The 144,179-nt window shown below is 32.3% G+C and overlaps 11 protein-coding genes, 1 non-coding gene and 1 pseudogene across 16 annotated transcripts; 12 read left to right on the top strand and 1 right to left on the bottom strand.

Annotated features, from left to right (window-relative positions):
• Window positions 1-97: 97 nt before the first annotated feature.
• Window positions 98-2,019, top strand: LOC18099300 (pentatricopeptide repeat-containing protein At4g36680, mitochondrial). Of its 2 annotated transcripts, XR_008059283.1 has the most exons (2): window positions 98-1,518; window positions 1,842-2,019. XR_008059283.1 is itself a non-coding variant. In XM_052453142.1 (1 exon), exon 1 carries the CDS (start codon window positions 239-241, stop codon window positions 1,430-1,432), a length of 1,194 nt encoding a protein of 397 aa, XP_052309102.1. In that variant the 5' UTR covers window positions 98-238; the 3' UTR covers window positions 1,433-1,820. The 2 variants fall into 2 exon arrangements, 1 of the variants encoding a protein (XP_052309102.1); XM_052453142.1 differs by lacking the exon at window positions 1,842-2,019 and having other exon boundaries at window positions 98-1,820.
• A 5,898-nt stretch (window positions 2,020-7,917) lies between these two features.
• On the top strand, window positions 7,918-11,643 carry LOC18099299 (uncharacterized; annotated as a pseudogene).
• Window positions 11,644-22,248: 10,605 nt separating this feature from the next.
• Window positions 22,249-23,562, bottom strand: LOC18099298 (transcription repressor OFP7). The gene has a single exon (XM_006383165.3). It carries the CDS (start codon window positions 23,438-23,440, stop codon window positions 22,364-22,366), a length of 1,077 nt encoding a protein of 358 aa, XP_006383227.1. The 5' UTR covers window positions 23,441-23,562; the 3' UTR covers window positions 22,249-22,363.
• A 6,068-nt stretch (window positions 23,563-29,630) lies between these two features.
• Window positions 29,631-33,944, top strand: LOC18099297 (uncharacterized). Its single transcript, XM_024600495.2, has 3 exons — window positions 29,631-29,983; window positions 30,086-30,301; window positions 33,570-33,944. Exons 1-3 carry the CDS (start codon window positions 29,750-29,752, stop codon window positions 33,633-33,635), a joined length of 516 nt encoding a protein of 171 aa, XP_024456263.1. The 5' UTR covers window positions 29,631-29,749; the 3' UTR covers window positions 33,636-33,944.
• Window positions 33,945-51,514: 17,570 nt separating this feature from the next.
• LOC18099293 (acidic leucine-rich nuclear phosphoprotein 32-related protein) lies at window positions 51,515-54,882 on the top strand. Its single transcript, XM_024601911.2, has 2 exons — window positions 51,515-52,984; window positions 54,354-54,882. Exons 1-2 carry the CDS (start codon window positions 51,851-51,853, stop codon window positions 54,615-54,617), a joined length of 1,398 nt encoding a protein of 465 aa, XP_024457679.1. The 5' UTR covers window positions 51,515-51,850; the 3' UTR covers window positions 54,618-54,882.
• Window positions 54,883-64,428: 9,546 nt separating this feature from the next.
• On the top strand, window positions 64,429-68,501 carry LOC18099292 (F-box protein At5g49610). The gene is made up of 3 exons (XM_024601027.2): window positions 64,429-64,711; window positions 66,291-66,447; window positions 67,014-68,501. The coding sequence occupies exons 2-3, from the start codon at window positions 66,295-66,297 to the stop codon at window positions 68,124-68,126; spliced, it is 1,266 nt and encodes a 421-aa protein (XP_024456795.1). The 5' UTR covers window positions 64,429-64,711; window positions 66,291-66,294; the 3' UTR covers window positions 68,127-68,501.
• A 669-nt stretch (window positions 68,502-69,170) lies between these two features.
• Window positions 69,171-73,739, top strand: LOC18099290 (proline-rich receptor-like protein kinase PERK4). Of its 2 annotated transcripts, none has more exons than XM_024601378.2 (9): window positions 69,171-69,447; window positions 69,780-70,357; window positions 70,952-71,482; window positions 71,786-71,872; window positions 71,961-72,031; window positions 72,169-72,245; window positions 72,509-72,653; window positions 72,801-72,962; window positions 73,055-73,739. In XM_024601378.2, exons 2-9 carry the CDS (start codon window positions 69,907-69,909, stop codon window positions 73,310-73,312), a joined length of 1,782 nt encoding a protein of 593 aa, XP_024457146.2. In that variant the 5' UTR covers window positions 69,171-69,447; window positions 69,780-69,906; the 3' UTR covers window positions 73,313-73,739. The 2 variants fall into 2 exon arrangements, with proteins under 2 accessions (XP_024457146.2, XP_024457147.2); XM_024601379.2 differs by lacking the exon at window positions 69,171-69,447 and adding an exon at window positions 69,472-69,623.
• Window positions 73,740-81,602: 7,863 nt separating this feature from the next.
• On the top strand, window positions 81,603-86,605 carry LOC18099289 (U1 small nuclear ribonucleoprotein 70 kDa). Its single transcript, XM_006383156.3, has 10 exons — window positions 81,603-81,922; window positions 82,386-82,500; window positions 82,605-82,684; window positions 82,899-82,974; window positions 83,069-83,133; window positions 83,215-83,277; window positions 84,619-84,700; window positions 84,776-84,938; window positions 85,339-85,410; window positions 85,675-86,605. Exons 1-10 carry the CDS (start codon window positions 81,824-81,826, stop codon window positions 86,303-86,305), a joined length of 1,446 nt encoding a protein of 481 aa, XP_006383218.1. The 5' UTR covers window positions 81,603-81,823; the 3' UTR covers window positions 86,306-86,605.
• Window positions 86,606-93,250: 6,645 nt separating this feature from the next.
• LOC18099288 (sulfite exporter TauE/SafE family protein 3) lies at window positions 93,251-97,477 on the top strand. Of its 2 annotated transcripts, XM_006383152.3 has the most exons (12): window positions 93,256-93,702; window positions 93,796-93,955; window positions 94,036-94,236; window positions 94,481-94,545; window positions 94,635-94,674; window positions 95,217-95,278; window positions 95,370-95,456; window positions 95,708-95,758; window positions 96,234-96,455; window positions 96,674-96,767; window positions 96,891-97,031; window positions 97,128-97,477. In XM_006383152.3, the coding sequence occupies exons 1-12, from the start codon at window positions 93,475-93,477 to the stop codon at window positions 97,208-97,210; spliced, it is 1,434 nt and encodes a 477-aa protein (XP_006383214.1). In that variant the 5' UTR covers window positions 93,256-93,474; the 3' UTR covers window positions 97,211-97,477. The 2 variants fall into 2 exon arrangements, with proteins under 2 accessions (XP_052308828.1, XP_006383214.1); XM_052452868.1 differs by lacking the exon at window positions 95,708-95,758 and having other exon boundaries at window positions 93,251-93,702.
• A 3,994-nt stretch (window positions 97,478-101,471) lies between these two features.
• On the top strand, window positions 101,472-105,301 carry LOC18099287 (protein LIKE COV 3). Its single transcript, XM_006383151.3, has 6 exons — window positions 101,472-101,740; window positions 102,424-102,476; window positions 103,349-103,458; window positions 104,294-104,461; window positions 104,536-104,760; window positions 104,862-105,301. Exons 1-6 carry the CDS (start codon window positions 101,591-101,593, stop codon window positions 104,966-104,968), a joined length of 813 nt encoding a protein of 270 aa, XP_006383213.1. The 5' UTR covers window positions 101,472-101,590; the 3' UTR covers window positions 104,969-105,301.
• Window positions 105,302-105,943: 642 nt separating this feature from the next.
• Window positions 105,944-106,015, top strand: TRNAE-UUC (transfer RNA glutamic acid (anticodon UUC)). Its single transcript has one exon. It is a non-coding gene; the product is annotated as a tRNA-Glu (tRNA).
• Window positions 106,016-121,201: 15,186 nt separating this feature from the next.
• On the top strand, window positions 121,202-126,458 carry LOC18099286 (cholesterol 22-monohydroxylase CYP90B51). 2 transcript variants are annotated; one of them, XM_006383150.3, is made up of 8 exons: window positions 121,202-121,537; window positions 121,636-121,960; window positions 122,058-122,210; window positions 122,328-122,579; window positions 122,698-122,790; window positions 122,892-122,970; window positions 123,107-123,213; window positions 125,788-126,458. In XM_006383150.3, exons 1-8 carry the CDS (start codon window positions 121,335-121,337, stop codon window positions 126,043-126,045), a joined length of 1,470 nt encoding a protein of 489 aa, XP_006383212.1. In that variant the 5' UTR covers window positions 121,202-121,334; the 3' UTR covers window positions 126,046-126,458. The 2 variants fall into 2 exon arrangements, with proteins under 2 accessions (XP_006383212.1, XP_006383211.1); XM_006383149.3 differs by having other exon boundaries at window positions 121,203-121,537; window positions 125,791-126,458.
• Window positions 126,459-132,565: 6,107 nt separating this feature from the next.
• LOC18099284 (succinate dehydrogenase [ubiquinone] flavoprotein subunit 1, mitochondrial) lies at window positions 132,566-139,434 on the top strand. Its single transcript, XM_024602325.2, has 16 exons — window positions 132,566-132,913; window positions 133,336-133,503; window positions 134,024-134,111; window positions 134,430-134,576; window positions 134,668-134,808; window positions 135,540-135,625; window positions 135,716-135,808; window positions 135,897-135,960; window positions 136,126-136,269; window positions 136,679-136,866; window positions 137,165-137,339; window positions 137,461-137,631; window positions 138,097-138,166; window positions 138,250-138,370; window positions 138,453-138,490; window positions 138,935-139,434. Exons 1-16 carry the CDS (start codon window positions 132,800-132,802, stop codon window positions 139,035-139,037), a joined length of 1,911 nt encoding a protein of 636 aa, XP_024458093.1. The 5' UTR covers window positions 132,566-132,799; the 3' UTR covers window positions 139,038-139,434.
• Window positions 139,435-144,179: the final 4,745 nt, after the last annotated feature.

Raw genomic sequence — 144,179 nt, 5'->3', positions numbered from 1 at the left:
AAAACAAACGGATAATCAAATATAATATTACATGGAACAAGATTCGAGTCTTCGCAACCTAAATTAACATAAAAAATAAAAATGACGTGTTTTTTACCAAAATCATTTCATAATTAGGAAGGAAATGCGAATTCCGTAAAACCATTTCTCACTTCAACCTCCCCTAAACCCTAAAAACCCATCCACCTTCCCACTCCACTGACGCACTCCCCCTTCATCAGTTCATTGAACTCCCAGAATGGCGTCCACTCTCCGCCACTTCTCCACCAACATCACCACCACCCAGAAAATCTCCATCTCCATCTCCAAAGCCAAATCAAAACTCCGCACTGAACACGACCCAGACAAAGCACTAGCCATCTACTCCGCTGCTTCTAATAACGACTCCTCCCCTGCGGCTTCTCGCTATGCTCAAGACCTCACCGTCCGCCGTCTCGCCACATCCCACCGTTTCACCGACATCGAGTCCTTAATAGAATCCCGCAAAACGGACCCCAAAATCAAACAAGAACCCTTCCTTTCATCATTAATTAGATCGTACGGGGTTGCTGGAATGTTTGATCAGGCCATGAAAACTTATCACCAAATGGACCAATTGGGTACCCCTCGATCTTCTATTTCTTTTAATGCTTTATTATCTGCTTGCGTTCAATCCAGACTTTATAATAAAGTCCCAGGGCTGTTTGATGAAATTAGTGAGAAATATAGGGTCTTGCCTGATAAGGTCTCGTATGGGATTTTAGTCAAGTCTTATTGTGAGGATGGGAAACCAGATAAGGCGAATGAGGTACTGAGGGAAATGGAAAAGAAAGGAGTGGAAGTTACGACCGTTGTTTATACAACACTTTTGAATTGTTTGTATTCGAAGGGAAAGAATGAGGAGGCGGAGAGATTTTGGCATGCAATGGTCAAAAGAGGGTGTGAGTTGGATGCTGCAGTGTATAATGTGAAGATTAGCAATGCTATGAAACAGGGGCCGGAGAGAGTGAAGGAGTTGATTGAGGACATGGAGAATTCTGCGTTAAAACCCGATACGATCAGTTATAATTATTTGATCACTAGTTATTGCATGACCGGGATGATGGAGGATGCGAAGAAGGTTTATGAGGGGCTGGAGGGATATGGGTGTAAAGCAAATGCAGCAACATTTAGAACTTTGGTTTTTCACTTGTGTAAGAATGGAGAATATGAGAAAGGGTATAGGTTATTCAAGGAGAGTGTTAGGGTGCATAGGATTCCGGATTTTAATACATTGAAATATTTGGCGGAGGGGTTGGCGGAGAAGAAGAAGATGAAGGAAGCAAAAGGATTGATTCGAACAATGAAGAAAAAGTTCCCTCCTAATTTACTGAATGCATGGAAGAAAGTGGAGGAAAGTCTTGGTTTGCATTCTACCGAGGAGGACAAGGAAGTTAAGGAGGCCACAGCTTAGGGATCAATAGCATGTTTATTCCGGGCAGTTCTGGGTTATAAATGCAGCTACAAGCGAATGAACTTTGTTTTGTTCACACTGCAACAGTATGTAGCTTTTCTAGCTCTATTCCTTTTTAGTCTTTACAATACAATTAGCCAGGGGAGCCGGTTTGGGAGTTGCAATGAAATTATGAGCTCCATTTTGTCTCTAAAGAGCTCTGATTTAGCTCATGATTTTGCATTTCCAATGAGGTTAAAGCTTTTGCTTTGTCAATGGCAATAAAGCTTATTGATGTTTGATCCATTATATGTAACAGTGGCTGTTTCCTGCCTATTAGTTTTTCTAGAATCCTTGTAGTGAACCGTACGTAAATGAAAGATCGAAATCCCACAAATTTCTTTCTTAATTGAGCATGTTGTAATTGCAGATAATCTTGGCTGGGAGGCATTGCATTATCGTGTTCTGCAGGAGGTAATGGCCAAGAATGTGTTATTGAGAAGAATTTTTTTTTTTTCTATTTTGAGTCTGAAATATAAGAGATGTGGTTGTGTGGGTTAGAAGTATAGTTCATTTGATAAAAAATAATAGCAATCATGAAAGCATATTCAGAAAACTATAATGGTCCGAACTAAAAAGGAAAAGGCATATTTTTTAAATTAAAAAACGTAATTTTTTCATTCATGAATTTTTCTGTATTTGAATGGCAAACATATATTTCTTTAATGAGAAATAGTGTTTTTTTAAACAAAAATTTATTATGATCATGAAAGAAAATTTCGATTAAAAAATTAAAATCACAAATCAATCATTTTTGCTCACCTATATGAAAAAAAAAACAATAAATTTGAGAAAATTATATACAAATAGATATTTTATTCAATATTAATAAGTAAATTATTTTAAAATTTTTATATATTAAACTAAATACATAATTATTTATAAAGCAATTCATAATATCATCACAAAAAAAGCATAATTGGACAAGCGCTTAAATATTCTCATAAATTGAATTCAAAGAGATTTTTTGACCAAAAAAATTTAAAAAAGGGACAGCTAAGAAAAAGAAATGTGTTTAATTGTTTTTTTTTCTACAAAGCAAATGACACATTGACACATTGTTCGTCCCCAATTGTTAAACAATGTGTCCTCATCTAATTCATTTTCGGGCCACCTCCCATGGCTAGAAATTTAGGTTTTTAGTTTTTAAAAACTCAATTCTCAACTCATTTTCACTATGAACACTCTAAAAACATTCTAGGAACCTGATCAAGACACCCATTTCAAACTTGCTTTTGAGATCATGATGAATTGTTATTTAAAAAACAATACTTATGACATGCTTTCGTTAAAATAATAAAATGATGCATTAGAAAGTAAATGGAGTTTAGATTGAAAAGACACATTTTCTATCTTCTTTTTTTTTTATCTTAAATGATTGAAATCTTTAACAAATTCCTATGTTAATTGTGACTTCTTTATAATTAAAAAACATGTTGCTAATTAAAAAAACAATGTGATTATTTTGAAGAAGATTATGGCCTTTTTATTATGAAATTTATTGTTACTTATTTTTAGAGCCCCACATAAACAAAAAAAATATTGAAAAAAATAAAAAATATATACTAGAATGCTCAGGAAATTATCGAAGATTAGTTGAGGAAGATCAAAATATACAAGATTGAAAAATTTGACAATGTAGTTTCAACTAATGAAAGCCCTATTGGTAAAGAAAATTTAATTTGAGGAGGAAAATTTAATTTTGGATGTTTAAGAACTCAATTGGAATTTTTCAAGGTTTAATTGATTTTATTGAGGGTTTAATTGTAAGAAAAATTGATTTTTGAATTCTATTTAGACTTTAATTTGAAGAAATTAAAGTATGAGGGTCGAATCACAATTTTTAAGAGTTAATTTAGTCAAATCAAGGATTTAATTGAATAAATATTAAAGTTTGATACGCAATTAGGGAATTGATTGAGGAAATCCAAAACCAAGAACCAAACTGGAAAAAAATATGTGAATGTAGGGGTTGAAATTGACCAAATCAAGGGCCAAATTGAAAAAATTAAAAGTTTGTTGGTCAATTGATGGTCAAAATGCGTAAATGCAAAATCAAGGACCAAAACAAAAAAGACGGTTAACTTATAGGCTATTGAGTTTGACAAGGTTGAAATTGCGTGAAATTAAAAGTTTGGAGGCAATTATGAATGAAATTAAAAGAAATTAGGAGAATATAGACTCAATTAAAATTTTTCAATCCCAAATTAAAAACCCTAAACGATGTATCGTTCAGACTTAATGAAGAGAATGTGAGTGACACATCATTCGGTAGACTGACCTCTGTTTTGACAGTTTTGGCTGATCGAGTTAGTAACTTCAAATGAATGAATGTGAAGCTATAAACCTTGAAATTGCACAAGGTTGGATTCAAATGAAAGGTGTGAATCTCCTCTACCAACTTCAAATGGTCTCAGGTGATGATGACGTCAGAATTGCTCCAAAGAGTCCTTAAAGGTGGGCAACTTAGTCAGGCATGACTGAAACATAATTGTACAAAAACTGACCTTATTTTGGTGTGTTCATACACAAAGGTTTCTTTATGAGTTCTTATCAAGGGTTGACAAAATTTACCTTAAGATTAAGGGGCTAGAAATGGATTCAAGAACTCCAAAAATCCTGTAAATACCCTTTTCAGAGTATACCAAAACGAAAGAAGAAAAAAGATAAAGAAGAAAAAAAGTAGGAAAATATTCATAAAAAACCTGAATGTAAAGGTTCAGGAGCCTAACATAAAAGATTTCCTAAACGTTAAAAGGATAGTAAGTTGATGAGAGGCAAAACTTTCCAAAGAAAAGCAAAAGAGAGAGTAGTTGTTCTAGGTATATTTTTTGATCCAAAAGAAGACCCTTGTGGCCTGCTTAAGGTGATTTTTTTTTGTTTTTGTTTTATATTTATATTTATATTTATAAACATAGAAAAGAGGTTTTGAATGCTCAACAAATGATGTTGTATTCACCTCTTAAATGCTATATTTTTATTTATCAAAGTTTTTTTTAAGTTTTCTGATGTTTTTGATATAATAATGTTATTGTTTAAGTTGTTTATATATATATATATATATATATAGTGTTGTTTTAGTTGTTGTTTAATTTAAACAGTGCATGTTTAAGCAAGAATGTTCTTCTTGGGCGTCCTAGGTCAGTTCATGGCCAAAATAAGCTTAGAAGATCCAATTTTGAATCCATATTACATGAACATGTAGGATAGTTTTTGGATTTGTTACCTCATGCATGATTTTGATGCTTTGATGTTATTTGTTATTTTTTAAATTCAAATATGTTTGTGTATGATAATGTGACATGTTGGGATAAAGATAGCATGTTTTAAAAGCAAAAAATGCCTATTTTTTAGGCTTGGAAGTATTGTGTAGTAGCTGGGTTTTTGGGCATGTTCTTCGTGTTTTTAGAAGAACATTATTTTAGCCCTATGATTTGCATCAATTTTGGTCTATTTCTTTGTAGTAAACCATTCGGGTAACTTGATTAGTTGATAATTTAGGGTTTATTCGCATTAATAACAAGTTTTTGATGGACTTTAACCCTAAGGTTTCAGTTTTGAACTGAAACCCATTTTGACAAAATCATGTTTATTATTTGATAATTGAAGTGAATGGATGTTAGATTATTGATCATTGCATGATTTGTAACATGTAGATGCCTTTTGTTTGACCGTATCTGGTCTAACTTAGACTTCATGTTGCTCGGTTGGGTCTGGGCATGTTCTTCGTGTTTTTGGGAAGAACCTTGCTTTAGACCCTTGATTCGAACCAGTTTTGATCCATTTCTTTGTACATAACCCTTGTTTATGCTTGATTAGTAAATAATCTAGGGCTTATTGCATCAATAACAAGTTTTGATGGATTTTAATTCCAGGGTTTCAGTTCAAAACCTATTTTGACAAAATCATAATGTTTAAGTGATAATTGAAGTGAATGGCTACTAGATTATTGATCCTTGCATGATTTCCAACATGTATGTGCCTTTGTTTTGATCGTATCTAATATGATTTGGGTTTCACGTTGCTGAGTTTAGGTTTTGTGTTCTTCATTTTTTTTATGTTTAATCTATTTTGTTCAAGAGTTTCTGAGTTTTTTTGGCGTTTAATCTTTTTTTTAGCTTCGATTTTGTTTTTTGGTTGTTTTCAGGTCAAACCAGGATTTTGGGTTTGGTTTATGGTAGAACCAAAACTTTCGGGTCAACCTAGTGAGGTCAAAATTGGGTCAAGTGTTTAAGATTATGTTTGGTTTGCCATGTTTTTTGTTAAAGGTTTTTTGATTTAAGGGTATGCTTGGCAAACATCTCTTAAACCTATTTTGATAGTTTTATTACTAGAAAAAAATGAGTTTTTTTGCCAAACAAAGATATATATATATATATATATATATATATATATATATATATATATATATTCTTGCATATGGCCAAATTCTAAAATCTTCATGCATATTTTATTTTTATAAAAAAATTATATTTTTTATCATACTTTGAAAAAAATATAAGAATAAGTCAAATGGTATCATAACTAATTTATGATTATCCATAAGAACTGGACCTACATTTCAAAAACACAAAAAAAAAAATCATTTTGTTTCTTTTAATATACGAGATTAATTGTATTTCTGATATTAAATAATAAAATAGTTCATTTTTTTTTATGTTTTTGAATTATAATGGCTAGGTTTTAATCTGATAAGATATGGACTTTCTTATTAATGAAGTTTTTTCTTAAACCGTAGATAAACCAACGATTATAAAACACAACATTATCTTAGTTTAAATCAAATAAATAAATAATGCAGCTTATCTTAGATAAAACGTATTAGGTATTAGTACCTTTACTTTACACAATCAGTCCCTTTATCCAGACTTTGAGACCAGTTAGGGTTCCTAGTGATCAAAATAATAGGTGACGACTCTCATTCATCTTCTTTTACTGATAAAAGATAATAATTTCTTGTCCTTTCCACCCATATTATTCAAGATAATCACGATCTGAAATGATGATCTCTACGTGCGACAATATTCTTGGTTGCTTTATGAATGATTACATATTAACCTAATATGCAAAAACATTTAAATAATTTTCTTATTAATATTGAATGAGAATAAAATATTTATTTTCTTTATTGTAAATTTTTTATTAGTTTTCTCAAATTTATTATTCTCAAATTATTTTTTTATATAATCTTGGAGAGGTGATTCATTTATAATTTTGTAATTTTTTATTCATGCTTGCTTTCACACATCATAATAAGGTTTTGCTTAAAAACCAATATTTCTTATAAAAAAACATGTTCTTATCATAATAAAAAAAAGACATGTGTGAATAACAAGATTAGTTTTTTTAAAAATTAAAAATACATGTATTTTTATTTTTAGTTCAAATCATTATAGTTTTTCAAAAATATTTTTTATAATTTTTTTTATTCAATGAATTGTTGCTAATAAAAAAAAATCATTTTATTGTCAAAACAAAAAATAAATTACATGGATCAAAAGAGACAATTGTGATAAAATAAAATACATCTTTGTCCATATTTGTATTCATTATTATATATGTGAATGTCTATTTTTATCATTGTACAATTAAATAAAAAATAGATTTATAAAAGAAAAGTTATTAAACTTAACTAGTTTTATGTCTTAGATTGTAAGTTGGGCGAGCTAATTTGGTTTGACTTAAGTGAATTTAAAATGTTGTCATTTCAATATTTTTTTAAAAGAATTAAATCAATATTTTTTATTTTTTATTTTTAAAATTAAACCATATTTTGACCAAGTTAATCAAGTCATGAAGACACCTTCAAATTTATTGTCACATTGAGTTAATTTTTATCCAATTTACTTTAAAACTTTACCTGAGGTAGAAGTTATGTCAATGAATTATTATTTAACCCTTAAATACAGGCTAATAAGTTTAATAAAATACTGTGAAAAGTTCCCAATTTCCATGAGAAACAAAGAATTCATTTGTTTTTACATTTTAAAAGAATTTTTAATAAAAAAATTAATTTTTTTTCTTTGCTTCAAATTTTTATTTTATTTTATGTTTTTAAATCGTTTTGATGTGTTAATGTTAAAATAAATTTTAAAAATAAAAAATATTATCTTAATATATTTTCAAACAAAAAGTATTTTAAAAAATAACCGTTATTACAATATTAAACATGCTCTAACTGTTTGTTTTTGTGTTTTAAAAGTGTTTTTGAAAAAATTAAAATTTTTTTTTCTTTGCTTCAAATTAATATATTTTTTAATATTTTTAGATCATTTTAATATACTGATATCAAAAATAAATTTTAAATAAAACACATTTTAAAAAAAAACCTCAACCTAACTCCAAATTGTACCTCTATAATCCAATTGTTAAAATTATTTAATCAATTCATCTATCTATGTGAGTGAGTGTGAGTCCATGATACTATTTTTTTTTTTTTTACCGCCAATACCATCAATTTGCACAGAAGAGAAAGGGCTTAGGGGCTCAGGGGTTTAGAGGAAGCAAAGCAACACTAAAGATAGAATGACAACTCGAATAGCTCCAGGTGTTGGAGCTAATTTACTTGGCCAACACTCATCGGAGAGAAATCAAGATGCCACTGCTTACGTTGGAAATCTCGATCCTCAACTCTCCGAGGATTTACTTTGGGAATTATTTGTTCAAGCCGGTCCTGTTGGTTAGTAATACCTTTTTACTTTACTTTAGGAAAATGTGGTTTTATTTTTAAACCTCCCTTTTCTGTTGTTGTTTCAGTTAATGTCTATGTTCCAAAAGATAGAGTAACAAATCTTCACCAAGGATATGGATTCGTAGAGTTTCGGAGCGAAGAAGATTCTGATTATGTAAGTGGGTTTTGAATTTCATCCGCGGTTACTTGTCTTTTACAAGAAAAATAGTTCATAATTTTATATTATATGGTTCAAACAAACGTGGGATTTATGTTTTACTTTTGGATTTTGACTGTGCAGGCAATTAAGGTTTTGAATATGATTAAGCTTTATGGGAAGCCAATTCGTGTAAACAAGGTATGAGAATATTGTGTGTTCATGTTTTTTTTTCTTTGTTAATATACATGGTTATATAGTTTTAACGTTGGGTTTTATTTGGGTGGCCGATCGTGGTTTTAGGCGTCGCAAGACAAAAAGAGCTTGGATGTGGGAGCGAATCTCTTTATTGGAAATCTTGACCCTGTAAGTTGTTTAATTCTTTCAAAGGATGCTTATGAGAATATGAACTGTTTTGTTTCTTTTAATTTTGCGGCTAAAAGCTGCCTTTTTTGTTTCTTGCAGGATGTTGATGAGAAACTTCTGCATGATACTTTCAGTGCATTTGGAGTAATTGTTACAAATCCCAAGGTAATTATTAGTTTATGTTTACTTCTTTAATTTTGACGTCCATGAGTCTTGAAAATGAGGAGAGAACAAAAATAAATCAAATTATGATGCTTTGACCCATGCTTTTTTTCTTCATACATTGCTTTTGTATGTGCTTTCATGAAGTTTGCAATGGTTAACTAGTCAATGTTGTTGTGACACCTTTAAGTCCAGAATTTGCTAATGAGACCCCAATGCCAAGTTTAGAATGCTATCAAATTGGCAGAATACAGAGGGTATCATTTGCTATGATATCAAACCAAGTGCTAGTCATTTAGTGTATAAGTTATGGCATCGATTGACGTGGTGCAAACTGTCACAGGCCAAGCTCAATGCTCTGCAAAGCTTGTCCAGCCAAATTTCTTGTTTATAGTGGTTACTTTTGTGCCATTGGAGCTTGTATATAATGTGGTATTTTAGTTAGATCTTGGTATGCCAGCCCTAAAGCACAGAATGGACCTGAGCTATGAGCAAGAGCTTTGGAGCATTAGCGGAGCATTGTTGATGTTACTGATCAATGTAGTCACTGCGTAAGACACTGATGTTTGCTAAGCTTGCTGATTATAGACTATTACTGAGCAGTTATTGTAAATAAGCGAAATGAAATTCAGTTTTATTATGATGCATTGGAATTATCTTACATTTGATGAATAATGGGCAGCAATTAGTCTGATTTGTATTAAGTGAGAGAAGAAATCTGGGGAAAAAAGGGTTGTTCTTGATTGCTTTAATAGGTTGACTATCCAAATGCATGCTTAGGAATAAGGATGGGAAGAAGCTTTGAATTCTTAAAATTGCATGAATATGCATCTCTGTATATTTTAGGCATAAACGTTTTGCTTGTCAATCATAGGAAGTGCAGATCTTATTTACCACTGTTTTCTAGATATCATTTTAATGCATATGGTAGAATGTACCACAGTGATTTAGTGGACATTTGGATGACTTGCCTGTTCTGATTTCTTATGAATGACTTTTTTCTTGTCAATCTTGGAAAGGGTAGATCTTTTTTAAATTTGTTTTATATATCATTTTTTGCAAGTGAAATGAATGTAGTGGAATGCTTGCGGTTTAATGGACATCTGGGACTCAGCTGTTTTAATTTTGGTACCAAGAAGATTCAGAGTAACTCGATGATTAGAGATCGTTTTTCTTTATATGAACTTACAAGCAACATATTTCAAACATTCTAGTGCATTGATTTCTTTTGTGGATTTGACTATGAATCCCTAGCATTCTAATTATTACCTATTTGTGAATTGCTGTTCTTTTTTTGTCTTGTTATTATTGTATCCTGATGTTTGGCATTGATATTTTCAGATAATGAGAGATCCAGAGACTGGAAATTCCCGCGGTTTTGGTTTCATCAGTTATGGTTCGTTTTAGGCATCCGATGCAGCTATCGAGGTAATTCCTCATGTTCTTTTTGAAACAATCAGTTTAAATAGTTAGAGATAAGCACAAATTGTTGGCTGTGTTTTCAGGTCATTTTGGACTGTGGGAAGTAATTTTACTTTATACCGAAAGGATGTTAAACTACAGATAATTGTATTAAATGCTAATCTGTTAGGTAAATGCTGGATGAGATAAACTGCTTAATGTTAGATCTTAAGATTCCATGAGCACTCGGCTTGATTTTTGGCTTATATTGACCAAACAGAGTTGATCAGTTAATAGTATTTTGGACTTCAACAGGCAATGAATGGTCAATATCTTTGCAACCGTCAGATAACAGTCTCATATGCGTACAAGAAAGACGCTAAAGGGGAGCGCCATGGTACTCCAGCAGGTGAGGATTTTTGTCATCGAAATGTTGCTTTAAATACCCTATTTACAAATTACAATTTCTTTTGTCGCCCCTTAGTATAAGGGTCCTTTGAAATTAACTAGATGAATACCTGTCTTCTTTTTTTGGAATGTAATAGAAAGTTTCCATTGATGGTTTCATGTATTGAACTGGTTTAATTGCTCTGCCATCATTGATGCAGAGAGAGTTTTGGCTGAAAGCAATCCAACTAACCAAAAGAGCAGGCCCCATACTCTGTTTGCTAGTGGACCTCCAACACTTCCCACTCATGCCAATGGTGCTGTGATGGCACCTGTTCCTCCACGGCCCTTTGCAAATGGCGCCGTTGCTCAAGGACCAGTTCCAGCACTGCACCGACCACCCCCACTAAATGCAGCATTCACACCGATGCAGGTAGCTGGACAACCAGCTTGGCGGGGTCAGCCACTGCAGCAAGGTCAACCAATGCCTCCACCTCCAGTTCAATTCAGGCCACCTCCTCCAAACATGCCTCGACCTCCTCCACAGGCAGCTCCTATGTTCCCAAGACCTCCCCCACAGCACATGGCAATGGAAGCCCAACCACAAGTTTGGCAACAGCCACCACCACCACAGCATTTTTCTGGGAGGCCCCCTATGCCACAAATGTTGATGCAACCACGTCCTCCACCCAATGCACCACCACCACCACCACCAAGTTGAGACTAGAGCAGCTGCGGCTATTCATCAGCTATTATTCTGAATGTTTTTGTATCACGTGTGCGCTCATTGTAGGACATTTTCTTAATTAGTACCATAGAGTTGGTAACCTAAATTGTCCTTAACAATGTTACAGCCATCATTTTTGCTTAGTGACTGGAGTCTGCACACTTCCCCCGGAATATTCATTTGAAGTAACAAATCTCGGCTTGTAAAGTTTCTAGTCACGTAAAGGATCCAGCTGGCCACCGTGTCTGTATAATGAGGTCATTGACGATCATTAATACCAATTATTTGCTTAATTATTTTCATTTGTAGTTTAACTAAAGAGTTGGTCATCATTTATTAACTAGTCAATTCTGGTCTATCAGGCCATTAATTCTGTTTATCCTCGGAAGGCGAGTTGGCGTAAGCACAACATTCATATTCTCTGAACAAGTCGAGTTCTTTTTATTTGAAGATTTATGCAACAATCTCCATTATTTCCATTAAGGTTGCCATCATGTGAGTCTCACTAGTATTACCAATTGGAAATGCAAATTAGAGTCTATCATTGTAATGAGAGTAGTTTGAATAAAGTTTTGTTCTGTCGTATCTAATCGTCGGTGCTTAATATAAGCATGTTCTTTGGCATTCTTAACTCGCCTCTTCTCCAAAAATCAGTGTAACCATATGATTCATGTTCAGGAATTCTTGCTTCAGTGACACTTGGGAATGTCTGGTACGTGTGGTCTTCTCTAATGGATGGTTGCTACGTGTGTTTTCGGATCTCAAATGAATCGGGATTCTTGAGAAACCCTTCATAAAAATGCCATTGACATTCGACTGTATACGTATGCATATAGACTGTGGTTGAATATTGCATCTTGTATTCTAATAAATTTGTTACTATTTCATTGCATTGATTAATTCAGACTTGACTTGGAAGGTTTATCCAATCTCCAACTCAACACTTAAACTATAATTCCTACAACTCAAAGCTCAATTGCAGCTTATCATTTTATAAGCTTTGCTAGTATCATCAAAATTTGGAACATGAAGTCTCATAAATTGTAGTTGGTTTATTGGCTTACCAAATTCATCTTCTTTAAATGGGTTAACTAAACCTAAAGTAAAATTACTCCCATCTTTATCATTACTTGAATTAGAGTCATTATTACCGTTTTCACTTTCTATAATTTTAGGTATCAAGATTAGATTAATTGTATAACTATTCTAAATGGACAAGCAAATTGTGATGTTTGCGTAACCATTTGAGTATAACTTGAGATACGAGTATAGTCATTTAAGTCTATTGTTCAAGTAAAGCTCTACGTATCCCAATTCATATTTGATGGCTACTGTAATCATAGACTTCAAATTGACATAACAAGAAATATACATATCAACATAACTAATTAGACATTCCGCAACTTATATCCTCCAAGTAATATTAACTTCAAGATTTACCATGATTTCACCAAATGCCTCTATATAATGTCTAGTTTAACACTAAGAATAACATTACTTCCTTTAATATAAAATATTATTCTCACTATCAATAATAGTACCACCGTAATAATATAATAATATCATATTAAAAAATATATTATGTAACTAACAAGTTTCAATGTTATCATATAACAATTTTAAACAATAATTAATTCATCTAATTTATAACTATTCTAACCATAAAAATATCAAACACTAACCATTTTCTACAATTCTAAAAATATTACATATTTGATAAAATTCAACAATTCTCCAAAAATTTATCAATTCTTATCAAAATTTATCAACAGAAAAAAAAAAGCATAATCTTCAATATAAAAAAATATTATGCAATTTTTTTAAATTATAAAAAGAAATTGAAATTTAAAAAAATATATGTAAAAATTGCATAATTTCAAAATTTTAAAAGGTTACACTACTCCTAGAAATGCAATCAATTAAATTTCAATTGGCTATGCTATTAGTAGTATATGCTATTAGTAGTAGTGCTAAATTGCATTGCTCCCAGCAACATAGCTTATTGTGCTAATAGGAGTAATGCAACCTAAGAGTGTTAAAAAAATTAGTTCATTTATAATATTTGTATTATCTAACCAAACTTAACCCATTAATATTAAATAATATGAATATTATGGATGATAATGGATCAATAAAATCATGGGTCTGATAACAAATTGAGTTTTTTTAAATCCTGTCAACTCGACTCAATTTGTATACTGTATACTCTTTTTATCTTTATATTTGATAGTTTATGGATTAAATATTTATTTTTATTTTATTTAGAAATGTTTCGGCTCCAAAGTTTTTGTTAATAGATTTCCTATTAGATTTTTTTAACGTAACAAAAAAAAAAAGATTTGTCTCTTTTTTGAGGGGAGAGGGAGGTAAAATTTAATGGTGATGCAAAATATAAAAATTAAATCTAATATTATGAGTGTCATGACACCTATAATCTAGGTTATAAGTCTGTCTCTAAATGCGGATCTATAAAAATTAATAATATAACCTCAATTCATGGATATGTGTAATATTAAAAAAAAAATTAGCTCAACTTGATATATTCAGCCCAATTGAGGCTAAAAAAAATAAATAAGTTAGGTTTATAATTTATAAATTATTAAAAATTGAGTTGGATATAATTATAAACCTGAAACAACTAAACTATATTAATGAACACTTAGCGTAACCATTTGAAGTGTTTCTAGCTATGCTAGGAAGATCTATTTATCTCTTATCAGTTTTTTTTTTTTTTTTGTAAATTATTAAAAATAATTATTGAAGCTTCATTGGTGGGTCCTTACTGAGAAGCAAAACAAAGTAAAAGGTTTTCATGGTAAAGGTTTTGTATTCTTCTGAAGTTCTGTTTTCATTATGTGTACCAACAAGTTCCATGAAATCACATCCAAAATTGTGGTCGGTGGTGTAATTTTGAACAAGAGAAGCAATAGTTTTTTTTATTTTTAGTTTAACGTGGGTGTTCGGGCCAGCTTGCGCGCACCTCGACTAATCCTACGGGTCCTGAAGTTAACGACCATGTAAGTCTCCAGTGGACATTATATGAGTAACCACAGGGTTTGAACCTGAGACTACAGAGAAAGCAAATCTCTTGGTTCCAAACTCTTATTACTGTGTCACCACCTAGATGGTTGAAGCAAATCAATAGCTTTTTATGTGATATGAAGGATGCATCTTTAATTTCTAGGTTGGATTTGTTGTTTAGGTACTGCCATTTGTGATCTTCGGTACGTCAAGGAAGCATAAAGTCAAAGGGGAAATAGAAAGGGAACAAATTAGTACCACAACCCAAGGATTTAACATCACTAATCTAAGAGTAAACTCCATTTTATATTTTACCATAAATAAATTAAATCCATTTTCACACCCTAAAAGAAAAGGTGAATATTCTAATTTTAATCAAAACAAAATAAGAATATATATATATATATATATATATATATTGCAGAAATGAAAGAACTTAGGACTAACACAGCGAGTCCAAAAAGAGTGGTCTGCTCCATTGTATTTTTTTTGAATCTATACAGCGTTGCTATTCCATGCGACCCTGTCATTTGTCTTCTTTTTCGCTTAACTGCTCCAAAAAAAAAAAAAAAAAACCTATCCGGTTGAGTCAATCTCTTTTACATAATCAATCAGATCCTTTAAAAGAGAGAGATTTTCTTGCCAACCTGGATTGATTGGCTACCGAGAAAGGAAAACAGAATTGAAAACGAAACTGAGATTGAGATGATCTGAGTTTGGGAAATAGAAATCAATATATATATACACTATTAACACTATATATATACTATTAACACCGTGTTAGGCCTAAACAATATATAGAACTTTTGTGATATGCTATTAATGTATAGAAACTGATCCAGACACCTGTTGTTATTTAAAAAAAAAACAGAGAGAACTTGTTTGATGGATCCTCTCAGTTGCGAAAGGCATTTTTTGTCTTGCGACCAATTGAAGGTAACATGGTCGAAATCATATTTTTTAAAAATTTGATTTTTTTTATATGGTTTTGATGACTTAATATCAAAAATAAATTTTTTAAAATATAAATATATTATTTTAATGTATTTTTAAGTGAGAAATATTTTATATCACAATCGCTATTATACTTCCAAACACCACTCACCATTAACACTTGATTAATATGCTGTCAACAAAAATAGCGTGCAAACATGGACTGCGACTGAAGATGGATATGATGAAGCACAGTGACAACAAGCAAGCCTGCTAGGGATCCTGATATGTTGGATTCGAAAGATGTAATCTCTTGGAGACAAGGGCACAGTATCCCAGTCAGTTTCCTTAGGCAGGCAAAGAATCTATGACACCGTGTGTTTTCTAGGCACGCTGAATTATTACCACTTCCAGTTAAAATTCATTTCCCTTTGGCACGAGACCATAAAAACTCTTGGGGATCCTTTAAATGCCGAGCCATTCACGGTATAACAGAACCCTGTTCATTATCTATAGTATTTATCAATTATCAGAGGCCAGTAATAGTATTAGGGACATTTACATTTACTCATGTATGAGGCCAGTCACTTGCAGCCCCAGCTGAGTACTGCAGTAACACAGAGAAAGAGAGTGCTATACATTGGCACTGTTCACAATCACAAGATTACACTATTTATCTGCGCTCTGCCTCGGTTTTAGATATTTTTATTTATTATAAAAAAAATTTATGTGAATGTTTTTTTGATGTATTTTTGTGTTTTAAAAAATTCAAGTTTAAATAAAAAAATTTATGTATACATTTAATCAAATAAATCAAGAACTATGTGTGTGAATAAATAAATAAAAAGTCATTAACGATATCTAAAAATAAAACTTAAAAAATCAAGAAACAGGTGTAAATCAAGATATTTAATCTCAAAAGATGAGACATTTATCCGGTTGTGTTTTCTAAATTTATTTATTAAAGTAATTTTTTTATTTAAGCAAACGATAATAGAAATAGAGACACAAATTAAATTTATCAAATAAAAAAATAAAAAAAAATCATGCAAGACTGCACATATTAGAAAATCAGGGCTTAAGCTTTTTTACCCAAAATCCCGTTTTTCAACTCATTTTTTACCCAAAACACCTATAAAACACCGTATCAACCGTGATAAAACTATTTATGGTCTCAAAAAACCACCCCAAAAACCAAAATTAACTCGAGCTCAAATCTGTTTTTTAATGAACTTTAAAGGTAAAAAAACCTAATATGAACTCCCCTCATCAAATCGAACCATTTGACACAAATATCATCTGTTTTGGTGGCCTAAATCGGTGTCAACGACATTTCTCTCTCTCTACCGCTGGAATTCAGTAGTCTCTCTCTCCTCTTTCAAAAAAAAAAACTTATGTACCATAATTGAATTGGAAAAATATTAAGGTATTGAAATTGTATAATTTGCGTGATTTTTATAGTTCAAGACCAAAGTGTATCTTTAAGGAAACTTTTGGCATGTCATCCATGTTTGGTGCCCTTTTTCATTTTGGTCCTTCTTCTTTCAATCTCACCTTTTCATAAGAAATCAAAATCAATTGGTTTTCAATTAGGACTAAATCGCTAAAAAAAAGTTTAAGAACCAACTTGAAAAACATAAAATTTTACACAGTATATTCACAGTAATATGTGAGAGGATGAACAATGGAGTATTTTACAATGAAAAACCCAAGCCTTTTAGAGTAATATTTAATTAATCCCAGGCACGTCATGAGATGAATCTAGCTAGCTATATGATGATCACAACCATAATGTCATTTTATGGTATTTACGTAAAGGGTCATGTAGATTCCACGTTATGTCATAGATGTAAAAACCAGCCTGGCCTAGCAAGTTGACCCAGACGACCTGGGGCTTTGGCCGGGTTTTAAATGGTCTAAACACAGGCTTGCAATTAGTCTGGTAAAACCAGGGTGAGACTTGGCCTTTTTTTCATTTTTTTAATAAACTCAAAAAATATAAAGTTAATTTGTGAATACTTGACCTCACATATTTTTTTATAGCCTATATTCATATAAAATATTTCTTAACTTTTTCATGTGAGATAGTTATATTTATAGCATATATCCTCATGAAATGTTTCTTAACTTTTTCATGTGGGATAGCTATATATATAGTCTCCATTCACATGGATTGATTCTTCTTCTTTTTTAATGGGATAACTATATATATAGACTACATAAACATGAAATGTTTCTTAACTTTTCCAAGTGGAATAATTATATATAGCCTACATCCACATAAAATGTTTCTTAACTTTTCCAAGTGGAATAATTATATATAGCCTACATCCACATAAAATGTTTCTTAACTTTTCCATGTGAGATATTAAAAACTTGAAGTATTTTTTTAAAATTTTTCTTAAGTTGACTCGGGTCAACCTGTATGACCTGGAACCCGGCTCCTTAGCCGGGTCAACCCCGGGCCGGGTTTAATAACTATGCCCTATATATAGGATGTAGTCATGGTTGAAATTTATGCATGCATATAGTAATGTGTGTTACAAATATAATTGATTTTACAGAGATCTACATGGAAAAACTTAATTACTATAACAATCATATTATCTCGAGTACCATTTATTATAAGATTGTATAAAATGTATTTTTTTTCTAAGAAATTCTAAATGGTTTTTCTCATTATTTCATATACATCATGTTTGACATCATATTGTTAATACTAGTCCATTGGTTCGTGTTTCGCCATAGATTGGACCCATTATTTTTAAATGTAAAATTATGAGAGCAAAAAAAAATTTGACAGTGCTATTAAATCTACTCAAATGGGTTAATCTTGAAACCTCCTGACTTAGCTCTTAGTCTAATTCGAGTTTCTAATTAAACCACATGGAAGCTAATCTAAATTAAATCAATTGATTCCATGGATCTTAATGCAACTTTGATGATTGGTTAAAACATGATTTAACTTTTTTAAAAAAATTAAGATGACAACTTTTTTAAAAAACATTATTGAGACAATGACAAATTGAATTAATCTCGATCCTCCTGCGACCCGTGTTATCATGATATGGACGGTGTTGAATGGTAAAGCTGCCTCCTAGAATTGAAGGGTGTTTTTTAGTTTAATCATAAAGTTATGATCAGAGGGTTCAGAAGTCGCCACCTAATATTATAGTCATTAGAAAACTTAATGGTCTACGAGCATTTGGATAAGGAGACTAGTTGTGCAAAAGGAAGACGCATTACCCTTAGTGCACCCTTCATATGGTAGGCTGCATTGTTGATTGATTGTTAATCTAAGGCATGCTTCTATTTATTGGTCTCATCTAAGATTCAAGAAAGATATCTCTTCGTGGGAAAGAGAGAATCGTCGATGAGAAAGAGAGAGATTGTAAGAAATGCTACAGTGTGGACGCGATGATGGTAATTTGGTGAAACCGAAGCTTGGGAACCGCTGGATCACTTCTTAATTGATCTAGCGGTTGTGGTTAGCTTGAGTAGGCGATCTTGATTGACGTGTCATGATAAGGTGCACTGGATGATTAGTACACCAGGTGACGTGTCAAGATAGGATCTTAGGACAAATTATTTAAAGGTCGAGATGGATGTGAGTTTTAATTTAGTGCGGTAAGCCCTATTAGATCAAATAAAAGCAAGGGTTCAGATCTAATTACTATTAGATCTAATAATTGGGATATTTTTAGTATTTTTTTAAATCAATATGTACCTAGATTGAAGAAAAAGTTCAAAAAAAAAAATTATGAATAGTTTTTCAATAACTCCTAACAATAGTTTTATCATTCTCTCCCTTTTTTTTTTTTCTAATTATGCAATGGAGTTTATACCCAATTAGCAGGATACATGCACCAGACACTCGACATGGCATGAAATATGGAGCATATTGAACGGCATGAAACATGGATTATATTGAAGAAATTTTTTACCTACCCCAATTGCTTTAGTAAAAAAAAACTTGCATATATATATATATATATATATATATATATTAAAAACTCAAATTAGTATTAGAAAAAAATCTTTTTCAACAATTAAAAATTAACTTTGACTAGAAAAGGCCTGAGACTCATTTTTTACATCGGTTGACACGGCTTGACCTATATTGACCTGGTGAACCCGGTTTTCACCGAAAATGATAGATTTGACCCAAAACAACTTGAAGCTCATTTTTACCCCTGTTGACATGGTTTGACCTGTATTGATCCAATGAGCTCAGTTTTGATGGGAAAATGACATTGACTAGAGAAAAATATATTTTGAATTTTGAACTTTGAACTTTTTTTTTTATTTTTCTGAATTAAAATAGAAATAAAATGAAATATGAGAAAGGTTTTGGAGAATCCAAAATTGGGTTATTACAAAGCCCTTTTTTCACTTGACGTTGACCAAAACGATGCTATTTTGAACCAAAACACGTCATTTTAGTCCAAACATATCCAAAACACACTGTTTCATTTAAATAATGCAACGTTGTTTCGGTGTTTTAGCTTGAATTAGGTCATTAATCCCCTTTTAATCTTTTAATTTTTTCAATTAGGTCCTTAATTGAAATTTAATTTCAACAGTCAATTCAATTTCACCCCTGCAAAGCTTTAAAAACACCCCCTGATTTAAGCGCATTTTTCAAAATGATCATTGGTCTTGGTTATTTTACATTTCATCCCTAATTGACGTATAAACTTCTCAATTAAGACTAAATTAAACTTCTAGACTTAATTTTCACCAATTACATCCTGAATAAAATTAATTTGACCCCAATTAATTCTTAAACTTAATTAAACATTTAATTAGGCTCATGATTAAATCAAATTGGCCTATTAAAAATCTAATTAAGTCCTCAGACTTGATTTTTATGCTGATTCGTCCAATAATAATTTAATTTGACCTTAAATCTGCATTATTTTTTCAATTTTGGGTATAATGGGGTACAATTTGGCTCTTAATTTTGTTCAAAACTCTAGTTTGGTTCCTCCATGCATTTAAAACCCTTCTCAGCCTGCTTTTGCTAAGTTGCAATTTCTTTTGTATTTTTTTTGTTTTGATTTTTAAAAGAAAAGGATAATTTTAGGTAAAACCCGAAAATTGAGTCATGTCAAGTGTCATGGACTCTATTAAGTAAAAAAAATTATAAACTTTTTTATTTAATTATATGATAAAAATATATGCTCACAAACTTGAACATCGACCTAAAAATAAATATTTATTTGAGACAGTGATAATCTAATAGAACACAAACAAAAAATATCCATACAATTTATTTCCCAACCAATTCAATATTGAAGGATAAAATAAAAAAAAACAAAAAACAATTAAATGACCAAAAAAAAAACATATCAAGTCAGTAAGTAAACTCGTTAAACCTATAAAACAGGTAACCTGATGGGATTGTAATTTGTTTTTCTTAAAACTATTTTTTATTTAACTATATAATAACAAAAATATATAATCACAAAATCAACACCAAACCAATATCAAAAAATTAAAAAAAATTCTAAACTTGTTGTCAATGAAATGTTGAGCAAAACACAAGCAGGTTTGGTTCGTCCTTCGTTTTTGTTTGTTAGCTAGCCATTACACATTTGATTGACATGATAAAAAGCAATGAAGTCATGACTAAAACTCAATCACTCAGGCTATAGCTAGAATGGTCACCGCACAATTATATACATAGCTCCTCGTATAGGAGCAGGGACGCTATATGGACTCCTTCCACACGAAAATGTGCTCATCTTTCACCTCCGCACGTTAGAAGGACCCATGTCGCTGCATGGAGGCAGAGCAGGATTCCAGCTCCCATGACCAGCTGATTGGTAAATTTTAGCACACAGTTCGTCTGCTACCATTACACAAGCAGGTAAAATGGAAAAATCATATGCAACCAAAGATTACTAGTGGTTAGTACACGAATTGGTGGCATGATGAGATACTCGAAATCCCCCATCAAGAATACTCAAATATTTTGAAATTATATATCTTGTTAGCAAGAAAATCACATACCTGCCTAAATAAAATCAGGCATGAAATCAAAATACTTTTCATTCAGAAATATATCAAAATAATTTTTTTTTAAAAAAAAATTATTTTTGATATCAGCGTATCAAAATAATCTAAAAACACCAAAAACATATTAATTTAAAGCAAAAAAAAATCAAAAAAATTAAAATTTTACAATTTTTTTAAATTTTTTTAAAACATAATAACAAACGAAATGCTAATAACAAACCGGCGTTAGAAGGCAACTTTATAGCAAAACAGTAATACTTTTATGAGATACCGTATTGTATCCTTCACTCTGTAATAGGTCAGAAGAGAGAAAACAAATCAACAACATGAAATTGATGTCAAAATCTCTATGAAAAAATATTTATGACTTCCTTCTTTGTCTATCTTTTTGTCATCTTTTTTTTAGAATGCATTTTGTTATTATTGTGGGATATAATTAAGAAATGGAGATATTATAAAAGATAAAAATAAAATTATATTTGATAGTAATATATAAAACATAATAATTGTTTTTGTATCTTATTTGGTTGATGATGAATAAAATATGATAAAATATAACAACAAATATATTTTATCATTAATAGATATTATAGAAAGTCACTCAAAATTATTGTAGAAACATTTATTTTTTATATTTTTATTTTTATCTCTACGACTAAATATATTTTTATTTTTATTTTTTTAAAATTTTTTCTATCCCAGAAAACGCTACCTTAAATTTTTCTTAATGATTATTATTAGATAGATTAGTTGGTATATAAATATAATTTATAGCTTATTTTAAATTGTAAATATAAGTTAATTACAAATACTAAAAATAAGGTCAATAAACCACTTCAGTAGAAGAAAGAAGAAAAACAACTTGCACGACAACAACACAAAAAATTAAGAGAAAAGAAAATGCTCCGTGAAAAACTTAAGACAGAAAGTAATAAAGTAAAAAGGAAGCACACTCACAAGATCTTTCTTATTATTACAGTAGTAATTTGGTCAGTCATTAATTTAGTACTACATTTAAAAAAGCTCTAAGAAGACAAAAACAAGAGATTAAGCAGCTGAAACCCTGGAAGAGATGGATCTTCTTCTTCTACAAAACAAAGTATCCCAAATCTCACTAAAAGCCTGAACAATAACCCCATGATGCTCCCTTAAATTCAAAGAAAGGAAACAGTGCAGCAACTGCTCCAAATCTTTCTCTTCAAACATTTCCTTCTCTAATATCATTTCCATCATTGACCTCTTAAAATCCTCAAATGGGTCCTCTGATTTCTTCACCACTGCAAAGCTCTCTCTTACCTTCCCCTCCACCGTGCACGGTATCAGCCACTGAAGCCTCGACAGTCTTGCAGGCGACAACGAACCATCGCAGCTATTTCTTGCCTTTCGTCCTCTTCTTGTTGTTCCTTTCTTTAAAACACCTCCTTTCGCCTTCCTACCTCTCTTTTTACGTGTAAATGGAGATTCACGTATTGTTTCCAAGTGGGGATTGAATTCTGAGGGAGAATCAGTGGAGAAGCTCCTTGAATAAGAAACTAAAGTTTCCGTTTCTTCAACGTTTATGACATTCTCGTCGCCGGTAAAAAATAACCCGCTATCAGCTGAAGAAGTGCTAATGCGGATTCTTGAAGCCCTTTTCTTCTTTTTGACACGTCGTTTTTTCCTCTCTATGTTAGTCGGAGGGAGAAAAACGTCGTGGTTTTTAGAGTCCTCAGAGGCCGAAGAGTTGTAAAGTTTGCGGCGGGGAGTTGAGTCGTCATCAAAGAGTTTGGCCACAAGGTGATATTTTTCTTCCTCTGCCCAGTGGAAATTTTCAGTTTGTTGTGAGGATTTGGCGTGGTCGGTTTCAGAGAGGGAATGCGTGGAGGATTTTGATCTAAATCCACAGCCCATTGATGTGAAAGCTGAGGACACATGGCGCTTGATGGAGGAGTGTTGATGGGGTTTGGAAGAAGGCGGTTGTGATGGTGGGAGGTGGAGGTTGTTGATAATGATGGAGTTGTGGTTGACCGGAGAGAGTCTAAGAAATGAAGGAACAGGATTTGATGGGAGAGGGGAGGGGTCTTTGGAACGGCAAGATTGAAAGGAGATCAATCGAGAGAATCTGAACTTGAAACGTTTAGCCATTGTAGTCTTTTGTTTTGGTTCAAGTGCTTAATTTGCTATAGTTTCAAAGCATTGAACTGTTTGTTCGAGGAAGATGAAGGGTTTATATAGGGGGTGAGATGAATTTTGTCTTTCTATTTCAATGAGCAGGAAACCAGAGGGTGAAAATGTACTGTTACCACTTACCACCATCTGCTCTTAAAAATTAAATATTGACCAATATAATTTAAGAAAGTAATTATTATTATTATTATTATTATTATGGACAAACGAAGAAGTAAATGTATTAAGAGATAAGGAGGCTCACTTGAGCAATAATTAATAGTAGTGTTTGTTTTTTTTAAGTGTTTTTTATTTAAAAATATATTAAATATAATATATTTTATTTTTTAATTTTTTAATATTAATATATCAAAACAATATAAAAATATAAAAAAATATTAATTTAAAATAAAAAATATTATATTTTTTAAAAAATATTTTTGAAATATAAAAATAAATACATTAAAAAAAAAAATGTATGTCAATCAATAGGGTATCTTCATTGGTTTTCATGTGTGCTAAGAAAAGGAAGAATGACTTCTCTTCTTTTGTAACTATTAGTGTTTGAGTCAGTTTATGTGTATCTCGACTGATTTTACAGGACCCTGAAATTAACGATCAAGTAAATCTTCAATGACCATAAAAGAACTCGAGCTGGTGATTATTGAAATGTAAATCTAAAACCTGATCAACTGAGCTATTCTTTATTATTGAAAAATGACTTATTTTTCTTTTGTTGTTCTTCGGGAGATAATCCAGATGTACAAGGAAATTAAGGAACTCTAATTGTTTGTTGATCTAACGTTTCTATAATGTTATAACGTCTAAATTATTTTGCAAATCCAAAATCTTCAATTTATTTATAAATAAAAAGTCTTAAAAAGAGTTTAAACTAATGATCAACTTTTTTTCAATGATCAAAGACATTTTTGAATCAGCTTACAATTAAAATCTTTTCTAGAAAAAATTTAAAATATGATTTCAGTACTTTGAAGCAAATAAATTTCTAAAAATGTTCAGATTTAAGAAATTGAAGGAAGGAAACAAACTTACTTTGTAGCACATGCCACAACTAACAAATATCATTTCAAATTTTTTTTCTCTTAAGTAATTCACTTATGCAAGAGTCAACATGCTTTTTTATATATATATAAAGATCCAATCACATGAAATAAGTCAAAATAATATAATGGCTAGAAAGAAAGGAGGACATGGCAAAAAAAAAAAAAGAGAAAGAAAAGAAAATAGAAAAGAAAGAAAGAAAAAAATGAGGTATCGGATACATATCGAAGCTTCGATGATGAATCTTCAAATTCCACTAAAAAGATATTATGAATCCAGAAAAGAAAGAAAGAAAAAAATAAGGTATCGGATACATACCGAAGCTTCGATGATGAATCTCCAAATTCCACTAAAAAGATATTATGAATCCATAGACACTATGTAAAGCAAATTTCAAAGCAAGTAGTGAGTCACACGTGTAGAGTTTAAAGGCAGTAACATGCTCACTTGTTAGCATCTCATCACTAGTTTCGAAGTTAGTTTTCCATGATATTTATGAATTTATTTTATCGATATCTTTTCATAGGTACTTGGAGTTTCATCGCCGAAACTCTGATGTATCTTCAATGACTTATTCTTTTTTTATTTTCTATCTCTTATCTTGTTTTTCTTGCCATGTTATCTTCTTTTTTTCTAGTCATTAGATTATTTTGATTTATTTCATGCTATTGGATATTAATTTAATACAAAAACATGTTAACTCTTGCATGAGCGAATTATTTGAGAGAACAAAAACTAGAAAGTTATTAGTTGGGCAAGTCCTATATGCGCAACACAAGGTACTATGCTAATTTGAGAATTACTTTTTCAGCACTGCTAGACAAGGAAAAACACTAAGGGAAGGAAAGAAAGAAAAAAAACGCAAGCACACAATTAATGATTTTGATTTTTGCTTTGAATTAATTGGCAATTAAAGTAGATTTGCTCAAGGCATGCACAGACCTCAATGATATAGCAGAGAAGCCGTGAAAAATGTTTTCGTCTCCAAGTCTAATAGGCTATTACACGGCCAGATTCAGACCTAACCTCATGAATGGTAATGTCATTGAATTTATTCATATAGCAGAGAAAAAAGAAACAAAAGCTGCTCTTCTCCTCTCTAAATTTGTTAGCATTATATCATATCACTTCAAAAACATGTGGAAGAAAAAGGAGCATTGCTTTTTTTACGTTAAGATAAATAAATAAATCTTCGAGAGAGAGAGAGAGAGAGTATACCAAGGTAAAAAGTCAATAAAAAAGAAGCTCCTCTTCTCAAAAACATGGCGGGGATACAAGGAAACAAAATGATATTTGCATGCCAGTGCCCCTTTTCCTCTATTCTCTGCCCCTTCTGGTGACACATGGTCATTGGAGAAGCTAAAAGCTTGTTTTTACACTCAATATTGTCTCCACTCTCCAACATGGATTGCCTTCTAGGAGTCGGGGAATCTGATTTTGCTTGCCCCTTGAAATGTCAGGCTTTTAGTTTTTCTAACATCTATCAAACCCAAATGCTTGATCGGGCTTAGCCTAATTCAACTTCCTTTAAGAACTTTTCTGAATGCCTAGTGATCTAAAATATTTATAGATCTTAATCATGTTAGCTTATTAATTTTAGAATGTAAAAGGTGGTGTCATAGTTGATTGATGAAAACATTAATGCCTACTACCATTAGTTATGGTATCTTGCATTGTTATTGGTTGAAAAGTTAATGAATATCTATGAAACTTTTGTTGAAAATAGCCTTTGGTCAAGAAATGAAGCGTATTTGCATAGAACATAGGGTATATATGCATTCCACCATTTGCTAGAAAATATGGTGCCAACCTTGTATAAAAATTTGTACATGCATAGAATCTGCCAGTAAAAATATAGAAAATTATGTGTGCATGAACAATGCATAAAGTCGTGTTTCGACTCCCCGGGACTCAAAAGAATGTTTAGTGTGTGTTTATTGGATAACCTGTGTGGTGAGAAAATGATGGAGAAAAATAGGAGAGGAAAAAATATGATCGAAGGTGGAAGACCTAGCTGTTTGGGCCAAGGTGTAGCCACTTGGGCGATGATGTAATTGCTTGGGCCAAGATGATATTGAGTCTAAGAACTTGTCTGTTTACTTGGTGACTCAAGATATTTAAAGATCTTGGTTACGTTAACTCACATTGAGATATGAATGGTGGTGTCATAGTTAATTGGTGGAACATTGGTGTTAACCATTGATTTAGTATTTGCATTATCATTTGATGAGAGATTCACGAATGTCCATAAAATGTTGGCTAGAAATAGCTATTGGTCGAGAAAGGAGGTGTTTGGTTTAAATATAACATGGGATATGTTTGCAATGTCACCATTGGCTATAAAATGTGATGTCATATATTACACGTGTATGGCATCGCAACAATTACCTTTTGGATCGGGATTTTCAAATGTAGGTAGAAAGAATAAGAAATTATTTTCTTTTATCTATTAAAAAATGTTTAGAATTGCCACTTAGTATTTTAGTTACTAAAAAGTCTAACTGGTCTTCAGAGTTTGGACAAGAGGACTGGTTATATATAAGGATGACAATATCATCCCTAGTACACCTTTCATTGGGTAAGCTGCATTGTTTATTTGTCTGATTACTAAGACACTATTATATTTTCTAACTATAAGTTTGTCTACTGGTCAAAATAGCTTCATCCTAGTAGAGTGGACTATGACTTTATGAGTTGAGTTTAGCCATTCTAAAGCCCAAACATATTTTTTATGTTTTTGTTTCTTTTGATATTTGGGAATATATTTTACATATAAGTTTATAATCATTAGTATTAAAATAAACAAATTTATTTTTTTATGTTTTTTTTTTTACATTTAGACCAAATTCTCATGGCTTTAATAAACTTGTTATTAAATCCAAAAGTGCATGCAAATATATATAAAAACTATTTTTCTTGATTTTTGGTATTTTCTCAAGAGCTAAGATACTGTTTACTTTTCACTTGTAATGTTTATTACTGTTCTTTGTAGACAAAATCATCGACGAACGGAAAAGTGATTTGTGATAGTTGGTGGGTTTCTGAAAATTTTGTATTAAATTGAAAATTTCAATTAAACTTGATAGATGGAAACATCGATAAAAAAATTAAAATATTAATTTTTAATTTACCGTCGGTAACGACATTAGTGATACGTGGCAAGTTTTTGAAGATTTTTTTATTAAATTGAAAATTTAAGATAGCATTGACAAATGAAAACATCAACGTTCCAATTAAAATGTTAATTTTTAATTTTTAATTTTTTGACAATAAAGATATCGGTATTACTTGGCATGTTTCTAAAAACTTTTGATTAAAAATCTCAATTAGACTTGACAGACAAAAACACCAACGGAAAAACTTTAAATATTAATATTTAATTAACCTTATGTAAAAAAAACCTTAAATTAAAATACCAAAATCCTTAAAATCAAAACAAATAGGCACATCTCTTTTTCTCTCTTTCTCTACAGCTTCTTCTCTTTCTCATTCTCTTCTTAACCCATTATTTTCTCTTCTCTTTTCTTCTACTCCATGCGCAATTATGTCTTTTCCTCTCTTCTCCTTTTTTATTTATTTAATGATTTATTCAGATTTTTTTTCCTCTTTCCAGCCTCGAGAAAACTCAACATTAAGGTAAGATTTTTTTTTTCCTTCTCTTCTTTTAATGTTTTTTTTGCATTTTTCTATTATTAATAATTATATAAATGTTATTGGGAATTTTTTATTTTTTTATTTTTCTATTATAAATAATTGTGTAAATGTTGATGGCAATTTTTTTATTTTTCTGTTATTAATAATTGTATAAATGTTATTGAAAATTTTTAAATTTTTAATTTTTTTCCCCTAGTGCCTCTATTCTAGATTAATTGTATTTAAACTTATAAATGTTTAATTTTGTAATAAGTATTTGAATTTTATATTAATTTAATTTTTTAATTATTTTATATTTCTATTTAATAGATTTTTTTAAAATATATATTTTTAAATTATTACTGACGGGGTTGCCGACGAACATTAGCCTTTAGTATATTCCAAAGAGTTAGAAACAAATTACAACAAATATCACTATCATTGTTTACTCACGAACAGAATAACAAACGGTTTGTTTGACAGTTATATGTCAAGTTCCTTGACAGATATACCAATAGATGAAAAAAAAATCACCAATTAAAAATAATTTTTTTTAAAAATTATTTTTTTTATTAATTTATATAAAAACATTAAAAATAAATAAATAAAAATAAAAACTTTTGAAAAGATGAACCGCGCTCACAAAGACCAGTCACCCCTTTCCTTTGAAGTACAGGTTTCAGGGAGTAGAGTGGCATTTCATGAAAGAAATTTGTAAAAATTCACACCGACAACGACTAGACATTGAAATCTGCGTGGGTCCATCTTCATATGGCAAATCGTCAATGCCCACGCCACAATCTAGAAAGCAACTGAACGGTGTCGTCCCTTGTCGGTTGCCTAGGATTAGCTTCGTAACAAACCCCTTCCAAAAATGCTGACTCCTCAACAATTCAACGGCCAGCAAACTCCCGCCACGAATCATCACAGGAAGTCAAAGATAAACAATCCTTTGCACTATGGTCTACAAATGAGTCCCCTGATTATGTACATGATCTTACATTAGTTCAAAATCACAAAAACATTATTTTATTTTACCACCAATTACATTCCATTCTTAATTTTCCTAAAAACATAATCTAATATGCCCGTTAATTTTTTATGGGTTTATTTTATTAATTGTAATATAAATTGATTAAGATTTTATTTGACGGGTTATATTTTTTTTCTTTTGACATTTTATATAAATTTATTATTTTAGTGTTATTGTAAACTACTAAACACGATTTAAACAAAATCAATTAAAATAAATATCACATTTATTTAGAAATTTTTGAATTAATTTTTATAATCCATCCATTCTCTCGATTTAATTTAGTTAGCCCTCAAAATATTTGAACTCTAGTTGTTGGATGGTGAAATTGCGATAATTCAAAGTTTGAGCACCAATATGAAACCCCCACCATACTTGGGTGACTAACATGTATATATCCCAAACATATAATAGAACCTCCCCTTCGTAAAATCCAAATAGAAAAATCCACTTCCATCAGATTTTTTCGATCGATCAAAAACACTCTCTTCCTTTCTCCTTCACTAACCAAACACGCCCAGAAAAAGAAAAAAAAAACCTAAAATAATAAATAAATCGAAATGAAGGTTGATGTTTCTCTTCCAACGACAACAGCACCCACCGTGAAAAAAGAAACCTCCGATTCTGGTCTATTCGGCAAAGTCCGTTACAAGTTCTGGGCTTTGGCAGCAATTTTACTATTAGCATTCTGGTCGATGTTCACCGGCACCGTCACTCTCCGTTGGTCCGCTGGCAATCTCAATAGCCTCGCCGACGACATCGACACTCCCATTCGCGACGATCGCGACGTCCTAGTCAGTACACAACACTAATGGTGGATTTTATTTATTTTTGCTTGTTAGTATTATTATTATTATTATTATTTGTTTTGATTGGTGAATTGTCATTAATGGTAGGAAATGGAGGAGCGAGAAAAGGCAGTGAAGCATATGTGGGATATATATACGAATAGCCGTCGGATCAGATTACCAAAATTCTGGCAAGAGGCATTTGAGGCTGCTTATGAAGAGTTAACTAGTGATGCACCTGATGTTAAAGAGGCTGCTATTACTGAGATCGCTAAGATGTCTATTCGGTCTATTGATCTTGATCCGCTTCCGGTGCAATCTACGGTGAGGATTTCACTCTCTTTTTTTTGGGTTTGTGATTGTGTTTTTTAATTGTTCAGTTGCCGTGAAAGAATTTATTTTGATAATGTTGACATTGATAGATCTTGTGATTATTGATTTTGATGAGAATTGAAAGTGTTGCGGGTAGTTGATTCGGGGTTAGGAGGGGGGGTGACTTTGTGGTTGTACTTATTGGTTAAGGTTTTAGTGTAGACAAGTTTGAGTGATGTGATCGAAAGAAAACCTTACTGACGTTAGAGTTGGAGTTTGCATTACTATATTTTAGCAATTGTAGGCTTAGGTGAGATTACTGTTCATTTAGGAATATTTTTTATAACTGGTGCAAATAATATGTAGAATCTTTTTTTTTCATAGAAAATATAATAATAAAGAAATGATTTATTGAAAGAAAGATAAGGAACAAGATGTAACCCAGGCCACAGTATAGTGGTGAAGTAGGGGAATAGGTACAATATTGTAAAGAAAAACATGTAAAAGAACTCGTATGAAAAAGCAGAGCAAGGAATGGCAGATCCATGATGGAAGAAATATAGAGTCTCATCAGGCTTAGTGGTGAAAAGGATGGCCGACCCAAATATTGAATATTAAACTCGGTAAATGTCATGAGGTGAAATTGAGTTTGGACTAATATTGCTAAGATCTATTTATCTCGATGGATACAACCTCCTATCCAATCAATGGTGGCTATTTCTTTTCTTAGGGTCTCGTTAATCCTCATGAATCGTTCAGTTAATTGAAAGTCTGATTTGCTGGCTAACTAATTTATTGATAACTTTTTCATACTATTGAATGCTGAAAGAAAATCCAGTTATTAGAGTTCTCTGTTCAAAACAGTAATGGTAATGTTTACGTTACTCTTAGGATGATAGGTTTTATGGTTTGAAATCACTGGCAAAATGTGACGACTAATGTTCCCCTTGACAAGAATCGTTTATAATGCTTTGCACTAGCTCACTAGTTAAAATTTTGGAATATATTATTTTACAGATGTGATAGAAACTTGTACTGAGTTTAGAGCTGGGGTTTGCATTGTGATACTTTCAAGATAATTTATAAATCAGGAAGAATTTTGATAAGCTTCTTGAATAAGTTATTCAACTGATATCAGCACAAAAAAAATGTTTCTAAAGTGTTTTAGTTTTAAAATGCTTCGTTCTTTTCAATACAGGTTTGTAATTTAGTTATCTCATGGGTTACTCCCTTTAGACTGTAAAAATAGTCCATTTTTTTCTTGTTTCAATATGTTATCCATACTAAAAAAGACGATGAATTGTTGTATCTTAATGCCCCATTTTATCCCTTAACATGCCAAATATTTCATTGCATCAAAAGGTCTGCATCTTTTGAAGTTAGAGGCAATTTTGAGATTTGTAATACTTTGCATTTTAAGCGCTTGGCTAAAAGAATGTGCAAAACTCAAAATGGACCAATATTAAGGACCAGAGGGAGTACTTGTATCCATGTTCATTGAATTTTGTTCTATCATAAATGCTCTATGTAACGTCAGTGATGAAAGTTTCATTTTGATGATTCCTTCAATTTTCCCTACCTTTCCTAAATATTATTCCATTCTTTTACCATTGTACATGAGGAAATTTTGAGGTTCTTGTTTTTATACCATCCTTTGATACAGAATCTTGGTAGTTTATTCTGTTCTATTAGTTCTGTGAAAGCCTTTATTTATCAAAACAAAATTTTCCCAGCTGAAAATCTGTTCAGGGCAATCCAATTTATATAATTGTCATCTCAGCTGTGTGTATTTGATGTTTAATCAACAGAAGCTACAATTGCTAGGTCTAGATGTTTAGCAGCTTCTCCCATCTGATAGCTGGAGCCGGTGGAGCCCCATTGAATGTTGTGTGATTCATAAACTTAACCAGAAGTCGGTATTTGGTTGGCAAACTTATCGACGACATTGTTAGTTCCTGATGAGATCCTAGGTGCAAGGGTACCCTCGTTTTGGTGAGTGGGAAAATATGAATTATTAATACAAGAGGCCTGGAGTTTGAATAGCTTTAAGAATAAACCTTTAGTTTGATTTTGTAGATGAATTCCATAAACCATCTTCAACATGCCTTCAATCAGGAAAACTGGATTCTAGTGAACTCAGACTTCCTTTTAGATTTTTGTCATTGTTTAGCATAATCATGAGGTGGATCTGTGAAACCTAGTATGCAATCGATTGGGAACAATTTCAGATCACTCTCACAGGGTCAACATCTGCAAATGCTTGATCAGGGAGTTTGTTACATGATGTTTTGATGCAAAAGCAAGTTTTGGGTTAGGGTAGAGGTCGTGGTAAGGACTGAGTGGGACCTTGTTGCTCCTTCTCAGGACCTACAATAACCCATTATTCAAAGCTTTTGTCCCAGGGATCGAGTGGGCTGCCTTCTCCCTATTTGTAGTGCTTGAGTAGGTATTTATCTATTAAATTTATTGGTTTTATGTTTTATAAACCAGAGAAGAAAAAAAGTAATAGAAACATTGTAAGATTGCAAACTGCTATCTAATTCTAAACCTATTTTGAACTTATGCAATCTTATGATTGGATTGGAGTTTGGAGTTGTGGGGTAATTTGTTGTTCTGGCCCTTGTCATGTCTCTCTTCTTTGCTGACTACTTTTTTCTAACATCAGGGTTATATTATTGCTACCCCCAGGTTGTATTGGAAAAGTGACTCTCATTTGTTAGACCTCTAATGATTTTTTAAATGGAATATACACTTGATGTTACGTGCTTGTGTTCTCCGCGATACGGTTGCAGCGTATCATGTTTCACTCTACTCCATCAAGTAGTTGTGATCTCTAGCTCTCTGCATAAGTGCGGTCTTTGAATATTGCAACAGATGTGCCTTGGTCATGTACTGAGTTCACTCTGAGATGTTAATTATCAAATCAAATTATGGGCTAAAGAACATCAATGGCGAGACTTGAGTAATATGTTCAAACAGAGAGTTGCCCTTAATACAACTACCATCATTTTCTTTATTTTTGTCCTATCCACGGACATAATGTCTGTAAGGTGTTTAGGATTTAAATCTTGTATCTTCTTAACCCCTTTTCAGTAATTCTCATCGCTTAACCTGCATTTTCTTTAATTTTGTCCTATCCAGGAACATAATGTCTGGAAGGCCTACTCTTTCTTGCTAACATGAGTGCTTAAACACTCATTGGTCTCTGCTCTAACTTGTGCATAGTTAACTGGAGTAAAGTTAACTGTTTCTTTCTTGTGTTTCTTATGTGTGCTTTCAGAGAGCTCGAGAATTAAGCAAGAGCCTGAAGGTAGCAGAAAAGGATGGAGCTGCAATGACTTCATAAAAAAGGGAGTGGTCAATGATGAGGAGAAAGTGTAGGACGGAGGCGTAAAATCTTCCTTCGATTCTGAATGCTCATGTGCTACCCAGGGTTTTCGAGCTGTGGTGATGGGTGAACCATACTCTTAGATGTGTTTTCATAACAGGGATAAACTATGTATTCAATTAGGTTCTTGTTCATTAAGCCTTTTGCTTTCACAGCCAAGTCCTAATGTCAGTGGATTTGAACAACTTTTTGAATAGATCAATTCAACTAAAAATTTTGGTAAGATCTCTTGTACTGTATAAATTGAAAGAATTATTTGGAACTCCACATCACAAGTTGATTAGCTAAATCTGCAAAACCAGTATCTCTGTTATGCTTCTACCTTGTAATTTGAAATTCAAAGAAAGTGGCCTTGAAGGCAGGAATCAACTTCCAAGATGAAATAGCTCTCTGATCAAGTATTGGGGGGGCAGCACTTAACCTAAACAAAATGATAAAAAGAAACCTGCAAAGACTTGCTGATCTGTTTTCATAAGAAAGAAAATGGGGGAGAAACCCAAAAGGAAATACAATAATGAATGTTGAAACGTTAGTTCATAGGTGCAATAAAAAAAAATGAATTTAGAATCACCGCAATTTGTTCAAAAAAGAGCTTTTCCTGAAACTCAAACCCCTCCCTCACAACCAACAGAATCCCAAATTTCATCCCCCACCACCAAACAATGAAGTGCTCCTACTGCAACCCACTTTCCCTCCGTTCCTCTTTCCCCGGTCACCTTGCAGAGCTTGAACGGAGAATTGAATTTAATGCTTCTACACCGGCTTCAAGTTCAAATGTTGTGGTCGATAATCTGAGAGCGTCCATGCAGATTATTGATTTTGGGATTGGATAGTGACGTATCGGGTCATGCGTTTCATTTATTTAGAGATTGTTGTTCTGCTACTTGTTTGGGAAATGGAAATGTCGAAGTTTGTTGCAGCTCCAGTAATCATCAGCAGAAGTTCAAGCACGTGGATTAAAGATGGATTCTTGCTGATTGTTACAACTCCAGGAATTCAAGCGTGAGGAATATAAATGCAGATGGTTAGAGGTAGTTAATCGGCTAGTTTTGGAGGGAAAATCATTGTATAAAAGCAGTTGTAATCTTAGCGTAAAGGACAAGTAATGAAGAACAGTTTCTGTAATTTTCTTCTTCTTCCCTCTCTTATCAATCTTTCTGAATTTCTTTGTTGTTAAGGCCGAGGCCCTAACAAAGCTCTAGCTATTTCTGCTCTTGTTCAGGCTAGTAGTTGTAATTTACGATGATGTGCTCCTGGGAGTTGTGTGTATGGTCTTGGCATCTTTCAGATTTGATCACTTCTAACTTTTAGTGACTGGATTATATTAACAGGAGATCTCGATTGCTGGAAATGCACCTCAAAAGGAGATTGGGAAGTGCATCATCAAGATATTAGGAGAAGCCTTGCAGCTAAGCCAGCCTATTACCAACAATTCAATTTCAGTGCATATGCCTTGATTCTGCACTCCAGCTGAACAAATCTGCCCAGGTACTTTGTTATGGAGAAGCAACTGACTTCTCAAGCTGGAAAAGTTAGAAAGTAGCTAGAACGCTTTGAGAAATTGTGTTCAAAGAATTATACTCCTGCTCTCCCTCCTGAGAAAGCATTTCCCACAGCTACAATTGCCACAGGCCGTTCTTCTGCAACTAGAATTGATCCAGTTGAATTAATATCTTCAGACAGAGATAAACAACTAGAGAGTAAATCAAATAAGCCAAATGCGTTAATATCTTCAGCTAGGCCAAACCAATTATCTAGTTCCCCAGCTTCAGGTGCGAGTACAATCACCTGGCCATTTCGGTCCGCACCTTCACCGGGGCCTTGTTCAATAGGGCAGCCACCACCCAAACTAGCACCAGGTTTGCAGAGCTTAAAGGTAGTGGCAGTCAAAATGGAGGTAAAATTGGCAATATAAGGGGAGACAACAAGTAGCAGGGCGTGAACTGGATCCTCCTTTCTCAGGTATATGCTGTTGTGCACCACCAGAAGATATCCATGCGAGTTTCCCTGCTACTCAAGTTTTGCACTTTTTCTTGAACTGTTCATTTTAAGTGCTAGAGAGTTTTTATCATGTTCATTGCTATTTACATATCAGAACAGAAATTAGTTATTCCAAAATCTTATGCTATCTTCTATGGATGGACGGATTCTTAGGTTGCACAATTTACAGTTTGATTCTCACATACGCATCCCAACGACATCTGTCAGGGCTCGTGCATTCTCAAATCCAACAAGCATCTGCAGACTTGAATTTCTTGCAAGGGCCATCAATGAAGTCAACACTGGCATTTTAGTGGGCTTTCACTTCTTCAGGCACTTGAATGGATGGTGACATTTGGGTAAGAATTTCAAGGGACCTGTTTGTCCCTCTAGTTTCTAGGTTTTAGCCAGTACTGGTAGCCCCATCAGAAAGAACAGCTTAGTGACTTGGCATTGCAAAGCTCGAGAACTTGGGATGTGTAAAGGAATGATCCGTAGGGGTGGCAATTGCCACTTGCTCTATCCATTATGGTAAACTAATTTTCCAAAAAATATTTATATTTATTTTTTAGTAGAGTCAGGTAAGTATATATTAAATTTTGATTAAATTGTTATTTTTAATAATTAGATATTTAACAGCCTATTCAGAGTAAATTACTTGTGGAATTGAATTAATTTCACGCGTGATTTGAATTTAATTAATAATTTATTATAATTTTTAATTTTAAAAAAATATTAAACTACATAATTGAATTCAATTATATTATTTGAAATACTCATAAAAATAAAATAAATTAAAATCTTAACTATTGTACCCTTAAAATCACTTTTTTACAAAAAAAAAACTTTTAATACAGGACTCTTATATTTATTATTATTTAACTACTATCTTGTAATATTTTTATCATCTTTATGTTAAATATACACTGCTATTATTCCAATTTCTTGGCTACTCTATTTGAGCTTCTGTTTATTTATAAAGAGAAGGAAATAGATAGTGGAGTTTGTATTATTAAGGGTATTTTTGAAATATTATTTTTATTGTCAATTTTAAAGGAATTGTTATAGCATATTAGAGAGTTCTTTTTTTTTTGTTTTTTTTTTTGTCATTTTTTAGCAATTAAAATTTTTTTGGAATTCAAATCAATACCCTTAAAAAAATTCAAAACTAAAGAATTAATTTAACCATTTGGCTCACGCTGCATTGCAAGTTAAATTAATTTTCTTACATAAAAAAATATTCAAGAGTTACAAATGTGATTTTTTTTTAAATCAATCATGAACTCAAAATATGATGTATATTACATGATATTTTTTAAAATATCGATAAGATGATATATCGGATGTTTTTTTTTTCAAATATTGAGACAATGACATATTAGATCGACATGGGTTAACTTATGAAATTTGTGATCCAGGTCATGAGACCGTGATAACTCTATAAAAAAACAAATTAAAATAAATTATGAAGATAAATTCCTAATCAACCATTGTTAAAGAACAAAATTGAAAAACAAATGTGAAGCTTCTTTTCCAAGAATTCAATATTGAATGTTGAAATCGAGGAAAAAAACTAAATTCATGAGACCGAGATAACTTCACATAATGCAAATTTAAAAAAATTATAAAATTCAATTCCCAAACAACTTAATATAGAATAATGAAATTGAAAAAAAAAACTAAATAAAAAAAATTGAGTTATTGGAGGGTGAAATTAAAAAAAAAAATTCAATTAAAAAATGACAAAAAAATAAATCAAGTCAAACTAGGTCAACCTGCCAAACATGCAACTAGAGTTATAAGATCGAGATAACTTTATAGAAAATAAATTGAAGAACATCACAAAGCCTAATAAAAAAACATTCAATTAAAAAAGAAACCAAAATATAATCAGAGTCAACCCGGATCAACCTACCAAACCCGCAATCCGGGTCATGAAATTAGAAAACAAATAAAAATTAATTATGAAACTCAATTTCAACCAATTTAATATTAAATGATAAAATTGAAAAACAAATCAATTAGAAAAAGTAATTTATAAAAAAAAACTTGAGATAATTAGGTTACAATCAGGCTAAGTATCATTCATAACAAAATAAATATAAAAAATAAAACTTCCCTTCCAACAAATTTAAGTTTAAGAGTTGAATTCAAGAAAAAAAACTAAATAAATGAAATTAATATACAACCCAATAAAAATAATTTCTGTAGCACGATTTTAAAAATTCTAAAGTAATTTAGTCATGCTCCTTGGGAAATTGAAAAAAAAAAAGACGAAAGATTAGGTTGTTGAATACTGAAATAAATAAATAAATAAAGTAAAAAAAAACACTATTAATAGTGTTTAATTTATTGGTATGGATAAAGTGTTAGTGTGTACGCGAGCGCGTGTGTTGAGTTTTATGTCAAGACGTGAAGCTTTTGACGACTTAGAAAGGGAAGGGCAGCCCTTATCCTGCACAGCTAGCTAATCATGAAAACATTTTAGCACTGACACAGTATTTTTGCACTTGTTGGATGATGATATCTTGACCCCACTATCCATGCTTCTTACGTGCCTCGAGGCCTCTGCTGCGCTCCTTGATGTTTATGAATAAGTCTGAAAATTGCTTATTTTTTGTGTTGCTAAAGTATCTTTGAAAATTAAAAAGAATTTTATTTTCAATTAATATTTTTTTAATATTTTTAAATTATTTTAATGTGCTAATATAAAAATGATTTTTAAAAATAAAAAAAACATTAATTTAATATATTTTTAAATAAAAAATATTTTAAAAAACAAACACAGCCACATTTTTAAATAAACTATGAATATTTTATTTATTTGCATTCCCAAATTTCTGGGAAGTTTATTTTTAAGAGCTCCTCTCCGTAATTTCTCATGGTATATGGTTTGTGTTCAGCTTTGCTGTGTCAACCGATTCATCCCTGCAGCTTGCTGTTTGCTTTTCAATGGTATTTTTAATTAAAAACGCTATGAAATGTTTTTTTTTTATTATTATTGTTCTTCTTTTTTCTTTTTTCTTTTTTTAGTTTATTATTATTGTTCTTGATATGACAAGATCCTGAAAAACATTTAGAAATAAATCAATTTAATGTTTTTTAAATAAAAATATTTTAGAAAACATAAACCATCACTTCACATCTTCACGTGATTGGTTGAAAATTCTCCTAAGATAGTGTGATCCTGCTGTACAGAGTCGAAAAATGAGGTAGTGATTGTATTTTCTACGACAACTCTTAAAGTCGTAGATGCCCTTTTCTGTCTCCCATTTGCAAAATAATCACTCTTTTTTTTCCATTGTTGGCCAGTGGCGAATAGACTTTTAGGTCTTTATGTGATTACGACATTTATTTTATTTTAAGTATTTTTTTAAAAAAATTATATCAAAATAATATTATTTTTATTTTTAAATTTTTTTTTTTAACATCATCTTATTAAAGCGATTTAAAAACATTAAAAAATAAAATATTAAAAATATTAAAAATATTTTTTAACCACAAAAACATATAATGTTATGCTTAAATAAATAGACCCCCCGAATAAAATGGTGTATAATAATGAGCTACGAGAATCAAGAGCATGGATGGATTGATTTAACGGTATAAATAATTTGTGCATTACTCTAAATGTATTTTTAACATTTTTTACGGTGAAGGTGATGGTGATGGTGATGGTGATGGTGATGGTTAGAAGGTGCGGTGCTTATAATGCGCTCAAATTTACGAAGTGATGAGGTGGAATAGGTGTTCACTTTGTATTTTTTAACAAACTAATTAATAAGGATGTTCGAAAAAATTAAGTATCATTAACTTGACTCAACTTTTCAAAGTCGGATAATATAAATATTATAAATAATAATAATAATAATAATAAGTTAAGAAAACCTAAGAAATTGATATCACGAGTTAGATGAAAGGTCGGGATATTTGAAACCCTGTCAACCCAACCTAACCTATATACACTATACTCATTTTGTTTTTATATATTGATAGCTTGTGGATTTAGTATTTATTTTTATTTTATTTAAAAATATTTTGGCTCCAAAATTCATGTTAGTAGGCTTCCAATTAGATTCTTTTAATATAGAAAAAAAAAAAAGAATTGTCTCTTATTGTGGAAGGGAGGGGGAGACAATTAGAATTTAATGGTGGTATAATATATAAAAATTAGACCTAACATTGAGGAAGTCATGGCACCTACAGTCCATGTTGTAGGTTCACCTTTTAATGAGGACTCATGAAAATAAGTAATATATAAGTTCAACTCGTGAATATTTATAATATCCATAAAAAAATTAGCCTAACCTGATATATGCAACCAACTCGAGTGTACAAAAATTAAATGGATCGGGTTTACAATTTGTAAAATATCAAAAGTTGGTGGATTGGATATTTTATAGGCCTAAACCCGACATAACTATATCCATGAGCACCCTCTACTAGTGAAATTAGTTAAGATTGGTCATCGATCAAGAAAATAAGGATTCAAGTTATTAGTTGACGATTAAGTCCTATTCATAACATGAGTCATTAGAAGTTAACTTTGGCAAATATTTTAATATAATTAGAGTTTTACTATGTACAACTTTCAAGAAAAAACGCTCAAATAAAAAGTACAAATTGTTTTAGGATTTAGGTTATAAAATCCTTAACTTTTCAGATAGCTTGTATAGAACTAGAATTTATAGTTTATGTGAACTCAATCTCTATAACATTATAAAAATATCATCTAGTAGTTGGAAAAATTATTTGACCTGTATACATAACTTTTTTTACAACTTTTATATAATTTATCATTTTCTTTTACTTGTTATAATTTACAGCTTTCCTTTATGATTTTCTTTTATCTTTATTTATTTATTTATTTATTTTACTTAGTTGGTGGATTGCATGACAATACACACCTTCATCTTTTAACCTATTAAACCAAGATAATAATTCCACATTCCATTAATTTACTAGGCTATTACCTACCTTTACTCGAGATTAAATTCCTAACTTTAATTTTTCCTAGTTAGAAGGAAAGAACAAATAACATGTAACATATTGATAAAAGATTCTAAGGCATGCTTGGTGGGACTCATTTGTTAAAATAATAACAGATTAGAAGTCATGTAAAAAAAAAAAAAAATTGGTAAAAAAATTATGGTTATAATGACTGATTATCAATTAGTTTATGCAAATGATAGAGGCTATTTTCCTAGCCATAAAGAGTCCGGAAACAACTCATAAACACAGAGACTAATAGAGTTGTAACAACCTCAATTTTTGGATGCAATTTCTACATAATCTCCTTTTCAATAATGTAAAAAATGAGGTAATTTTTTTGTAACAGTACAATGTCAATTTAACGGTCGACCGGATTAATACGGTCTAAAAATTCAGTTGACTGATTTCTCTAATAATTCTTAAATTTTTTTACCAGTTGATCAATCAGTCAACCGGTTCCATCAACCGATTGAGACAATAATGATTTTAAATGTTCATTACATCAAGCGATCGACCAGATCAATTGGTAAACTAAATCGATTGATTGATTTGAGCAAAATCATACATATTCATTATTTATCTTTTGAAATATATTCTCTATCAAAATTTTGGTAGAGTTTGCCTAAAAATTTAAGATACCAAGTTATTGACACTATGGCCTGTAATTCCATACTCAAAATTCACAGACACGGTCCAACCATCTTGGACCTTATCCTTTTATTCAACCAAAATCAACCACATATCATTTTCATTCACATCATTATAATCAATAACATAATATAACAAAAAATTAATAATTTGAATTATATAAACTATCATGCACCAACTAGTAATTAAAAGAAACAAAATAAATAAGGAAATATATTTAATAACTAAAGACTTACTAATATTTCCAAACTTCCAACTTAATCAAACAAGGGTGCAATTTATACAAGTATAGTCTTAATACAACCAAAATAAAGTAATATGTTATATTACAAAAAATTCCATAAATACATTAACCCTGACTATACAAAAAGAGCACTAAACATATCTTTTGCTCCATTTTGGTATGTGAAGGACCTGTCAATTTGAATCATTTATTACGTTAAAAAATTTAATACCAATTCATTATTTAATTTCTCGCAAAAACCAACTTTGAGAATTTTACAAATCACATACTTATTCTTGAAATCACACATATATTTAATATTCAGGTCATCAAGTACTCTGATGTCGTTAGTCTCTTTTTAGTCGGCTAGTCTAAACAACTATCTTGGCCATCTATCACACAAATGTCACTTACTTCAGCTAGTCTAAACAAATATCTCGATCGTCTGAACACAAACGCCATTAGTCTCAGTTTGTCTAAACAAACATCATGAGTGCCTGAACAAAGATACCACTAGTCTCAGCTAATTTAGACAATTATCTTGGTTTTCTAAACATAGATACCACTAGCCTCAACTAGTTTAAACAAATATCTTGGTTGTCTATATCTAAACATAGACGCCACTAGCCTCCGCTGGTCAAAACAACTTTTTCCTTTTTCTATAAAATACATTTACAAGAAATAATAACATTTAATTAAATTGCTGTTAAATAACCCATCTATCTTGCATTTAATAACATTTATCTTATCCAAACACAAACATAATCCATAGATATGGAAAACCATCAAATACTAAAACAAACTCATTTATTTCTCCTTAAGGTAAGATTATTCATTTATTCTTTTTAGGCTTTTCGTTCAATTTTCCCATTCAAAGTTTTTCATCATTTACTAACATAAGAATTTCACTCAAATTTTGAATCATCACCAACAATTCCTTACACATTAATTTAATGCAATCATTAAGAAATTCATAAAATCTCATATTTTCCATTTTCTTTCCCTCAATGGCTGGCACCACAATTTCTTTTAATACCATGATTCATTTTTAATTTTTAATAAAAAATCTTCTCTTACGCGAGAAATCAAGCACAATATAACAATTTTACCCTTAAATTCAATAATCTTCCTGAAAAATTCCAATTCACGACAACATAAAAATTCAATCATTTAATATAACATAACTAAATTCATTTACAATCATCTTCCACACAAAAATTATGCATTAATCTAACACAATTCACTTGAATAAACACAATTTCATCGTATACTAATTTGTCCCCTCTTGGTCGACCCTATAAGTTTTATTGAACTATATGATTTCTTCCTAATTTCCCTTTTATCATCACAATAAATTTTATATTTCCTTCAAATTCCTATCATAAACCCTAGGCAAAAATTCATAAATTTGGCATCAATCATTCTCATTTTCAATTGAGCTTATAGAGTTAGGATTAGAACACTCTACCTGGTAATAAAATGAATCTCGAACACCAACTAATCAAATGTTTTTCTACTCCTATTTTATTCCCTTTTTGTCATTATTTCTCTCTCTTGATTCTCTTTTATTTTGGCAGTTAATACACTTAAACCCTCACTCCCTCTTTAATTCAAGCTTTAAACCTTGAATCATCCTAAGGTTTATTTTTTGGTGAAAAATCATGAAAAAGGAAGAAAAACTTTTCCCTCTTCTCCTTTGACCGCTTCGCCTGGTTCACGAGGAGAAGGGAAAGGAAAGTTTTTTGTTCTTTTTCCTATTCTACTTTTACTTAGACTCTTCATTTTATTTTCGGGTAATTTTTCTTAACTTGTTTTATAATTTCACACACTACAACTTCAACTAATTCTCATTATGTTTGTTTTCCATCTGTTGTATCTATTTTATCACTCTCTTTTTATTTATTTATCTCTCTATAACAGATAAATTATGCTTAATAACTCATTTTTATCTTCATTATTCTTTAGTACTTTTACACCATTAAGTGCTCATTTTACTTCATTTAATTATCTATTATCCCTCATCTCATCCTTTATTAAATTTCTCTTAAATTAAAAAACCCTGGAGTTTACAAGAGTAGTCTCTATTAAACATATCACATGATGACTCTTCATCATCTAATTTTTTACATTGATAAAGAAAAACACTTGAACATAACCATAATGTCCCTATGTGATCCATAATAGTGTCGTGTTTTCCAACATTATTACCTCTACAAACTACTGGTGGGTATGTTAGAGTTCTTATGCTTCTAACACATCCTCATGGTTATTCTTTTAAACATAGGGCTTGGTGATGATCATATGGTCATAATCAGTTTGGCCAAACTTCAATTAGTCAACGGTGGCTTCTTTTAAAGGCTTATCCTTTTATTAGAACTTAATTTTATCTAATATTGATTTAAGGGTTATCAAGTTGAGAATGGAAAATAAAACTAACATAACTTACCATAACAATATAGTGGTTAGGGGTGAGCAAAAAAACCAAAAAACCGATTAAACCGAGAAAACCGGAAAAAAAAATAACTGAAAAAACCGAACCGAAAAAAAACCGATTAAAATTTTGAAAAAACCGGCTGGTTCGATTCGGTTTTATAAGCAAAAAACCCGAAAAAACCGAACCGAACCGAAACCGAAAAAAAACGGAAAAAAACCGAGCCAAACCGGTTTGAACCTGTTTTTTCCCTTAAAAAACCGAATCGAACCGAAACCGGTCAGTTTGACCCGGTTTCGGTTCGGTTTCGTTTTTTTTTCAAAAAACAATTTCGGTTTGATTACTTTTTTTGATAAAAACCGAACCAAACCGAAAATGATCACCCCTAATAGTGGTAGTTAATAAGATCATAAAGGTTATGATCAGTTAGCTCAATCAAATCCAAAACAAGCTTAGGTAGAGTCAGTTGGGTACTCCATTTGACCAATTTCTTAGAAGGCATGCCTTAGTATATATTTTGATAACAAGCACTCCAATATACATGATTGGGAGTTCTTAGCCATAAATTAGGTATTATATGCCTATACAATAGGCATCATGATAAGGTTAGCTTAATTTAGACATGATCACCCACGAGGTACCATTTATACTATAATTGTAAAAGTAGTCCCAACCAAATTACATGGTCTAACCATATTATTTATAGCCAGCTTAACTTGTACTATTACAATTTAGTATCTCACATGTTGTCTTTTAGCAAGGTACTATCAATTTTTCTATACCTTTAAAGACCTGTTATTGGCCAACAAGTAAGGTGGAAAAATGAAATGATTAAATTAGCCCAATACTTAAATAAAATGGGGTCAGATATTGGACATGCAAATAGGTTTTCATATAATCATGCATATCCTAAATGGATTAATACGTTGTATCCAGTTCCTAGAGAAATCAAGATAGTTGACTTCAAAAAATTTTCTAGGTAGAACAACCAGTCAATAAAGGAATAAATTGCCAAGTTTACAAATTAGTATGGCGATAGTGTTACTAATCCATTTATGAGAATAAGGCTATTTGGTTCATCACTAACCAAAATCATCTTTCATTTATTTTTAACATTGCTACCTAACTCCATTAATAACTAAAAGAAAATAAAGGCTTATTTTCATAAGTATTTTTATAGAACTGGACTAAAGTTAACATTGGTTGACATGACTAAGATAGTTCAAGACCTAATAAGTTTATAAAAAGTTATGCTTTTCATTTCAAGACTGTAAAACCCAAATATATTGCATCCATAATAGAGAAAGAATGCATCAAATTAATTTTGAATAAGATGTAGTGGAATATTATAAAGCATTTTGTAGGGATCAATGATTTAGGTATTCTTATAAATGACACTTCTTGATACAAAATAATGTTAGGTAGGCGAGAAGAAGTCACTTAAGGGAATATACCTAACTAGTTGCTTAAACAAGGTCATGATGGCCTATTCAATGGTAGACTCAAACTTTGAAAAGAAGTGTGAATAAGGTCAGCAACAATTGACATTAATCATAAAACTTAAAAAGAAAAAATCATTTAAGATCACCCACATTGAGAAAACATAGAGATGCTAACAAACTTATTGATAAAGAAATAAAAATAATTAAATAGTCAATGAAAATAAAAAATACTCATTACTCATTTGATATTAAGAGAGCCAAAAAGATATTCAACCAATCAATGTGGGAAAGACAAATCAAACTTATAAGAAATCATACAATCTTTACCGCTGAGTAAATAAAAGAGAAGAAATGTTGTAAATAGAATGTCTTATAAAGATATAATACTAATATATGTCTTTAAGAATTAGATTTAGAAGGTATTGGAAGTCAATCATATTCATTTCTTATATAAAAAAGATGAAGAAAGATAACAACTTATTCTTTAAGATGAAAACAATAGTAGTTGTTCTTTAATCAAAAGAACTTCTTGGTAAATAAGAAATATAATAGACCAAGTCAAAGGCTGGAGTAAGTCACTAATATTGTTATATACAAGAGGTATATCAATTGTAGTAAGGCTACAAAATTAGCACATAAAATTCATGAAAAAACTTCTTTATAAAGTATATATGTGCCCCCATTTACCATGCAATTATACTTAAAAGAGATGACTCAGGGAGTAAAGCTAAAAAGATTGTGTAACAAAAGTTCAAGATCTTTAGGTTTAAAATACTTCTTTAAAATGAATGACACAAACCTTATCCATGACAAAAATCATCTATTTTTAGTGGTAAGAATGACAAATTGGTCAATAATTGTCATCGTTTCTTGCATCTAAAAGAAAGTGACAACAAAGTTAGCTTACTAAAACCTAGTACAAAAAGATGTAGTGTCTAAACATATAAGGTAATAAGGATAAAGCTAGACCATATATCATACCAAGAGAACTTATTTTAGGATTAAAAAAGACCAGTTCTTTAATAAACAATAAATAATGAAAAGCACATTAATAACACATGACAAACAATATGTTGTCCACCTCATCAAAAAAAAAATTAAGAGCCCGAGCACGCAGACATACTCTTGCGACTCGCGCACGGGCCCTTACTAGATAGTCCGGATGCATTGGCCTAGCTTGCTGGGCCCAACAACGCCTAACCTTTTATTTTTTAAAAAATATTAATTAATTCCTCTTTCCATATTTATTTTTTTCAAAATAATTTTTAAATTTATATTTAAATTAATACCCCTTTTTTTCTTTTATTTTGTTTATCTAGCATCTTTTAAATAATATTTATTTTTTAGTTATTCTGTATGCATTTAATTTTTTTTTAGAGATTGTTCTAATTCATCTATATTTTTTTTATGTTTTTATATAAATGAGATTTATTTTAAAAAATTAAAAATATTTATTTTCAGATAATATTCTTAATATGTGTAACTTTGCATGATATTTTTTCCTTTCCTTTTATTTAATTAATTTCATGTGTGTCTATTTTTATTATCATATAATTAAAAAAAATTAATTTTTATGAACAAAGTCGTTAAACACAACCATGTAAAAGCGAGTTGTGAGACCAAATATCTTGGTTTATATTTGACTCTTAATTCTTTAATTTTTATCTTTATTTAACCTTAATGACTTTTTATTTATTTATTAACATACATAGTTCTCAATTTATTTTATTAAATGTATACATAAGTTTTTTGATTTCACTTTTAATTCTTGTAAGCCTCAGGAAATAATAATAATGATAAAAATAATAATAATAGAAAATATTTCATGGTAATAAGAAAAGGAGGAATAAATAAATATAGAAGAGGAAGATTAGTTTTAGGAGTTAATAGGGATAAAAAAATTTAAAGTGGGGTTAAATTGTAATATCTAAATTTTTGGTGAATAAAAAAATAACTAAAGGAGAAATAAGAGATTTAATGGGGGCTAAAATAGAAATACTAAAAGTCAATCCTCCTTTTTATTTTATAAGGGAGGCCGACGATGACGATAGCTGCTGGAAAAAGAGGAAGGGTTTTCTTCGAAAAAAACTTCTTGTTCTTCCTTTAAATTGCAAGAAATTTAGAGTTAAAGGGGTGGTGAGGTTAGTTTATGGAGGAGAAAAACATTTAAACTTCAAATTAAATTAAGAGGGATTTAAGGAAAGTGAATGTTGTAAGTGAAAGCAAATGAAAAAGGAGAACAAAAATTTTGACTGGTTGCATTTCAAAGATCAAATTATTGATTGGTAAGATGCTTAGAATCCAAATATATGTTAATTCTGGATTTAATCGTTCAAGAACAAATTGAAAAGAAAGTTGGATTAGGGTTCTTCATGAAAAACTTAGGGGAAATATAATTGTATGTGAAATTGAGTTAATTAGGGTGTTAGACATTGTAATGGAGGTGTAAAAAAAAATATTGAAGAAATTATGGTGGCTTGTGATTTACGTGGCCGGCCAAAAGTAAAAAAAAAAAAACTTGGGGAGTTTCTTTAAATTGAATGAGTGATGTAAATGGTATTTTTTATTTGAGTTATGATAGTATAAGTTGTGGTGTGGTGCTAGCTTGATAAATTATTCCATGAAGGTATTAAACGCAACTTTTAAAAAAAATGAATGAGTTATGTTGATTTTTAATATTGTGGGAATGTTTTAATTTTGTTGGGATAAGTGATGAAATTTGTGTAAAAATAATTAAGTATAATAGATTTGGTCCTCTATTAATAGAGGAACCTTTAACAGTTAGACTATAAAGAAGAGTAAGTACCAGAACATCACACACAATAGGTCGGTGCCTAATACCTATATTTTTGCAAATTTTGCATCTATAAAATTGTTTACACTTCGTTATATTCTTGTATCAGTATGGAAATTTGTTAACCCAACAAAAGAAAAAAGATAGAAAAGAAAAGGATATAAATGGATTAACCTAGTTAATTGCGCCGTGTATGGAGGCTAATGATGTATTGTAAAGGACTTGATTAACTATTCCATGATTCAGAACGCTTATGATATCAATATGACATATTGATATTGGTATATACTTAGACTTGATTAGTCAATTCTGACAAAAAATACTAATGATGCTAATAAGATTCACTAGCATCGTCATAATCTTTCAACAAAAGAATAAGAAATGATGATTTTGATTAGCTTTCCTGGAAATATAGGAGAAGCTAATGATTTCAAGGTAGACACCTTAATATTGACATATTTCTTAAAGTTTTGATTAGCTATCAAGAGAAAATCATAGCTATTAATACTTGTGAGCTGATGTCGACATTCTCTTGATTAATCGTTATTTAAGGAATGATTAATGATATCAATTTGAATTTGATATCGACATATTCCTTAAAGTTTGATTAGATATTCAGGAAAAATGATAGCTAATGATACCAGTAAGCTGGTGTTGGCATTTTCTTGATTAACCATTCTACAAGGGATGGTTAATGGCATCTGTTTGGAAATTGATGTCGGCATAAAAGAAAATTATCTAAGGCATGGATATTTAATAGTTTGATGATGATAATATGGGAAGTTATTAAGGATAATAAATGTATAATAAGGAATGTTTTATATGCATTTTAATGTTAGTTTTAGCATATTAACTATCATTAGTTATTTAAAAGAGATATACTTCAATGTTGTAATTTTTTTAGGACCATCTCACTTATGCTAGGGGTAATTTTATCATATATTACTTTTGTTATTATAAATTAGATATAATATGCATGTTTTAGGATTGTAATGTAATTCACCTAAATATATAATGTCGATGTTAAACATGCATATTTTATGTTTGAATTTAAATATATTTTTTTATACTTGTAATTCCTATAAGTTTTATATATTTATGTTGGTTTCTTCTTTCAAATATATCTAATTACCATTATGTATTAACACATGGATTGATGGGGGATGATGAGTATGATTGATGTGATTTGAGATCTAGAATAATTAGATCAGAAATTGAGAATATAAATAGAAGTGAAAGCAGATATTAATCGATAATTTAAGATTTTCAGGTATATAGAAGACCTTACTGAAATTCTGATAGGAATCACACACACACATTTGGTAAATAGGAATGCTACAATGTTTTTATATATAAAAAAATACATTAAAAAAGTTTGTATATTTATTTTTTAAAAAAACACCCCCAAACAACATGAGAGTTAAATAACTAATGAGTGGGGGGTGTTGATTGCTTATTGGTTTGCTTAAAACAAGTTTTCATGATGAAAAATATTGTATGATTTTGATAAATAATGATGCAAAAAATATGGTGATATAGGATGAGAAAAAATAAATCTAATTAATTCAACTTACAATATTTTGAAATAATTAGAAAATTATGAAACAAAATCATTTATTTTAAACTATAAAAAACAATTAATTAAATAAAACAATGATTATATTTATGCTGTGATGGGATAAGGGTAAGAATAATGGTTATAAAATAGCAATGAAAGTAAAGATAGAGGTGAGATAACGGTATTAATAAATATAGAAATGAGTTAAATGATGTTGGTAGTTAAGTGATAACAATAATTGTGATAAATGACAATAATGAGGTAACATTGATAAACGAAAGTGATACTTGAAATAATTTTATAAAATTATAAGTAAATTATTATTTATAAAATATGTTATATTATTTTATAGAGTGAAAATAGTTTTTCAATAAATAAATTAAATTTAAAATTTAATTTACCAGTTTTCCTATTAATATTTTATATTATAAAATATTTTACACAAAAAAACCCTGTCTAAAAGACAGCAAATTAATCTTGTGTTTTGTTTTTCCATTTCCAACCACACCTTTAGGCTATGTTTGTTTCCTGGAATTCACTTTTTGGGAAACCACTTTCCAAACTTTCCTGTGTTTGTTTGTCACTAGGAAAGCTGGTCAACAGAAAATACTTTCCAGTCAAAGAAAAATTTGGCTTGGTTTTCAGGAAAGTGTTTTCCTGGAAAATTTGGGCGGAAAACACTTTCTGGAAGTTGTGAAAAATTTAGAAATATCATATTATTTGTTGATTATATCAAATTTGATCCTCAAACTTTTGATTGCTATATATATATATATATTTATATATATATATATATATATATATATATATATATATTTTGTTTTGAATATTTATTTTTCAATTTCATCTCTTAAAATTTAATTTTTATATTAACTTTGGTCCTCATTTTTATAATTGTTATTTGTTTTTTCCTTATTATTTTTTTATTGAAATGTTTTATGTATCAAATTTGGTCCTCGTTCTTTTGATTGTTACTTATTTTATTTGAAATAATTTATGAAATATTAATTATTATTATTTTAATTTCTTCATCTTTCAAATTGTTTTTATTTTTTAGATTTGATCTGTATTATTTTGATTATTATTTATTTTATTTGAGATAATTTATGAAATTATATTTTTTTTCAATTTCATTCTATTCAACTTTTTAATTTGTAAGATTTGTTCCTTATTATTTTAATAAACTTGAGAAAAATAAAACATTAATAAGTTATTTTCCAACTCATTTTCCATGACATAACCAAATATTGAAAAATATTTTGCAACTTATTTTAATTACACTACCAAATATCAGAAAATAATTTACTTTTCTGAAATTTATTTTCTTAAAATTTACTCTCTTCCAACAAATAAACGGGACCTTAATTTTATTGTTGCTTGATTCTAAACATATAATAATAATAAAAGAAGTCTCAATAATTTTATTTTCTTAAAGCGAAACGACTGATCGTGATGTCGTAATGCTTTGGTAATCGAACTTCATGACAATCCCGTAAATTGTTTAATCCTGAATGGCTTTTCTATGCCCGCCCCAATATATACATCAAAACTGACGTGTCAAACAGCTAGAGACCAAACCAGCCAGAAAACCGTCCTCTCTCTGCTCGAAAACAAACACACCAACCTCCAATCTCCCCCACCCATTCCTCCACGTCACCAATCCTCACCCTCTGCAATCCAACGGCCCACACCCTCCCAATAATTCACACTAACCCTAACCCACGAAGCCGCGTCCTGGCTCAGCCCTATCCCCAAATACTCGAGCCCTAAACATCTATGATCTATCCTCCCCTCTCTCCTAGCCAATAAAAAACAACAGCCTGTTTCAAAATACAAAAAAAAAAACGGAGGAAGAGAAAGTTAAGTGTTAGTACTTTATTTTGCTTTCTTTTATTTTACCCTTTTAAAACCAAACAAAAAAAAAAGGAAAACAAATTATACCTCACAGTCACAGCAAGGAAATCCGTACAATCTCTGCAAAAATTAGGGTTTATAGCTACTGATTCCGGTTTTGATCTACAATGAAACTATTGCCCTAAATTTCCAGATTAATAGAAGAGTTTTGGTGATTTTATTTATTTATTTTTATTTTTTTATAAATTTTGATGGATGAGATCTGGGAAAGAGCAGTGGAGACAGCATTAGAGGGGCAAACAGATAAGTTAGCGGCAAGAACCCTAACCCTAGACGGTGCGGTTAAGTGTATACAAGGAAGATTACCAGCACCAAGTTTATTCGAAAAATTCGTGAATCTTCAACATCTATCTATAGCGAACATTGGTGTTTCAACGTTAGAGCAATTTCCTCGCCTTGGAAATCTTGAGAAACTAATTTTATCGGATAATAGAATCTCCGGTGGCTTAGAATTTCTTGTAGAAGCTGGACTCGATTCGCTTCGGGATTTAGATTTGTCCAATAATAGGATTCAGTATATCGAGGATCTAGCTCCTTTGGCCAAGCTAAGGTTGGTTTCGCTTGATTTGTACGAGTGTCCTGTTACGAGACTCAAGGATTATCGGTCTAGGGTTTTTGGTTTGATTAGTTCGTTGAAGTATTTGGATAAAATGGATGCTGAGGAGAATGAGAGACCGGAGTCGGATGACGAGGAGGAAGATGATGATGAAGAGGATGAGGAGGATGACCCAGGGAGTGGTGAGGTTGATGGGGAGGAAAGGCCGTGTATGATGAATAACGGGCACAGTGAAGTTGGGGAAGGGATTGTTGATGTGGATGAGGAAGAGGAGAGTGAGGCGGATGAGGAGGAGACAGAGACGGGGAGAGAGATTAATGGGGTTAGTCAAAATGGGTTTCGAGTTGAGGTTGTGGACAGGGATGAGGAAGGGGAGGGGGGGGATGATGATGATGGGGATGAGTCCGGGGAAGAAGAGATTGATGAGGATGATGACGAAGATGATGACGAAGATGATGATGTGGTGGAAGTGCATGAGATTGGTGATGATAGTGATGAAAATGATGATGGGGTGGAGTATGAGGAGGAGGATGATGATGACGGCGAGGATGGGGAGGGGGAAGAGGATGAGGAGGAGGTGGATAACGATGAAGGGGATCTTGGGGAGCCAGAGAGTACAGGAAGGTTAACGAGTACAGAAGGAGAGATTGATGGGCATGAGCAAGGGGAGGATGTTGGTGAGGAGGATGACAATGGGGAGACTGGTGAGGAGGAGCAAGGTGTCGAGGTTGATGGAGAGTTTGATGATGAGGAAGATGGTGAGGAGGAGGTGAGATGCTCTGGAATCTTATGTTGACCTTCGTATTTAACTTTTGTTTGCAATGTGTGTTGCTTGGTTGGATAAATTTTTTGATTGCTATCGTGTTAAATTTGCAGAAAAGATGAAAAACATAACTTTTATGAAAAGGCTTAAGGCCTTATTTTACTGCATAAATATTAGTTGATACTGCTTGGTCTATAGCGTCTTTACAATCTGTTTTTTTCATCTGCATTAGGTTGAGGAATCTGGGTTTTAATGTATTTGCTCTCATGTTTTGTCTTGATACTTTATTGAATTTTATCAGTAGTCAGGAAATGGATGTAGTGTTTTTGTATCTTGCTAGTAAATGTTATTCTTTGTTTTCCTGGACAGCAGATTCATAGTATGGTTGATGGTAATCTGGAAAACAGATTATAACTTGAATTTTAATGTGAAAAGGATTGTTTACATCACGTTTGTGAAGTGTTTAGGTGGTTCTGGATGTTTGCTCAACTAATCATTGCTGAATTGAGCCACATCGGGAAATTTATGGTTTTCGTTTAATGTCATGTTCACAAAATTTAGGAAACTTGGCAACCTTTTGAGGATAAGATATTTTATGCGCTGTGTTTTTTTCGAGGAAAGACATGAGAAATATGTCCAAGGAAGAAAAAAAAAGCTGTTAAGTGGTTTGATAACCAGGGGGGAAAGAGTGAAGTCTCTTAATATTAGTTTGTGGTATGGTCCACTTATTCATTTTTATGGCTTTCTTTTCTTCTTGTTAGAAATGCTATTGCCAGTTTTTGGTACTGGTTTTGGAAGACTTTTCTACATGGCATGTGGAATTTCCTTACTCATTTGTTGTAGCACTGAAATCATCTTTTGATTTATCTGAATGTGTTTTTTAGTAGCACGTGGTTGGCGTGGCACTGATGATTTTTTTCTTAAGCTCGCATCTCCTGTTTTATTGTGTCCTATTTGTTTAATATAACCATGTATAGATAAATTGTGTGCCTTTTAGCTGATCTGACACCTTTTTGTTTCCATTTAGTAACTGGTTTAATGTTTCTCCATTCAGTCTATTGTATTTTATTTCTGTTTTGTGGAAACTGTGCGTGATATTGTATATGGATTGTTCTCTTACCTCATCTTCTGGTAATGCTTAGCTATTTACACCTGTATTCTCCATGCATTATGCATATGTTGATCATTTTCTTTTGGAGCTCTTTCCAGTATTCAAACGAGCTGAAAACAAGTCGAAAAAACATTTCTTTATCATTTTGAAGTACTCATATAATTTGATGTTTTAAGGGATGAGCTTTTTCCAATTTTTATTATGGCAGCGATATTCTTGTTTTCTGACACACTGACTGTACATGATTTCTTATTGCAATGGCAGGATGAAGACTCCGAGGCAGGGTACTTGGTTCAACCAGTGGGGCAGGCTGAAGTTCTTGAAGCTGGAGGTATTGATGTGGAGCCAGGGAATGAAGAAGATGATCCTGAAGGGGAGGAAGAAGTTGATGATGACGAAGAGTTGCAGGTGCTACCATCATCCTCACACCTTAAGAGGAAGAGAGATGAAGACGAGGATGATGATGGTGAGGATGATGATGATGATGTTGTTGAGTATACGACGAAGTCATCGAAGAAGCACCTTTAGCTCTTGTTCAATTCCTGGGTAAAAATGTTTTGTTCATGTCTTGAAGCTTGGAAAAATAGAGGAACATGTTAGATAGATTGGTTGTAGTCTGTTAGTGATTTTGGGTATCCCTCATGGACAATATGTTTAGGGAAAGGAACTTGTATCCTTGTTAGATTCAAAAGGTTGTTAGCATTGTCCCGCTTCTTCCATTTCTTATATAGCCGTTAGTCCTTGTTAATTCAAATGGCAGTTATGAAGGAGGGTTTAACCGCCCAATTTTCTTTCTGCTTCCAGGGGGGTGTTTCTAAAAATGGGAAATAAATGGAGGGACGAAAGAGGGAAATGCCTGGCTCTGTTTTTTTTTTGCCCTCTGCCTAGGCCAAAGCTTGTTTATAAAATTGGCTGGTGGAGAGTTCCTTCTTTCCTCTCTGTTTCATTCGATCAGGTGGGCTTTAGAAAGGATTTTTGACCCTTTTGCATTTCTTTTTACCCTCGCAACTTGTCTCCTTGTAATTGGGCAGTTGCTTTTATTATTTATTAGCAGGTGGTGGGTAGGCCATGTGGCCACTTGAGCTCAACATCAAAGAAATCAGTCTCTCTAGTCTCTACCACCGGTTCCAAGATGCACAAAAGAGCTCTGAATCACGTGACCAATGGGACCTGGTATACTGTTTGACTTGTGATAGCAGCTGCATCATGTGAATCTTATCAAGCGGTGTTAAGCTCCTTGAATCTCTAGCCAGTGGACTGTCTTTTTGCTGCTTCGGGTGCCTTGAACACAGGTGAGCCCAAGCAGCAATTAATAGGGAAAGTCATCGATGTGATTCACTAACTCTTGTTAGCCTAACATACTTCTCATCCAGCAATGCACGCGGCCCCTCGGTGAGAAAGTGGCGCGTGCGTTCCACGCCGCTACTCGTTATCTGGCTCAACAAAATAATTACAGGTCTGGCAGCCTCTTCATTCTCCGTTCTAATTGCAGCGTCAAAGAATCCCATCCAAATTAAATTAAATTTTACCTTTTTTTTAAAAAAAAATCGAGACTGAATTAAAGGTAAATTAAATGGAAAACATTTTCCGGAGTACATGGATTTATAACGAGCACCAGCAAGTGATTGTTGGAAAACAAACCAAGCAGTAATAATAAATGGACTGATAAGCCCAATGAATTTCTATCAAATAAGAGCTGACAAAAAAATTAATCTATCCAAAATGCCCATACAAGACGATTCCCTGGTAGGTAGAAATTTGAAGAATCATGTGGATTCTTTTTGTCAATGTTTCTTTCCTCCACGTGAAATTATTTGAGCAAGAAAAAAAAGAAAAAAACAAGTCCTTTTAATTTGGAAACAGTTTACATATGGAAAAACTTTATCAAGATTTCCCTGATATTTGATTGAAGTATCGATCTTTCCCCCTTAAATTAGTGGATTTAGAGAAGGATAATTACAAACCACCTAAAAATTCAAATAAATTGTTCAGAAATTACCATTAATAAAAATTTTCTTTCTTCCTTTTTCTTTACAAATTAATTGATAAAATAACATTGATTTGCATAAAAATAATATTGTTAATTGTTTGCACCATATTGTTTGGAAAAAATTGTTATAGCTTTAAAAAAATAATTTCTTTCGGTTATGTTGTGCTGCTATGTATGGTATATAAATATAGTTGTAAAATCTACACTATCCTCACAATTTGGCTTGATAAACTTGAGATTAGGAACTTAACTTAAGTTGGGTTGTTAGTTGAATCGGTTAATACTTTGATTCGACAAAACCTATTTGACATAACTAGGTTTTTAGTATTTAGGTGACCTAACCAAATTTGATCCAAACCCGTCAGAATCAACTGTAAGCCAAAAAAAATAATCTCTAGATATTCAAGAACTCGATATGTTCATTCATTCAAATTCTACTATCTCTAAGTAAAGGAACTTGTGTTTTTTTAATTATGGATGTTGTTATTTAAATATTTGAACTTTAAGTTTAGTTAGTATTTTAGATATTGAATTGTGTTTGTTAATTTGAAATTTCAAGTCTTTTAAATTGTTATTTGCTTTATGAATTAATTAAAAAAAATATTATGTTGTAATTGATGTTAGAAGTTGTGTTGAAATTGAGGTATTTTTAAATTTAGTATGTTAAATCATTTTTAACCCAATATATCATTGACCGATCGAGTTGACCTGAAGACTCAATTTTTTTTTAATTAGTCCCCAAATCAGGTCTGGCAATTAAGTATACGAATTGAAAACGAATAAAAAGGCTTTATGATAATGATAAAAGCTCTCTTGTTGAAATAGTCAATTGGATTGTGTTGATGGTTATATAGCTATTTGGTATAAGTATTTTACAAAAAGCAATTATTGAAGCCAAATATTCTTTTAGTGGTACTAGCTAGAGTTTAGTTTGATGTTTTATCTCTATCTATATCAATTTCTTATATCTTTAAGAGAAAGGTTATACTATTATTATGCCTTTTTTTTTATACCAGTGAAACCAATTAGCAAGGCTAATCTTTCTGGGCCTCTTAGGACCATTAATGGGTCTCCTTCTTGATTGATTGTTAGACACGGAGGTTGAGTTGCTAAATGTCCCTATATAGTTTGAACTTCTTGGATACCTACAAAACAAGTCTCTTGATGGGATTAAAGGACCAGTCGATGGCTAAGATATCAATGAAGGTGGACAGAAACCTTTTTAGAGTGTGGAATTTTTACAAAGAGACACCCTTCTCTCTCGTTTTTTTTCTCCCCTTTACATATGAGTTTTTGATTTTTATATTGACTTTGTGTTGCTATGGAAAGTTATTTTTGTAAACTTTATTTTGTTGGTTATAATTACCCCTTGATCTGAATGTGTTATGAAAAGGAATTAGAAGATTAATGCCTCTCTTGATTTCCTAAGAAAAGAAAAGGCTAGGTGTCATTCATGCACTATAAAAGATTTGCCTTTCCACATAAATAATCAAGGGTTTAAGAATAGAAACGCAAGTCCATAATGTGACTCATAAGCTTGTGATGTGAACCTTAAGCCCAAAGAGGTGGATGCTTCCCTAGGGAGCTGTCATACTACTACACATGTTTTCACCATGAGATTAGGCTTGACCATGCTCCTCTAAATACGAGGTTCAAGTTGAAGTTAGGCAGGGGCTAAATTGCACCAAATCAAAAATTTAGGGTCAATTAGGGGTACAATCGAACAAAATTAAGAGCTAAAGGACTAAATTAAAGTTGGAAAAAATTCCTAATTTAACCCTAAACGACGCCGTTTTGCATTAAAAAAAAACACAGACGACGTGTTGTCTGGTCGCTGTTCATTGTCTTCCCTGATTTTGCTTGAGAATGCTACCCGAGTGACTACTTTTCTGGTGCATTAATGCCTTATATGTCCACCAAATTTGACAACACATGAACCAAAATGGTCACATGACATCCCTCTATCCCCGAGTATGGTCCGTTCAGGTCTATTAACATCACATCGGCCCTAGTGCCAGCCTAAAAAAGCTAACTAAGGCAGCCTTGAACTGTAAGATTTGACAGTTGTTGATGCTTACTTTGAACCAATGGTTGAGATCCTTCCCAACCAAATAAAGGGCTGAAATTTTTTCCTTATGAAGACAATATTACCCTCTTCCACCTCCTATAAATAAGGATGGATTTCATGGCCTGAGCAAGAAGAAATTCGGGTCTAAAGTTGGCCAAAAACCAACCTTTCCTGTTTCTTTTCTCTCTCTCTCTCTTTGTCGTTCCAGCCACCAACCGGGGCCACCACTAGCTTATTCGCCACTAACTCCACCACACGTCGTCAGCGCAACCGCTAGCCAGCCTCCACCAAATCTAGAACAGCCGCCATTTCTTTCTCTCTCACTTCTGCAAAATCTTTCTCCCTTCCCCGTGATGGACTCCAACCACTGTTCCTCGCAGCGTCGCCGTCTAAGCCACCAGATAAGCCTTCTGATCACGACCGAGACTCCTGCTTTGGGTGAGCTGCTCCTCTGTCAACCTTCATTTTCTGCAACCATTCTGGTTGCATATATAACATGACCTACTGTTCACATTCTGCAAATAATTAACTTTTGTTTTGGGTCAAGCATTTTTTGGCCCAGCTCAAATGGTAGACCCGGCCCCAAGAAAGAAAAAAAAGAAAGAAGACCTATTAGGTCGAGATCGGCCTAACCATTTTAGGCCGTATCGGTCCACCCTTCTAGGTCTGATCTCGGCCCAGTTAATTGGGCCAGCCCAGCCCACATATTTAATATTATATTATAATATTATTTAAAAAAAACCAAAAATTCCAAAAGAAATTCAAAAAATCCTTTCAAAAATTTGTGATTTTCTCAAATATTTTCCTACTAATTTTGCATAATATTGGGTTGTATATTTACACGATACGATACAAATCCGGTATTAAAATAACCAGTTTCCTCCGAAACTTTTCTAAAAAAATTCAAAAAAATCTCAAAACTTTTAAATTAATTTTCCTTTTCAAAAGACAGAAAAAAAAACAAAAAATATTTTTTTTTCATGCATACGATCAAATCCTAAATATTTTCCAAGCATATTTTCATAAAAAAAACAAAAATTTGCATCGTCTCATGTTTTTTTTTTTAAATGAATATCCTAACCAATTTATGATCATCCATTAGGATTTGATAAAAATGTCAAAAGTTCTTTTCCAATATTTTTTTTAGGGTTTAGAAGTAGACTTTTAATAATCCGTGGGGTGTAAAACTATACATTAGAGTACACCCTCAGGTATTAAAGATACAAGGTGTAAAAAATACGATGCTGAAATTTTAACTTTAGAACAGTTAAGATTTAACCCAATGAGATAAAGACTCTCTCACGAAAGGAGATCTGCCTTAAACTTTAGAAAAGACCAACAAATAGAAACTTGACTTAGAAAAATAATCAAACAACAATGCAGTTTACCTTAGGTAGAGTGCACTAGGGGTGATGCTTCTTTCCCTTGCATAACCAGTTCCTTACCTAGACTCTCGTAGACCATAGGTTCCTAGTGACCATAATACTAGGTGACGACTCCTGAACATTAATAATAATTTTATGATTAAATCCAAAAACCCTTCCTAACACACACCTCATCAAGTGGCACGATAAAAGCTTTCGCCATCGCCAACGACATCGCGGCGGCCCCTGCGACACTCAACTTGCTTATGTCTATTTATGACTCATTTGCTTGTGTGTGTGTTGTTTTAATCTCAACATGTTTATGCCTATATATGGTTCATCAATATTAATTTTCAATCTTAACATTTTTATGCTCATTTATGATCCATCAATATTATTTTTAAATCTCAACTTGTTTATGCTCATTTATGGCCCATCAATATTATTAATCATTCTCAACATTTATATGCCCATTTATGACCGTCAATATTATTTTTGAATCTCAATATGTTTATGCCCATTTATGGTCCACGAATATTATTTTTCAATCTTAACATTTCTGTGCCTATTTATAGCCATCAATATTATTATGGGATCTCAACATGTTTATGTCCATTTACTCCATTTATTTATTTAATACAAGTATGTCGTTGTTTTTTTCTCTCTTTAATACAATTAACCATCAAATCAAAATAAGTGTTTGCTTAATTCTGTCAAGATCCACAACCATCACTCATGCAACTGACTAATTACTTTTCCAATCCATAGCCCCCGCTCATGCAACCGACTCATTTTATTTTAAATCAATAGCCTCCATCCAATCAAATGGCTTCATTTAAATTTTATAGCCTTCGTCCAAACGACTAACTTCGTTTAATTTTTATAGTCCCCAGTCCAAACGACTAACTTATTTAAATTTTATAGCCTCCATCCAAATAGATGGATTTGTTTCATATTATATATTATAAGGTCCATAATTATGGTCAATTTAACTTCACACATTAATTTTTGCTATTGCGGTAAATTACAACTCACATACTAATTTTCCGCCTTGTAGGCATAATTTTCATGAGGAATAATATATACACAATACTTATTACTTTCATTGAAGTCTAACATTATGAAAGCAATTTAAATAATTAAAAGGCAAAAAGGGACGACCCACTCTAGACGTTTATCCTATAACTCTCAAACAATAAAAATTTATGTTCAGACCTCTAATTAACATTTAACCATAGAAATCTTTGCACATCCCAACATTTCTATTAATACCTATCATACTATAACAACCCCACAAATTTCACAACATTCTATATATATATTTCATCTAAACTACTAAATCTTTTTTATAACATACTATTGTTGATGGTAATGGTCGACTGGGTCAATTCACCAAACAGTCGACCGGTTCAATTTGTTAATCCAATCGGTCAACTAGTTTATCCCATAGTCTGAAATTTTCCTTACTAGTTAATCAATTGGTCAACCATTTCCATCAATTGATCGAGATAGTAGCGAAAATGACTGTTCAATTTCACCAATCGATCGATCAGTTTCATTTATAAATCTAGTTGGTCGATCAATTTAAACAGAATCAAGCATTTTTGTTATTCATCCTTTATTCCTTTAGTAACTTTTAGTGTAGCACTTAATTTCTTATATTGACAGTATTTCTATCAAATTTTTAAGATTGATGTAAAAACTCTAAACTTCTATCATTTGGGCTATCATAATAGTCTTTTAGACACTCTATTAATCCATATAACATACACCTAACATCTAGTCAATTTCAAGTTTCTTATATCCTCGACTTTTTTTCATATATCTGACTCAACAACATGCATGCATACATATCTAAGATTTCAAACACATTATAAATAAAATTCAAGTTTCTAATTTCTCTTCATTCCACACCTATAACCACATCAATTAAACTTGTCTTAATCTGCTTTTATAATCATACACAAACAATGTTAATTGTTTTCAACCTCATTACAATACCAAAACAACACAATTTATTCACATTTCAATCTCTACTAAATCTTCAATTCATGGCTAATCATAGATACTCAACTTTCCCCAAAACATGTCAATAATGGTTCACACATCAAAAACCATGTTACAATGGTGATAATCAAATTTAAGCATCTCTAACACCATTAAAATATTAAAACTTACACAATTGCACATAACTTAACCAAATTCCACAGTTTTAACATTCCTATATATAATAAAATAATTAAGTCCTTATCAATCCTTATTTAAAATATTCAACACAAATCTCAAGAATTACTAAACATCATTTGAACATCACAAACAAACACGTTTATATTCTTATTTATAATAAATTTTATAACGATTACGATTTCTGAACTTTTATATTAACAAAGAAAACACAACAATATTAACCTGATCTTTCTCCTTTTTAATTTTAGCATTATTAGCCTAATTCTAAAACTTATAAAGGCTTATACTTAGCTTTACCAATTAATTCAACTCAATATACTAATTATTTTCAATTTACATAAATTTCTCATTGTGCATATAATTTCACATATTCTTATTTATTACCCTTGTTAATATACAAAAACATGGTACAACATAAATCAACAAAACATTTAGATTTATTTCTAAGATTTCTCAAAAACTTACAAGTAACCATTCAACCAATTCAAACAACATTAACAAATTATCATAACTTCCTCAACCCATTCTTAAGTATATTTATTTCAATAATAAACACAACACACAAATCCAATTAGCAAACACATAAAATTTTAGAACATTCGTTTACCCTTTTATATGGCTAATCACTTCACCAATCAAGGAAACTAATGTTATTGTTTAATTTTTCTTATATTCCATTTCATTTATTTCCTTTATCACCCACACCATTAAATCCTTTATTTTTATTATGTTCAATTTACATTCTAATATCAAAGTTTTCAACTTCATCCCTATACTTTCCAAATATATTACAACATATAAACATCCATTCAATTAAGAATTTTTATTTCAATTACAACTTCAAAAGCCTTCACATTAATCCATGAATATTCAACTTTATAAAGTCATACAAATTTCACATTCATAACTTTGCCCAAACACACATGCAACATGTAATTCTCATATCCCATCAAAAATATTTTCTAAACACAATTACTCATACCTACACATTTAATAAACATACAATACCACCAAATTTAAGCAAGGTTTTCCATCTCCTTCAATTTCTTCCATTGCTAGCTGCAAGAACACAAAAATTTATAATTTTCATCCAACATTTTCCTTCAATTTTGGTTGTTATTTTCACCATTAACATATCCATCAACTAACAATTTGTCAAAATAACCATACCCTAGAATTTCTTTTTGAGGGGTTTTCATCCCCTTATTACCAAATCACTAAAGAAAGAAAAATAACCATAGAAAACATCTCACTTACACAAATTAAACTCAATTGATGGTTTGCTTTGCAAGTCTTCTTCCTTCTTCTCCAAAAAAATACAACATGTAATTCCCATATCGCCTCCAAGCCTTTTTCCTTCTTCTCTAAAACAAATGCTTGTTTCTCTCTCTAAGTTTTAATCCCTGATTGTTCTTCCTAATTCACTAATTCTTGGCATCAATTTCTTTCTAAAAACCTCACTTTCTTTGTCATTAACTCACTCTCGCACAAAGAATTAAAAGAAAAAAACAAATAGAAACATTGCCTCATCCTTTCTTTTGCTATTGGAATTTTTGGCTAGCTTATAAGTACAAAGGGGGAGGAGCTATTTTCTATATAATTATAAAACTGTCAATGTTTTGGTTTTTAACATGAGTTGTTTCCGTAAAGCCCTTAATAGCGAAATCTTTTCTACACATCTTTACTTTTATTTCATCCAGAATTAATATCCATTTAGGGCATTTACCCCTAATCACAATAAAATCCCTCATAATTTTTACTTTTTTTTGTTGTTAAAAATCACCCGGTTCAGTATGGGTTTTATATCGACGGTTGATATTATTCGCGGGTAGATTTATACTTTCATTTACTCATAGTTCCATTATATTTTTCTCTAAAGAATTTTGCCCAATTCATGAATTTTCTAAAAATAATACATTATTTGGTTGAAATTTATTCAATTTATTTTGAAGTCCACCATACTATGTTATCAATTTCACACCGAGGGTTTACATGTTTGATTATCACTTGTTGAATTAACTCATTAAATATATATTTGAGCTTCTTTCTTATTGATCTTGTAATTGGCCCAACTAAAACTCTTAATAAATTATTTGGTGTAATTTGTATCGCATCATATTGTCTATATCATGCACTTTTTTTTTAATTTTTTTTATCTGAAAATACATAAACACTGCTGCTCAAGTTTCTAAAGTGGCTTTTCTAATGATTAGCCATTGTTGATACAGGAAAAACCCCATCTCCTCTATGGGAAGGTCTTAAAGAAATTCTTCCAATTGGTTGTTGGCACTTGCATTTAGATCCCTTTAAACTTGTTTTGTTTGCTTTACCTTTCCCTTTATTGTACATATCGTGGCTTTCGACCACAGAAGGGGGGAATGAAGTGCCTCCACCACTTTTATTTTTGGTGGAGTAGACATGTAATTGCTCTGGTTTTGTTCTCTTTATACGGACAAACAATCTCTTAAGCTTAGGAGAGCCGCTTTTCTTTTTCTCTTTTTATTTTGAAAATTTTCATTTTAACATTAGCAATTTAAAAATATAATTAAAAAAAAAAACATTTCAAAAACATTTTTTCACCGTAAAAACACACATTTTTAGACATGTAAATAATGGTTTCAATTCTCGGTCTTTCTTTCTTATAATGAAGTCAATACAAGTCAACTAGCTTCGTAGGTAAGTTTAAAATAAAGTAAGTAACAACTTCATAGCTAAGTTTGAAATAAAGCAACTAAGGAGGAGATTCTCAAATTTAGATAGAAAGGCCATTTATAATATATTCATTCATTTTCTCAATTACTTTGATCAATGATATGCATGTGGTACGAGTATTTGTATCCTTTGATTTCTCATTTCCTCACGTACAATACCAGCAGACCACACCGCATCACCTTTGTTCTCTTCACATTCTTTGCAACTCCCGGTTTTAATTTTGACAAACTCTCTCACCGCTCTCCCTCTCAAATAAAAATCAGTCCAGTAATCAAATTCGCCTTTTTTAAGGTTTCGAAAGGTAAAATCTCTCTCTCCCTCTCTTGTTTTTCTACAATCACTTTAACGTGATTCGTTTTTTCTTCCAAGGTTAACTATTTTCTGTTTTGGTGATTACATCTCTTTTAATGATTTTTTCTGAAATTATTCTCGCCTTTTTGTGTGGTTTTCGTAGGGTTCTTAAGGCAATCGTGTTGTTTTATTTTAATTTATGCACTGTTTTACACTAAATATCGATTTTTATTAAGTTTAATATCCTCTGTTTTTCATTTTCTCTACTGACTGTGCTCTTTATTGGTGTTTAACTTGAAAATACGATCTTGGTTTTCATTTTTCTTACGTGTGTGTTTGGGTTTTGAAAAAAATTCAATTTTTGTTTTTTTTTATGAGATTCCGTCTGTGCATGGGTTCTCTCTGTTTCTTTCTTGTTTTCGATGCTCTGTTTCTCTTTCTTTCATTTTCAATTACGCTTTAAAGATTCTTTTTCTTCAATCTTTTTTCTTACAATGTGAAGTTTTCTTCTTCCTTCTTCTTCTTGTTTTTTTATTGTTGTATTATGTGAAAGTGTGATATGTATAAATTTTTATGTTTTTGAAGAAATCGATACCGTTCGTGTGCGTTTCAAATGCTTTCTAAGTTCTGTTCTTGCTCTGTTTCTTTCCTTTTTACAATTTTTTGTTTGGGTTTCTTTTACAGTTTTAAGGCTTTGTTGGTGGGTTTTGTTTCTTTTTATACGTTATTATCTGTTTGGATTCTGGGAAATACATGAAAAGCAGATGAATGAAAGCAGGAGAATGGGAAGAAATCATATAAATTGAAATACGTGTGATTCGGTTACGCCATAAGTGAACAATGAAAAGAATCTTGCAACTCAAGAAAGCAATTGTGATACTGAAATTCGTGTGGGTTTTCATGATATGAATCTGAAACGTTTAATAATATCTCGATAATCAAGAAAGCAAAACATTCATGTGCTAGGTTTTCATTCATGTAAAGTTGCTTTCCACTTTTTTGACTTATATTTTTGTACGTCAAGTGTTCGTGATTGAAGGTAATTAATTGGAGTTATGTCGGTTGCCTATCTGTTACCTTTCTAATCTATATTGAGAAAAAAAAATTAAAAAAAAATCCCTAAGGCCTAGACTGCAATGCTCTTATTCTCTTTTAATTATTTTTCATTTTGAATGGTTCACGTACGAAAATTAGCATATGACGGTAACAGAAAAGAATATTGGATTAGATCTGTTGTGTTGTGTTATTGATGGATAATATCATTCTTCTTTCAGTTATTAAACAAGCATTTTGATGGGTTTTTTATTATTACATTTGTCATATGTTGTTATGTCTTTTGATACTGTTATAATGAGAGGGAAGTTTGGGAACATTTAGGCAACTTTTGGGATACCTACACAAGTAATTGATAATGCTCCACTCAAAGTCTGGCTGTCCTGAGAAAAAAACATGAAAACACAACAGTTGCCCTCGGACACTCTTGGGATTGAAGAATGAACCGCTCTTCTATTTTTAGTATCATTTATATTTATGAATGTATGTGTTATTTTGTTCCCCTCGAATTGATTATTTGCTTCATTTGATCGAAGATACATGGCTGAGTTGGTGGACAAGCAAATGGAAGAAACAGAAGATGACCCCATCATGCCAGATGAAGTGGATCCATCTGAGGGAAGCTTGCAACAGAACATCAGTATCTCATCTCTCATGTTAATGGATGGGGGTTCAGCGGGTTCACTTGAAATGGTATGTTCCATTGAACTTATTATCAGATATGATGTCAATGTCTTAATGACAATAATGTGATTTGGTGTTTTTTTTTTTTTTTTGGCTTCTGTTTTCTTAAGGAAGTTAACAATAAGGCCTTTAAATTAGTTTTGAGAAATAGTTGGAAACAGTGTAACTCCCAGTATGCGGGCTCAGTATCTATTTGAAATTAGTGCATTGTCCTTGCCTTGACCCTCGATTTGGAGGATGGTGGTATTATTCTTTTGTTTTCTGTCAGCAGTAATTGGATACATGATCTGTTTATCTATTTTTTCAATAAGTCTCTGAAATGAGGGACGATGTAGTGGAGAGAAGGAGCGATCTTTCATGTGATCTGAGACCTTGCTCTAGTTTCAGTAACTAATTTATAAAAGCCTTTTAGTCCATCCTGGTACTGTCATGTGTCCCTTCATTTATGTTTAATCGTTATGAAAAAGACTTTCTTTTGTGTATTGTTTGTCGTTGTGATGGTTTTATGGAGACTATTAATTATCTTTTCCTTCGTTTGCAAATTCTTTAATAGCCGCTCTTTTCTTCGTTTACAGATTCCAAGTGGTTCAAAGTCCAGTTCTTACAGGAGTTCGGAAAACTGTGCTAAATTTCCTGACCACATAAAGCAGAAGGAGGACATGGAAATTCAAGATGTTGTTAGGCAGTATGCTCTCTGTTTCCTTCCAGCCAAGTCCTTATGCAGGTTCAAGACTGTTTCTAAAGAGTGGCTTAGGTGGATAAACTGTCCCTTTTTTGTCCACACGCAGACAAACCACTTCAGGCATATTTCTGGTCTTTTCTGTCAGTTTCCTGGCGAGAGTCCCTCCTTCATGTCACTCAATCCAGTTGCTTATGGCGTTCCTAACCCCACTCTCTGTTTCTTGCCTGAACCTGTTGACGCAAGAACCTCTTGCAATGGTTTACTTGGCTGCCAAAGCCGCCTTGGAGACAATGCCTACTACATCTGCAACCCTGTGACTGAGGGATGGAGGATGGTTCCAAAGCCAAATTTATATCATGGACCTGAAACAGCCATAGCACTTGCCTTTGAACCTGATATCCTCAACTTTGAAGCGCAATACGAGCTTGTTTGTGCAGTCACTTTACCTGACCGGACAGCTCTTCAGTTTGAAATATACTCTTCGAGGACAAACTCTTGGAGAGTCTGCAATGCTGTATTCTTGGAGCTGGATGCTCTGCCTCTGAATGGTGATGGTTTCTACACCAGAGGATTTGTCTATTGGGAAACCAAATCAGGTGCAGTTCTGGTTTTCGATTTAAAGGAAGAAGAGTATGGGATTGTCAGTCTCCCACCAAGCAGAAAACCAACTGGTGCTTTGACAGATATGCGGGGGGAGTTATGCTACCTCTTGCCTCACAAAGAAGATGATGCATGGTCAATTGAGGTCTACGGGAATATGGACATGAGCCTGCAGTGTATAATTCCTCTTCATTCTGAGTTTTTGGGACACCTTGTAGATGGAGAGTGCCGGGCTTTGGCATTTGTGAATGATGACACACTGATCATTACTCTTGGGACGAAAGTGATTGCTTATCATGCAAGAGCACATAGGATGGAATGGGTAAGTGATGCCAGGACTGATGGTTTTGTGAAGTATTTTCCGTACGTGAACAGCTTTTGCACCTGTGGGCCATTTCATGCATGACGCAGCTTAGTATCCGTGAGATTTGATCCACAGTTAATCCACAAGTCTCTCTCAACCTGGATTTATTGATTCAAGGATGGATGTCTCAGGATTATTGACTATATATATATATATATATATATATATATATATATATATATATATATTGTAATTGTGAAGCATCAGACATGACTTCTGCTCAAATTCTGAATTTGGTGGAAGTTAAACATTGAATTTCCTTTTGAAGTTTGAATTCCAGTTCTTCATAGGGTACTTTCAATTGACGCTGTTGCTTTTAAAGCATTATGATTGAATGATGTAAATTTTCGTTTCTCTGATGTGCTATCACTGTTGTGACGGGTTAATAAACTAGCTATGATAGATCAGGTTCATAAACGCCACCATCTTCCATTTGCAATACATGTTCCGCTGTTACCGATGGTCTTTTCGAAGATATTGGATGATGCACTTGTAGAAAATATTCTTTTGTTCTTTATTTGATGAAAAAAGCTGAAGAAGAACGCCGCCATCTATATATGTTTGTTTAAAGGTAAAGAAAGAAATTTTCCTGACGAAGGGTTTGCCATTATTCTGAAGTCCTTGACAACTTAAAAGATTGGTAGTGCTGTCTTTACATATATCTTTTCTAATAATTTATTGCATTTATACCCTTTTTGTAATTACAAAACGTTTGATATAGTTTGCATCGCAATGGCCGAGGTATACTGTATCTGGCATCAATTGTAATTATTTCAATGCTTAGCTTTCTATATATAGATCAAATTAAGGATGACAAGGCATGGAACAAATGCTATATTAGGGGAAAATCATGGCTGGAATGATCTCATTAGTCATAATTACGATTCGAAGGGCTACCCTGAAAAGTAGCTGCAGCTGGCTAGAGGAAATAATGTTTTGCTTGATTTTGCCAGATTGAGTTTTTACCATATGCATGCCTCGTTATTCTTGGACTTCGTTTTTATAATTAACCATGCCTCTTGTGGATCAACCGAAAGCTTTACTAAAATGTTTTGTCTCTGAGGCTGTGCTTCTTACAAGTGTGAAGAAAACCATCAATGGTGGACAGCTTTATATTTGAACCTTAATATTTGCTATTATGTCCTAGGAAAGTTATTGGTTCAACGAGGGGAAAGCAGGAATACAGCAAAGAAATGGTAAAAAAAGTAACCAACTTCTAGGGTTGGAGACACAAGAAGGGGGGAGAGAGAGAGAGGTCCTCCTTTGTAGGAGGTTACAGGTATCTCTTTCTAGAATTGGAATTCTACCAAGCAACCCCTTTTCTTCTCTTACCTCTGAGAACCTACCTATCTTCTTCATTCAGGTATTTTTCTCCGTTTATAATATTATTCTCCGTCCAGTACTTGATTTACAATAATAATAATAAAAAAAAAACGTAAGATGATATTCCGGGGGGATCAACAGAAGGGAAATGTTAGAAATTACATGTGATATCTCCATAAGATCTCGTAGGAAAGGAGAACTAGTGAAGACATGAAGGTGTTTGAAGGAGAATAACCATGATCATGCTTTGTTAGGGGCAGCCTTAAAATAAACATTACTACTATTGTTTTGTTATATTTCTTGAATGCATGTTAGAATATGTGTTGTGATGGATCACTTGATTTCTTCTGATTCTGTCATTAATATTTTCAGGGATCGTAAAAAATCTTGAGAAGAGCACTTAGGGGATACGTAGAGTTTCCGGCTTGTTTTTAAAGAGTGTTTCGGCACCAGATAACCTTTTGGCCGGAAGTTCTTCTTCATGAGATAAAAAAGAAACATGTCTTCAACCCCTGATGCTCCCTCACCAGATTCTGGCTCCCCTCCTCCTCCACCAGCCTCGTCACCCCCACCTGAGAATTCACCACCCCCACCCCCACCTCAGTCGGATTCTCCACCACCAGATGCATCATCTCCTCCACCACCTCCACCACCTACTAGTGAATCTCCTCCTCCACCCCCTCCTAAACACAGCAATGCTTCGCCACCTCCTCCACCCAATTCTAGATCACTGTCACCACCACCACCACCACCACCACCTCCTCCTCCTCCTCCTCCTCCTCCTCCGAATTCATCAAATAGTGGAGGTTCTTCGGATCAGATGAAAATTGTTGTTGGGGTGGCGGTTGGTGTTGGGATATTCCTTATTGCCATGATTTTCATATGTGCATATTGTTCGCGCAGGAAGAAGAGAAAAAATATGCATTATTATGGAGAAAATCCTCAAGGAGGTACAGATGCTAAATCATTAAGCCTCATGTCTTAGTAAATCATTTCTATCACGATTGATTGCATTACAACACTACCAATCATCATGGTTGGATTGCATCGTCTCAACTGCAAATGTACGAAAAACCATGTTTTCTGATAGTATGCTTTACGTACTTTCTTAATTTTCAAATAGAAAAAGTTCCAAGACCTGACTTCCCTGTTATATCTTGGAAAGAAGATTTAAAATGGTTCATCCGATTTCAGAATGGTTCGAGCTATTTGTTTCCTTTTACTAACTGTTATGGGAGAAGGGGTTAGTATTTTAACTTGGAGAGTCTAATTTAAGATTCAGAATGTTACGCATGAAAAGCTTCTTAGTTTGTTGGTTCAATTCATTTTGAACCTGCTATGGATCATGTATAACCGTTCCAATCTACTGATAAAAATGAGGCCAGAGACTCCTTTATATATATGTGGAACATTTTTGAAGAGCGGCCAAGTAAAAATCTGGTTGAATACTTAAAGAGATTATTCCTGAATCTTGTTTCTGTATTTTTGCTCCAATTAGAAATCAATCCGATCGTTCGTTGATCATATACTATGTTCATGCACAGGAAGTGAACAATTTTCTTATAACAGCCCACAGCAATCAAACTGGCACAATGGTCTCCCAACAGAACATGGTATGAAGCTATCCCAATCACCAGGTCCAATGGGGTCTGGCTGGCCCGCACCACCTCCACCGATGATGAATAGTAGTGATATGAGCTCCAATTACTCTGGTCCATACCGCCCCCCCTTGCCGCCTCCATCACCAAATATTGCTCTTGGGTTCAACAAAAGTACCTTCACATATGATGAGTTAGCAGCAGCTACAAACGGGTTTGATCAAGCTAATCTATTGGGTCAAGGTGGGTTCGGTTATGTGCACAAAGGTGTGTTGCCTAATGGAAAGGATATTGCAGTTAAGAGCTTAAAGTTAGGTAGTGGACAGGGAGAGCGAGAATTCCAGGCTGAAGTTGATATCATTAGTCGTGTCCATCATCGACATCTTGTGTCACTTGTTGGTTATTGTATTGCTGGAGGGCAAAGAATGTTGGTCTATGAGTTTGTTCCCAACAAGACCTTGGAACATCACCTTCATGGTAAGTTTCTGATTCCGCTTCTGCTTTTATGGTACCTCTCAATTGTTAAGTTTCTTGTTGAATGATGAAAGAAATTGATGGTGCCTTAACTGTAGCCTTTCTAAGATTAAAGAGAAGCCTGTCCAATCTTAAGGCATCAATAGATATAGATTTGACAAAAGAATGCATAGGCTTTAGATGTTGGACAATATGTCAAGCCTTCAAGCTTCAAGGCATCCTGATATGCATCAGCACAACCTCACACAACGAAATTTTGCAAAAAAAAATGAATTAACAAGATAATCTCAAACTTTCGTTTTGCAGGAAAGGGTCTTCCAGTCATGGATTGGCCAACTAGGCTCCGTATTGCATTAGGCTCTGCCAAAGGTCTTGCTTACCTTCATGAAGACTGTAAGAAATTCTGCACTCCCTTTCTCTCCCATGCACATATATAGGCGCCCACACATTTTTCTGTTACTTAGTTGAAAATTATGTGCAGGCCATCCTCGGATTATCCACCGTGATATTAAAGCGGCTAACATCCTCATTGACAATAACTTTGAAGCCATGGTACCTTCTCCTGATAGAACTAGATTTATTCTTTATTCTATATGTACACACGTATACGATAGCCCTATAGCAGTAGCTCCATCAAAACAATGCTGATGTTGACTAAGCTAGTTGATCATGCTTTTTTGCTTATTCAGGTTGCTGATTTCGGACTGGCTAAGCTGTCTTCTGACAATTATACTCATGTATCTACCCGTGTCATGGGTACTTTCGGGTAAGCTATGATAAGGCATTCTTTTGTGAGTTGAGGGTGGACTAGAATCATTTTCGAAGCTATTTGGCAAAGTCTTAAGCATTTATTTTCCTTTTGGAAAATGATAAAGCTGTTACTGTTAATATGATGATATGAGAGAACGTTTCGGCAAATAAACTTCCCGTGGACTATTAAACTAGTTTTCGAAACATTCTTATCTGACAAAGAGAAGAAATATTTAAAATGAATTCACCCCCCTAATAACTTCTCCAATACGAATGCAGGTATTTGGCTCCTGAGTATGCATCAAGCGGCAAGCTGACTGATAAATCTGATGTTTTCTCATACGGAGTCATGCTCTTGGAACTCATAACAGGGAAGAAACCTGTTGATCCTTCAAGTGCAATGGAAGATAGCTTGGTGGACTGGGTTTGTGCTCTCTCTATTGCTATCTAAGTTTGACTAAAATGCTCTTCAGAATAAACCTTTCGAGTTTCAACAAAGTTTTTGAAATACTTGCCATCTTGTGTTATTCTGTGTCAGTAGATATAATATTTGTGTTTGTGTGATGGACAGGCTCGACCACTTATGATTACTTCATTGGACACAGGCAATTACAACGAGTTGGTCGATCCAATGTTGGAGAATAACTACAATCATCAAGAGATGCAAAGAATGATAGCTTGTGCTGCAGCCAGCATTCGTCATTCTGCAAGAAAGCGCCCAAAAATGAGCCAGGTATCATCAAATAACTTCACTGCCACTTGGTAATTTCTTAGTAATTATTACGAGTACACTACTTGACTTTTAGTGATTGTTCTGCAAAATAGGTAGCACGTGCATTAGAAGGAGATGTGTTACTGGATGACTTAAATGAGGGTACAAAGCCTGGCCAGAGCTCAGTCTTCTCCGGGTCGAACGGAAGCGCAGACTATGATGCAAGTTCATATAATGCAGATATGAAGAAGTTCAGGCAGGTGGCATTAAATAGTCAAGAGTTTGGAAGCAATGAGCTTGGAACATCAAGCAACGAATCCCCAGTAACAGGCCCTTCAGGGATCCACAGAAATAGCGAGTCTAATTACTAACCATAAAAATGGACAAGGTTTGAATGCCTAAATGTCAAATTATGAGCCAGTTTGGTGGTCAAGAACAAACAACGACCGCAGACATACTAATATACATGGTCATTGTTTTTCTTTCAAGTGATTCTGTTGATTTGGAACTTGTTTCTTTGTGTTTGTTTGAAGGATAAACTTCAGAGAGGAGAGACAAAATATTTAAGGGGTCCTAATGATTTTTTCCCATGTTTGTGAAAAAACATAGATGGCATTCACCAAGATACCCTAAATCTTGGTCTAATTGAATTTGTTTCTCTCATCATATGTGGGATTGCAAGTGTGAATATACCTGGGATTTCATATACTGAGCAGACACTAGCTTCTATTGTATGTTTGAGTTTTCTGTGTTATAACGTGTATCTTGTTCTACTATAAAAAGTACTATGTTGTTTAATTCTTTCTTCTGCTTCACCTCTTCCTGGTTTGTACAGTTCTTAAAATGTCACGCAGTGGACCTTCATTTGCATCTTCTGTTTTCTCTTTATATGTTGTCCAAATATCATCTTCCCAATCTGTTAGTGAGATTGGCGTTTCAAAAAAAAAAAAAAACACTGTTAGTGGGATTGAAGATCAGACCTATGTTACAATTTGATTCAAGCAACTTCTATAACGAACATGAATTCTTTCAGAAAGTTGTAGGATTGAGCTGGGAACTTTTTTTCTTTTTCTTTTGTGAAAAGCTTTATTAAATGTTTTATAATTTTGAGGTTAAAATTGGATGATGCAGAAGAAAGTTAGGGTTTCACAAATCAAGGTGTTAAAACAGAATAATAAATTCTAGCAGCTCCTGGTTTCTGACATGAATCTCCCAACTTGAATGGCCTACGAAGAACCTGGTGTTTTTAAGCATGCAAAAACAAATTAAAAACGAGTATTCACCATTCCAAAGCATAGGATTTTTACCATCCATCAGCATTAATTGTGACTAGCCTTTTGGCTCGCCGGTTTTTTTTTTTCTCAGCCTGAAAAAAATATTAAGACATTAGAAAGTAAAACAATTGGTGTTAATTTTCAAAATATTTTTAAAATACTTAAATGGTGATATATTAAATGATATAATTTTTTTAAAAAAATATCGAAACGATAATATATTGGATCGACCCTAAACAACAATGGTCAACCTGTGAAACTCGTAATCTAGGACTGAGATCGTAATAAAATCATGAAACTCACATTAAAACAAATTAAAAAGCCCAATTATAATAAATAAAATATTGAAGGCCAAAATGAAAAAAATAAAATAAAAAACAGACCATAGTTAAAAAAGCGACTCAAGTAAAGTTAAATTGATGACCGGTATAATGTCATGACCTAGTCTAAATATTCTCGAACGTAAGAAGAACAAAGTTAAGGCGATGCTAGGATTTATAAAGAAGTAAAAGAAATTTAGTTGACTGGTTTCGATAGGTCCGGTTAATTAATAACATATAAAATGCAACCCTAATTTAATCTTTCAAAATTGTAACCCGTGAAATCTCATACCCGAGCTCAATCAAGAAGCTACATTACCAACCCAAAAAGTTAAACCCAAAAACAACGATATCAACTCATGTTAACCTATTAAGCTCCTGACTCACGTCATTTGATCAAAAACACCAAATTTAAAAATCCTTAAAGCTTGGTTTTCAACTAATCAAGTGTTGAATAATAAAATTGAGAAAAAAAATCAATCATACAAAAAGATAATTTTTTTAAGCAATTATAAACCAAAAAAAACTCAAGCTTACTCGGTTCAACACACAAAACCCACTAATCATGTTATGAGATTTGGTAATTAGATAGAAAGAAAAATAAAGAAAATCACAAAACTCATTTTTTTTTAAAAAAAAAAACATTGTTGGCTTACAAAACTCATGACACAGGCTATTTGACTGAAAGCATCAAATATGAAAAAACCATGAAGCCCAATTCTTAACAAATCAAATATTAAATAATTAAATTTTAAAAAATAAATAAAATTTATTCACACAAAATGATCTAAAATAAGAAAGAGTAATTAAAAGCAAAAAAAAAATGTGTGAGCCCACATAAGTTAACCCGCCAAACTTATAAGTCAAGTCATGAGATCGAGATAATCTTATAGAAAGAAAAACGAAGAAAACCATGAAACCTATTTTGTAAAAAATACTCAATGTCGAGTAATAAGTAAAAACAACGATGTCAACTCGTGTTATAGCTTATAAAACCCATGACCCAGACCATTTGATCAGAAGCACTAAACTTCAAAAAACCACGAAGCCTAATTTTTAATAAATCCAATGTCAAATGATGAAATTAAAAAATATATACAAAATGATAAAAAAAAATAGCAATTAAAAGAATGATGATCAAATTTAAAAAAACAAAAAACAAATGAGGATGGATAATTTTGGATTGACGGGTCAAATTGAAAAGAAAAATTAAATTCACAAACTAATTACAAAAAAAAATCACCAAAACAATGAGGGTTAAATTAAAAAAATAACAAATTAATCTTTTTTTATATCAAATGTTGAAATTGAAAACAATTGAACACTAACAAAAAGGGCAAGAAAAAGATTAAGAAATAAAAAAAATCAGAAGCAAAATTAAAAATAAAAATAAATCTAAATTAAAAAATTAAATTGAAAAAAAATTAAAAAATCTACAAAAAGGCTAAGGACAAAAATTACAAATTAAAAGAATAAAGACTGACATCAAATATGTGCAACTAAGAGGACTGCTCTAAAATTTTAAATGACTAGGGTGAATTTCAAGAGAGGAGAGAGAAAAGAAAAAAAAGAGAAAAACATTGCCGATAATAACCTGCCAAGCAACAAAACACATGAGCCGTCTCTTGAGGGAGAGGATGCCACGGGGAATCCAATTACACGGTGAAGATAATCTTTAACCATCAAAGTCAGTCGCATGTATTACCCGAAGTTAGTAGAGCAGCTGACGCGTGCGCACACGTTATCAACTTTTATTTTTATTTTATTTATCAAATTACCACATAAACCCTAGCACCAAATCATTACTACAAAAAAAAAACATTCAGGAAATAACACAAAAGCCTCTAAAACCATGCCTTAAAAATTTCGATTCTAAGAGCAATTAGGTCAACACACTGTCCTGAAAAAAATAAAAAATCATAAATACCTCTAGGGCATAGACAAGTGTTTTCTTTCTGTTTTTCTTTTTATTTTTTTTTGCTTATAAGAGTATTCAAGTATTTTTATTGTACGGAAAAAATAGAAAAAAACTGAGATACCCCTTGACAAATGAATACTATATTTTTTGGTTAAGGGCAAAAACATTAATCCACTATTATAATCCCTAATGAATTTAGACATGTGTACAATAGTTTCACCATATATTTTAGGTATTGTAATTCACTCATAACTATCCACATTCATTTATTTTTTTGTCAATTAGTATGTCCATATATCTATAATTATTGTACTATATCATTGACTTGCGCAAATCAATTTTTTTAATGTAAAAAAAATTTTCAAGCGTTGCTAACACATTTTCTAATAAAAAATAATTTGATTATAAACTCAAAATATGATATATATTGAATACTATATTTTTTAAACATTAAGATAGCGACATTGAATTGACCTAATTTAATATGTGAATCTACGCTGTGGATCAAGGTTGTCAAAAACAAATTTTTAACATGGCACGGAAAATATAAAATAAACTCGGATCGTAAAATCATAAGAAATTTTTTTTTATATAGATAGTTCAAGCACCTTAAAATACATGGTTCAAATAAAAATTCATACATAGTTCAAACATCTTTAAATACATGGTAAAAATAAAAATTCATAATTTAAGTAATTTTTCATTAACTAACAATTAACAAACATAAAACAAATAATTTGTTGATGTGTCATGTAAACTAAAACTTGCGTCATTATCTTCAGTTTCCTCATTGTTTCTTAGACATTCATCAATATTAGTATCATCAAGAGGATTATTAGTGTTACTACTAGTACCAACACTAATATTATAAACATTAATGTTACTATTAATATCAACACCAATATTATCTGATTCTAGGAATTCATCTATATGGTGTTATATTAATTCTGATAGGGTGTTTTGTGTTGGTGTTGCAGAAAAAAAGCAGGCAATATTGAAACAACAATATTGAGTTAACTCGCAAGGTAGACACCTATAGACTTGTCATCAAACCGGCAAAGCAAACAAAGCTTTCGCTTAAGCCACACATATATTAACATTTGTACATGTTGTTCGCTGCATTTCCATGTTAAAAATGTTGTCTTTCTTTATTTCTTCAAGCAAATTCTTCTCTGCTTCTTTCCCTTTCAATCTCTACTTGGAAAAACAACCCCCCCTTCTTTTTTTGTATGTAGACCTATAACCCACGCTCTAAGTAAACTCCTCAACTACTCCTCAATATGACATACCAACTACAATCTACATACTCTTCATAAATATTGCCTTTTACATCTCATTTTGGACTCACCCTGAAGCCCAACTTCGGTTTTTAGTTGAAATCTTGGGTTGGGGGCTGGAAATATGGACATGCTTGTGGGTTTTTGCTGTGGTTCTTATTTTCGGTTTTGTTGATGGAAAAAAAAAATTGAAAGGTTGCGCACGAAGAGGATTTCAGGTGGCATTCTTTAATTTCCTTAATGTTTTACTTATTATTGGATTTTAAGTTGTTGCTTTCTTACAATGCTGCTGTTTTAGTTTCACTTTACGGCTTGAAGTTTTGCATATACAAATTGCAACACAACTTGAAATGGAAGGCATTGCTACTTGCTAATGTTAGTTTGCTTCTGTTATGGTTGAGATTTGAGAATCAGAGAATGTGAGATTTGGGGAAAGGGGAAAGGGGGAACGGGATGGAGAGGAGATGACTGAGAAGAGTTGAGTTTTGTTAATTTTGTCAAACTCGGTAAACTCAGTCCGAGTTTATCGAGTTCAACGAGTTTGACCGATTTTAACCGAGTTTGCTGGTTTTCGAGTTTTCTACCCGATTACACACGGTATATTTGTGTTGACTCGTAAAATCGTACGATCTTACGAGTCAACTCGCGAGTTTAACAACAGAGCTCTAGATCATGAGATCAAAATACATTATTAAGGCCAATTCCTAATCAATCAAATGTTGAAGAATAAAATTGAAAAAAAAAATTAATTAAAAAAGAAAAAACTACTCTAGTCAATCTAAGATAACTTGTCACTCGGGTCATGAGATCAAGATAGCCCATAGAAAGAAAATAAAAAATATTATGAAACCCAATTTCCAACCAACCTAATATAGAATGATGGAAATCAGAAAAAAAATCAATTAAAAAAAAACCCAAGTCAGTTTGTGCTAACCTATTAAACTCGCGATATGGGTTATAAGACTGAGATAACTACATAAAAATCAAATGAAAAAACTACAAAGCTCCTTTTCGAATAGTTTCAATGTTGAAGGTTGAGATCAAGAGGAAAAAAAAAACTAAATCCATGAAACCAAAATAACTCTACATAAAGCAAATTAAAAACAATTATGGAGCTCAATTATTAAACAACCTAATATTGAAAGGATGAAATTGAAAAAAAAATAAAAAAAGAAGAAGAAGAAGATTGAGTTGTTGGAGAGTGAAATTGAAAAATAAAATTCAATTAAAAAAGAATCTAAAAAATAAACCGAGTCAACCTAAATTAACTTGTCAAACCCACGACCCGGGTTATGAGATCGTGATAATCTCATAAAAAGAAAATTGAAAAAAATTACGAAGCCCAATTAAAAAATAACAAAAAAAATGAACAACTCAATCTGAGTCAACCTGCCAAATCTACGACTCAGGTCATAAGATTGAGACAATCTCATAAAAAATAAAAAAAAAAAATTATGAAGTTCAATTTCAAAACAACTTAATGTTGAAGGATGAAACATAAAAAATTAATTAGAAATAACAGTTCCAAAAAACCCGACTCGAGTCAACCCAGATTAACATGTTAAACCCACCACTTAGATAATGAGATCGGCATAAATTCATAGAAAGCAAATAAAAAAACATAAAGTCTTGCTTCCAACAAATCTAATGTTGAAGGTTAAAATTAAAAAAAAACTAAAACCATAAAATCGGTATATAACACAACATAAAGAAAATTAAAAAAAAAATACAAAGCACCATTATATATAAAAAAAACCTTAAAAAATTGGGTTATTGAAGAGTGAAATAAATAAATAAAACTAAACAAAAAATAAAGAAAAAACACAAAACACTATTTAGTGAATAGTATTTGTGAGATGGTGTATAATAAAAATACCATTTCTTATAGTGTTTTGATAATAAAGTGCTAGCTAGCTTAAACTTACGAAATTGTGGAGCATTTATAATTTTTTAAAAGTTACTCTTTTTATATTTAATTCAAAATATTCGACATAAATATTAGATGGTGGGTGAATATGCTCGTCCTATGAAAATGCAATTTTTAGTTAGTTTATATATATAAAAAATAACTTCAGAATATCCCAACCTTTAAAAAATACAAAAAATAAAAAACAAAATGAACCACTTTACGTGTGTAAAATAAAACAACTTTGAAGGCATGAAATTTCCCTCCAAGACAAAAAAAAAAAAAAAAAATTTGCTACAAGCAAACAGAAAGTAACTAGAATAGCACCGTTTATTCCCTGATTATCCTTTTTATATTTGTTTGGTTCATGATGAGACATCATGGTTTGCTTCAGCTGGTTTTGCATGGAATCTCACGAGTTTTCAGGGAAAAAGTCGGGCACTTGGGTTCTGCTTGGTTTAGAAATAACAAATTCAATTTAATTAATTTAAAATAATTAAAGTTTTAGGGATGAAATTGAATCTTTTCCAATTTAGGGACCAATTTTAATGAAAAAGGAAAAAAATAGAAAAAATTTCTCGTACATTGGAAAGGCCACCAAACTTTGACGATGCGTGTACCGGCCTACCACGGTCTACCGCCACATGCAGCATTTGTGGGTTGAGGAGCTCTGATTGGGCTCCGAAGACCATTCATCTTTTTTTTTTTTTTTTCTCTTTTTTTTTTTTTATGCTTACCTCTAATAGACACAGAGTGGACTGCCAAATTATTTTTTATGTCAAATTTGATCTTTATTATTTTTATTTTTATTTTATCATCTATTTTTTTTTCAATTACATATATTGCGTTTATTGAGAATTGAGTTTCATAATCATTTTTTTCCTTCCCGATTTGTCTTTTATTGGGTAATCTTGGTCTCATAACTCGGTTTATAGGTTTGTTAAATTGACTCAAGTTTACTCAGGTCTTGTTTTTTTTCTTTTTTTCAAGTAATTTTTTTTCGATTTCTTCCTCTAACATTAAATTATTTAAGAATTGAACTTCATAACTTTTTATATTTTATTTATAAGGTAATCTTGATCTTATTACCTGGGTCATAAGTTAGAAAGATTCGTCTATATTGACTCAAAATGTTTTTGGTCTTTTTTTAGATTGATTTTTTTATTCTTATCCGTTGAAACAAGATTGATTAAGAATTGAGATTTGTGATTTTTTTTCTATTTCATTTTTATAAGGTTATTTTAATCTTATAATTTGGAAGATGAGTTTAATAAGTTAGCTTGAATTGTCTCTAGTATTTTTCATTTTTTAAAATATTTTTTTTTGCAGTTTCATCCTCTAACAATGAGTTTGTTAGGAATTTGGCTTCATAATTCTTCTATAGTTTTCTTTCTTTAGGGTTAGCTCATTCTCATAACACGTTTTGCAGGTTTGAAGAGATAGCTTTGATTGACTCAGGACTTTTTTTTGGTTTTTTTTTTCAATTGAATGTTTTTTTTTCATCTTCTAATATTGAGTTAGTTGATAATTAATTTTTATAAATTTTTTTCTATGAAGTTATCTCATTTTCATTACTTGTTACATAGGTTTAGCTAGTTTACCTAAATTGAATCGAACTATTTTTTTTAACTTTTTTTAAATTGATATTTTTTTAATCTTGTCCTCTAAAAATAGTTGTTTGAAAATTGAGTTTTTTATTTATTTATTTTATAAGGAGTTATCATAATTTTATAATTGAAATTGTGAATTTTATAGTTTAACCAAGATTAGAAATTGTATAAGGAGTTATTTATTTATTTATTCTATAAGAAATTTTATAGTTTAGATCAATATAATATATAATATTTATAATGTTAAAAAAAATATTGTACATATGAAAAAAAATTATTATCCAATATTCATCATATTTTTATTTTATAATTAAATAATTGTTTATATATATACATGAACCGCGCCAACTATCTAGTTTCGCTCTATTTACGAAGTACCGCACACCGCCCCTTTCCTTCTCGCTGGCGCTTCGTTCCGAGAAATTCTAATCGGACCCAAAAAAACCGATCCAAAAAATAAGAAATCCCTATCGATGCACGTTATTATTAATTTATTTTCACTATCTTGTTAAAACCTCGATTTCTCTATAAAATCATAAAAACCCTAGCTAGCTAGTACAGCTTCGATCCCTCCACCATGGGAGACGACAACGATGCCTTCATGCGCAACCAAAACGCCGCTGTACGCGGCACGACGAAAGGACAGAACCGCGCCAACGTTCTCCAGCTCAAACTGGTTCGATTCCATACTAGCTATTGCTTTTTTTTTTAAAAAAAAAAAATTGATTCTAATGTGAGATTTTAGGTTTTGTTTTTTAGATTTTGTTTTTTTAATTAATCGAAAACGATTACTAGTTTTGGAATTTGTGCAATATTTCTGTGGATTTGTCCATATTTCTAGCTTCATGCTTTTTAGGGTTTTAGACTCGTTAATGTGTCAGATTTCGTTATTGATTAGGCTCTTATAAACAATAAGAATTGATTATTTTGTGGCATTTTTTAAATATTTATTCGAGGAGTTTAAGTTAGTGTAATTTTGATTGCCGAAGAGAGGAAGAAAATAGAAACTCGTTTTCTCTTATTTGAGAAGGATAGGTTTTTGGATTTGTGATGGAATTTTGCCGAAGAGTGTCGGAAGCAATTGAGGTTTGAGATTTTTGTTATTAGTGGGAGTGTACTGAATGTTTTGACTTTTGCAGATTGGTCAAAGTCATCCGACGGGATTAACAACAAATCTCTTGAAGCTTTTTGAGCCCCGACTTCCTCTGGAGTTTAAACCCCCGCCGGAGAAGAGAAAATGCCCACCTTATTCAGGTATCTAATTTATTGTATGTTATTATTGAGAGTGATTTCTCTTGTTGGATGCTTATTTATTGGCATTTGGAGTCTTGTTTCGGATCTCTGTTTTTTTTTTCCAGGAATGGCTCAGTTTGTGAGTAACTTTGCAGAGCCTGGTGATCTGGAGTATGCTCCGCCTATCAAAGAGGCTGAAACTCGTGTAGAATTTTCTACTTACTACATTTGTTCTATTCTTTTTTTGTGGTTTTTAATTACGATCCTCTAGTTTCTGATATTCTTACCATGTTCATTTATTTATGGTTCATGCAAGGTCCATCATTGTTTCTTATGTCCTCTGTCTTGTATCTTTCCTCTTTCTAAGCAGTTTTGTTTTATATTTTATAACTTTGAGGGTGCATTTTCATGGGCTCCAGTCACAAAGAAAGGCTAGAATTCACATGGCACGACTAGAGAAGGGTGCAGAAAAAGCTGCAGAGGAGCTCCAAAAATGTTAGTTTAACTTCCTTTCTAGTAGTAACTACATGATATATGGACTTGAACTATGCAGGTTTTAACATATTCGTGTTCTTTGCTGTCTGTGCAGATGATCCTAATAATGATCCAAAAGTTTCAGGAGATCCTTACAAGACACTATTCGTTGCTAGGCTTGTAAGTGTTTTACTTATTATTTGTAAATTTTATTGTTTATGATTTACTCTTTGCTCTGGTGTCTTCTTTTTTTTGTTGCAGAATTATGAGACCACCGAGAGTAAAATTAAAAGGGAGCTTGAGTCTTATGGACCAATAAAACAGGTGGGTATTTTTGAGCATACCCATGAGGGTTTGGTAAGAGGTTATGCAGCAACTTTCTCCTTAACATGTCATGCAAAAAATCTATTTATTCTTTTCAAAATATCCCTTTTAAAAGTTTATGAACTGTGTTTTTATTTATTTCAGTTTTTTCAAACGAACAAAAAAATGGTTGGGAATGAAAATTGTCCCATGTGCACCTTTCTGTACCTGATTTGTTCGTCGAACTATAAATCAGCATTAACTTGTTTGTTACTTGGTAAATTATTTTTTGAAACCATTTTCAACCGAGCTTCAACATGGTGATAGATCATAGTTTCATTTGTTTGGCAACTGCAACTAGGATATGGCACTTCTGTTGTTCCACATGTATTACAATAAAGAAAGCTAGAATACCATCCAATTGGTGGAGTGTACAAATTGGAAATAATAGCACAGTTATCACTGTCTATTTGCAACTAATGACATGGGTTTGTTCTGCTGATTCCTAGACAACTGTACTTTCAATGTAGTTGGGTTTAGAAATCATCATGGTAACCCTTATTATTCCATGTTTTAGGTATTGTTTTAGTATCAAAGTTTTTCATCTAAGAGAGTTCTGGTAAGGTTGTTCCAGTTTCTAGGCATTATTTTAGTATTAAAGTTCTTCATATGAGGAGATCTCTGGTAAGGGAGCTTTTGACATCACCCCACAAATGGAAAATTTTCACTCCCAATTTTTTATTGTCCAAGTCCAAAGATCTTGCTTCTTCCTGCCAGCAAATCTGGATTTAAGTTGAGCAGAGCAGTGATGCACACTGCCTTCTGGCCTTTATTTTCAAGCAACAAAAGGAGACTGCATCTGTTCTTTTTCCTGCACTGGGTAAAGCATGTTGGGAGTATTAGCATCTCGTTCTTTCTATTTGAATCTGTCGTAATGCATTTCATTGCTGCTAATTTTTTTAATTTTTTTGGCTTTAGAGGCTATCAAAACATATCAGGAGTTGAGAAGATGTCCTGATATTTCGTATTTTATCCATAACTATTTTTTATTTAAAACAATTTATTCCCTGGTAAGGGGATGTTAGTTTGTTCAAGAATTGGTAAAATTGCCTTGATTTATCAGTTTTTCTGCAACTCTAGCACTGGTGGTGATGCATCTCGCGATTCGAAGCCCTATGAGTAAAGGTGAGCACGGCTAATGAGGCATAACTCCTGCCTGCCGTGCCATTTAGGATTTACTATTAACTTTCTGTAGAGCTATCACTAAGTTATGGAGAATAAATGGTAAAATATTGTGGAAATTGTTTGAAGATCTGACTATGTTGCTGCATTTTATTTATTCTTCTTCTTTGAGATTTGCAGGTTTGCATGGTAGCTGATAAAGTGTCAAATAAACCTAGGGGCTATGCTTTCATTGAATACATGCATACACGAGACATGAAAGGTTTGGTTTGTTGATTCGCACCTTTTATTGAATATACATTCCATGTTGTGTTTCTAACTGCTTCTTGTCCAACAGCTGCGTATAAGCAAGCTGATGGGCGGAAGCTTGATGGCAGAAGGGTACTAGTGGATGTTGAACGGGGTAGGACTGTACCAAATTGGCGACCTCGCAGACTAGGTGGTGGACTTGGAACTACCAGAGTTGGGGGTGAAGAAGTTAATCAGAGGCATCCTGGGAGGTAATTTCCCTGATTTCAGCTCGTCCCACAGACATCTTGGCTTTATATGTTTATACATCTATCACCAAATATTGAAATTAAATGTCTTTCCTGTTTGTACTTACATGACTAATGGTGGCAATTGTTTAAAATAGAAATTTCAAAGCAAGGAATTACTCAAGTTCCATTTGAGCTAGGGCTATATAGTTATATTTGGTTATCATGTTCTTTAGGGGTAATGCACCTTTTACATGCTTTGCTTATTTTGTTTAATATGACTGTTTTTTAGCTTGTACTGTTCACCATGTGGATTTTTATATTATTTCAAATAATGTTAAGCTTCAAAATCTGAATGCTTCTAGTCATCTTGGAGTTGATTGTTAACACGGACAATCTAACATGCTTTGCTTTCCTTTCTCAGAGAGGTTCAGCAATCAGGAGGATTGTCTCGGTCTGAGGAGCCAAGGACACGAGAAGATCGGCACACTGAACGGTATGATTACCCTTAATTTTTTCCTACTTTCTAATTTAGTTATCACATAATGTTTTATGAAAGAGGATTTGCAAAATAGTACAACTCTTGGTTTGGTATAACATGTTCTTGTGATGGTTGGATGAGGAAGCTCAAATACTGTGTATTTACCTGAAAATCACAATGACAGTATATGGAAGGACATGTGGACCAACACAAGGGCCTTGTGGGTATGTTTTCTTTTTGCAAGTTATATGTTTGATTTATTTGGATGGTGCATCTCAGGGAGAGGGAGGTGTCTCGTGACAGGGGAAGGGACAGGGACAAAGAAAGAGAAAGGGAGAAGTCACATGAGCGCTCCCATGACAGGCCAAGGGATCGTGACCACAGAGAAGATAGGCATAACAGAGATCGTGAAAGAGAGAGAGACCGAGGCCGTGACCGTGATAGAACACGTGATCGAGGTCGGGACCGTGGCCGTGACTATGAGCGTGATCGAGAGAGAGACCATGGTCGTGATCGTGCTCGGGACAGGGAGAGGGACTATGAAGTCGGTGACCATTACCATGGGCGTTCTCATGATCGGGATGAATCGAAACATGAGAGGGATCGACATGGTGAAAGGGACAATGATCATGCTGAGCCAGAGGATGATATGGGCTGGTATGAACAACCTGAGCAGGGTCAAAAGCTGCCAGATGCAGAAGATGACCAGCATTATGATCACTACGAGCATCGCAGAAGCAGGGGACGGTATGATCACATGGATGTTCAAGGTGATCATGGCCGCAGTGATCTATATCATGGCACGGATCGCGATGGCGATCATATGGAGGAGGATGATTACCACTATGATCGTGGAACATCTGAGTCACGTGAAAATCGAAGGTTAGAGAGGTCGCCTTCCCAGGATTAGGACAACTGACAATGTGGTCTTGCTCAAGGTCTGTTGTGCATTACTGGGGAGTTGCCATCGAGGTCTCTAGAAACCTTAACATCTTTCACACACTGAAGCAGCTTGTTCGCTCCATTATTTGGTTTAAGTTGTATGAATGTGTTTGTTCAAAAGTTCTGAATAGTTTCTAGCCTCTGCTTTATAGTATCGCTAATGGATTATAATTTTTATGTGCTAGTTTCTGGACAGAATAAACTATTTTGTTTGCGTAGTTTTGTGCCTATATCTGAAACGAATCAAGAATACTGCTGGTTTTTTTCATTTTTTTTTTTAATGTGTTTCAAATATGCAGATTGGTCACAGCATCAATCTTCAATCTTCTCCACTGTATTTCACCCTCCTCTTCTTTAGCCGAGTGTACTTCATCTCTTAATCATCTTCAAGGTGGCCTTTTGAAGTTGTAAAATTTAAGGTGTGAAAATAATGCCAAGTGCCAGATTTCTGGACAAATTTCATCCTTGAATATCATTAGGAGCGACTTTTCAATGTGTTTTGAACTTGCAAGTTGGCGTCAGATCCTGTTAGGATTCCACAATTGTCTTGGCACAGCACATCCTGTCGAGAGCTCAATGTTTTAATCCAAAAGGAAAGCTGAGCTTCCAGACTGAAACACTTGATCCAGTCTCTAATAGGTATATGATACAAGTATAGAATATCAATGTGTTCAATAGGCACGTTTGTGATAAAATAAAAACAACTCTAGTGCTTACCAGTTCATTTTAACTTTCTCTAACTCATCCAACTTTGCAACCAAATAACTCCATTTTTCTCCAGTGTTGCAGACTCAAACATCGCTTGAAGATATCTGTCCAACTTCATTCAACACTCTTCCACATGAGACTAGCCAGCTAGAGAGTAGAGACTGCTGCAACTTAGAAACAGAAACTGACCACCGCCTCAGCTTTACACAGGTGTTACGCCGGATCACCCACTTTGCGCCACAACTTTTTTCCTGCATTTTTATTTTATTTCTTTCACTATTTAAACCGAATTGCACTCCCGTATTTCTCTGATATAAAAAAGGATACGATAAAAAAAACACATTCCATGATCTTTGCGAATCTGTGTTATGGCACACTGTTGTGTCTGGGTGTACTGAAACAACTGACACTGCCTTTTTCTTCTTTTACATGGGAGGATTCAAAAATTATTCGGCTTACAATCCAACAGTAACATCCTCAAAAGGCGTAGTATTAAACATGCCAAGAATTGATTTCCTTTTCTAGCAAGAACTGTTAGTTGTCCCTACGAAACAATCAGCACTATACTTCGAATCCATGTTTCCTATAAAGATCACTGGTTCCTTTTGTTATCGGCAATAGCAGTAAGCCATTTTGCATGCAAATTCTCACCATGTGTGAGACAAAGAAAACTGTGACAACTTTTTGTACAGAACACTATTGTTGTATTTTGGTAAAAATTGTCAATATATTAAAAAAAAACTAATAGGGTTAGTGTTCCAATGTGGAGGGTCTCATATTTAGATTCCCACTGTAAAATGATCATTTTATCATTGTTTTTTATAAGATCAATTTGTCATTGCAAGCTTAGATGGGATAAAATAATATTTTTATTTATATTTGCATAGTGTATTTTTACTTTTGATCAGGGATAATTTTGGTTTTTTTTCATTTCAAAAACACAGTTCAATTGCTGAAGTGCCCTTGCAAGCAAAAAAAAATATATCCATCAAGGGATTTTTAGTTTTTTCACATTTTTTTATATGATGAGAGGCATTATGGTCTTTTAATAAATTCAAAAATAAAAAAAATAAAAGTTGATGGAGTGTGTATTGCACGCTCCAGCGAGTTGAAGGAACTCACACACTTCAAGCAACGTGTGTGGGCTCCTTCAATGGACAAACACCGTCATTCGTCGTGACCCATCTTTACGGTGGATGGGCAAATGTCAAGAGCAGTGTGGCCTTGATGGATGTTTTTCTTCTCTTTTTTCTTTTCTCTCTCTTCTACTTGATAAAACACAAAGATGTTTTTTAATTTGTTTTTCATATCTAATTTAGTTATCATTCTTTTAATTTCTATTTGGTTTCTTTTTATTTATTTTATTAATTTGTTTCTTCAATTTAGTCCTTCATCACTTAGTTTCACTTTATTTTTTTTTATCAATTTTGATCCTCATTCTTTTAATTGCTATTTGTGTGTCTTTTAATTATTATTTTCATCTCCAATTCGATCCTAATTCTTTTGATTGCTATTTGATTTTTTTATATTTTTTGAAAGCTTTTTTCTTCAATTTAGTCCCTTGTCACTTGATTTCGTTTTATTTATATACCAAATTTGGTCCTCATTCTTTTAATTTTTTTTATTTCCTTTTTATCCTTTTTTAATTGAATTATGTTTTCAATTACATCCCTTAATGTTTGATTTTGATTTATTTTTATGTCAGATTTTGTCCCCATTCTATTAATTGCTATTTTTTTTGTTTTAAATCCTATTTTATTACCTTTTTCTTCCAATTTCATCACTTAATATTTTTTTTATTGAGTTCTGGGCTCATGACGAAAGTCATGGATTTCAAATATTAACAGAGGTTGACTTCACTCTTCTTCTTTTTAAAGTTCTTTTCAATTTTTTTCTAATTTCATTCTTTTTCCAGTCTATAGAGTTATCTCAATCATATGTCCATGGTCGCAGGGTTAACGGGTTAATCTAGGTTGACTTAGATATTTTTTTCATTTCTTTTTTAATTTTTTTTCATTTATGCCTTTCGATATTGGATTATTTAATAAGTGAGCTTCATTATTTTATTCAACTTGCTTTCGACGGGGTTTTTCTAGTATCACAACCGGGTCGTAGATTTGGCATATTAACCCAATTGGGCTCTGATGTTTTTTTTAATATTTTTTTCATTATCAATTTTTTTGTTGGTTTTTTTATTTTCATTGCATTTTTTATTTCATGCCATCAAAATCATACAATCTTATTAAACTCAGTCAAGTCAATGACCCAGGTCTCGGTTTTTTTTTTGAAGCACTTATGCTACCTTATTATTTTTTTGCGATGAAAAACAAATAGGCCAGTGTACAACATAGCGTGGACCATCTATCTAGTATCATGCTGATACGTTACTTTTACTAAACATCAAAACCCATCAAATTATACTATACTTTAAAACGTGCGAGAAAATCATTGTGTTGGTACTATATACATAAAGTGTTTGCGTTGTGGATCACACTGTAGATGTTCAGAGAATCATGAGGGGCGTCGCCTTTTCTATTTTTTATTCTAAAAGTTGTTGGCGCGTGTTGGGTCAAAGCATGACTACCAGACCTATGGCTCTTGAGTTTAGCATGACCTGAGAGGGAATAAAGTGTTTGTATTGTGGACTACACTATAAATATAAAGTGTTTGCACCATGGATCACATTGTAGATGTTTAGAGGATGATGAAAGCTGTTGTTTTTTCTATTTTTCATTCCAAAAGCTGCTGACGCATGTTGCGTCTGGCATGGCCGAGAAAGTTTGGTTTACCGTCAGACCCAAAATACTTAAAATATTCTTTATATTTTTTATATTTTTTTAAAAAATTATTACTAACTATTCAAAACAGGTTAAACACTTACTATCACAGGTCATCTCTATACCAGGCCTTAAAAGTGAAAGAAAACAAACAAAAAAAAAACATTAAATGACCTCACATTCCCTGCATTCTACTCTCTCTTTTTTCCAGTTACACACTCACAAATAAAAAATAACCGCATATGTTTGTTACATTACGATTCACATGTTTCACATTGCCTTGAACCTTTTACATTAGTAATATTTTTAAAGGACCAGTGGATTTAAAATCTTTTGCTTCTTGGCAAAGTGAGGGAGGCCAAGTACAGCACTGGAGAAGGAAGCTCCGAGGACAATTAATGCAGTACTAGATGGGTTACATTCAGAGCTACATTTCAACGCACGAAATGTTTTTTCAGAACAGTCATTGAATTTAGATGAAAGAAATGTGCATATACTGTTGTTAACATGTTTTTTTTTTGGTAGTAAGAAAAAATTAATAAAATATCAAAATGCACTTTTCTTTTGTTTTTTTAAATATTAAAATCATGACATCTCGAATTAATGTAAGTTAATTTGAGTTTATCCATTAAATATGTAATTCAAACCATTAACTAGCTTGATTTAATTATTTTATTTTTTTAAAAAAATTATTTTTTATTTAGTTATATAATAATAAAGTTAGATATTCGCTGAAAAGTCATCAAATCTTAGTCCTCGTTTGCTTGACGGAAAGTAGTTTTCTGAAAATCAATTTTTAAACTTTCCTGTATTTGTTTGTCATTAGAAAAGTTGGTTAATAAAAAACATTTTTCAGTCAAAGAAAAATTTGGCTTGATTTTCAGGAAAGTGTTTTCCTTTTATTTTGGGTGGAAAATACTTTTCAAAAGTTGTGAAAAATTTAGAAATGTCATATTATTTGTTGATTATATCAAATTTGGTCCTCAAACTTTTGATTGCTATAAATATTTTGTTTTGATTTTTTTTTTATTTCATCCTTTAGAATTTGATTTTTATATTAATTTTGATCCTTATTTTTATGATTATTATTTGCTTTTCTCTTATTATTTTTTAATTGAAATTTTTTGTCTATCAAATTTGATCATCATTCTTTTGATAGTTACTTATTTTATTCGAAAAAATTTATGCAATTGTAAGTATTATTATTTTAATTTCATTATCTTTTAATTTGTTTATTTGTTAGATTTGATCTCTATTATTTTAATTATTATTTATATTTTTAAGATAATTTATGAAATTATTTTTTTTTCAATTTCATTCTCATTCAACTTTTTAATTTGTAAGATTTTTTCTCATTATTTTAATAAGCTTGAAAAGAAATAAAACATTAATAAATTATTTTCCAACTCATTTTCCATGACATAACCAAACATTGAAAAGTGTTTTCCAACTTATTTTTCATAACACTACCAAACATTGAAAAATAATTCACTTTCCCAGAAATCACTTTCCAAAATAAAACTACTTTCCAGTAAATAAACGGGTCCTTATTTAAAAAGAAAAGACGAATTGTATAAAAAAATGTTGGTTAATTAAACAAAGACATCAATAATTTTTTTGAAATTAAACTAAAATTTTAATAGCATTCAAGAAAACAATAACTCAAATATATTTCAGTGAAGAAAGTAATAAAGCAATATATATAATATACATTTATTTTTTTAATCTCAAATTAAATAAACATAGAATGGAGAAAAGAATTAAAAAAAAAAAAAAAAAAAGAGAGAGAGGCTGGAATGGGGCTGGTGTGCTGCCTTGGAAGGCCTAGCATGCCTGATCCATTGGATCTCAAGCCCGGTGTACGAGCCTAGTAGCATAAGCTTGTGTGCTTGGATCTCTTTTTAAAATTATCTAAATGGGTAGACCATGTATTGTCCACGTATTGTTTTTTTTTTTTTTTAATAAAGAAGTAAATAATGTATTGCCTGCAAGCCTACTTTCTAACCACTATAGTTGTGATTGAAAAAAAAGAGAAAAGGTGATGATACCAATTTTTTTTTTCAAAGAAAGAACTCTTATTTTTTTTTAATTTTGGTCTTTTTTTTCAATATTTTTCAAATAATAAAATCACAGTTTCTGTTTGTTTTTTTTATATATATAAAATCAAGCATCAACTAATTAACAAGATATTTTTTAAGACCACATAACCATAGATAAAACAAATTATTAATTTTAAGATCTAATCAATAGAGAGTGAAAGAATAAAATTAGAAAAATAAATTAGAAAAAAAGATTAGAAAAAAAAAAAAAAACGGTTTCAATCCATGATATTGTGCGTAGACGAACAACGTTTTCCCACGACTTTAGGTTCTTTGTAATGGTCTCAAGAAAAATATGCTCATGGAGACAAATTGGCTAGCAAGTGCCCTTATATGAATAGTCTGGTCCCTAGCTAATCGACTGCATTTGCATGAATAACCAAATTTGGATCCAATAATGGGAATTTAAAAGACAACCTATTAATGAGCAGGAGAATATCAACATCAGAAAGAGAGAGACGTTCGATGATTTTGTTTGGAAGTGTAAGGGATCAAAATTCGTGAAAGAAAAGCCCAAGAAACATTCATGAGACATGAAGCTTCTTAGGCATGTTGTCCTTGCTGACTGCTGCGACTAACTTAAGTTCTTATAGTGCTCAAAAGTTCCGTACCGCTTTGTTGTTTCTGAGAAATTTCACAGGAATCCCGTTAACTTGTTTTTTCTTTCCTCTTCATATTTAATTTTATGGTGTTAGAGGCAAGAACGAAGAAGATGTGGTTTGCATAAGGTTACAGAGTATCAGTTTTCAAATCCAACACAAATTTACCTGTCATGGAAGTGATATATCACGAGAGATTAGAATACTTGCACCGATTAAGGGGGCATGAGCACTGTAATAACCCCTTCGAATTTGGAACTCAAATATCAACCTATGTTTTAACCTCAGCTTCCACGAACTTGCAAAGACACAGCAAAATGTTGGTGATGCAAACAAATCAATCCGTGCTTTTGACCTTCTGAGTAATTTTATATTAGTTGAACTCTGTGTTCAGAATAGTTGCGCCCAGAATTACACACCATTTGATGAATGTAAAATGTTATGAGAATTGATTCGATCCGTAGGATTCGATCCAGCATGAAGTTTTCCTTCTTGCTTTCACATCATGTTTTATCTGGTACTGGTAATTTGAAAAAAGGAATCCTGCCACTGATTGAAGTAAAATCATGAAATAGGCCAAAAGTGGTATGATAAATTTCAAGGATAATACAAACTGGGATTTACGTTTCTCCCTTCTGGGAATTTTAGTAAATAGGTTTACTAAAGTAAGGTGAAAGAAGGGAAATGAATAAAATGCTGAAATCATTTTAATAATATAAAACAAAATTGGAAAAAGGCAATCCGGACCACAGAGAGGAAAACGAAGGAGAGTATATAAGTAGGTGCTGAAGAGGTGCACTCTTCATTTGTTTCAAAGTTTCCTCACCTGTGTATTGCTGTTCTCACACAGAAGCATATGAGAAATTAACAGCCAAATTCACAGCACAAAAATTGTTGAGATTGAGTCATAAACACTTTCTTTCTTCAGGCTTCCTCATTCTTAGACAATCCTAGATGGCTAAAATTAAGCTGAACCAGAGAGCTTTAGCAACTACAGCAGTGCTAACATGTTTGATATTTCTGGTTCAAGTCTTGATGACCAACATGGCCAGTGCAGAGAGACTGTTGAAAGATAAAGAACCAGAAGCCTCGGCTGAGAAAGAAATGAGCCCTGGTTATATAGTAAAAGTTCTTCATTTTTTATTTCAAGGTGGAAAGTCTTCTTATGAGCCTGTTTGGCCTGTGAGTTTTCGTTAGATTGTTTCTTTTGTTAACCACTATTATCATATTCTATATGCCATGCTTTGTTTTGACAGTACATTTTTGGTCGAGCAGGATATGAAGTTTGATTGGAGAATTGTTGTAGGAACAATAGTAGGATTCCTTGGGGCAGCTTTGGGTAGTGTTGGAGGAGTTGGAGGTGGTGGGATATTTGTACCGATGCTCACCTTGATCATTGGTTTCGATCCGAAATCTTCCACTGCCATTTCCAAGTGTAAGTATATAGACAACTGCTATTTCTAACTCTGTCAGTGCTCAATAAATATGTTAATAATTCTGGCTTTCTGAATGTAGGTATGATCATGGGTGCAGCAGGAGCAACAGTATATTACAACCTGAGACTTAGGCACCCAACACTGGACATGCCTCTTATAGACTATGACCTGACACTGCTCTTTCAGCCTATGCTCATGCTTGGAATCAGCATTGGAGTTTCCTTCAGTGTCATGTTTGCTGATTGGATGGTCACAGTTCTGCTTATTATTCTCTTCATAGGTAAAACAAATACGGAAATGTTTCACATCATGCATTTCCATGATAGTTTATATTGCAGAAAGAGGAATTAGAACACAGCTTAGAATGCATGACCATTCCATTTGCAATTCAGTGCTGTTAATGCTTGATTACTGAAACTAAATCATGCATTAAAAAGAATGAAATTTCCCTGTTAAAAAGATGATGTATGTTTCTTCTGATAAAAGAAACTGATGCGAGCCACCATAAAAATTGTCAATGGCAGGTACTTCTACTAAAGCTTTATTCAAAGGGATAGATACATGGAAGAAAGAGACTATGATGAGGAAGGTAAGGTTTTCTACTTGCTAACTTCTGAGATTATCATGGCCTTTCTTCTTTTTTTTCTGGCTTAATTTTGGATTCTCATTAACACTTAGGATGCAGCCAAGCAGTTGGAATCAGAGTCCAAACCAGAAGGTTAGTGCCTGTGTTTTCCCTCCATGAAAAAATTCAAATCAAAAGATTAAGATGCTTAGTTCATCGAATTCATTAAAGAAAGATTACTTGTCAATGGGAAATTTATATGTAAGGTCCAAGCCGATGGAAAGATACTAGCCTTGGAAAAATTAAATGACACATAAGGTGATGTCAATTGTTGAAAGTCAATCAGAGTCATTATACATTGAAAACATAAGCAATCAATCTTATAAAAGTATCAACCTTGTATTCAAGGATCTGAAAACATTTAAGATTTTTGTGATCCAATATATGTATTATATGCCAATTTATTAGTTGACTAACAGCCTATTGTCCAAAAAAGGGCAATTTCAACCGGAAGTATGCAGCAGAAGTTATCATTAAACTTAAGAATCTTGTATCCATTCTATAGAAAAGCTCAAAATCCTTCTTCAAGAACAGTATAACAGCAGGCCAGTAAATCACTGAATTCTACTCAGGAAAAAAGTTTCTGGAGAGAGGTACACTGAAAAAGGGTTTCTGTTAAAATTGATCATTTGCAGATGGCGCTGAAGAAGATTACAAACCACTTCCAAGTGGTCCAGTTGTTTTACCAGACGATGAGGTGAGATCGATAATGCTACTCATTTGTAATGTAAATGCTGTTTCCAAAAGTCTAAATTACAAATGTATTCTTCTTTCGTTGTCATAATCAGGTTCCTTTACGAGAAAACATTTACTGGAAAGAGGTGGCACTGCTTTTCTATGTCTGGGCGGGATTTCTTGTTGTTCAAATTGTTCAGGTAAGCTCTGATACCATAAGTCGATTAGTCTTTACCAGGCCTTGGAAAAGTCTCATCTATTTATAATTCTGTGGTGCTGGGACACTGTTAAGACTTGGAAAAAACCTCTTCAGTGAAGATTTCTAAAAAGAAAAGGAATCATGCAGAAGAGGATCTGACCTTCTAACCTGTTTACAAGTTGAATTTTTGAGCATCATAACGAAATTGCCTCATATTTATTGAATATGTTATCTTTATGTATCTCTATGCAGACATATTTTCCAACCTGCTCAGTCACGTACTGGATCCTGAACTCATTGCAGGTAAAATGAAAATATGGATAATTTCTTTCACAGAATCACCTTCGACATTCGTAAACAAGCACAGACAAAATGATCCAAACATAATTTTTAGCTTAAATGACCTGCAAACCTAGTAATCCTAGTCTATAAGGCCATAGCAAATCAAAATCTAGATTTAGCTTCTTACTTTGAGCCTATAGGCAATCCAAGGAGAACCAAGAATCCATCTATCTATAATTCATAAAATAAAATGGATTGGAAATATTGCAACCCTGCTGCTAATATGCTATCTTTAATTGATTTCCATATAATGTGGAGATACATATCTGCACACGAATTCTGGAAACAATCCTCTATAGCTATACTTTACTGGCAGCTCATCATCGGGGCGGGCACTTGAACCCAGAAAGCTTGAGGAGCCCCTGTCGAAAACATACTATGCTGTTGTGTTTCTGGGAATAGAAACAGTTGAACCAGATAGTTTCACATCATACAGGTACCAATTGCTGCCTCAGTTACGCTTTTCGAAGCCATATGCTTGTGCAAAGGGACCAGAGTGATAGCATCCAAAGGGAAGGAAATCACAAATTGGAAGTTACATCAGATTCTACTGTACTGTTCGTGTGGAATAATTGCTGGAATGGTGGGTGGACTGCTTGGTCTAGGAGGCGGCTTCATCTTGGGACCTCTTTTTCTCGAATTAGGAATTCCTCCTCAGGTAAAGTACTTAACTGCTTTCATGCATCTACAATATCACTAAAAATCCAGAATCCAAGAAAGGTAATGGTAAGAAACAGGCACGAGCTTCTTGAAGCACAAAAGCATCAGTAGTCAAACCAAGATGTTAAATTTTGTTGCAATCCCCCCCTGCTGTGCACCATTGAAGTGATCATTCACGAGCCTCGAAATCCGTCAGTTTTTTGCTCCTTTCTGCAGGTAGCAAGTGCAACATCAACCTTTGCAATGGCATTCTCATCTTCAATGTCAGTCGTAGAGTATTACCTCCTCAACCGTTTCCCTGTCCCGTATGGTATGTAGCAGCAAGCAATGTACATAGATATCAACTCCAAATCATTTTGCTTACATCTGTAATAGTTGTCACCAATCATTCAAGCTAACCTTCTGTATTTCTTTTTCTGCTTCTTTGCTGCAGCTGCTTACTTTGCTTTAGTTGCAACGATTTCTGCCTTTGTTGGCCAGCATGTGGTTAGAAAGATAATTGCTTTTCTTGGAAGAGCATCACTAATTATTTTCATACTGGCTTTGACAATTTTTGTGAGCGCAGTCAGCTTAGGTGCTCAAGTCTCCCCTTCATCTCAAGATCTAGACAAAACCCTATTTCATTTCTTTATCTCCTGATGCTCATTTTCACGGCCACTATTTGCTGCAGGTGGAGTTGGCATAGCAAACATGGTTGAGAAGCTGGAGAACGAAGAGTACATGGGGTTTGAAAATCTTTGTCAACAATCTTAGCTACATTTTGTATTAGAATATTATAGGAAGTGGGATTTCTTAGCAGGGGACTCCAGCTTATGAATCCACACTACGAACAGTTTCACTTTACCTTCAATTTCTCCATTCGTTATTTTCAAGTAAAGATTATATATATATTATTTTCAATTTCTCCATTCGGGATATAGAATCTTGATCCCTCCATGCCATATTAATATTTCTTGTTATTTTGAGAGTATTTATATCTTTACTTTTTATTTTCAATAAAGTGTTGTTATATCCGATTTATTTTTCAACATGTCATCAACTAATTTGATTAAAAAAGAAGAAGTATCAGCACTCAAATAAAAAAAAATATTGAAATTAATTATTAAGTGATTGTTTTGTACTATCACTCTATGTCGTGCCATGCATTTTTTGAATTAATTATTACTTAATTCTTATATTTCATTGAAATTAATTAATTGATAACTCTTGCAGTTCATTGGAAATAATTAATTAACTTTTGTGGTATTAAAAAAAATGAAGTTGTTATTTGAACAGCTTAATCATTCTTAATGTATTAGTTTTTTTCTCCAACATTCATTGTTTTTAAAATGAAAAAAATAAATCAGAAATGAATAAGATATTAGTGAAAGGACTAATTTAAAAATGTGATGAACCAAATCAAACAGTTCTGGTTAATTTACAAATATTTGTATGTACATAATCTAGTGTACCTTTTGTTTAATGAACGACATTTCCAAACTTCATTTGGGTTTGTTTGAAATACGAGACTTTCTGGTATTTAAATGAGTAGTAAATATAGGAAGAAAAAACAATGTATAGTAAGAGAAAAATAAAATGTTGCTGTAGAGAGTTATTTCTAGGTGTAGTGGCCTAAAAATTATATGGCCTAGCATGATCTGGTGCATGGAGATGATGATTTCTAGGGTTAAGAAAAATAATTTTCCGATGAATAGGCAAGTTAAGAGAATTAACTTCCTGATTAATATGATAAATACTTGGATAAATACTTGGTGTAATGGATAATTATAAAATTTAATTGATTTAAATTGAAGTTAAATATATGGGTTTGTTAGAGATACTTTTGGTATTTTTATAAATTTATTTATATTCAGAAATTGTATTAAAAAATAATAAAATTATTGAATTACTAAAGATATTATATTTCATTTAATAATACGGGAATTACATTAATGCACATGAATAGTTAGTCTTTATTTACTTGTTTATCGTAATTTACAATTTTAATCATACTTAATATGATTATGTTTTTAGGTATATCACACCCTTGAACTAGAAAGTACATGTGTAGATAAATAATTTTGTTAAGTAATTGATGTTATTGGAAAAACTAATATTTTATTGAAATTAGCCGAAAATAAAAGAAATAACAATTAAAAGACCAAAAATAAAAAAGACGTCAAACTTAAGATTAGCGATTTTATTTTTTTTCTCTTAAGTTTTGGGAATCCTTAAAATAAATCTATGATTATTGATTAAGATTCTTTTCCTCTTCAAGGTAGCCCTAAGACTAGTATAAATAAGGTTGTTTAGCTTGCACTTTAGAACAACATATCAAACTTTTATTTTTATAAATAAAATTATGAATTATGTTTTTGTAAGACAATCTTATTTGGCTTTAATTTTGTTTTTCTAGATTATTGTCTTTTTGTTTATGTTTTCATTTGTGTTAATTGGTATTAAAGCCCAACGATTCTAGTGGTTATTTGCTTATTGTGTGCTGGAATAATTATGACTATAAGAGGTAATAGAACATGATGTGCTCATGTAGAAGAGGATGGGGAGGTTCTTCGTTGAGAAAGAGACGTTCAGAAACTAGTGATAGAAGACATACATAGACAAATTAGAGAATTGAGAAGAGATGTTTAAGAACTGGTGATAGGAAACATGCAAAGACATCTTACAAAATTAACCCATCAATTGGTGGACGTGAAGGATCATGAGAAGAGTGATCACAGATCCACGGATAATTTTAAGAACTCATATTAGAGGCATGAGCAGACGAAACAACTTCTTGATCATGATGAATATGATGTTTGACACTAAAAGTTTTGATAATTCTAGTTTCTTTATGGATTAAAATCAACTATCAAAATTCAACAAAAATGATTAAAATGATATTGATAGAGAAGATTTACGTGCAAAATTTTTGGTTTGTGATGTTCATGAAAAGGGAATCAAATTAGATGTTGTTTCAGAGGTGATTTTTGATGAAGCACATTGAGAAAGATATATCTCACATGTGTTTAAGGAGAATTTTAGAAGTGATGGGTTAAAGTTAATGTTCTTATATTTTCGGTATAAGTTGTGAAACAAATTTCCATATCTTTTTCTAGCTCTAAGATTGGTTTCATTATAAGAGAGATTGAGCATGTTGTTGACATATACACTATTTCTAATGAAAAGGATGAGTGTGTAAAATAAAATAAAATAAAAATCAAATTAAACTTGAGTCTCTTTACAGTTGGTGCTATTGGCTCTAGATTTATTTTTATTTTTATTTTTTGAAATTAGGATAGGTTAGTGACTTACAAAATCTTGTAAACAAATCCTTTATTTAGTACATGAGATTCTCTTATATTTAAGCTAGCAAATTTATTGGAGGATAGTAATATGTAAAAAAGAGAATGATAATGTAGGAGAAAGTATGTTGTGATTATTGTGTTTATTGTTTTATCATGTATTGTTACTTGGTGACCTTAATTATTTATACATCGCAAGTCACATGAAATTGCCTCATGGAGAATGGATTAATATACCTACCATGAGAGAATAATCATGGAAAAATAATTACTTTTGTCGTGCAGGTAACTTGGAAAACAAGTTATTCATGTAGGCTCCACATTATCCATTTTTGAAATAGGACTTTCAAGAAGGGCATCATACTGATAATTTATGCACCCGCAATAGTAGCATGTAAAATGGAGAATTATGTGGGCATCGCGTAGAACAAAGAATACTAATAGGTGGTAATGGCGATAAAAGCAAGCTCAAATATTGTTTAGCAAGACAATTTTTTTTCTCCCTTTTCTTTTCTTTTTCCTTCTCATTTTCTTTTCATTGTTAGGTTTGATTAGGCTATGCTTGAGCCAGTTGAGCATTTTTTTCTCTTTCTTGTCCTCTTAAACTCTTCTCTCCTTGGGTGGGGCCTTCATTGGTCTTAATTGGGCTGAATTGAAAAAATATTGAAGAATTAGTGACTAAAATAAAAATGAGGAAGGAAAATTGCTTGGTGTGTTGATTACATGTGACACATTAACAAGATTGTTGTATTGTTTGCTTTGCCCCACCCACCACAATCTACGGGACATGTCAACGGTGGATCTCCAACGGTCTATTTTTAAGTTCGTCAAATGCTGGTCTTTTTTGGTGTTGTTGGATTTATCTTTATGAGGCATACCTCTTGGGTAGGACAAGTCAATGATAGATCTCCAACGATCTATTCTTTTTTTCTTTCTTTTATCTCTTTTTTTTCTCTTCTCCTTGCCTTCGATGCCAAGCTTTCCTTTTCTTCCTACACCAGCCCTACTTTTTGGGTAGACACGTGTCAACAATGAATCTCTGGTGGTGCTCTGGCGATCTATTTTTCTTTTCTCTCCCTTCTATTTCCTTTCTCTCTATTCTCCTCAGCTTTCATGCCAAGTTTTTCTTTTCTTCCTACACCAGCCCTACTTCTTGGGTAGACGTATGGATCTCTGGTGGTGCTTTGACGGTCTTCTTTTCTTTTCTCTCCCTTCTATTTCCTTTCTCTCTCTATTTTCCTTGGCTTTCATGCCAAGTTTGCCTTCCTTTCCTGTGTCAGCCCTCTTTTCTTCCCTTTCTTTCATTTCTTTTAGGTCTGAGTTTCTTTCTATTTTCACAAGTTTTTTTCTTTTCACTCTTTTGAATGGGTGTCTTTCTTGTTTTCTTTCTATTTCTATTTTCACTAGTTTCCCAAAACAATAGTGGGCTCGACTGGGCCAAAATATTGGGTCCAGTTGGACCGTCATTCCATTGTTTTCTTTCCTTATCTGTCTCTTTTTTGAGCCCCAGGCTGGATTAATATTATTTTCCCTCTCTTTTTTTGGTGTTCTCCTTTTTTCGGGCCTAGTTGGGCTTCTCTTTATTCCGAGGCCTCATCACAATTCATTGCCATAACGTTTTGGGACGAAAGGCACAGTAGGAAGATATTCAACCTCGTTGGGCCTTTGTACAGGGAGAGCACGTCACATCTGAAGCCCATTTTGCAGCGAGCATTTTTTTGTTTTGAGACAGTTAAAACGCCCGCGTGTCGATGCAGGTTCGTTAGAGAGAGGACGCATTCGTTGGAATTCCTAGCTTGCAAGAGAGAAAGGAGAATTACCAAAAGAAAAGCTGAAAAACAGAAAGAAAGAAATGGCAGCGAGAGACAGGGATCTAGAGCGTTTAATACCCATTCAAAATCCAGATATTAATATTAACAATATCATTACCAATGGAGGGTCTAATTCTTCCTCTGAATCTGTCTCTCCTATCATCTCTTCTCATCACTCCTCCAGCGAAGAGGTTCTCACTTTTTCATATTCACTTCTTCTTCTCTTTTTTGTCTCGTATTTAAATTGATATTGTTCGTCAAGTTTTATCGAATTTCGTTTTTGTGTTTTGAAAGAGACTGGGTCAATTTTCTGAGATTGCTTTAAGGTTATTGTAATATTATGTTACTTCTTCTATGATACTGGAAGCTAAGCGTGAGCCTCTCTTATAAAAATTAAGATGGACTCTTGTTGCGTCTAGGTCTAGACATGAAATGACATGACAAGACTAGTTCGAAGAAATAAAGAACTAGTTGTGGTGGTGCGGAGGACCCATGGATACCCCTTGCTTATGCGCGCGCGCGTGTTGACTAATATTGTGGGCGCATGCAAATTGGCTTGCCCACATGTTTGGTAAATCTCGGATGGAAGTCCATGGATGCAGCCTAAACTTGAAATTGTTTACGTAGTAATTTGTTGGTGATTTCTAATTACTTTGTAGATTTTAGTGCATAAGTCTGATGAGTTGATCAATTATTTAATTGTGAGATGTTAGATGTGCTGAAGGAAATTTTAATGAGTACCAGGTAAAAGTAAATGTAATCATAATACATGAGTGCAAGTTAAAGTGAGAGTGGCTTGATGCATGCTAGAATTTCTATGTCAATGTGTCTGAAATCTACCTAACTCAAATAATCTTAATATTTTGTCGTGCAGGCAATGTCTAAAGTCATCAGAAGCTGGGCTTCGAAGAAGTTCATGTCTGGATGGTTAGCTCTTTCTGCTCAATAGTTTCGATATTGTAATACATATTCATCTTTTTGTATTCACTTATCCATTGATGTTCAAACTTTTGCTTGTAGCCTCTTTAAAATTTTGCCTATGGCCTCTTCTCTCCTCATCATGCTGTTTCTTTTAGAATAATGTAAGTCGCTTAAATCATAGTTTCAAAGTAGTTAGGTTATCAAGAAGATTTTCAGATTTTGATGTATATGACAAATGTCTTAGAATTTTGTTAAGGTCATAGAATTCTCAGCCTTGTATCTGTATTCACATTCTCGCTCAGTTGCGTCCAAGTTTTGTTTGCATGCGCACTAGTCAACCAATTGGTTAGGATTTAGCAGTTAAGATTCCTGAAATAAACCTTCATTCTCTCATACGATAGAAGACCTTATAAACCAACAATCTGGCGGGAATATGTTTGTCTTCCATTGTGCTGACTCTGTAACTAAATGGATATATACTATTAATTTCTTGATCTTTCCTTGCGCATTTATCTTGTCTAGTCCCCTGCATTCTGGCTAGAGTGCCAGTCTTTGCAAATTAAGTCCTGAATTGTATTTCAAACCCGATGATTTCAATACTGATAGTCATGAAATATTTGCATGATTCAAGGTTTCCATATACAAAAATACAACATTCATTAGAAGAGTATATGTGCCATATCTATCTGACGATCTTTGTGCATACATGTCTTACTGGTGCATAACAAGAATTGTAGATATTAACAGTTCACATTTTTGTTCCACATGGAAATGACTAATGTCTTCAATTCTGCATCCTCCTAAGATGAAACCATGGAAGTTTCTTGATACATTTTTTTTTACTTGGTGCATAACAAGAATTTGCTTTGCTTTTGTAGTGTCATTTTGCTTCCTATGGCCATCACATTCTGCATCACTTGGTGGTTTATTAGTTTTGTGGATGGATTCTTCTCTCCAATCTATGCTCATTTTGGAGTCAATATATTTGGTGGGTGTAAACATTCTCCCATTCTATTACATAGTTCACTAGATTCTTTCTTTCTCTTCTCATAGATACCTGCATTTTTTTAACATGTATTTGATGTTCAAAGCATCATCTGGACATAGCAATGAAATAGTTGATTCTAAGGTAATGAAGAAGTGAGATTTTTACAGTAGTGGACGCTCTCAATTAAGCCATTTATTTATGGGAAGTTTGTTTCTTATGAAAAAAAATGATGGGAAGTTTGTCGTCCTTTATTACTTTAGCTGATGAGGATGCTGTAAGAATTATGAGGGATTTATATGAAGGGGATAAGCAATTTTCTTAAAATAATCAGCTGGAAGCTAAAAGCTACCCCCATTGCTGGCATTATGATCATTCTGTTGGCCAGGCAACAGATTCGCCCAGCTATCAGTGTCGTTTTAACCATGCAGAACCATAACCTCTGTTTAATAGGTAGAAAATCTCTCTTTTCTTTGTTACTGGATTCTTCATTTATAAATAGTCGTCATCTACCATTTTCAAGGAACTGATATGCAAAGGATATTCATTTTGAGCTGTTAGGATCAAAAGTGCTCACCACTCAGCAATAATTCTGTCATGACTACAAAAGCATATTACGTTGACTTAAATGAGATAAATTGTTATGTTTTTGTGATTCTTGTTTAGGATATAAAAAAAAGAGTCAAACCAGCCCAAAGATTTTTATCTTGTGTCCAAGCTGACCAGAAATTCTAGCTGTTATAGTATTAGCCATTTAGCATGAGCTGTGAATGTGATTAGTACCATCTATGCGTTCTCTGTTCTGAAAAATACTTTTCTCTTACTAATTTGTAATTAGGTCTTGGATTTGTGACCTCCATATCTTTCATCTTCCTGATTGGTGTGTTCATGTCCTCATGGTTGGGAGCTTCTGTTCTTGGCTTGGGAGAATGGTTTATCAAGAAAATGCCTTTTGTTAGCTATATTTACTCTGCTTCTAAACAAATCAGTGCAGCAATTTCCCCAGGTTTGGATAATCAACTCCCTTCCTAATATTAGGTTTTTTTGAACTTGGAGTTTAGAGATAAATTTGTTTTACAGATCAGAGCTCCAACGCCTTCAAGGAAGTGGCCATCATAAGGCATCCACGTCATGGGGAATATGCTTTCGGATTTATCACATCCATTGTTATTCTTCGTGGAAGCATGGGCGCAGAGGAACTGTGCTGTGTTTATGTGCCTACCAACCACCTTTATCTTGGAGATATTTTCCTCATCAGTTCGAAGGATATTTTGAGACCTAATCTCTCAGTTCGAGAAGGAATCGGTGAGAGTTCTGTAGTCCATACCAATATACAATAAGCAAATCCTCTGGTAGTTTCAACAAATAGGATGTTAATCTCGTGCTTCCTTTTTCATGCGAGGCAGAAATTGTCATCTCAGGGGGAATGTCAATACCACAGATATTGAACACAATGGATTCACATGCTGTTCATGCAACAGGACTTGGTAAATTCGCAGTGCCACCAGTATAGTTGTTTTCAACAATTTGTCAGGTTTACACTTCAAGAAGAATTGTGCATATAATGCCAGGCAGTATTGCGTCATCCCAGGGTGAAGCAATGGTCCTGGTCTGCTAATCAGTAGAAGCATTAGATTTTTTATGTTTTGAAGGGTTAGTTTTTAATTCCGAGAGAAATCTTATAATACTGAATGGGATTTCTGTATGTCTAATTACACTTTTTTTTTCCTTAGCAGAATTGATTTTGGAGGTTAATGATTGATATGATTTGAATGTTATGATAAGCATCAAGTTGGCTCAGTCATCTGAAGTCAATCGGAAATTACATTGTTAAGCTTTTCACGAACGCCGGGCTCTTTTTCCTCTTCTTTTTTTTAATCCTTGTTAAAAAATGATATTGCTTTTCACAAGTTTTGCTCTCATTTGACTTGTCTAGGAAGGAAAATTAAAGAAGGTTTTTTTATTTGTTTAATCTCTTCTCTCTTGACTCTAAGAATACTATTATGATTCCCTCTATGGACCGAAGTTTCTTTAGTACAAAAGGAAAAGGGGGAGAGGATGTGTAGCCTAAAGAAGCATGAAAAAAAGGTAGCATTGCCATTGGCTAGACATATTTCAAAAGGAGACCACAAGACACAAGGAGGTACCAACAGGAAAAACCAAATGAGAAGAACGACAGAGAGATGGCAATACCACAGAAGACAAGACTGGCGCAGAGAGTTTCCATAGAAGCTCACATCAAAACATATCAGATATATAGGCAGCCTTTCCTGTAACATCTCAACGTAGCTAGAGTTGATATCGGAACTTATTACTATTTCTGGATGATGAACAGCATGATGTTAGTTACCGGCGATGGCCATATCATTTAATCTCTAAAAAGACGATGTTTGCTTGTTAAAGGTCTAAAGCCTGGTTTCTCGGGGTGGAATGAAATGGAGCAAAGGCTTTGAAATAATATTAATTAATCAGATAAATAAACAAAAGTTCCGTTGTCGTCCAGCGGTTAGGATATCTGGCTTTCACCCAGGAGACCCGGGTTCGATTCCCGGCAACGGAATGTTTTTTATTAAAACGATATGCGCTTCACCGTAGCTATCTCGAGGTATGTTTCTTTTTGTAATTTTTTTATTTCAAATTTTCAACTAAGGATTTAACTAAAGAAGCTGAAACTTTTTGTGACTCCATTCTCACATTACATCCTAAATATAATCATTCATTTAGATCAAGATGATGACAGAGTTAAAGAGTACAGATACATCACTTGTTTTGAGCTTCGAACTTGAATGGCAGCACTTCTTTTCCTAAAAAACCCGTGATATCATCTAGAGTCCTTTCATATATATATATATATATATATCTATATATATATATATATTCTATCCTATTTTATTTTATTATTTTATCTTTTAATGTTATATTCATTGGGATTTAAGATTGGTAATTTATTTTCATCTATTTTTTATATGGTTATCTCAATTTTAAAAAATATTCATGCTTGATTTTACTAAAAAAAAATCCGATTTTATTGTTTAAAAAATAAAAAATGAGGGGATCAAAATCGAAGCAAAGAAAAAATGGGACTATTTAAAAAAAATCGTGTTAGCACCCTTTTTTGCTTAATTTTTCCCTAAGTTATTTTCAAGTTTCCTTTTTGGTACCTTAAGTTTTGCAATTAAACAATTTAGTCCTTAAGTTTATTTTGTTTAATTTTTTGTCATTGAGTTTTAGAGAGGATAAAGTCGCAAAAAATAGCAAATGAGAGATAAAGATATTGATTGGTTGGATTTTAATGATAAAAGTAGTTAAATTTAATGTCAAAGTCTTTTTCTTTTTCTTGATGAGAAGAGTGTTATTTAGGTGATTTTGAGTTTTGATATTGATGATAAAAAAAAATAGATCATAGTTAAAAGAGATGTTTTTTTTTCTTTTTTGATTTTGTATTTTTAAACCGATTTTGAGAATTTTTTATTTGAGAAATTAATATTTTTAAGTTATAATAGTATTTTTTATGTATTTTTAGATAAAAATAGTTTAATAAAGATTACGGTTTTAGATAATATATATATATATATATATATATATATATATATATATCTATCTTGATTTCCCGACCAACTTTTTGGTGGTCTAAAACTAAGTCTATAAATGATGCAATGTGTGTTTTTCTAAAAATAAAAAAATAAAAAGAAACACATTATTTGTCAATTTAATTAATAATAAAATATCAGGCTCACATGTTGGACTTGGATTTCAGTGGGCTAAGCATGTCGGGTCTTCCAGACCTATGCGTCTAGCCTGTTTTTTTGTCTTTATTTTTATTTCTTTCTCATTTAAAGTTTATTTAATTTGAACTTAAATAACTAAATATATATTACATATATTGCTCTATTAATTTCTTAAATTAATATATAGGAAAATTACTCTTCTGTCTCATCAATTGACTAAAAATCTTATCATTAAAAATCAATTTCTCTCTTTTCCTGAACCCAATTCGAACAAAAAAAAAAACAATGATTGTAATTGATTTCTCACACGATTTGGTTTGGGAACCTATCTGTAATTTTTTTTTTCATTGCAACTTATGACTGTATTTTTTTTTAATGTGAGTGTCCGGGTCAGTTTGTGTGTACCTCAACTAATCTCATGGGTCCTGAAATTAACGACCATGTAAGCCTCTAGTGGCCATCATATAAACAATCACAGAGCTCGAACCTGAGACTACAGAAAAAACAAGCTTTTTGATCTCAAGATTTACAACCTAGATGATTCTCATGACTGCATCTTAATTGGTTCCTTGTTAGCTGTCACGCACATAATAAATAACTGTATTACCGATAACATCATGTCAGAGAGTCCACAGTATATCTAAAGTGAAATTGCTACATGCTTTAGAGTTTGTGTTACGTGTCCCATACTTAGTTTGGGGTTAAATATTTTTATTTTCTACAAAAACAATTATATACATAGCTTTTTTAATGTATTTTTGTAGTTTAAAAAATTTAAGTTCAAAAAAAAATTATAAATACATATAATTAAATAAATTAAGAACTATATATATGAATAAATAAATAAAAAGTCATTAATGATATCTAAAAATAAAACTTGAAAATCAAGATATTTAATATAGAAAGACATGATATTTACCTTGATGTGTTTAATAAATTTATTTATTAAAATAATTTATTTATTTAAATAAACTATAATAGAAATAGAGCCACAAATTAAATTGATCGAATAAAATAAAAGGAGAAAAAAACATAATACAAGGCTGCACATATTAGAAATATTATCTGAAAATAATTTTTTTATTTTTAAAAATAAATTTCATTCATACAAAAGATAAAAAAAAATTATAGATGAATCAGAAAAACTCTTCAAATTTAAATGCATAACTAAAAAAAATAATTGTCATTTAAAATAGTCTCTCCAAACAAAATAAAAGAAAGAATGAGTACTAATTTAAATATAAATTAAAAAGGTTAGAGAAAAAACCATAAAAAGAATTTTTAATTTAAAAAAATAGAAAAAAAGTTAAAATAAAGCAAAGGGCATGCATTGATGGGCCTAGCCCATTTTGTTAGGGCTCATGCGACTAGGCCCTTAATGTTTTATTGTTTGAAACTAGAGCGGACACATGTCCTAATTTTAAAAAAAAATCACACAATACATCGACTGATTTGCCTATATTTCAGCCATTATGGTGGTCGGAAAATCAGGGTTGAAATTTTTTTTACCTAAAAACCTATTTTTCAATCCATTTTTTAACCCAAAACACCTATAAAATACTGTAAGAACCGTGATAAACTCATCTATGGCATATAAAAACCTAAAAAACAGCTTCAAAAACTTAAATAAATCCGAGCTTGTATCTATTTTTTCATGAACTTTAAAGGTACAAAAACACCTAATATGAACTCTCCTCATCAAATGAAACCATTTGACACAAATATAGTCTATTTTAGTGGCCTCAATCGGTGTTAATGATATTTTTCTCTCTCTCTATTGTCGGAATCTGGTGACCTCTCTCTCCTCTCTCAACCAAGGATTAAAAATAACAAAAATGAACTTTTGTTCTAAAATTAAATTGGAAAAATATTAAGGTACTAAAATTATTTAATTTGCGTGATTTTTAAAGTTCAATTACCAAAATGCATCTTTTACGAAACTTATGAAAAATCATCAATGTTTGACGCTTTTTTCATTTCGATCCATCTTATTTCAATCCTATATTTTTATAAGAAATAAAAATCAATTAGTTTTCAATTAGAACAAAGAAGCATAACAAGGTGAAGCATGATATTTCACCAAAACGTTTTTAAACGGTGTTATTCTACCAAATTATTTGCATTATTGTTCTAATTTTTTTCAAAAAGGAAATTGCTAGATTTTTGTTTGGATGAATAGAGGTTCCGAAAATCATGGATTAGTTTGCTTCTATAAACCACACACACCCTCAAATTGTTTCTATACATGGAATTATTTGGAGAACATGCATCTCATTAAACCTTCCTATTTGACGCTTGCAATCAAGATTCATGTGAAATAAATCCGAAACCCAGAAAAAAGGTGATGTAAGTCTTCGTGGGAAACATCTTGATCTTATATAATGCCTGGGTCTTTATCTTTATTAAGTCACCTGTCAGTTTTAAGATGTTGATAGGAGATCTATCCAGAGAACAGCAATACACTATTCTAAGAGTCACCTTTTCAATCCAAAAGATAAAACAATTCTTGGGTTTAATTAGTTGTCGCAAGATATTCCCACTTTGCCTAAAAGGCCTATATTCTCGGCCAATCAATCAATACTCCTCCACTAAGTTCAAATAATTCTGGAATTTAAATATTGTTTAAGGTTCGCATTGGTCCCAATGCCATCATGAAGCCTTCAATTCGTGTGTCAAATATTATTATTATTATTATTATTATTATTATTATTATTATTATGGTATCGTGATTAGCTTGTTCATATCTTGACTAATTTTATGGATTCTGACGTTAACGACCATATAAGTCTCTGGTAGTTCTATGATTTGTAAGACTCAAACTAGTAAATTTTAAAAAGCAAATATAAATATTGACTACTTGAGTTAAAATTATAGTTATGCTTGAAATATTATTTGATTAGGCATAATTATATCAATAGACGCAAGGTGATATGCTGCGTGTTGTCATGGATTGTAGCCATCTTGATGCATGACACAGAAGATTTGCATGCATGGTTCTGTCTTAGCAGAATCCTGGATGCAAATATCACCTTCAAATTAAAACTTCAAATTGCCAGTGGGTGATTGTTGTCCCGATGCGACGCGGCCGAAAGCCAAAAAGGCAAAAACGAAAGGGAGCCCTACTGGGTTTTTCAGTCAAATATAAATGGCTAGATTTGTTCCATTCTTTTATGTTCAAAGTTGGACTTCAGATGTTTCGCTTTCGCTGTTCAGGGAAGGCCACGTTATAATATTTTGTTGCCCTCGAGTAGGGCTGCCCTTTTTTGACTTCTCCGCCGCATATTTTAGGGTTCCTTGTTACAGTGAGTCGCAAAAGAAGCTACCATTTTGGGCCAATAGAAGGTAAGGTTGCAGGCAGCCGTTATGTGCATGTCTTGACCGTTCCATCTAAACTATATACATATGGTTTATCCATGCCAATAAGATTGTGTCTACTTTTCTTTTCTTTTCCCCTTCCGGGGAAGGGCCCGAGCTGCTATCATTTGCCTTGGAAAATCATTGAGCATCGTGCGGCCGCGTTCTCTGCTATACCCGCGCGTGGGCAATGATTAAGGTCTCTCTCTGTTTGATATGGAGAGATGGAACCCTTAACCAAACATTCCCTTCGCCGCAGAGAAAAGAAACATTTATAATTATAATCTGATTCATTCATTAATTAAACGCAATTATTTTATTGGTATTATTGTTAGCCGTTGTATCTACTAATTTGAAAATAGAATATACTTATTTATTATTCTTTTTCTTCTTCTCATTTTATGTATGGATGTAGATCTACGTGCTTATGTATTTTATATTTACTATCCTCATTTGTCATGATTTTTAACATTTTTAATGAAGGTATGCAGATTGATAGTGGTTTAAAGTTTTAAATCTTCTATAAACAATTTTTAATGGTACTACTCGTTCTTCGTTCATTTATAATATATAGCTCGTATAAGCTTTACTTCCCGCATCAAGATGCGTCTAGCTCACAATAAACTTTTTAATGTTGTTATTAAATCTAAGTATATCGGGTTTAACTTAAAAATTAAGAATCTGGATTTTTGTTTAAATTAAATTTTAAATTCAATCGTGTGAGAGTTGCACTTATATGATCTCGTCGACTTGACAAGTTTGAAAAAACACAAAGTCAAATGAACAAAAAAACAGCACAGTCTAGATTTACTTGGGTTACGTTGTTAAATCTATGAACTTGTTCATGGATTTCACTGAGTTCAATTAATTTTTATTTTACTTCGCTATATGATTAAAAAATCCAAATCAAAGGATAAAATTTAAAAAAAATAAAAAAAGAGTAAAAACATACATTGAAAGATGAAATTAAAAAACAAATAAAAACATCTAAAAAAAACAAAGAGCCAAAAAACCAAAGAACCTTTGGCGCGACTCTAAATGGCATAGGGTTATAGGGCTTAGCCAGGTTCATGCATTTGGGCCCTAAGAAAAGATTTGAAAGGACTAGGCTTAGCACCTGACCCTCTAGTAGCAGGCTAGGTATGCGTAGGCCTAGACCCCAGCACCACGCTCCTAGCCTTGCTTCTTCTTTTTCTTTTTTAGTTAAGAGGACGGACGACATGATATTTATCTCTTATTTTTATTTTGAAAAAAAAAATTAACGTGTATGATGCGCCGTCCATTGAGAGAGATGACATGTCATCTTTTGAGGCAAATGACATGTTGTTCATGTGCCTAGTTTTCATCAACTCAATCAATCAAGCAAGATTTTGCTTTTAGGTTTTGGGTCGAAATAACTTATTTTTCAATCAATTTTTGACGTGCAAACACATAAAAAACAACACACACAATTCAATACAACCATTTGTGCCCTAAAAGTTTCCCAGAATTTTTCACAAAATGAAAAATCAACCAACACCATCCAACTCCCCTAGCTAGTCGAATGGAACATTTGGGCACCAAGTTTGATCAATTTTATGGTTGAAATCTCAATAAAAATTCACTTTTTATCTCTAGTGTCATTTTCGGGCAATTCTCTCTCTCATACAGGGACCAAAAAAATAAATAAAATAAACTTGTGAATCAAAATAAACATTAAAAAAAATTTAAGACCAAACCTATTGTTATTTGTGTATTACAATTTAGCCATCTTTCTTTTCATTTAGTACTTCTACCATAATTTTAATATTAGTTCCATTTAATTAGATTATTAAAGGACGTAATTGAAGTAAAAAAAAAGTTTTAAAAAATCATATAAAATCTAAATCCCATAATCAACCCTAATTTTTAGGGTTTTAGGTATTCCATTCTTGGACGGAAAATGCAAATATATCTTTTCTAAGTAATTCATATTTTTAATAGTTTTTATATTGTCCAAATTATTCGATGGGTCAATTATTTTCTAAAGGATGATCTTACACCATCGTTGTTTTCAATTGCTTTGAGAACAACAAATTATACTTTTTTAAAATGTAAAGTGAAAATAGCAATTTGTTTATAATTTATTTTGTATTAACAGAATTGCTTTTTTATCTTTTTAAAACAAATTGTCTTGATTTTATATTTTATTTACAGAAAAAATTATTAATTAATGATTAAAAATAATTTTCACTCAAATTATATTAGACTTATTTATAAAATTACTTGTAAAATCCATGTTACATGTAATCATTATTGTCATTAAATTGGTTGTGCATTTCAAGCATAGTTATGAAATTCGGCCCTGCCTGACCCAGCGGGTTGATCCGAGGCCTAAGCAACCCGGGACCTTGGCTGAGTCTCAAATCACAAAAACTTGAGCTTGGAATTGGTTAGGTCAAATTCGAGCAACCCACTAGGTCAATCTAAAACCCGAGTGACTCCACTACCAGAAAATTGATAAATACAAACGGAAATACCGAGGGAATATTTTTGTCGGTAAATTTCCGAGGGATTTTACCGACGGAAATATTCCCTCGGTATATACCGACGGAATTACCGTGGGAAAAAAATTTAAAACAAAGCAAAAAAAAAGAAGATGACGTGTCATTTTTTCCAACGGAATTACCGACGGAAAATTCCGTCGGTAAATTCCCTCAGTAATTCCGTCGGCAAACTGTGAACACTGTTCATCATGTCAATTACAAAGGGAATCACCGACGGAATTTTCCGTCGGTATTTTCCAGAGAGTGTTATTTGGCGGTTTTCTGAAAAAATTCAATTAATTTAAAATTTTCATTTAAATATTACAGACGGAATCACCGACGGATTGAAAAACCATCGGTAATTGTTGGCGGTTTCTGAAAAAAATTTACGAAATTGAAAATTTAAATTAAATATTACTGATGGAATTACCGACGGAATAATTAAAAAATATTAATATTCAATTATCTGTCGGTAACGCGCCCCAATAAAAAGCCTGAATCCCCTTATTTCACAAGAGACAGACTCATTTCTTCTCCTTATTCTTCTTCTTCTTCTTGTTCTTCTACTTCTTCTTCTTCTTCTTCTTCTTCTTCTTCTTCTTCTTCACTATATGTAAAAAACATCAATATATATTTCTTTCTCTTCTTTTCTCTCCTCATCTCCTTCTCTTTTCCTCCATGCTTGGGTATGTCTTCTTCTTCTTCTTTCTTCTTTTATCCTCTTAGTTTTTTTTTTAATTAATATGCTTAACGAATTTTTTTCTTTCTCCTTAGCTTCACTTGCAACTACATTAAGGTAAGATTTTTCTTTTTTCTTCTTTTTTCATGATTTTTTTCACTATATTTGTTTTTTATTTTATTTTTAATTGTTTTTGTTCTTAATAATTGTATAAATGTTGTTGTGAGATTTTTTTTTCATATCAGATCAATTTTTAGTTGATTTATTTATAGGATTTTTAAATTTTTAGCAATTGCAACTTTATTTTTTTCATATGAATTTTTTTAGTTGAATTTATTTTTTTGTTTTATTTATTTGTTGCAAATTTGTTTGAGTTGATTTTCTTATTCTTTTTTCCAAGCATTTTTTAGTATATATTATACAGTGTTAATTTATGCTAATTTAATTATTTTATAATTTTATAAAATGAATTTTTAAAAAATGTTTTTAAATAATTACCGACGGAAATTCCATCGGTAATTCTGTCGGTAATAAAAAAATATTATTACCGAGGGATATACCGACGAAATGGAGCGGATAAATTTATTTTTTTATTACCAACGGAATTAACGACGGAAAAAAAATTACCGACGAAAGATTCACCGACGGAATATGTGTCTTACACCGACGGAAAAATTCCGTCGGTAAAACTGTTAAATCTTGTAGTGCTCAGCGTAACTCGGATGAGACCTGATTTTTTTAAAAAAAATTATAAATCCAAAAAAATATAAAATTAATTTATGAATACTTAACCTCACATATCTTTTTTTATAGCCTATATCAACATGAATTGTTTTGTTATCTTATTGATATGGGATAACTATATATAGCTTACTTCCACAATGATTGTTTTGTAACTTTTCAATGTGGAATACTTAACTTTCCAATGCGGGATAATTATACTACAATTTATATTTTTTTATAGCTTACATCCACTTGCATTGCTTGTTAATTTTTCAACGTGAGATAATTATATATAATTACATCCACATGGATTGTTTTTTAATTTTTTTAATGTGGGATAAGTATATTACTCTTTATATTTTTTATAGCCAATATCCATGTGGATGTATATATCGGTATAATTATATATTTTTTTAATGTGGGATAAGTATATTACTCTTTATATTACTCTTTATATTTTTTAATTTTTTAATGTGGGATAAGTATATACCGAGGGGATTATGGAGGGTATTACAGTAGAATTCAAAAAAATCAAATTGTATGGTGACGTGGTATTTTTATCGACAAAGTGACCGATAGAGTTAATGATGAAATGATTTCGTCAACAATATTTAATTTATAACCTGGTGATCGACCTTCCTATCCTCCTCTTTCATTTCTCTTTCTTTCTTATGCATTCTTTTCTGTAATAACAGTCACTCCATCTCCCAATCTCAATACAATTCAACTTCCCTCAATATATTTGGCCACTACAACATGTAGTTGTCTGCATATATGTTCTAATTCAAATCTTCTCGAGAATTTGTAATTTTAAATAAGCAAATCTATCTTCTTTTTTTATTTGAATTTCGTTTTAAAATGTTATGTATGTCGCTATTTTCACACTTAATTTATATATTGTGTAGATCTAGATTTTTTTTTGTGTAATAACATTCTCATGAGAAAAAACATAATAAACAAGAAAAAAAACCCCAAAAAAAATAAATAACTTTGATATAACATTGTAGCAATTTGTCACCCACGTGTAAGATATCAAATAGCGGGCTTATGGTAGCAATGATTGGCAGTGCTGGCCACCCGCACGAGTGAGCTTTTGTTCTGTATGGTTTTGATGATTACATTAAAAATAGTGTTGTTGGACTCCAAATCTACAGATGATAAATACAGCAATGCTATTGGGCCACATCCCCTTCTTTAGAACCTTTTCTATTATACATTCTCAAAAGAAACTTTTACTTAAAGAAACATAATAACGTCAGTGCTCTCTTGACCCCACAGATATTACATGTTTCTTTTAAGAAAACAAATTCAATAATTAATTATCTCAATTTTCTACTTTGGTTATTATTATTAAATTAAAATAAAATAAAATAAAATATTTTTTCAATCACGTTTAATTTGAAAGCACTTTGCAAAAATATGATATAGCGTACAAATTTTAATATTCAATAATTAATAATCTCATTTTGCCACTTTGGCTATTATTATTAAATTAAAATAATTAAGATATTTTGTTCAATCACGTTTAATTTGATACCACATTGAATATATATATATATATATATATATATATAGTGTAGTGAAAAAGATAACATAATGTACAAATTTTAAATAATTTCAAAATAATTGATATGATATTTAATAATTTGTACAAAGTTGACTGAATCATTTCAAGATGATTTATATATAATTTAATTTTAAATTTAATTCAAATAATGTGTTAAATTGAAAATTTTCAATATTAACTTGTGAAACTGAGTTAATAATAATATCAAATAATTTTTTTTATAACTTAACTATTTTTTTTAGTATATTAAAAAACAAATGGATACCACTCATATCAATTAAACGGCAATGTTTTCTGGGAAGCCGACTGGAAATTTTAAACACAATGTGTGGCTCAAGTAAGTTTTGGATGACCATCGAAAAAGAAAAGATAAGTCGGAAACGGGTATTCACGTGAAGGGGCCATAATGAATGCACGTGGATTCATCATGATCATGGGCTCGTATACCAGGACCAGAAAGAAAATAAATGAAAAAAGGAAAGAAATTAATAGGTTGTTTTACAAAGATAATGAATAAAAATAGATTAGTGTTATGGATATCTTATTGTATCTTTTATTTATTGAGAATTAATTTGTTATTTAAATTAATGAAACTAGTTGCCATTTAAAAATTTAGTTTTCCAATTTCCATCATTGATGCTGTCAAGATTTTTTGTAAATTGTATGGTTGGATTCCTACTTTAGTTATTCTTTTATAATTGTGAGATGCAACAATATTTATATTTTTTTTGGTATTGATAAAATAATGTTTTTCATTCTAAAAAAAAAAAGAAATCATGATGACATTTCATCTGGTTCCATAATTTTCGGACTCCATTTTGCAAAAATGAATGAGAACAGTGGTCTATATTGTGATTTTTAGTGTATATACCATATAACCAATCATTTGATTACACATGATATTGTAAACATATTTAATTTTAATAAAAACTTTATTTATCTTTAATATTTATCAAATATTTAATTAATAAATCTAACAATTCATTAATAAATATAGAGTAAAGATAAAGTTAGAAAATTATAAAGTTGTTATAATTATGCGATTCATATTCATCAAAGCATTGTTCCTAAAAGTTTCTTGTCAATGCTCTATTAAGACTGGATGTCAGTTAGAGTTGTTGACACTGATACATATCATATTCTTTCTTTTATGAAATAAAACAATTGTTCTCATAAGTTGAGGTATAAGAAATACCTAGAACTAATATGTAAATACTAGTCAAATGACATGTAAACTAAACTAATCTATATGAGAATTATATATGGAGAAATCACTCATATCCATGAAAAAGCTCACGTGACAATTTTGTAAGTGATCCTTAAACTTGAGATTACTAAGTTATCTTATATAGAGAATGTTATATTTTGATCCTGCAACACATTGTCCTAATCAAGGGTAAAAAAAAAGCTGATATTGGGTATAACAAGAACTATATGAAGGCATTTGAATAATCAAGAGAGGATTCATCACCCTGAATGGAATAAAAAAAATATTCTATTTGTTCTCAAATAATATTGATTGTAAATCTTTACGCAAGATGAAATGGAATTATTATTTTGAAAGCCTGAGGTTGAAATTATTGCATATGTAGCTCAGCATAAGTATTGCAAAAACGAGGCGCAAAACTTAAGTTTAAGGGTTTTTTTTCCTATTTTTTTGGAATGAAAGCAATCTAAGGTTTGTTTTAGGAGAAGGAAAAAGTATTTATTGTATTAGAAAGTTACTATATGACTGGCTACACCACGTCGCGAGTTGGACTGGAAACTTCTTGAATGTAAAAAAAACATTAAGTTGTGAGAACTTCTTGTAATAATATTATTAAATCTAGCTCGGTTGATCAATATTAAAACTTTTCAACCAGACTTTTTGCCTAATATGAGCTTCATATTAAATCAACTAGGTGCTGCTCTCCGTGTGACTTCATCGATCTGACAAGTTTAAAAGTAACATAAACGACTGATACAAACAAGGTTTAGATTTGAAAAGAATCCAAAATGATATTTAAAAGAAATTGAGACGACGACACATTGAATCGATCCGATTTTCATGACTTACCTTGTCAAAACAACGACACAGGTCATGGATTCTATTAGGTTTAATAACCTTTTTTTGTAAGTTATTTTTCACTTAATTATATGAGAACAAAAATATACATTGCAAAACTGATCGTCAATCTAATATCAGAATGTTTATTTAAGACCACGATAAATCTACAAAAATAAATTATGAAACCCAATTTAATATCAACAAAATGTTGTACGATGCATTTGAAAAAAAAAATCAACAAAAAATCAATCAACAAAAAATTAAAGGCCCAAAAATAGTAAGACGTTTATTGACCAAGCCTACGTTTTTGGCCTTAATACAAAAGCCTAGGAGCAGCTGGGCCTGAAAGCCCAGACCCACATCTGAGTTTTTTTTAATTTTGTCCTTATAAGCAAACGACACGTCATTTGTTTTTGGTTTTTTGTTAAAAAAAATGGACAACATGTTTCTTGTAGTGGCAAGTGGCCTGATGCTTACTAGGCACCAATCCAAAAATAGCCACCATTGTGGTGGTCAAAAAGTTAGGGGAGTTTTTTTTGCCTAAAATTCTATTTTTCAAGCTATTTTTATCTAAAAACACAAGAAAATCTCAATAAATTACCTACAACCCTAAAACACCTAGAATTTTAAAGAAAAAACAAAAATTAACTGCATTGAAAATATCTAAACTAAGTTTGATCTATAAACCTTTTCGGACAAGATATAGGTTCGAAACCGCCACCATCAAACCTCTATTATCATACGAAACTCGTTGACACAAAAAACAACAAGTATCGTTGTTGAAAAGTGACCCAATCAAAAACTTTCTCTCCTCACTATTTTCTTACGAGTTTCTCTCTACTTTTTCTAACCTAAGGATTGAAAAAAAAAACATAATGAATTTTAGCACCAAAATGAATATTATAGCGAATTTAAGATTGATTATGCATTTTCTTCATATTTTACATTTTATTCCCTTAAATTTTAATTTGGTATATTTACAATAATTTCAAACCTAATTGAAAAAAAAGTTTTTTTTTTAAAAAAAAGTTAGTTGCTTCATTGTTCATATAACGATGAATGAAGCACAATGAAAAAAATTGTATTATGTATGGTATAAAATTTCTCAATTAAAAAACAAATAAATAAACATAATCTTAAAACTTACATAAACAAAAGGATGTCACTCTCTCTTGAGCAACACTAACCGATAGGGTAAAAAATGCTAAAATAAGGCATGGGTGTAAGAAGTTCAACTATTATAGTGTATAGACTCTTTGATTTAAAAACTAAAATTAACACCTTTTTTTCTTAGAGAGAGAGAGAGCATCCACGAGTCAGGGTTTAAAAAGTAGTGTAACAAAAACAAAATATTGTTCAAAACGGATAATGTTGATATTGGCAGTACAGAGATTAAACTTCTCAAAAAGAAAAGTGTAAGTATTACCTGCCAAGGAAACGAAAGGATAGTTCTTTCAGATTATACTAATTTACTCCACGTTGTGTTGTGGGTTTATCTAAAAACAATTTAAACTTAAAAAAAATCAAATTATATAGGATTTTTTAATATTATTATTAAATCTAGTGTCAAATTTAAAAATTCTCACCCCTTATAAAGTTTGTATTTCTAATTAAATCATGTGAAAATTATTTTGATATGATCTGATTAATTTGATATATTCAATATTAAAAAATTAAAAATGACAAAAAAAAATTCATACGAGCAGATTCAAAATTACCATGTGAGTATGATATTAATGCTACATTTAATGTATATGATCTTTTTTTGTTTGATGTAGGTGATGATTCGATGGTAAATCCTTTTGAAGAGAGAGGGAATGATGTGATCCTAACTTCTACTTTATCAAGACGAGGGATAACCATTCGTTTGAAGTTGGACATCAATTATGTCAACAAATTACAAAATTAGACTTTGGGCTTGTTTTAATTAGTTAAGTTATTATTTATTTATTTATTAGTTTATTATAGTACATGCGGCATTTAAGAGTTATTTGGGTTATATTTTATTTTATTATTTTAGTTATTTTGGGCTTTTAATATGTTAAGGTCAATTTATCAAGTTTTGATCAATTAAGTCAAATTAAAGTTACATTTCTATTATATAAACCAATTGTTACCATTATTTTGAAGTTGATGAATTTTTATCTACAAGTTGTTGTATATTGTGTGTTAATTTCTCTTTAAGTGGTTAAGTAATTATTATACTAAGTTCTTGATTGAATTTGCAAACTCTTCAAAGAATTAATCAACTTCATTATAATTTATACTTCTCGTTTGCATCTTGTTACAGATATAGGGTGAGAATGATTAGTTGCATATAACTTTGGTTCTTCAAAACAGGGTTCTTGTTGGGTCAAGTTATAAACTTTTCTTCATACCTCACATTAATAATCTAAGGGATAATTCTGTATCGGTTTGTTTACCATTAGAAAAGTTTGTTAATGGAAAACACTTTCTGATCAATGAAAATTTTGGTTTGGTTTCCAGAAAAATATTTTTCTTTTATTTTGGACGGAAAACACTTTCCAGAAGTTGTGAAAAATTAAAAAATATCTTGTTATTTATTAATTAAATCAAAATATGGTCCTTAATCTTTTGATATATATTAGTCTTTTATTTTTAATTATGTGTTTTAGAATTTAATTTGATTTGATTTTTATACTAACTTTGGTCTTTATTATTTTAATTGTTTTTATTTCTTATCCTTTTCTTAATTGAAATTTTTTATTTATTAGATTTGATCCTTATTATTTTAATTGCTATTTATTCTATTTGAGATAATGTATTAAATTATTTTTTTTTTAATTTCATCCTCTTTCTATTTTTTTATATGTCAAATTTGGTCTTCATTGTTTTGATTATTATTTTTTATATGAGATAATTTATAAAATTAATTTTTTTTTAATTTTATCTTTCTTCAACTTTTTTATCTATTAAATTTAGTCTATATTCATTTAATAAACTTTAAAAAAATATTAATAAGTTATTTTCTAACTTATTTTTCATGGCATACTCAAACATTAAAAAATATTTTTCAATTTAATTTTTATGATACTATCAAAAATTAAAAAATAATATAATATCCAAGAATTTATTTTTTTATAAAAATACTTTAACGAGACGTAGCTCCATTTCCAGAAGTGACTTAAAACCTCCTGAGCGTTTACAATAATGGAGTAGTTCCCAAAAGTATATACTATCTGATTTCACTTTGCTTAGAAACGCTAAGCAAATTCAACAGAGAGACTGAGAGAGAGATAAGAGTCAGTCAAGCTCCATGTCTCACTCAGAGCTTGTTGTGCTTCTCCTTCCTTCAATTTTATCTCTACTCCTGGTCTTCATTCTCATGCAAAGAAAGCAAGCAAGATTTAATCTCCCACCTGGCAACATGGGCTGGCCATTTCTTGGAGAAACTATTGGCTACTTGAAGCCTTACTCTGCTACTTCAATAGGGGAATTCATGGAACAACACATATCAAGGTAAAACGAAGACTACCCAGAAAGCAAAATTGACAGCCAGAACCAAGAAGTGAATTATTGTTTAACCATAGCACTCAAAACTTGATTACAATATGCAGGTATGGAAAGATTTACAAGTCCAATTTGTTTGGGGAGCCGACAATAGTATCTGCAGATGCTGGACTTAACAGATTTATACTCCAGAGTGAAGGAAGATTGTTTGAATGCAGCTATCCAAGAAGTATTGGTGGAATTCTTGGAAAATGGTCTATGCTGGTTCTAGTTGGAGACATGCATAGAAACATGAGGAGTATATCTCTCAACTTTTTGAGCCATGCCAGGTTAAGAAGTCATCTATTGAAAGAAGTGGAGAAGCAAACCTTGCTTGTTCTTAGTTCTTGGAAGGAGAATTGTACATTTTCAGCTCAAGATGAAGCAAAGAAGGTAATTCTTGAAACTTGCATTGCCAAGAAAATGAATTTCAATGCTGAATTTTGATATTCAAGAGGAATGCTTAGCTTATTGAAGAAGGAAATTGCAGTTTACCTTCAATTTGATGGCAAAACATATGATGAGCTTGGATCCTGGAAAGCCAGAGACTGAGCAGCTGAAGAAAGAGTATGTTACTTTCATGAAAGGAGTGGTTTCTGCTCCACTAAATTTTCCTGGAACACCGTATAGAAAAGCCTTGAAGGTCAGTAATCATACTTTAATTAACCATAAGACATAATGATTGAAGAACCCCAATTTCCCAACAAAAAAAGATCATGATCTTATTATATCTTCATCCGTGGATGTCCTGTTTATGCAGTCTCGATCAATCATCCTTAAATTTATAGAGCAAAAAATGGAAGAGAGAATTGCTAGATTGAAGGAGGGAGTGGAAGATTTAGAGGAAGATGATCTTCTTGGATGGGTTTTGAAGCATTCAAATCTTTCTACCGAGCAAATCCTTGACTTGATATTAAGCTTGCTCTTTGCTGGCCATGAAACTTCTTCTGTCTCCATAGCTTTAGCCATCTACTTCTTGCAAGCTTGTCCCGGTGCTATTCAACAGTTAAAAGTAAGCAAGTGAAAGAACCTCACAGTATATTTTGTACTTGCACTCTTATCAGTACCTTCGGCATTTATTTTACAAAGTAGATGCTTCGGATTTATTTTTATTTTTTCTTTGAATATAGGAAGAACATATTGAAATTTCCAGAGCCAAGAAACAGTCAGGAGAGATGGAAATAAACTGGGATGATTACAAAAAAATGGAATTCACTCAATGTGTAAGCTCTTTTTAATTATCCTCTTTTATTGTGAGGAATACTTGGGAATTTTCTAAATTATTTAACACAAATTTATTCAATATTTTTATAACCTTGTGAAGGTTATAAGTGAGACACTGAGGCTTGGAAACGTAGTCAGGTTCCTTCATAGAAAAGCTGTCAGAGATGTTCGCTATAAAGGTAAGAGACAGTCCTCTCAACCTTAGGAATATTACTTAATCTCAGTCTCTAAAATATAATCCTAACGGTAAAAAAAAATTAAAAAAAAATGTTTAATAAATATTCTATCTAATTGTTTTGTGTATATTTTTTGAAGGGTATGACATTCCATGTGGATGGAAAGTGCTGCCAGTGATCTCAGCCGTGCATTTAGATTCTACTGTTTTTGACCAGCCTCAACAGTTCAATCCATGGAGATGGCAGGTCAGTAGAACAGCTTTCAAGTTATTACAGCCATGCTTTTTCTTACTCATTATAATTATTATCGTATTTATTATAATCATTCCTTATAATTCTGTCAAGTTAATTATAAGCTTCCTTAGATTTTTCTCTTGTTTTTCTTCTTATAAATGGGTCCAATAGCAACCCCCTTTTTTTTCCTTTTCCATTTGCTATCAATGGTCTACATTATTGTAGTCGACTTCTCCACACTTAACAGTTACATGGACGGAAATTTTTGTTAGTATTTATATTCATAGTCTGCTGATGGGTTTGCAGACGAAAACAATCTTGTCCGTAATTTATGATATGTCGGTAATAAATATGTCGATAAATTTACAAACGAATAAAGCGTGCTAAAAACATTTTTACCCGTTTTATTTTATCGATATCTCTATCGGTAAATTTAACATATCACCGACAGAAAAATCATATGTAATGTCATTGGTGTTTTTATTTGTCTGTCGGTATATCCATCGATAAATATAATATATCATCGAAAGAATATTATCTGTAATTTTATATCGGTGAGTTAGCAATAGCAAAGATATTTACAATAATTCTTTTCAAACTTTTTCTTAAATATATTTTTCCTTTTTTTTTCTAGTAGATATTTTTCCTTTTTTCACAGAGAAAACCTTTTTTTAATGACTCAAAAAGTTTCATCTAAAAGTAGTTATGTTCCCTTCCACTGTTACACATATCAAACAATATCAGGAAACGTTTTCCAGCTTTTCTAAAAAACAAAAGTACAGCTAAGTATCAGAAAACCAATTTCTTTTCTCAGAAAAAGAAAACCCAAAGAATCAAAAAAAAAAAAAGAGAGGCAAACATGAGAAAGATTAGGTGAGAGCGGCAAGAGCAGAGGAAGGAACGTACCACGTACGATCTCAACACTCTGACGTCACCCCCAGTGATGAACTGTCACCATCATTCAACAGAGCGTTTGCCTGCTAGGACATGGGTCCCATCTCACCCTTTTGGGGTGATTAAAAGCTCCCATGTGGATGTGGGCCTCTCACGTGCACGAGTGATTGCATTTGCATGCCTCCCTCTGCCCCTTTTCGATGGTCAATACTACTCCTTTTAGCCTCACACTGTCGACTGACCCTTCGAATATATATATATATATGCTATACCACTATGTGTAGAAAACTAAAGCTAAGATTCTGTTTAGCATGACCTTTACAAATAGAAAATTCATAAATATGTTTTTTTTAGAAATAATTTTTTATTTAAATCAAGAGTTTGTTATAAAACTGAGTCAAAACTTGATTTAACAAAAAGTTTGAATTATAGATTTTAACTTGTGAGTTTAATTTAATGTATGTTTAGTCATCAAATATACTTTCATTTTAACTTATTATTTATTAAAATAACTCTTGTATATATTATGATTTAAAGTCAAAAATCATTTTCTTATAAATATGATCTAAACACTTAAATTCAGATTTACGAGTAATAATCTACTAAAAAACTATTCCTTCATTTCTATTCAATGTGGACCGATGCATCATCACAAAATGAATGAATATAAGAGGATCCAGCTTCCCCTGGTATTTCAGAAGACTACTGAATAATAATTGGTTGTGAATTTACACTGGAAATTGTGAAACATGTAGATTCTGACACTGTAATTGACAAATGTCCGTATTTAGATTTTGGCATCATCAACAGGGTCTCCTGACTGTGTTTGGTTTTTTGCTACACGTATCTCCATTTTAGCGTTCAATGCAAGGGTTGATTCCATGACATTTGGACAACGAAAGCTCCCGTGGTCTGCCCTTGTAATAGAGCCAGAGACAGTCAAATCCTACTCGTGTTTTTTGTTTTTGGATTGTTGGTATCTGTCACATATCCATACGTTAAACGTCTTCTCAGAGGAAAATTAAAGTAAAAACTGTCTTTTTCTAAGAAATTGAATTTTTACTAGTTTTATGTTTTCCTTGGTGCCTTTTTTCTTTCGAAGTCTTATGATCTTGATTTTATACACAGCTATAAGAAATATGACATGATTTGATACAACTGAGTTTGACATATTCTTTTCATTACTTTTTTAAAATATTTCCTCTCAATAAATTCTTGAAAGTTCTTAATTTTCCTGTAATTATTTTATCAAATACTTATTTATCTTGTTCTTTTATTAGTCTATTAATTTTTAATTTAATTTATTATATACGAGAGATAGGTCTCCCTTAATCTTCAAATCGCTACCACCTAGCTAGCCTCCGGTTCACGTCTAAATCGCTGCCTAATCGATAGGATGTGTTCCTAATATCAATCTTGGAAACTGTTAATTAGGATCATCATGAAATTATTAAGCCTATGAATGGACGTTTAGGCTGACAATTTGAAATGATCTTAGTCACGAAGAAGGAAGACAAGAGTGTTTGCTTCCTTTTTCTTTCTTTTTATTTATTTATTTATAAGAATATGTATTCTCATATTTTCTCATTTTAATTATATTTTTTTATTATAAAATCACACACATATATCGACGACTGTTACAGCTAATTAACTTGCCTTTTCGTTTATTTATGTTATCAATGGTGATGACAGCAGCACAACAATGCTCGTGGATCTTCTACTTGTTCGAGTGCGGCGGCGGCGAGTAGTAATCACTTCATGCCATTTGGGGGAGGACCGCGACTCTGTGCAGGATCGGAATTGGCAAAACTTGAAATGGCAGTTTTCATTCACCATTTGGTTCTGAACTTCCATTGGGAATTGGTCGGTGCCGATCAAGCCTTTGCCTTTCCTTTTGTTGATTTTCCTAAAGGCTTGCCAATAAGAGTCAAGCACCACACAGTCATATAAAAAAGACAGCAGCATCTGCCATCATGAATTCTTAACGGAGACCAATCTGTTCGTCACCCTCTGTGTCGTCGTCCCCATATATATGTATGTATGTATGTATGCATGCATGTATGTATGTATGTTGGATATAGATACAATACAAAGTTCATCTGCATGTGAAGATTTGAGAGCACCCTTGGATTTTTCCAACGTCTTAGCAAGTTTCTTTTGACGTTTTATAAATGTAGCAGCTGATATTATCGATCCATGAACAGATTGTTGTACACCCCAGGATAATATTATAGGACCACAACACGCCACCTCACCTCTCTTCCCCACATTGTAAATTCTACTTTTCCCCTTGGTCCCTCCATGTTGGGACTGAGGAGTAGTTAATTAGTCATTCATATAGCCTGTAAAATGGTTTTTCCTTCGGTGTTTTTCACTTTATTAATTTTCAATATCAGCTACAGCATTTCCTAAAAAAAAAAAGAAAAAGAAAAAAAAACAAACCAGCTGAATAATATGTACTTTTTTCTTGAAATACATATGTACTTTTTTATATTATCCATTAAGAGCTGTAAAAAATGTAAACCCAGATGCAATATTTTGTTTTAGTTACTGATAAAAAAAAATTAAAAAAAAATCAATAAGGATGATGAATGTACTTTAATTGTTTAAAAACTGACGAAACTAGTTGACCGTAATTAGTTTTTTTTTTTAACAGGTAGACACAATTAAAATAATATAAAACTCCTATATTTATGAAATTTCTAACCAATAAATAATAAATCCAATATTAACTAAGAATCAAATTTAACAATTAATAAAAAAAAATCTTATGCATGAAATTAACTAAAGAGAATAAATCCAAGATTAAAGATTAATGCTTTTTTTAATTGCCAGTGGAATCTCTAATATTCTTTTAGTTAAAAATGCATAAACTTATTAAATAATAATATAAATTATATTTTAAAATCTCATTTAATAACTAAATTTTTAAGTTAATATAGTTATTTGAGATGATATTATAACTTTAATAACTAACAATTAAGAGTTCAAATCTCAATATCTACATTCTAACTAATAAAATTAAACACAAGATAACATAAATAAATAAAAAATAAATAAATAATAGAAATTATATCTCTTCATCTTCGTATCGGGGAATCACTAGATGGCTATGAATGCATATTTTTCTTCCAAAACCGAAAAAAGGCTATCATGTCTTCCTTATAGTTGAAATCTTCCTGGTGGGGACTCCTTAGATGGCTTGAATGCATATTTTTCTCTCTTATGTAACAGAAACATAAGGCCTCATCATCAATATTAACATAGGGTGCTTCCCGGTGACCTAGTTTGGACCCTACAATTACCAATACAACAGGGAACAGCAGGGCCTCCGGTGACTTTCCAGGAAAGTTATACTTTCTGGATCTCACCACTGCACTAGATATATGGAATGAAGACTGAAGCAAACAAAGGCTGCTTTGTCGTCTGGGAGGCTGTCCCGTTTCCCTTTTCTCCTATTTCCCGTTATAAATTGATTGATAGTAGCATTCTTGTTTGGTCCCATGCATATCTATGAGCAGGTGTAGGACCCCTACAAATTATAGCTAGCGTCCCATGACCCAGGTGGTTAACCTTCTTTTCCAGTTAAGAGACTGGCTCCTTTCTTCTTTTCTTTGTTGAAATTAATGATAATGTAAACAATTAAAGGTTGCACGAGTTGTTGTGTTCTTTTTTAATTATACTCAATAATTTATGATCACTCATGATTAATCTATTAGCAAAAATATTATAAACTCGTATGTCCAGTAAGGCGATTTATATATAGATTTTGTTTGACAGATACAACTGCTAACCTTAACATCAAATTAATCTTCCATCTATCTCATAATCAAGAACAGTAATTGAATAATTAGTAAACAAGACAATGATTCAGTTCAGCGGTCCTGTAGACTTCACTTGGAGGTCCCAAATATTATTTCCTAATTCATGCTATCTTATTCTAACAAAATTGAAAGCAAAGGAATGAGTTCATGCACTACCAGAAAATTGATAAAACAGTTCCTATTCGGGATACATGCAAACGGACGCCATGTACTCCTTTTTGTTGAAAATATTGATCAGTTCCTAAGAACACAAGTACAAGGAAGATTTACAAAAACTGCAATCATATTCGGGATACATGCAAACGATAGAGGATTCTGAATAGATGATTGCAATAAAAGGTGTGACTTGTGACGTATAATTAGCTCAATAATTGATGATACTGCAACGCAGAACTTGTAAGAAACATAGTTTCCGAATCTTGGCTCATTTATCAAGCATTTGTCTTAAAAAACACCACATTATTATCGGATTGCCATGCAGATCTTACTTTCTCTTGCCCCGTTTAGTTTGCGGATAGTGACTCAAGCCTTGAATTATTGCTGCAGACAAATGAATATATGGGAAACAAAATAATTAAAAAGGCGTTGCCGTGTGGGCCGGCCGGGTTGCCTCAGAAACAAGTCGAATACAAAGTTTAGTTCATCTCGTTTTTGCAAGTAAATTAATGGATAAAAAAAAATAAGCAACTAATTAAACACAAAATAATGTGCTAAACAATGTTAGATATGATGAATTGGGCTATCCATCTTGCCCTGTAAAATAATTTTTTTATTCTTCTCAAAATATTTGCATTTGAATCCTTACGGTTGAAGAGATAATCAAGGCAGGATATAATTTCATCAATTCTATATCTTCTCTCTTCTAAGTTTAAAGCCATGCAAAACTTTCAAACGAAAACTGACATGACCAAATGATTGGTCAACTTCTGCATAGAGATTCTTATGATTTCCTAGTCTCTGGCATGCAATGCATGGTTTGCTTGCTCGAATAAAATGCAAAAAGATAAGGCCAACAACCAAGATTTAATGACGATGTATCAGAAAGACCATCATTCCACGAGGAATGGAAGTCTTTTCTCTCTCACACCAATATCAAGCCGTATATGATCCACCACCACCTCTTTGTTAGGTTTCCTTTCATTTTCCATGGTGGTTTCGCTTTGTTCTTTCTCAATGATACATGGATTTGTGTCAATGAATCTGCCAAGGGATGAATGGTCTCTCCCTATGATTTATGAGGCTGCGCGTCGTGAGTTTATAACGTGGGCTCTCATGGAGAGCAACTGAACGAGAAGAGTCGTCAATTCCTGTTTGCCTCTTTTATAAATTTCCACGTATTTGTTGTGACCAGTGAATTATGAATACTTTTTGTGGGAGGAAGCTTGGACCATATCTGTTTTTTTTTTTTTTTTGGAATCCTCAACTTCCCAGTTATTTAATTTGTTATACGAGTTGCCGGCAAACAGGTGAGATAAATTGGCAGTTAATTTTATCATTAACAAAAAACTAGAATAAAAAGGGATAATACAAAACATTATTTGTGGAATATTATTTTTCTTTTTTCTTTTTAGTTTTTTATTCCATTTTATATTTGTTTTTTAATTTTAATTTTATCCTTCAATATTAAGTTCATTGAAATTAAACTTCATAATTATTTTTCTATTTATTTTTTATAAGATTATCCCCGTCTCATAATCAAATTCATGAGTTGGACAAGTCAACTCGATTGAATCGAGTTTTTTTTTCTTTTTTAATTGATTTATTTTTTATTTTTATCCTTCAACATTTGACTTATCGGAAATTGGGTTTCATGATTTATTTCAGTTTGTTTTCTATGAGGTTATTTTCATCTCATGACTCGAGTCACGGGTTTAACAAATTAACAAATAACTACAAGATGAGGGGATTTTATTGTACACCCTCTCCTCACGAAACAGTATTCCCTAGAATAGTTTTTTTCTCTCTTTTGTTTTTTTTCTCTCTTTGTTTTTTTCTTTCTATTTTTTTAATTTCAATTTCATCCTAAACACATTAAGTTTATTAGGAATTGGGCTCCATTATTTTTTAAAATTTATTTTTTATAAAGCTATCCTAATTTGATGAGCTGAACTGTGAGTTTGACAAGTTAACTTGGTTGACTCAAGTTGTATTTTCTTTTTTCTAATTGACTTATTTTTTTAATTTTATTTTTTAGCACTATGTTGATTGGGAAACAGGTTTCATGATTTATTTTGATTTGCTTTTTATAAAGTTATTCATGTCTCATAACTCGAGTCAATGATTTAGCAGCTTAACATCTTATGACTCGGGTTGTTTTTTCTAGTCCTTTTAATCGATTTTTTAATTTTAATTTCATCTTTCAACATTAAATCAATGAGAATTAAACTTCATAATTTTTTTATTTTTATTTTTATATGGTTATCCTAGTCTCATAACTCGAACCTTAAGTTTGACAAGTTAACTCGATTGACTCAAGTCTTTTTTCCCTTTTTTCTAATTGACTTTTCCCCTTTAATTTTATCCTTCAACATTGAGTTGATTGAAAATTAGGTTTTGTGATTTGTTTTATTTTTTTCCTATGATTTTATCCTCGTCTTATGACTCTGGTCACGGGTTTAACGGGTTAACTCTTAGTTATTTTTTGTGTCATTTTTTAATTGATTTTTTTTTCAATTTCATCATCTAATATTAGGTTAATTGATAATTAAACTTCGTCATTTATTTCAATTTGTTTTCTATTGAAAAAAATATAGGTAGCATAGCGAGATGCATCACACAATTACGCGAAAGACTACCTAAGCTCAAGCAGCAAATACTACCACATAGGGGTGAACAAAAAAACTGAAAAACCGAACCATGAAAAAAAACCAATTAAAATTTTGAAAAAACCGGCCAGTTCGATTCGGTTTGGGTTTGATAAGCCTAAAACAAAAAAAAAACCAAGCCAAATCGAAAAAACCGAGTCAAATTGAAAAAACCGAGTCAAATCGGTTTGAACCGGTTTTTATCCTAAAAACCAAACCGAAACCGGTTGGCTTGAACCGGTTTCGGTTTGGTTTCTATTTATTTTTTTTTTAATTTTGATTTGGTTATTTTTTTTATAAAAACCAAACCAAATAAAAAATAATCACCTTGCTACAACATACAGGATAAGAAGCTAAAGCGCTTATTAGGAATTGTCCAATTCAATGAATTACAGGATCAGAGGGAGAGTCACGAAGGGCTATTCTTCGATTGAGCATGATTCAACTTTAACCTTCCTAAAGGGATCAATGGTATACCGAACGAACGGAAATTGCTCAAGCTTAGTTTCGTTAGGGACCGGGTCTACATCACTTTAGAGGTGGGCCTTGGCTCGATTTTGAAGTCATGAGAGAAGGGCGGTATCCTAATATTTTACAAAATCAAGCATTAATTGAACAACATTATATTTATCTGATACCCTAAGATCTCATACGCAAGCTAAAAATAAATCATCAAGACCAATCTCGAATCAAAACAATTTTAAAGGACCAATAAAAATAAAAATAAAAACTGAGAATAAGAACAGGTCATTCAGCCCCGGGCCAAAGAATACCAAGGCAAGGAAGCGTAGCGCAACACCTGATGAAGGCAGCCCACGTCCTTCTCCTAAATCTCGGAAAATGGATGATGAACAGGATAGAGAGTACAGTGGCAGCCCCAGGGGACGAAGCAGAAGCCCTCGAGGTGAGAGGTATAGAAGTCCTCCTCAGACTAATGGCCGCAGCCGCAGCCCTAGTCCAAGAGATGATAGAAGTCCTGGTGATGATGATTATGAGGATAACAACCGCTCACCAAGAGATAGTGATGTGTCACGTTGAAACGCAATGCAATGGAATTAGTGCGCCTGCTTGCACTTTCCTATCATCGCCCAGACCTTAAGTTTGTTCTATTTTAGATGATCATAAGCATTTTATATGATAAGTAGAGATCTGTAATTTGAATCTTTTGATTTGGATTTAGGCCTGTTTTGAACCCTGTGGTATGGATTGATATGTTTCAAAAAACTGAGAAACCAAAGCGTTAAAAATCTCATGACTAAAAAAAGAAGAGTATTTTGCTATAATGAAACATTAATCCCTTGCAGGTTTTTGGTAATATGAAGTGAGGACACTAGGCCCATCAGCGGATCAGAAAAGGTCCAGAAGGCCCAATTGCACTTTTAGGTGGTTCGGCCTTCATTGCTTGCCTTGCCTTCACCTGATCCAATACAAATTTAATTTTCAAACGGCGGAAGTTTTTCGTTGAGGCCGAGGGTGTCTGTTCTGCATTGTATGTTAGCATTTTTCTGAGCTTGGTGCCACGTGATCAGCTCAGAAAATTTGATCAATGTAAAGTATTCTTTTTAGTCGACGCAGAAATTTAGTTTATATTGAGTCACCTCACAAGATTATATTAAAATAATCTAAAAATATTTAAAATATTAATTTTTAATTTTTGAAAATCATGATATTTCTAAAACCCTGACATGACAAAATATCGTCGCGTGTTTTTAGGAATAAAGAAAGAATGAACAGTAATTCTCTTCATCTTTTAAATTTAATTACTGTATCAAGAGTCCGAATTAGACCGTAATCATCATCGAGCACAAGTTAGCCCCCCAAAATCAAATCTAACGATTTTAAATGCAACCGGAGTTGAGTGGCATTTCTGTAAATCCTCACAGCATCAGCAGTCAGTACACTACACTGGGTAGCTAGCTAACCCAGATGCTTTTTTCTCTCATTGCCTCCCTTTTTATCGGTCCCTCTCCCTCAGATAGGTAGACAGAGAATATATTTATAACAAGCTTTTACTATACTTCACACTCTTCAATCCTATCCATTATTATTATTATTATTAACAAGCAGGAAATAGAGATGTGGCGCTGCGTGGCTCGTGGCCTTCGCCTTCCTTCTTCTTCTTCCTCGACGAAGATATTATCTAATGACTCTTTCAGATTTCACAGTACCAGATTTTTCTCTGCCGATTCTGTACGTCTCTTCTTCTTTTCACTTCACGTTTCATCTTCAATCTGAATCCTTGGGTTTTTTTTATAGCTCACGTGTTACTTGATTATGATTTTCCAGCTTCTTTAATAGCTTTTTTTTTTAATATCATGCGATAGCATTAGATTAGGGTTACTTTTTTTGTGCGTGTGCGTGTAGATTCTACTATCGAGGTTTGTAAATTTTTAGGAATTCGAATTTTAAAGATTTATTGATTTTCTTTTACAAAAACTAGTTGGTTTGGTAGTTTGTTGGGAAATAAAAATTAGCAAGGCACTTGATAATTATAATTTGTTTATTGCTTATTTGGCTTGTTCTCCTGCATTTGTGGTTTTGTTTTTCCTGATAAGTTAGGTTGAATTTTTTATTATCTGATTATATGAAGTTCGTGATGGATTCTTTGGTAGACTGGGGGGGGATCCTCATACACGGTTGTGGATCATACTTATGATGCGGTTGTAGTAGGAGCAGGCGGTGCGGGCTTGAGAGCTGCTATTGGACTTTCAGAGCATGGATTCAATACAGCTTGCATTACCAAGCTTTTTCCCACTCGATCGCACACTGTTGCGGCTCAGGTAAGCTGTCAGCTTGATGGGTGGTAGAATATAGATATTGGTGATAGAAGATTTTGTGGTTGAGTTATGTTCTAGCTGATAATTTATGATTCATGCATAATGTTAGTGTAGATAGATGGCAGGATCAACTTTTTTGGTTTCATAAATTCTCTCGTTAGTGGAAGAATACAATGTTTACTGAGATATGTGAGGGCTTCTAAACCACAGGGGGTAGTTTTGCTATTGATATAAGGTTCATATGTTTAACCGTTGGTGATATCTTGGGAGCAGTATGGGGGATGGGGAATGTAAGGGCATGTGATATCTTTTGTGCTTTATATGATTCTTAATTGGGGATCATAAGGGCATGGAACCACTTTTTTTGTTGTTTTGAATTTATGATTGTATTTTAGGTGTTGGATTGGGTTTAGTTACTGTTGGTATAAACATTATATGCACTAAGTGGGATGCTACTATGTGAAGGCTGCTGTTCTTTGGATGGATATCTTTCTAATATGCTATTTAGTGCTAAACTCTGTAGGGTGGTATTAATGCTGCTCTGGGAAATATGACCGAGGATGATTGGAGATGGCACATGTATGACACTGTCAAGGGAAGTGACTGGTTAGGTAAGTTACTTGATTGGATTAGGAACCTTTTGTTTGTAGCGCATGCATTATTTTGAATCTGGGAGGTTGAAATTTTACTATGAAGCAAATAATTTTCCTACGTTGGTGAGGCTGTTCTGCTTTTTTTACTTATCTTCTTACAAAGTCGAATATAAATTGGTGGCATTGCATGGGTATCCCATATACTAGCTGAAGTGTACCCCTTTTCATTTTGAGAGGTATTGGGGCTTCTGCTAGGGGACATTGCATGATCTATATTTTGGGATGCTCAAGATTAAATTTTTGTTTTGAACATTAACGTTTATAATATTTGCACAGGTGATCAGGATGCCATCCAATACATGTGTAGGGAGGCACCAAAAGCAGTCATTGAACTTGAGAACTACGGATTACCTTTTTCTCGAACAGAAGATGGAAAAATTTATCAGCGTGCATTTGGGGGTCAAAGTTTGGATTTTGGGAAAGGTGATATGAGACCAGCTTAAAGTTTGGAACCTAAATTGAGGAGTCATGTGCTTTATGTTAATGGCCTTCTTATGTTCGGTTATTCTTCTAGGTGGGCAGGCATATCGTTGTGCGTGTGCTGCTGACAGAACTGGGCATGCTCTTTTGCATACTCTCTATGGCCAAGCTATGAGACACAATACACAATTTTTTGTGGAATATTTTGCTTTGGATCTATTAATGAATAATGATGGTATGTTTATGCATGTCTTTTGCAATTTTATTCACATTTCTGTGCTTGGTGAGTATAAAATAGTACACAACAAGATGGTCCTAAGGGATCAAATTTCCCTATATTCTAGACTATTTCTCGAAGGGTCAAAAAGGGAAGGGGGAGGGATTGAACCCTCTGAGCTAGTTTTGGGGTTTATTTCCAAAGAGGGGAGGAGATTGGAGGATTTATGATAGCCTTTAAACCTCTCCAAATCATAGAAAACATCAACAATGGTGGGGATGTGGGATTTGATATTTTTTTTTTTATTTTTTTTTTCAATACTACCCGTTAACCTTCTCTTCCTCCATCAGCCAAACACCATGTATGTGGACTAAAATCACTCATTTATGGTTGCAAAAATTGGTTGAAACATCTTTTAGCCATGGGTTTCTAGGGATATTGGGCATTTAGCTTTTTGGATTTGTCATAAGGCTAGTTGATGGTTCTCTCATAACTTTCATGGGATAATTTGGTACTGTTACCTTCTCATAAGTTAGTTATATTGTGAATTTAGTCACATTCAAGATGTTGCGTGCAAGTGTTGCCCTTTTTATTACATTGTATTTGTTTATTACCTGTATTGAATTCTTGCCTTCTTCATCTTCTTCCCTTATGGGCCCTTTAGTAGATAAAACAGTGTATATACTTGTTTTTATACTTGGAGGTTACTCATGCTGTAAGTTGATTGCTTATTGAGTTTTGATGTACAGGTAGCTGCCAAGGAGTGATTGCACTGAATATGGAAGATGGGACATTGCATCGCTTCTGTGCTGCTTCAACAATTCTGGCTACAGGGGTACTACAATGTAGACAATATTTGCTGGTTTCAAGTAATTGAAAAAGATTTCTTACTGCAGTATACCTGTATCCTTGTGTGCTTCTTCAGGGATATGGTAGAGCATACTTTTCAGCAACCTCAGCACATACATGCACTGGAGATGGCAATGCAATGGTTGCCCGGGCCGGGGTTCCACTTGAGGTTAGCTGTGATTCCCATACCTGAATTGAGTAAATACAAAAATTTTCATATCAGATATTCATTTTCTTCTCCATTTATTCTTCTGCAGGATTTGGAGTTTGTTCAGTTTCATCCTACAGGCATATACGGAGCGGGGTGCCTTATTACAGAAGGTTGCTACTTTCTTCAGCTCACATGGAAAATATGTTGCATGTTGTTTTTTATTTTTCCACATGTTATGAATATAGCATGATTACTTTCTCCAATAACCTGATTTTGATTCTGGTTTGTTTCAAACTAAACAATGCCTGTTTCTTAATTTTGTCTGCAACATGTAGGATCTCGTGGTGAAGGTGGTATTCTTAGGAACAGTGAAGGTGAGCGATTTATGGAAAGGTATGCACCTACAGCCAAGGATCTTGCTTCAAGAGATGTCGTTTCAAGATCCATGACCATGGAAATTCGGGAGGGTCGTGGTGTAGGTATGATTGATTATTAGAATTACATGTTTCTAATTTCATTTTCATTTAGCAGATTTTATATGTATGTTTATTATTATTCTTTTATGTCTGAAGAATTGACTTGAACAGTGGTTCTGGTCTAGAACAGTATACTTTTCGCTTGATTGGTGTATATGTTTAAGTAGTGATGTTTCTATTTTTGTTCTTTTCTAATTTATGTTTGCAGTTGCATGTTTGTGGTGAAACATGCAACAGTTGTGACAATTTTTGTGCCTCAATGGATATCTACCCTTGGGGTTGAGTGAGAAGCTAAGCTCGCATAGGTTGCCATGTTATGTTATAATATAAGGATTGAAAGTTAGCACCTGCTCTATTCCCGATATGGATACTCAATTTAACATATAGAACGATTTTCACACTGTTTTGATAGGACCTTTGAAGGACCATATATATCTGCACTTGAATCACTTGCCCCCAGATGTGCTCAAGGAGAGGCTTCCTGGTATCTCTGAAACTGCTGCCATTTTTGCTGGTGTGGATGTTACAAAGGAACCCATCCCTGTCCTACCGACCGTGCATTATAATATGGGTGGGATTCCCACAAATTACCATGGAGAGGTGTGAGTTAGATAATTGCATGTTTTGGGTTCTGTTGCTGTCACTAGTAAGATGCTAGAAAAACATAAACCAACAACAGGCTAAATAATCAATTGAGGTGATATTTAAAAAATAGGTGTTATATGGCTAAATATCGGGTGCCATTGTTTTGTGTTTATGGAACACACATTAAATGAGAAAAGCTACAATTTCTTATTGAAATCAGAGAATGCAGTTGTTTTTCAATTCCATCACGCTCATGCTTGTTATGTAATTTTTAGTATCCTGCTTTTTAACTCCGGGCTGATATTTTCTTCAGGTAGTTACCCTTAAAGGTGACGATCCAGATGCAGTTGTTCCTGGATTAATGGCTGCTGGAGAGGCAGCCTGTGCTTCAGTTCATGGTGCCAACCGGCTTGGTGCAAATTCTCTTCTTGACATTGTTGTGTTTGGCCGAGCTTGTGCAAATAGAGTAGCCAAAATCCATAGACCAGGCAAGTTGAATGTTTGATTGTTGTAGATGAATTAGCAATGAGATGGATGTGAAGATTTAGTATCCTATAAAAAGAAACAGAAAGGCTTGAGCATTTGACATCTCAAATTCCTATTTTGCAGGTGAGAAACAGAAACCTTTGGAAAAGGATGCTGGAGAGAGGACTATTGCATGGCTGGATAAACTAAGAAATTCAAATGGATCACTTTCAACTTCACACATTCGGTTAAATATGCAGAGGACAATGCAGAACAATGCTGCTGTTTTCCGCACACAAGAAACATTGGAAGAGGGTACTCCAATATACTACTGTTTTGCTTGCTATAAATCTAAAACTCATAAGGTCATGTTTAGTGTGATGCCGTGTGATATAGTAAGGAGAACATCACTATTTCCTCTTTCTGGAACATTATATGACACCATTATGGTCTATTGAAGACACCCTCTGATTATGGTCTAGCTTACCATCCTATAACTGCATTTAATGATGTTGGGTGTCCCAATTTTTTCCTGCTTTTCCTTGTTCCTTTTTTTTTCCTTTCCTTTTTGCATAAATTGTAAAATTGAGCTATTTGTTACATAAACATGTAGGGAAGGGGCTTAGACCCAATCTCAATCCCACAGTACTTGATTTTTAGTTTCATTTTCTACTATTTTAAATTTTTAATTGACTTCAATTTGATTAACTGCCATAATCTTTAGGCAATTTTTATTTTGATCATATTTATCTTATTATTCCTATTCTGGTACTTATGCAGGTTGTCACTTGATTGATAAGGCATGGGAAAGCTTTCATGATGTGAAAGTGAAAGATCGGAGTTTAATATGGTATGTTACAATTAACGTCATTGATGATCAAATTATTGCATTTTCTTTGTTGTTCGAACTTCAATTCTCGTATCTTTTAACAGGAACTCTGACTTAATTGAGACACTGGAGTTGGAAAACCTTTTGATAAATGCCTGTGTAACTATGCACTCTGCTGAAGCCCGGAAAGAGAGCAGGGGAGCACATGCCCGTGAAGATTTCACCGTTAGTCTGGTTCTCTCTTCTGTTAATTGTTTCCTTTTTGCTTCCTTTTAATGCAATAAAAGTAAGTTGCTTGATTTTGCAGAAAAGAGATGATGAGAACTGGATGAAGCATACTCTGGGGTAAGTCTTATCTTGTGCCTGCCAGCAGAAAAGTTTATGTTTAACTGAATCTATGATGTAGGTTTCTTGTTATCATAGCAGAAATTGAATGTTGAAATGGAGTGCTAATAAAAAAATATCTGCCAAAAGTGTTGTTTATATGTGATCAATGATCAGATACTATCATTGTAACTCTACTGGTGTGAGCTTTGTTCTCAAAATTCCTTTGGTACTTAAAGCAAAAGGAACTAGCACCTATAGAGGTGACAGGAGAAGTTTGTATCATGAGCTTTATGCTCACAGCAGTATTTCAATAGAGTGCCATGTTACTTTTCAATCTATTGTAGGATGTAAGCTTGAGAAGTATTTGTCTGGCTGTTATTCTATGGGTGGATTGTGATTCTATCCAAGTCAGCCTCTCATTATTCAATTATGATAGCATAGTGGTGCTTGTTTGATTTGCAGATATTGGGAGAATGAGAAGGTCCGACTGGATTACAGGCCAGTTCACATGAACACGTTAGATGATGAGATTGAGCCATTCCCGCCGAAGGCTCGTGTTTATTGATTCTATCTGCTCTTTAAAGAACAGGGATGGCGAGTGGAGATGGTTCGCTGGTTCGCGAAGATGCAATAACCCTCATGATAAAAATAAGCCTGCGGATGCAATAAACAGTTATAGGTACATTTGTTTTTTACCGCAATGATGCATTCATCAAATTCAAGATGGGAATAATCCGCACAGCTTAATCGAACCAGAGTTGGATTTGTATCTTCAGCAGTAAGTGAGCCCTGATTGATTGTTAGTTTAGCAAGCAACGAGTTGCTTGGAATTTTGTCTGAAATTCTTCGATTTTCAACATCCTGGTTGCTACATTTGTTAATATAGCCGCTGGTCTAATGTGACGTGTACTGATCACAAACATGCTTCTTAAACTGTCAATATGATAATAAATTGTTGCTCGTGTCAGGTGTCTACCCACTCCCTTATTTTATCTTTATTTTTTTGTCCCAGTCATATGATGCATATGATTGCTGAACGTGGATGTTTTTTTTTAAATGTATTAAAATAATATTTTTTATTTTTTAAAAATTATTTTTAATATCAGCTCATCAAAATATTCAGAAATTATTAAAAAAATATTAATTTAAAACAAAAAAAAAATATAAATAAATAAATTTTTTTAAAATGTTTTTGAAAGGTAAAAACAGCCTGCATCATTGCTGTTAACTTGGTTGGCTAATAACGGAGAAGGCCTGCAAATTGCATGTTAGGAAGGATAGCAGGAATGTAGAATCCATCTGTTCCTTCTTCAGTTCCACATGCACCTACGACCCAACCAAATGGAGGATTCAGCTCATCCCTCCCTAATCTTCTCCCTTGGAAACAGAGTGTTGGTTGCTGGTTTTAGAGGTGGTCGGTAGAGATCTCTGGGGGCTGGTTTAGAAAGAATTGGAGCTAATTGAGGGAGTTGAGCTGCTTTTACTTTTACTTTTCTTTCGAGGGAAAGTAACAGAATTAAACAAGAGCTTGAATCCAGACGGTATTGTAGAAAGAAATTGTATTGCCCATGTTGAAAACTATCATAGCAATTCTTTTTGTTTGTGGTTTATCATGATTAGTGACATGAACATCACTGTAGAGGGACGAGGGAAGCCCAATCGTTTATACAACTACTGGGTGGTCTACATTTAAGTCATCATTATCCTGTTTGACAATCATGATTATTGCGGTGATGACTGATGGACAGTGCCTTTAGTTTCGAAAGATTGGAATTTTGAAGGAAAGGTAAAGAAATTGTTGTAGTGAGGAGCTCATTTGATTTGTCAAAGAAACAGTGCCACCCACTACAAAATATCATACGCCTTTCCCCGTCCAGCCCCAGGGGGAGGACAATTAAAGCCACCGGAGCAGTCTTTGGATCAAAACATGGCTTCATTACAAGCTTGACTGGAAAACAGCCGTTTGTCATCATCTGCAAAGAATTATTTAAAAATGATCACCTCACGTTGTTGTTGTTGTCTGTAATGGAGATGCATGCACCCACTATCCTAGAGAGGATTTCCAGTTCTGCAAGGGTTGGGTAATAAAAAATAAGAAGGCAAATCCAACTTCACAAGGCTAGAGATATAAAAAGCTTTACAATTATATGCCTCCTCTAAATGAGAAATGAGAGGTGTCTCTCTCAAATTACTAGTGTGATTAAACAAAATGATGAAGAAATTGTGTAATACATGCTATTTACAGTTTTTGCCCGTTGTCTTGACAGTAGTAGAAGCAGCTAAAAGTCAATAAATACTCCATGGCAACAACCCAGTAAAGATAGACTAAAACGAGGAAATGGTTTACAGTTAATTGCTGGTCCCCTTGAATTCACTGGGTTTCTTGTTTGCTCGAAACACAGCCATTAACTTCAAAAATTCAACGGGGCATCGCTGTTGTTCGAAGGTTGTCATCAGCAATAAACAATCGAGTGGGTGGTAAGCTGTTAACCATTTGAACTTTGATGGAGACTTTCTGGAGGCGGTGAACTTTGATAGAGCTTGATCAGCGTGCGAAAAAAAAACAAGTTTGTAACGCATAATCTTCCACATTATGATATAATATAAAAATAAGGCTGAGCCATCATGCAAAATACCAAATCTGAATTGAGAAAGCTCAGGAAACCGATCCTAGCAAGTGAACAAGAAGACGTCAATAATTGATTCATATAACTTATTATTAAATTTTATATATAAATACACTAAAATATCATCCCATGAAAGTGCCTAGGAATTAGATAATGCTTTATAGGTTTTGAATAGTCTTCCTTTCGTTTTCAGCCGCATTTTCATTTTTCAAGTCACTGCTCGAGGGAAAGAGCGAGTATTCGTGTATTATTCACCTCTAACTAACCATTATTATATATATATATATATATATATATATATATATATATGTATAATACAACAAGTTGTAATTACGACGGGTGTATTAGTCAAATAACCATATTAATTCAATAACTCGATGAAATCCAACGTCGGATTTATCAGAAAAAACCCGGGATTTTGGAAGCTAAAAAAAGAAGCAGGACCCGAATCTATCGACTCTCCGGCTATCTTTTTAGCAACCGTCTCAATATCTCATTGAATGTCCCGAGCTTTGCTTCTTCTTCCTTTGTTTTATCTTTCTCAGCGCTGCTGGATGCTTCTGACTTATGGAGACTGTTGCTTTCCATCCTCGTTCGCTGTTATTCAAGATTCACCAAAGCCTTTATGTTGCCATGCACCATTACCATCCAACAACCCTTTCTCAGTTATGCAACCTTCACAGGACCAGGACGAGGACGGCTAGCTGTGATTGAGAAAAGCAAGCTGTATTCGGGTTTTAGCTTAATTTTTATTAATTAGAATGAAAATCATTAAATTTAATATTATATATAAAAAAATTATCTCATCCAAGGAGATTTATAGTTGACGTTCTCTGTAATTAGGCAGCGCCTAATAATCCGAACTACGATGCTCAATAATTGCCTAACCCTATCTTTCCATGAAGCTCTCTCGGCGAACCCCACCTCCAAAGCTAACGATCGTAGAGGACCCAAATCCGTACAGCTCCCTTGGGAAAGAAGCTGAAGCACGCTATGGACCTTTCAGATGTTGGGGCTGCTTTTGTTGAGCATTTTCATGGAGGGATAGTAATGTCTACTTATTGTTGCTTAATTTTGCCCCTTTTTATGGTTATTGTAGGGCTACGGTGTCTTATTTTTCACAAAACAAGACCCGATGTTGATGTTAGTAATTAGCTTCTTTTTCTTAATAGTACCATACAATTTATAATCGATGGTTAAATAGTCATACAACTAGTGTTGGTAGTTGGCGGTAGATAGGTGGCCTGCCTTATCTCATGTGCTATAAAAAAAAATCTACGCATTTTAGCTTGTTTTTCGGCAATAAAAAAAAATCATAATTATTATTTCTAATTCAGGTATCAATTCTTAAAACAATCCTCGAGTTTATTATAAAAACATAAAAGAATAATATAATCTCTATGCGTTCTTATGAGACACTCTTTGTAAGTGCTATTAAACCCGGCTTTGTTGGTCATTCTTGAAATTTTTCAACTTAAATCCTTACCAAGCTATTTTTTCAAATCAAACCATGAAAGGCTCAATTTAATGTGACTTGGTTAACTTCATAAATCTAAAATAAATTAGAAAAATTGGTAAAAAATATGATTTGATTAAAAAACATCAAGACAACCTATTTAAAAAAAAAACACAAAATTATAAGGCAGCAACATATTGGATCGCCAACCTTCCAAATCGTCGACATGGGATATGAACTTGAATTGGTTTAATAAGTTGATTTTAAAAAATATATTTTTTATTTAATTATACGATAACAAAAATATAAAATCATGGTAAAGCAACCGAACAAAACATATAAAAGAAATTATTGTGATGAGTTGCTGGAAAAAAAAAGAATTAAAAAAATTCAATATGTATATGTTTTAAATTACTTAATTATTAAGAAATTAGATTTAAAAAAACAAGCAAGATACATGGGTCTACACAACCTAGCATACATAGGCCTTCTAAAAGAGGCTACGCATGTGGGCCTGCCAGCCTAGATCTCCGTGCCTAGACATTTAATTTTTGTTTCAGATTGAGCAGACAATGTGTCATTTGTAAGCCTAGAATTCAAATACCATAGAAATGGCTAGAAAATCAAGATAGTGATGTTTTTTACCTAGAGGCCTAGTTTTCAATTCATTTCACCTAAAAACACCCCTATCCGAAAATAGTTTAAAAATACAAAATCAAACCGCAAACAAAAACCTTCCTTCAACTTTGATCGACTTTTTGAGGCAATATAGGACTCGAAAAACAACTTGATATCACTTCTCTTGTCAAGAGGAACACTTCAACACCAAATTTGATCAGTTTTGTAAAAGAAATCAAACCAACCAACCTCCTTTTTCCTTTCATCATTTTTTAACATCTCTCTCTCTCTCTCTCTCTCTCTCAAGAAAAGGGACAAACAAAAAAATTAGCTAAAAAAGTTCTCAATCAGGATGTAAAATCCTCATAAAAAAAGGGATTAAAAAATGAAAAAAAAAACTCTAGGGACTAAAGACGCTAAAAACACGCATCAACTACATTAAAAAAAAATAGCCTGAAAATTTGTTCAAGTGTTAAATCCGGTACTCTTGGTTTTAATTATGTTTAATCAAGAAAATTACACCTTAATTTTTAAAAAATTCAAACATCAAGTTAATGTTGAATTTTTTAAAAAAACATCACGAGAAACCATTTCAAAGTTAACCGGAAAAACCATTAATCCTAACCTTGAATTAACTAAACCTAGAATGATAAAATTAAAAAAAAAACAATAAAAAAATTTAAAAGCATAAAAAAAAAAGGAAACAAATCCACAGTATTTCCACTTAGAAAGCACATTGAATCACTAACCTCCCTTGGTATTTTGTTTAATTTAGAACAGTAATAAAGTCATTTGTGGAGTTTTTTAAAAAAAAAACCTAGCCACGACTGAATTGACCACCTGCTACTCACAATCTTTCACCTTCTCTTGTAACGAGGTATTTTTAATATTTTGGCTGTAAGAGTCTATTTCATCAATGATTATGATGTAAATTCCTATGACACACACACACTGTCAAAAAAAACTTCTTTTTTTTTTTTTTTTGTAATGCACTAAATAAATGTGA

The sequence above is a fragment of the Populus trichocarpa genome, chromosome 5 (assembly GCF_000002775.5).
Source record: "Populus trichocarpa isolate Nisqually-1 chromosome 5, P.trichocarpa_v4.1, whole genome shotgun sequence".
In the NCBI taxonomy this organism is placed as follows: Eukaryota; Viridiplantae; Streptophyta; class Magnoliopsida; order Malpighiales; family Salicaceae; genus Populus; species Populus trichocarpa.
This window is presented reverse-complemented; position numbering and strand designations above follow the sequence as displayed.

Excerpts from the sequence above, each read along its gene's own strand:
- LOC18099300 (XM_052453142.1), top strand. The coding sequence starts at position 239 with ATGGCGTCCACTCTCCGCCACTTCTCCACCAACATCACCACCACCCAG.
- LOC18099298 (XM_006383165.3), bottom strand. The coding sequence starts at position 23,440 with ATGGCTAAACGTTTCAAGTTCAGATTCTCTCGATTGATCTCCTTTCAA.
- LOC18099297 (XM_024600495.2), top strand. The coding sequence starts at position 29,750 with ATGAAGGTTGATGTTTCTCTTCCAACGACAACAGCACCCACCGTGAAA. Across the intron at positions 29,984-30,085 it reads GCGACGATCGCGACGTCCTA|GAAATGGAGGAGCGAGAAAA; the intron begins GTCAGTACACAA and ends CATTAATGGTAG. Across the intron at positions 30,302-33,569 it reads CGCTTCCGGTGCAATCTACG|AGAGCTCGAGAATTAAGCAA; the intron begins GTGAGGATTTCA and ends GTGTGCTTTCAG.
- LOC18099293 (XM_024601911.2), top strand. The coding sequence starts at position 51,851 with ATGGATGAGATCTGGGAAAGAGCAGTGGAGACAGCATTAGAGGGGCAA. Across the intron at positions 52,985-54,353 it reads AGGAAGATGGTGAGGAGGAG|GATGAAGACTCCGAGGCAGG; the intron begins GTGAGATGCTCT and ends TTGCAATGGCAG.
- LOC18099292 (XM_024601027.2), top strand. The coding sequence starts at position 66,295 with ATGGCTGAGTTGGTGGACAAGCAAATGGAAGAAACAGAAGATGACCCC. Across the intron at positions 66,448-67,013 it reads CAGCGGGTTCACTTGAAATG|ATTCCAAGTGGTTCAAAGTC; the intron begins GTATGTTCCATT and ends CTTCGTTTACAG.
- LOC18099290 (XM_024601378.2), top strand. The coding sequence starts at position 69,907 with ATGTCTTCAACCCCTGATGCTCCCTCACCAGATTCTGGCTCCCCTCCT. Across the intron at positions 71,483-71,785 it reads CTTGGAACATCACCTTCATG|GAAAGGGTCTTCCAGTCATG; the intron begins GTAAGTTTCTGA and ends TTCGTTTTGCAG. Across the intron at positions 72,032-72,168 it reads ACAATAACTTTGAAGCCATG|GTTGCTGATTTCGGACTGGC; the intron begins GTACCTTCTCCT and ends TTGCTTATTCAG.
- LOC18099289 (XM_006383156.3), top strand. The coding sequence starts at position 81,824 with ATGGGAGACGACAACGATGCCTTCATGCGCAACCAAAACGCCGCTGTA. Across the intron at positions 81,923-82,385 it reads ACGTTCTCCAGCTCAAACTG|ATTGGTCAAAGTCATCCGAC; the intron begins GTTCGATTCCAT and ends TGACTTTTGCAG. Across the intron at positions 83,278-84,618 it reads CTTATGGACCAATAAAACAG|GTTTGCATGGTAGCTGATAA; the intron begins GTGGGTATTTTT and ends TGAGATTTGCAG.
- LOC18099288 (XM_006383152.3), top strand. The coding sequence starts at position 93,475 with ATGGCTAAAATTAAGCTGAACCAGAGAGCTTTAGCAACTACAGCAGTG. Across the intron at positions 94,237-94,480 it reads GCTTATTATTCTCTTCATAG|GTACTTCTACTAAAGCTTTA; the intron begins GTAAAACAAATA and ends TGTCAATGGCAG. Across the intron at positions 96,768-96,890 it reads CCGTTTCCCTGTCCCGTATG|CTGCTTACTTTGCTTTAGTT; the intron begins GTATGTAGCAGC and ends TCTTTGCTGCAG.
- LOC18099287 (XM_006383151.3), top strand. The coding sequence starts at position 101,591 with ATGGCAGCGAGAGACAGGGATCTAGAGCGTTTAATACCCATTCAAAAT. Across the intron at positions 103,459-104,293 it reads TTTTGGAGTCAATATATTTG|GTCTTGGATTTGTGACCTCC; the intron begins GTGGGTGTAAAC and ends ATTTGTAATTAG. Across the intron at positions 104,761-104,861 it reads CTCAGTTCGAGAAGGAATCG|AAATTGTCATCTCAGGGGGA; the intron begins GTGAGAGTTCTG and ends CATGCGAGGCAG.
- LOC18099286 (XM_006383150.3), top strand. The coding sequence starts at position 121,335 with ATGTCTCACTCAGAGCTTGTTGTGCTTCTCCTTCCTTCAATTTTATCT. Across the intron at positions 121,538-121,635 it reads ATGGAACAACACATATCAAG|GTATGGAAAGATTTACAAGT; the intron begins GTAAAACGAAGA and ends TACAATATGCAG. Across the intron at positions 122,211-122,327 it reads CGTATAGAAAAGCCTTGAAG|TCTCGATCAATCATCCTTAA; the intron begins GTCAGTAATCAT and ends CTGTTTATGCAG.
- LOC18099284 (XM_024602325.2), top strand. The coding sequence starts at position 132,800 with ATGTGGCGCTGCGTGGCTCGTGGCCTTCGCCTTCCTTCTTCTTCTTCC. Across the intron at positions 133,504-134,023 it reads CGCACACTGTTGCGGCTCAG|GGTGGTATTAATGCTGCTCT; the intron begins GTAAGCTGTCAG and ends TAAACTCTGTAG. Across the intron at positions 138,167-138,249 it reads AAAGATCGGAGTTTAATATG|GAACTCTGACTTAATTGAGA; the intron begins GTATGTTACAAT and ends ATCTTTTAACAG.